The following is a 144,179-nucleotide window of genomic DNA, read 5'->3' on the forward strand; positions in this document are numbered from 1 at the left end:
ATGTGAGTTCTCCATGTGAGTTGTCCTTGTGTGAGTTCTCCATAAAATAGTCTTTTAGGCAAACATATTTTTGACATTGAAACAACTTGGCCAGCCCATCAGAGTTATGCTCTCTGAAGCAGAGTTTGAATGCTTCGCAGTTCAGTTCAAGAAAGGACCTCAGTGTCCAGCTCCTTATCCTGCCAGATGATCTTCAGAATCTTCCTAAGACAATTGAAATGGAAGCGATTCAGTTTCCTGGCATGGTGCTGGTATACATCCAGGTTTCACAGGCATACAATAATGAGGTCAGCACAAAGGCTCCATAGAAGTTCAGTCTGGAAGTCAGTCTAACACCTCTTCTCTCTCACACTTTCTTTCAGAACCTCCCAAACACTGAGCTAGCTCTGGCAATGCCTGTGTCAACCTTATTATAAATATGTACATCCTTGGAAAGCATACTGCCAAGGTAAGTGACTTATCCACAGCACTCAAAATTTCTCCATTTGCTGTAACCAATAGTCCCACATATGGATGGTACTGTACTGGTTGGTGGAGTTTTCTTGGTGCTAATTGTTAGGCCAGAATTAGCACAAGCAGCAGAGAACTGATCCATACTTTGTGGCATCTCAGCCCCAGAGGATACACCAAGTGCACAATCATCTTCCAACAAAAAGTTATGCACCAACTCTCCCTCCACTTTAGTCTTGGCTTGTAACATTTTCAAGTTAAATAATTTACCATTGGTGTGGTAGCTGACCTTGATACCATGTTTGTCCTCATTTAAGGCATCTGACAACATTGTTGAAAACAACATGCTAAAAAGCAGGAGAGCAAGCACACAGCCCTGCTTTACTCCACTGGTGACTGAGAAAGCTTAAGAGCACTGTCCATTATCCAGAACCTGGGCAAGCATGCCATTGAGGAACTGCCATACAATACAGATGAACTTCTCTGGATAACCAAATTTTGCTGTGATCTTCCACAAGCCCTCATGACTGACAGTATCAAAGGCCTTGGTCAGATCTACAAATGTGGTGTACAGACCTCTGTTCTGCTCCTGGTATTTCTCCTGGTGTTGTTGGGCAGTTAATACCGTATCAACCATTCCTCGGCCCTTTCTGAAGCCATACTGGCTCTCATGTAGATACTCATCTTCCAGCTGAAGGACAGACCTATTAAAGAGGACTCTGGCAAGAATCTTGCCAGGGAGGCAGCTAGGTGTCACAGTGGATAGAGCACTGGCCCTGGAGTCAGGAGGACCTGAGTTCAAATCCAGCCTCAGACACATAACACTCACTAGCTGTGTGACCCTGGGCAAGTCACTTAACCTCAATTGCGTCACCAAAAAAAAAAAAAAAGAAAAAAAAGAAAAAGAATCTTGCCAGCAACAACTAAGAGAGAAGACTTCCCCCACCCCCCCATGATTGTCACAGGACAATCTATTTCCTTTACCTTTGTAGAGATGGACAATGGAGGCATCCTTGAACTCTTGGGGGATAACCTCCCCCAGCCATATAAACTGGAAGATTTCTGTCAGCTTTTGTATGAGCAATGGACCCCCTACCTCGTAAACCTCAGCTGGAATACAATTAACACAAGGGACTTTGTCACATGAAAGGAGCCTAATGACATTCAAAACCTCTTCTTCAGTTGGAACTTCAGCTAGGGGGGACTGACTTTAACCTGGGGTAAATGGTCAATGGAGTCAGCATTGATTGATGATGGCCTGTTGAAAACACTATGGAAGTGTTCAGCCCATCTCTCTAGGATCATGTCCTTATCATTAATCAATGTGGCTCCATGAGCACTGAGTAGTTGAGATGCACCATGGGTCATTGGCCCATAAATAGCCTTCAGGGCATCATAAAAGTGCTTTGGATTGCTACTATCAGCATAAAACTGAATTTCATCTGCCTTTTTACTGAGCCAAGAATCCTGTATCTCTCTAAGCTTTCGTTGTACTTTACTTCTGATGGAGTTAAATGCTGCCTTCTTAGAGATGGATGAACTATTTTTTTGGTAAACCCTGTGGAGTTCCAATTTTTTCATTTAGCAGCTTCTGAATTTCTCCATCATTTTATCAGACCATTTTTGATGTTTGTGAGTATTCTGACCCCGATGAGCAAATGTAGAGCTGTAACACCAAATCTCTGAAAGCTGCCCACTCCTTTTCTGCTCCACTGTTGCCAACTGTGTGTTGGCTCAACTTTCCCTCCAGGCTAGCAAGAAACTATTTCCTCTCAGAGAAGAGCTCTAATCTGTTGGCATTCTGATAGTCATCTTGCCTTGGGGCCACCACTTTTTTTGTTGAATGCTTTAGCTTAGAGATGATGAGTCTATGACCAGTCCAGTACTCTGTGCTACACATTGCTTGCATCACTCTTACATCCTGTCTGTCTCTTCTCCTTACAATGGCATAGTCTATATTAAATGTTAATGTTTGTGATGATGTGGTGTGATGTTTTCCTGCAAGTGGCAATCCCATTGTCATGAGCCTGTGGTTCATTCTCTTTGGTAGGCATACAAGCTTATTGACTAGATTAGTTTTGATTGCAAAACCTACACCAGCTTCATAACGATCCCCTTCACTGTGGCCACTCCAGAAAAACACATTTCCAGCTCTAACTTCAGTAAGCTGTCTTTCATTTGCCAGCCTTGTTTCATTCAGGGCTGCTATTTGGATGTGACACCTGCTGAGTTCTCTCACAACAACAACAGCTGTTCATCTTTCAGGTCTACTGGATTTTGTGTTGTCTATAAGTGTGCACATATTCCATGTACTGATGGCAAGTCGAATCATTTTTGCCAAGGTTATTGTACATTTTTTTTGTGTGTTTCGACCACAGGGTGGGATCCCCACATGCCACAGTAATCAGGCTAGGGTTGGGTAAGCAGACAATTTTTAGAGCACCTTTTCTAGCCCCTTCCTCACACCAGGAGGTGAGCAGTGAGGTCCTTAAAAGGCTGCTCAGACACCCAGGGGGCTGCCAAATCCCACTGCTGCTTCTAGTAAGATGACCCTATGGCCTGGGTCACCTGTGTGCAGGATTGTGACTACAGTATCCAATGTATCCACACCTGCTTCTTCATCACTTGCCTGTTGCCACAGGACTTTGAGACAGGTAAAATTGTAAAATGGTATGCGTGATGTCCTTTGATTTGTGCGTAAACTGGATTGAAGTGAGGCAGAGTTGCACAAAGTCATCAGCCTCACTCTGTCCTCAAGAGTCATCGCAGTCCAGTGGCAGGACAGAGTCCAGACAATTGGTGATGGCTCAAGATGCAGTGGATGACCTTGGCTTCTTCGATGTCTAACCAGGCTCTAAGTGCTCCACAGTGCCTGCTTCAGCCATCTTCATGGCCATTGGAACAAATTGTTCTCATGAGTGTAAGAAAACCATTGAATTAATAAATAAAATTAGGAGTTGGTTTTATGAAAAAAAAACCCGATAAAATAGATAAACCACTAGTTAATATGATTTTTTAAAAAGTACAAGAAAATGAAACCACTAGTATTTAAAAGGAAAAGAGTGAATATATTACTAATGAAGAAGAAATCAAAATAATTATAAGGAGTTACTTCAATTACATGTCAATAAATTTAACAATTTAAGTGAAATGGAAGAATATTTACAAAAATATAAACTGCCTAGATTAGCATAAGAGGAAATAGAATATCTAAATAGACCTATTTTAGAAAAAGAAATTGAACAGTCCATAATGAGCTTCCTAAGAAAAAAGCATGAGGATCAGGTGGATTTACAGACGAATTCTACCAAACAATTAAAGATCAACTTATTCCAAATCAACTTCAAGGAACCTTTCAAGGAAGATGCTATCTACATCCAGAGAAAACTGATAAATAGAAGTATGTATAGTATGGTTTTACATATCTATATATCTATATCTATGTACATATGTACATATTTGTGTCTAATGGTAGGTATATAGACATGTATTTGTGTCAAATGGTAGCCTTCTCTAGGGCGGGGTGGGGAGGGATGGAGAAAAAAATATAAAGTACACAGCAGAGAACAAAAGAAAAATTAGAAGAAAACACAGAAAAGCAGGGTAGCTTTGAAAATGACATGTGGTATTACATTTATTACATAGTTTTGCAAAACAAAGCAAACAGTGTGAAATGGAAATTTATGGTTTTATATTGAATCTTCTTGTGTACATGGAAATGTTCTCTTTTTTGTCTTTGTATTTAAGCTCAAAATAAAAATTTAAAAACCTAAGGAATCAGTATGACCCACAAATAACATGTGTGATTCTGATGCCAAGGCATCATTTTCCTACATAAGTGAGAGCTCTAGTGTAATTTAAAACTTACAATTCAATTGCTGTGCTATGATTCATGAATGTTGCAACATTTATACAGAACTTCTCTGCTTTTGAAAGAGGATGAGTCATTTTCCAGGTACTGGCCTTATCTGAATTTTATAGGTATATTTGAGTGGTGAATAGGTCTAGTAATTCACAGAGTGCATCTTCGGTAGATTCTCCTAAACTCATTCCAAAAAGGACATTTTATGGTCCCCCAACTTTTTTATCCTGTCTTTCAAAGCTTTCATAATCCTCAGTCCCAAAAATAAGGTCTATCCCTTCTGGATGTCAATATACAACAAATGACAGGATTTCCCAAGTACTGCTCCCATATCAGGTTTGTTTGGTGACTTTTGTAAACTAGCAGAAAGGATGGCTCTTCTCACCACAGTCCATTCTCCCAAGCTTCCTGGACAAATGAGGAAAAGACTTCCAGTAAAAGATAGGATTTTAGTTGGGGCTTAAAGGAAGCCAGGGAGGTCAGTAGTGGGAGCTGAGTAGGGAGAACTTTCTAGACCTGGGGGACAGCCAGAGAAAATGCCTGGACCCCAGAGGTGGAGGGTCTCAGATCAAAGTGTCACTGGATCAAAGATTTCATGGGGTGGAATAAGGTGTAAGAAGACTGGGAAGGTAGGATAGGGATAGGTTATGAAAAGCTTTGAATGCCAAATAGAGCATTTTGCATTTGCTCCTGGAGGCAACAGGGAGCCTTGGGAGTTTACTGAATAGGAGGGCATGGAGAGGGGGTAACAGCATCAGAACTGTGCTTTAGAAAGATTACTTTAGTGGCTGAATAGAGGATGGATTGCAGTGGGGAGAGACTCAAGGCAGGCAGACTTCCAGCAGCTATTGCATTTAATAGTCCAGGTGTGAGGAGATGAGGGCCTGCAAAGTGGGGAGACAGGGTGGCAGTGTCGGAGGTGAGAAGGGAGCTTGTATGAGAGATGTTCCAAACGTTTAACAACTGGATTCAGGGTGGGGAGGGGAGAGGAGGTGAAGTATACATACAACATACTTGTACTGTTTAATCTGCATTTTCAACATCACTTTGTTAATTCAAGATGACCAGATGGAGGCAGGTCTTTCCCCTTCAGGTAAAGGGCAGAATGGTTTTGGTTTTGATTTGCCCCTCCTTTCCTCTCTCACCTCAGGATTGGGGACTTCTGTAAGAGGGATTTGTTCAACACCCAAACTCCAACTAAGAAGATGCTCTAAGCCCTGATATCTTTATCATTTGAGAACATTTCTTTAATTGAGTTACAGAATCAATCAATTGAAGTTATAAAATAAGTTGGAACAATTCCCAGACAGTTTGTTGAGTTATTAATCAAAGGTGTAAACTAGTCAACTTAAAAAGTATTTATTGTAAGGTACAGGGGTGTGCTGGAGCCAGCTGGGATGATTTGTTAAATTCCCAGCATTTATACCTCAGAAATTGGCAGATGCTACAAAGCAGAGCTCGATTGATTGCTAATTGTCTAGATGCAAGGAAGTGATGAAGAAAATGTGAATAATATAGATTAAAATTAAAAAACTGTCCTGTGTGAATCTTCCAGCTAGCTAGCTGTTAAACATTTACCAGTGTAAGTAAGGAATAGAGGACTGGAAAGGTAGGAAAGGCTCAGGTTATGAAGGGCTTTAAAGCTGAACAGAGGACATTATATTCGATTCTACAAGTACTGGGGACACTTGTTGTTCAGTTGTTTTTCAGTCATGTCCTATACTTTCTGACCCCATTTGGAGTTTTCTGGGCAGAGATACTGGAGTGGTTTGCCATTTCCTTCTCCAACTCATTTTCCAGATGAGGAAACTGAGGCCAACAGGGTGAAGTGACTTACCCAGGGTCATGCAGCTAGTAAGCGTCTGAGGCTAGATTTCATCTCAGGAAGATGAGTCTTCCTGACTCCTGCCCAAGCTCCTTCCACTGTGTCACTGGAGCTCATGGACTGGGGAAGGGGGTGACTGGATCAGACAGTTGTTAGATGTGAACAATCTCACTTATCAAGTTGGGAAGGAGAAAAGGGCTTCCCGCCATCAGATGAAATAAGATGTCCTAAGGTTGGCTGAAAACTTAGCTATGCCTCTGATACACCAAAAGACATCCTAGCATCTGCTTTAAGATTGAGCCTCTGGGACTCTGATGAGGCAGAGCCCTTAGGCCTGTCTGAGAGTTGATCAAAGGGGAAGGTTGGGAAAGGAGCTAGCCCACAGGGCATGGGGGATTGACTAAATGAGCTCAGCAGGGAGCTGTACACCTGTGGGCAGGAACTTTCTGGGGACTTCCATCCAAACAGGGTGAGTTGTCTAAAGTCCAGTGCCCTTTCCCCTGGACACTCAAAGTCCTTGTAGGAGAGTGGGCCACAGACTTTTTCTGGAAGTTAACCAAGTCTGGCTAATTGATATCGACCCACTAATCCGTGGGGAGCACACCAGTGGGAGCTCCTGTATGGCTCCAGATTCAGTTAAAGTTCTGCCTATGGGAAACGTACAGCGTTATGAATGAAAGAAATAAGAGCTTGTGATGTCCAACAGGCAGCACTGATCTGTCAAGCTAAAAAGTAAACCTTCCAGCCAGTTAACTTGCATATAGCCAGATGGCCCAATGATTTTCTGTTTGCACTCTCTGGATGTGCCCAAACTACATATGGGAAATGTACATTTGTGGGTCGACCACAGCTTTGTGTGGAGAAATTGCCAGGGATGTATTCAGGAACAGCTTTAGGACATGACAAGGCCCCCGTTCTGGACGGACACCTGATAACAGCCAAGCATGTGGAGGCGGAGGGGAGAAACCTTGTTGATCCTTCTCAGATGCTTGGAGAGGGCTGGTTCAGTTCATCCAGCTCTTCCCTCCCAGGGTGGCCGCACCATCCCTGTGATCGAGGCCAGCTGTCATCATCTTCCTTTCTGCTCCTTAGTTCCAGGGAGGAGAAGAGCCAGCTGCCAGTACAACTGCAGCTTCTCAGGACTCTGTCCCAGCCCCAGTACCACCCTGCTGCTGCCAGCTCTGCTCCTACAGCTCACTGGTGGTGCCGCAGTGGATGGAGCAGTGGACCTGGAGTCAGGAGGACCTGAATGCACCTCAGACACGGACTAGCTATGTGACCCTGGGCAAGTCACTTCAGTGCTGTCTGACTCGGTTTCCTCACCTGTGAAATGGGGAGAATAACAGCCCCTATTTCCCAGGGTTTTTGTGGGGGTCAAAGAGATAATATTTGTAAAGCGCTTATGAGGCACAGTGCCTGGCACGTGCTGGTTGCTCTAGAGATGCTTGTTAATGTATCGATCGATCGTTCCCGAGTCCTAAATTGAGTCCCCTCGTTGCTGTCCCTCCAGCTCCAGGAGCCATGTGAGTGATCTTTTTTCTCCCAGAGGCATGCTGCTCAGGAAGCCTCTTCTCTCTCTAAAAGGCCCAGTCTCTGAATTCTCAGACTCTGGTTACCATGGAGGCAATCCAGCAGACTAGCACTGCCTAGACAAATTCCCTTTTCTGTTACAAGACAACAATGTAGCCTAGCTGGGCTCATGCTTCCTAAGAAATGCTCCTCCTCTGACTAGGATTTAGGAACACTGTCCACAAGCCCCCCCTTCTTGGTGGCTGGGGGGTGGGGGAGGAGGGGAGAAGCTAAGTGTGGCTAAGCTCATGTCTGGTCTGCTCCTATCTGACAGGTGTTTCTGTGGCAACACTTGATACCACTGTCCTGGTTACCGACCTCTTTGACTGGAAAAGTGGCCTAACAGGCACTCTCCTCCCAGAAACAAATGGGAAGAAAGCTCTAGGCAAACACATGTGACTCCCCTGAGCTTCTGTCCTAAGGGAGACATGAATAATTGGGACCGGGGAGTGGGGGGGCCCCCTCTCGCAGTGAAATCTCTACAGACACTGCCTGCTCACATTCCATACACTGTACTCTGGGAGAAAGGGACAAGGGGAAAAGAGGCCCGTTCGGTCTGTTGGGTGACTTTTGTAAGCCATCAGAAAGGGCAGCTCCTCTCACCAAAGAGGGGCCATTCTCCCAAGCTTCCTGGACGAATGAGCCTTGTTGGGGCAGCCCCAGACACCAGGACCCACCCCCTAGGAGGTGCTCCAAAGAAACCCCTTCCCCTTGGTGCAGCCACAGCCATACCTGAGACCTCATCGCCCTCATAAGAAGGATCAAGTGAGTGCGCCCATGCCCCCCAGGAGGAGGTGTGTATCAAACACGGGCACACTGCTCTGCAGGCTCTTCAAGGTGAGTTCACGAAGCAAACTCCCTTGGCCAACACCCAGCCAGAGGGGACAGAGTCTCGGAGTTAAGTGACTTAAACAGGAAAATCTGTGCAAGGAGACCAGTCTTTAAGAGGGTGGGTGAGCCTAGCCAGAAGAGGCTCCAGCTGCTCATGGTTCTGTTCATTTCATGGTGCCAGGGTTCTTCTGATTCGCAATCAGTTCCCTGCCGGCCCTGACCCTGGCCCTGGCACTGGCAGGGGGCCTGCACCCCTGTGTCCTCCACTCTTTAGAGCCCCAATGTTCTTGGACTTTCCCCTCCCCTGAGAAGCTTCTGTGTCCCATGATGGTTTGGCCCCTCCTTCCAACTGGGAAAATGACCCAGGGCCAAGGGTTCAGTTCAGTCCAGCAACTCAACATCTGTCGAGCGCCCTCTAACCCTGTGGGCGAGGCACTGGGCTGGGGGCAGGGGTGGGTGAGGGAAGGTGACCCTGATTGTGGGAGAGGGAAGTTTAGGGCCCAACGACGGCTTGAGAGGGAGAAGAAGGGAGGGCCCGCTCTGACCTTAGCTCACACCTATTAGCATCCTTCTCACCCACTCATTCTCAGCCCTCTTCACATCTCCCTGCTCCTGAATGGATGGAGGCTGTTGGGAAGTGCAGTTTTTCCTCTCAGGAAGTTCTGGCTATCATAGCTATCTCTGATCTAATCCTAACTTCCTATTGTTCCTGCTTGCCCAACCCCTCCCTCCTCCTCAACCTAGTCTTCACCCTCCCTCTCAGCCAGGATACCTCTTAGCCATCTCCAAACTCTGCAGCCCCTAACTGTAGCCTTGCACATGCTGCATCCCCTCCCACCCTTTCCCCTCTTGCTCCTCTCTAGGGGTCGTCTTCCCCAGATGGGATGTCGGCACCTTCAGGGCACAGACTGTCTTGATATCTTGTATTTGTGACCCCAGCACTTACTGGGGGCACATATAAATATGTGCACATATAAGAAGCAATTCCAGAAATGCCTTTTCATTTCCTTACTCTTTCGGGCCATCCCCTCTGCTCTGTTTGACTTTCCTCCCCTCCCAATCTCTGTCATTTACTTGACCAAATAACCATTCTCTCTTTCTCTGTCTCTCTGTCTGTCTCTGTCTTTCTGACTCTCTTTCTCTCCCCCCTCCTCCCTGGGCCCATTAACCTCTTGTCCTGCTCCCACATACACACTCACTGCCTTGTCCAATAACACACAGACAGCCCCACCTCTACCATCCTGCAGGATTTGTTTCCTAGGTCTCTTGCGTCAAAATAGAAAGTCTTTTCCTTATGATCAAGTTCCTGGCCTTCAATCTCTCAAACTAACAGATGTTAGCACTTATTTTGTCAAAAGAGTTGCATCTTTTGGCATGGTCCCTACCCTCCAAGTACTTAATATTTAGGAAGCGATATAACACATCCACCTGTTTCAAAGTGTGGAAGACCAGTTTCTGTTTGGTGGAGAAGTGGGGGTAGAGCAGTCACTCAGTCCCTTGGGAATGATGCGTTCTACAGAAGTTTGTTATAGTTCTGACAACCATGGGCCATACAAGCAGCCATGCCCACGACTCCACCCTCAATTTCTACATCCTTGCTTCAGTTGATGACATAAAAATCTAATTTTGAGCTTGCTCTTCCATTTCCTTGTTTGTTCCATTGACACTAGATTGCTAATGGAGCTCTATCTTTAATCATGAATTCGTTAGTGGTTTTCATTTGCTGTCACAATTATTACTGGCTTACATTTAGCACACATTCACAAAATTCATATATTTCATTTGCATCAAAAGCATGGAGACTCAGTTTAGCACAACTCTAATCAAGGCCAGGTTTTCCCTGAGCACTATATGTTCAGTCCAACAGGACTAGATCAGCAGCATCAGTCCTGGATAGGAAGGGGAGAATAGAGGAATCTGGACAGTAGAAGAATCCAGACATCTAGACCTGACTCTCTATTTTCTCCCATTAAAGGAATGGAAACAACCCTTTTTCTCTCCAACTCTGCCCTGTCGGGCAGCCCCGTGTACATATCTACCATTCAGTGGAAGATTCTTCACTATGGTGGTTGCTCCTGGGCTGGTTTAAGAGGTAAGCAATAAGGGAAATGATCTGAATTCCCAGGACCTTCCCTGCACAGTTATTAAAACTGGGAGAAAGAAAATGAAGAAAGACCTTGGGCATGAGCACATTACCATTCTGGACAGACCTCAGTTTCCTCATTTATAAATTGCCCAGCTGATCCCTATAGCCCCTTCCCAACCTTGGTCCTATGAGCCCATGCTCAGGTTAAGAACTAACAGGAGAAGAAGGAAGAGTTGCCCACAACATTTCATGTTTAATAATTAAAACTTTACACTATCACCATTACAGGCAATGGTGATAGTCACAATCAGAGGGGTGCTTTGGTAGTGACACTTATTAGGGAAGACTATGCCCCCAGTTAGCTGGCAGATGGTTAATTTCAAAGGTTCACTGCTCTGGTGACATTTGTTCTCCTTCTTACAAGCAATGCTTGGGGTGCTACAGATAACTTTGACTTTGTCTAGGTTTTCATGGATAAAGGTATGCTTCACCTTATAGATGCTCTTGAGCTTCCAGGCTTTCTGGGCCATCATGACATTGCAGTCCCTTTTAAACTGGACCTGCCTCATCCTCCTCATGGGAGAGCTCCTCAGCCACTGCTTCCTCCTGACCCATAACTTCATCTTCTCTAAGAAAGGCCCCTGCTGATGATGACTCCATGGAATCCAACAACAGCATGTCATTCTCTCCAGCCTCCTGGGGTTCCATGGCTTTGGTGACATCCGTATTTTCAGCTGCCTCCTCCCTTGAGTCACTGTCCCAAAGCTGATCCAGTAGCTCCTGACTGTCCTCTAGGGTTGCTGGAGCCAACCAATGTCCCAACCCTATGCCCAGGAGCAGCAGCAGCACGGGGAAGATCTGGAGAACTGTCTTCATCTTTCCTATGGAAAAAGAAAGGTCAAATTGAGGGAGCTAAGGAGCGTGGTGAGAATCTCTTCTGAAAACACTTGCACCCCCATACTCTCCTTGTCTGGTTGTTTGATGTCACTCCATCTCAATTTAGGACAGAGTATCCATTCTTGCTTTATGCCTCAGATTTCCCTAACTCTTCCTCCTTTCCTGCTTTGCCTGAGACCTGACATTCCAGTTCTGTTCTCTCCCCTCCCCATTCCCTGTGATGTGATTTCATAGAAACAAGGTCTAATTGTGGCCCAATGCTTCTTGATATGACAAATGTCAGGGCTGGCTTGAGCTGGAAACAAACCAAATGGGAGGAGCTTTGACTTGGGCCACATGTAGCAGCAACCTCAGTGGGGCAAAATGGAAGTCATTAGGTACTCCCTTTGAACAGAAATGAACTGCAAGACCCTTAAATGGTAAGCCAAGGTTGTCCTACAAACACTTTTCTCGAATAAGAGCAAACTCCCATTCTAGTGAAAAGCCTGGGGGCTTGAACTCCAGGCCCCTAAGGAAAGGGCATAGCAGGTGGTAGAATCCATCAGCAAAGTGACTGTCCCTCCCTCTTGCCCCTGTCACTTAGCTCAAAAGAACTGCCCCCTCCAGGTGTTGAGACTCCTATAAGGGACTGGATACTACAAAGTGCCAGTGGGGAAGCAGCCAAACCTCAGCTCCAGGTAGAGGACTATAATGGGAAGCAACAGAGCATGATGGCAATCACTGAGCTATGATTCTGAAGACTCTGGTTCTGGCCCTTGCTCTGCCACTACTTTGGGCAAGTCATTCAGGCCTTATGGGCTACAGTTGCATCCTCTGCAAAATGAAAGGATTAGACTGGATGTCCTCTATGACCCTTTACAGCTGCCAAGAGTCTATGAAGCCCTTTTATGGCCATTGTCCTTGCTGTGGAATCTACTTATTCCTCCCCTTTCTCTACAACCCTCCCCCACCTCACTGTGGGAAGAAAGGCTCCCAGAAACGATGTCAGCCCCTGAGTCAAGTCTGGTATGAAGAGGATGAAGATGTCTGGTTTGACATGTCGGGGCCTTGGAGCTTTGGCAAGAGCTTAGAGAAGGAGGAAGAAGAGCAAAATGAAGAGGACGAAGAGGAGGAATAAGAAATAGCTCACACTGACATAGTGTTTTAAGCAAAGAACCTCACGTATGTTATCTCATTGGATCCTGACAACAAATAAAGTCCTGTCCCACCAATCTTTGAGCACACTCCCAGCCAGCCTTTGCTCCTACCCACACAAGTCTTGTGAAACTGGGCCACACAGACCATGGAAGCTTTCCAAATACCAAGAAATGGAAGAAGGCAGGTAGATCTGTTACATCATTGTTCCGCTCCTTGCTTACGCCCACAGCTCTGCTGCATGTAGATGATCTAAAGTTGGCCAACCGGATCTGAACATTTTCCATATCTCTTTTAATTATTGTTAATTTAACTCTTTCCTCAGGGAAAAGAACATGTCTAGTCTTCATTTGACTCAACTCTCCATTGTGGATATTTGGCTTTCCATTTCAATACAAATCATGCTTATGTTTAGATAGGACTTCTGTATCACATATGAATTTACACAGTCCTCTCATTAATACTGTCCCTACTTTCATGATCCTCCATAAAATTGATGAATCGTTTTTTCAATCACCAAATCAACAACCTCATTTCCATAATGCCATCCTGACTCTTCAAAACTAATCATTTGGCCCCAGATAAGAGAAGTTCCAAAACAGGATACCCTGTGCAGAGCCAAAATCACCAATGTTTTCCTCATGCTCAGAACAAGAGTGACAAAACTCAGTTGGACAAAACAGGATAAAAGCACCTTTGGATCAACTTGAAAAAATTATTGATCCTATGGGATGAAGACAACACCATACAGGAATCATCTAGTGATTGGCTGAGAGAAGTTAGAAGGGAACAGGCAGGCAAGACTTAGAGCAATTGTGAAGTGAGATCTCTCTTCAGGGGGAAGCAGGGATTTCTCTCCTCCTCTCCACACCCACTGGCCCTGTTGCTTGAGGTGGTGCTACTTGAACTGCAGGAGACTTCAGGAAGAAATCAAGGATTCCAGCATCTAGCCCCTTCAGAGTGAAGGTTTCCAACCAAGCTCCTCAGAAGGAGTCACTTGGGTTTGGGAAAGGGATGAGGAAAGCTCCTCAGCCTCAGTTTATTCTCCTTCTTTGCCAGACTAAGGTATTGTGAACTCCAGACAGAGAATTTGGATTTTTTGATTGGTGTCCTAGTCTTAGCACATGTGGTAGTATCTATGTCAGTGGCCAAGGATCAACTGACTGTGATGGGAAGAGTCAGATTCAATGCCTTGCAAGGCAACCAGCAGAACTACACCAAACCTAAAGGGAACAACATGAAGACATTGGCAAAAGGACTTACAGGAGCTGTGAATCACCCCTTGACTACATGTTCTCTCTGAGCTTGAGCTCACCTTCCCCTGGAGTCTGTATATACCAGTGGAAGAATGGATCGCAGACTTTCAGAGAGCTGGGGGATGGGATATTTGTGCCAACTTTTGCCTCCTTTCTAAAAGCTAAGTCTAGTTGACTGATATCAGCTGATAATCATGGGAGGTGGGGAGCACACAAATTGGGGCTTGTGAGCACGTTTATAGTTAGAGTCTGTCAACTGGACAGAGCCAGCCCTAACCAGTGGGTGGCTGGAGCTGAACAGAGCAGGCTAGAGACAAGAGAGTCAGGAATCAAACAAAAGTCTCATTTCAAAGGGAGGGAAAGGCTTACAAGCAAGGACCCATGTGTGAGACCCCACCTGGTGGGGAAGATCTGAATGTGAGGAGATCTCAATACTTATACCAATGGCTATGCAGTGAGCTATAGCCCTGACAGCAACAATACGACAAGTTTGATTCATAGCAGGCCTTCGTGACCAGAACACTGGTACTTGTCCGGTGCTTGTCTGAGCTCAGAGAACACCTGGTGAGCAAAGAAGTATTGTTATGGCAAGCTTGGGGCATAGCCTGCTTGTTGGGCTTTAGCTCTGGCAAACAGAGGGTCTCCTATTATCTTAACAAGGTAGTCATCATCTAGCTCCTCAGAGTTAACCCTAGGACTCTGAGGGGACATAGCTCCATCCCTTCCCCTAGGATCCAGACTTGCCAGGTCAAGTGGGAGCTGGGATAGTCACTCCAAAGCACATGCTATAGTCATATCTTTTTGGCAGCTGTGAAAAGGATAGGTTGGAGGCAGTGTGACTGGTTAAGAGGCTATTGCAATAGTCCAGGCAAGAAGAGAAGAGGGTATGTACTAGGGAGGCAGCAGTGTAAGTGGTGAAAAGGGAATGGATGTGAGAGATATTGAAGAGGGGAAATTGATGAGAATTGGGCACTGATTGAATATGGGGAATGAAGAAATGAAAAGAGTCCAGAGTGAATCTACCATCAAAAATCAGGGTTGTTGAAAGAATGGTGGTACTCAAGAGAAAGATAAAAGTAAGGAAGAGTGTTAAATTTTGAGGGAATTAAAATAAACACACTATATCTTCTTTGTTGTTGTTGTTCCCTTGTTTTTTCAGTTGTGTCCAACTCTTCATGAACCTATTTGAGGTTTTCTTGGCAAAGATACTGGAGTGGCTTGTCATTTCCTTCTCCAACTCATTTTACAGATGAGGAAACTGAGGCAAACAGGGGGAAGCAAACTTATGCAGAGTCACAGAGCTAGTATGTCTGAGGCCAGATTTGAACTGAGGAAGAGTAGTCTTCCTGACTCTGGGCCTGGCACTCTATCCACTGTATCAGCTAGCTGCCTGAACATATCTTCTCCTGCCTCATTAAACAAACAAACAAACAAACAAACAAACAAAAAAACCAGTGCTATTCTCCTCATTAATCCTATTTGGGTTTATTTGCAGTGGAGAATTAGAGCAGCATAATGAGTGGTCTGTACAGGGTCACTCATCCAGCCAAAGTGATCTTCAGACTGAAAGCTTTGGAGCTGGGATTGTAGGTGACTAAATATTAACTGGCCATTCCCAAACCCTAAATATGATCCCAGGTAAGTGGGCATCTATAGCAGGGCAATCATCTCTGTACTCTGGGCAGAGTAAGAATTAGTTAATCAGTCAACCCCAACCTTTTTTTTTTCCTGGAAGCTTGATGTCAAACAGGCTCTAATTTCACCTCTCTAACCCTAAGCAACAAGGTGGTACATAAGATAAAGCACTGGGCCCATCAAGAAGACCTGAGTTCAAGTCCAGCCTCAAACACTTACTAGTTGTGTAACTTTAAGCAAGTCATTTAACCTCTTTCTGCCTCAGTTTCATCAGCTGTAAAATGGGGATAATAATAGTAAGTAGCTCCCAGGGTTGTTGTGAAGATCAAATGAGATAATTTTTCTAAAGTTCTTAGTATAGTGCTTGGTACATAGTAGGCACTTAATAAATGCTTATTTCTTCCCTTCTTTACATCCATCCTTCCTAAATCAGATTTAGGTGGTAGGTAATGTTCACCTGCCCAAACTCTGTGCTCAGTTCCCTCTCCTCCAACCAAAAATGCTCTCAGGCAAAGAAAAAAAAAAAAAAAAAAAAATATATATATATATATATATATAATATATATATATATATATATATATATATATATACACCCTATGATCAGACTAATATTTACTAGCTTTTCCTGAAGCAGCTTCTTTCCCTCCCACCCACAGCATGAGGTAGGTCCAGATCCCTCCTCTTTGCATCTTCCAACAAATATGTTGTTCAGTTGTGTCTGACTCTCCATGATTCCATGGACCACAGCACACATCAGGCACTCCTATCCTCCACTGTCTCTAGAAGTCTGCCCAAGTTCATGTTCATTGTTTCCATGACACCTATCCATCTCATTCTCTATCATCCTTTTTTCCTTTTGCCTTCAATCTTTCCCAACATCAGGGTCTTTTCCAATGAGTCTCATCTTCTTTTTATGCAGCCGAAGTATTTAAACATGAGTTTCAGTATTTGACTTCCCAGTAAATAGCCTGAATTGATTACTTTAAGTATTGACTGATTCGACCTCCTGCTGTCCAAGGGAGTCTCAAAAGTCTTCTCCAGTACCACAATTTGAAAGCGTCAATTCTGTGGTACTCAGCTTTCCTTATAGTCCAACTCTCACAGCCATATGCCACTACTGAAAAAAAACGTACCTTTGACCTTTGTTTGGACCTTTGTTGGCAAGGTGATATCTCTGCTTTTTAGTCTGCTGTCCAGATTTGCCATAGCTTTCCTTCCAAGGAGCAAATATCTTTTAATTCCATGCCTGTAGAGATTGACTTTCCCTAAAAGAAGCAGAGACAAAGCTGTCCCCAGGGTTTCATTGGCTCCAAGGAAGCTTCCTGGATACCTAGAGTAATAAAAAGTCTCAGTCATGTGGAGTCTAAGCATCTCAGACTTCATGAGTGCCAACTGACCAGACACATTTCTAAAAGGAGGTGAGGGAGGCCAAGTTGCCAAAGCTGAAGACGTGCCATTGTATCCTTGTTCTATATCCTTGCTGTTTTAAGGTAAAATAAGCCTTTGTTTTGTTGACTGTTCAATGATTTATGAGTGCCTCATTCTGTCCCCAAATTGAACCTGCGTGTTGGTATTAGATCCACCTCTAACATACTTTAACATAATTTTAAGTCAAAGTGCTACTCCTTCCAGAGTTATTTGCACTTTACACTTTCTCCCTAATTGTGGGATTAAAAGCTTTGTCTTCTGGAAAAGGAAAAGAAAGTCAAGGTGACAGGAAAAAATAGGGGCATTTGGGGAGACTGGGTCCACATGTTAAATCGACAATGTCCAACATTAAGGCTATGTGAATAAACATTCAAGAAGGGCAGAAAGGATGGTTTGTTAAGACACAGTAATGGATGCTGAATTTCTATGTTCAGAGATTTATTAACTCAGAGGAGTTTTTATATTATATAGCTTCATTTCTTTTAGTATCCACTGGCAAACATGTACAGAGACTCACTTATACATAGATTCAGACACTTGTAGATGTCACAGTATACAGTATTTTGGGAGAAGGGTGAGAAGGGTGGGGCTTACTTAAGCTGGGACTCTTAGTTCAGGTTTGATGTTGGTACAAAAAGAGGTAGTCATGGGTCATTCAAATGTTAACATAAGGGGGCTTATTTAGTAACACCATAGAATGGATATTCAACAAAGATACTATAGGGCTTCAGTTGGGTCGATGTATTCCCCCCTTGCATCCAAGTGGAAATGTGCTTGGTCATGTGCAGGGCAGGGTGTGGTGACTCACAAAGTTTTAGGGCAACAGCCAAGTCTGAAGGTCCCTTGACTTTACCTGGGTGGGCCTTTTATACCCTTAGGTGTCCAGAAAGGCACTTCAGAGAGCCAGAGGTTACCAGGAAGTTGCATCAAAGAAGACGGCTTGAGCCTTAGCTCTCTAGACCAGTCAAGTCCCATGTATGGCTTTGTCATCTTTGTGGGTGGGGTGAGTGGGAGAGACTAGCTTCACTGTGTTGGGCAATTGTGGGGCTACCCTGGTGGATAATGGTCCTATCACAAGTAGAGGGGGAAGGATGAATATCACATCTCTGGTGTACCCAAGCCCTCTCAGTCAGGAGAATGCCATTGATAAAAGAGTTATATTGAGGAGGACTTGTCTGGGGTCTGATTCTTTTGAATGCACAGGCTTTATGCATTAAAAGTAGCCAAGTTACCAGTTTCCCTTAAAAGTAACCAAAATTGTCAGTCTCAAAACATCAATCAATCAGTCAACAAATATTCATTAAGCATCTACTGTGTTTCAGGCACTGCACTAGGAACTGAGAATACAAAGACAAAAGGGAAGAAGTCTCTTCACTCAAGGAACATAATAAGCTAAGAAGGGGAGATGCTGTGTACATATATGGTTTTCTAGAGAACAGATACATGATACATTGAGAGGGAGCAACAAGACACTAGCAGCTGAGGGACAAGGACTGGCTTCACAAAGAAGGTGGTGGTTAAGCTGAGCTTTCAAGGAAATTTAGGATTCCAAGAGGCAGAAGGAGTGTACTCTAGGTATGAGGAGCAATGAAAGTAAAGGCATGGAAAAGAGATGGAATGTGGTATTTTAGGGCAGTTAAGATGTCTAATGTGGCTGGGCTATAGGGTACATGAAGGAAAGCAATGTGTAATAAGTAAGGCACAGAAAATAGTTTGGGGTCAGAGTATGAAGGGTTCTTAAATGCCAAAGAAAGGTGTTTATAGTTGGTCTTTGAATAGGAAGCCACTAAAGATTACTGAAGAGAAAAGAGACAGTCAGACCTGCACTTCAGGAAAGTCACTGGCAGCTCTGTAAAGTATGGATTGGGTTGTGGGGCGACTGGGGCAGGGGAACCAATTAGATGCCTATAGCAATAGTCCAGGTGAGAGGTGATGAGGAGCTGAACTAGACTGGTGGCTTTTTGAGTGGAAAGAATGGAATCGAGAGATGATGGGGAGGTAGAAAGAGCTAGATTCATCCCTTTATTGAGTATGTGGGATAACAATGAGGAGATGTAGACAATACTCATGTTGCAAACCCAAATGACTTGTAAGGGTGATATTGCCCTCGACAGAAATGAGAAAGTTTGGAAGAAGGATGGTTTGGGGGGAACATCATGAACCCTATTTTGCACACATTGAGTTTGAGATGCCCGAAGAACATCCAGCTGGATTACAGCTCAGAGGAAAGACTACAGCTGGATTTATAAGATGTGTGAGTCATTTACATAGAGATGATAAATAACCCATGGAAGCTGATGAGGTCACTCATAGAGAGAAAGAGGGAATATAAAGGGAGAGGGGAAGAGGGTTTAGGATGAAGCCTTGGGGGATACCCACAACTCAGGAATATGATATGGATGATAACAAGCAAAGGAGCCTGAGAAAGAGCACTCAGACAGGTAGGAGGCAAGCCAAGAGAGATGAACACCACAAAAACTCAGAGGAGACAGAATAGCCAGGAGGAGAGAGTGGTCAACAGTGTCAAATGCTAGCAAGAAGATAAAAGGATGATTGGAAAAAATGGCCATTCAGGTTGGCAATTAAAAGATAATTAATTGGTGACTTTGGAGGGAATAGTTTCAGTTGAGTGATGAGGTCAGAAGCCAGATTGCCAAGCACTGAGGAATGAGAGAAGAGGAAGTGGATGAGAAGAATACAAACAGCTTTTTCTAGAAGTTTGACTGAGAAAAAGAGAGCTTGAGAGACTGGTAAGGTTTGTTTGGAGTTGACGAATGAAGGATACTTGGATATGTTAATAGGCATCGAGGAAATGCAGTAGATAGGGAGGAATTGAAGATTAAAGGATTGAGGTCAAGAGGTTTGATTGAGGGGTCTATTTCCAAAAGGAGCTTGAGGAGGGTACCAAGGGTATGTGTAGAGGAGCTGGCATCTTTGAAGAGAGGGACCACCTTTTCATCAGAGTATAGTGTAAAAGAAGAGAGAAAGGGAGATGATGTCAATCAGATTTTTAAAAAAGGAGAGAATAGGAGAAGGAGCTCACTGACTATGGCTTCAATTGCCACATTAAAGTATGCGGCAAGGTCCTCAGCTGCCATGTTTAAGGGAGGGTTGCCATAGGGAGTTTACAGAGCACAGGGAGTATGATGAGACTCAGGCAGCATGGTGGCATAGCATTCCCCAGCCGAAGTAATATAGGACTGGCATTTGAAAAATCATGAGTGACAACTGCACAAGGGAGGAAGGGATTCAAGAGCAGAAGACAGTTTAAGGTTATTTGGTCAAGTAAATGACAGAGATTGGGAGGGGAGGAAAGTCAAACAGAGCAGAGGGGATGGCCCGAAAGAGTAAGGAAATGAAAAGGCATTTCTGGAATTGCTTCTTATATGTGCACATATTTATATGTGCCCCCAGTAAGTGCTGGGGTCACAAATACAAGATATCAAGACAGTCTGTGCCCTGAAGGTGCCTACATCCCATCTGGGGAAGACGACCCCTAGAGAGGAGCAAGAGGGGAAAGGGTGGGAGGGGATGCAGCATGTGCAAGGCTACAGTTAGGGGCTGCAGAGTTTGGAGATGGCTAAGAGGTATCCTGGCTGAGAGGGAGGGTGAAGACTAGGTTGAGGAGGAGGGAGGGGTTGGGCAAGCAGGAACAATAGGAAGTTAGGATTAGATCAGAGATAGCTATGATAGCCAGAACTTCCTGAGAGGAAAAACTGCACTTCCCAACAGCCTCCATCCATTCAGGAGCAGGGAGATGTGAAGAGGGCTGAGAATGAGTGGGTGAGAAGGATGCTAATAGGTGTGAGCTAAGGTCAGAGCGGGCCCTCCCTTCTTCTCCCTCTCAAGCCGTCGTTGGGCCCTAAACTTCCCTCTCCCACAATCAGGGTCACCTTCCCTCACCCACCCCTGCCCCCAGCCCAGTGCCTCGCCCACAGGGTTAGAGGGCGCTCGACAGATGTTGAGTTGCTGGACTGAACTGAACCCTTGGCCCTGGGTCATTTTCCCAGTTGGAAGGAGGGGCCAAACCATCATGGGACACAGAAGCTTCTCAGGGGAGGGGAAAGTCCAAGAACATTGGGGCTCTAAAGAGTGGAGGACACAGGGGTGCAGGCCCCCTGCCAGTGCCAGGGCCAGGGTCAGGGCCGGCAGGGAACTGATTGCGAATCAGAAGAACCCTGGCACCATGAAATGAACAGAACCATGAGCAGCTGGAGCCTCTTCTGGCTAGGCTCACCCACCCTCTTAAAGACTGGTCTCCTTGCACAGATTTTCCTGTTTAAGTCACTTAATTCCGAGACTCTGTCCCCTCTGGCTGGGTGTTGGCCAAGGGAGTTTGCTTCGTGAACTCACCTTGAAGAGCCTGCAGAGCAGTGTGCCCGTGTTTGATACACACCTCCTCCTGGGGGGCATGGGCGCACTCACTTGATCCTTCTTATGAGGGCGATGAGGTCTCAGGTATGGCTGTGGCTGCACCAAGGGGAAGGGGTTTCTTTGGAGCACCTCCTAGGGGGTGGGTCCTGGTGTCTGGGGCTGCCCCAACAAGGCTCATTCGTCCAGGAAGCTTGGGAGAATGGCCCCTCTTTGGTGAGAGGAGCTGCCCTTTCTGATGGCTTACAAAAGTCACCCAACAGTCCGAACGGGCCTCTTTTCCCCTTGTCCCTTTCTCCCAGAGTACAGTGTATGGAATGTGAGCAGGCAGTGTCTGTAGAGATTTCACTGCGAGAGGGGGCCCCCCCACTCCCCGGTCCCAATTATTCATGTCTCCCTTAGGACAGAAGCTCAGGGGAGTCACATGTGTTTGCCTAGAGCTTTCTTCCCATTTGTTTCTGGGAGGAGAGTGCCTGTTAGGCCACTTTTCCAGTCAAAGAGGTCGGTAACCAGGACAGTGGTATCAAGTGTTGCCACAGAAACACCTGTCAGATAGGAGCAGACCAGACATGAGCTTAGCCACACTTAGCTTCTCCCTCCTCCCCCACCCCCAGCCACCAAGAAGGGGGGGCTTGTGGACAGTGTTCCTAAATCCTAGTCAGAGGAGGAGCATTTCTTAGGAAGCATGAGCCCAGCTAGGCTACATTGTTGTCTTGTAACAGAAAAGGGAATTTGTCTAGGCAGTGCTAGTCTGCTGGATTGCCTCCATGGTAACCAGAGTCTGAGAATTCAGAGACTGGGCCTTTTAGAGAGAGAAGAGGCTTCCTGAGCAGCATGCCTCTGGGAGAAAAAAGATCACTCACATGGCTCCTGGAGCTGGAGGGACAGCAACGAGGGGACTCAATTTAGGACTCGGGAACGATCGATCGATACATTAACAAGCATCTCTAGAGCAACCAGCACGTGCCAGGCACTGTGCCTCATAAGCGCTTTACAAATATTATCTCTTTGACCCCCACAAAAACCCTGGGAAATAGGGGCTGTTATTCTCCCCATTTCACAGGTGAGGAAACCGAGTCAGACAGCACTGAAGTGACTTGCCCAGGGTCACATAGCTAGTCCGTGTCTGAGGTGCATTCAGGTCCTCCTGACTCCAGGTCCACTGCTCCATCCACTGCGGCACCACCAGTGAGCTGTAGGAGCAGAGCTGGCAGCAGCAGGGGTGGTACTGGGGCTGGGACAGAGTCCTGAGAAGCTGCAGTTGTACTGGCAGCTGGCTCTTCTCCTCCCTGGAACTAAGGAGCAGAAAGGAAGATGATGACAGCTGGCCTCGATCACAGGGATGGTGCGGCCACCCTGGGAGGGAAGAGCTGGATGAACTGAACCAGCCCTCTCCAAGCATCTGAGAAGGATCAACAAGGTTTCTCCCCTCCGCCTCCACATGCTTGGCTGTTATCAGGTGTCCGTCCAGAACGGGGGCCTTGTCATGTCCTAAAGCTGTTCCTGAATACATCCCTGGCAATTTCTCCACACAAAGCTGTGGTCGACCCACAAATGTACATTTCCCATATGTAGTTTGGGCACATCCAGAGAGTGCAAACAGAAAATCATTGGGCCATCTGGCTATATGCAAGTTAACTGGCTGGAAGGTTTACTTTTTAGCTTGACAGATCAGTGCTGCCTGTTGGACATCACAAGCTCTTATTTCTTTCATTCATAACGCTGTACGTTTCCCATAGGCAAAACTTTAACTGAATCTGGAGCCATACAGGAGCTCCCACTGGTGTGCTCCCCACGGATTAGTGGGTCGATATCAATTAGCCAGACTTGGTTAACTTCCAGAAAAAGTCTGTGGCCCACTCTCCTACAAGGACTTTGAGTGTCCAGGGGAAAGGGCACTGGACTTTAGACAACTCACCCTGTTTGGATGGAAGTCCCCAGAAAGTTCCTGCCCACAGGTGTACAGCTCCCTGCTGAGCTCATTTAGTCAATCCCCCATGCCCTGTGGGCTAGCTCCTTCCCAACCTTCCCCTTTGATCAACTCTCAGACAGGCCTAAGGGCTCTGCCTCATCAGAGTCCCAGAGGCTCAACTGTTAAAGCAGATGCTAGGATGTCTTTTGGTGTATCAGAGGCGTAGCTAAGTTTTCAACCAACCTCAGGACATCTTATTACATCAGATGGCGGGAAGCCCTTTGCTCCTTCCCAACTTGATAAGCGAGGTTGTTCACATCTAGCAACTGTCTGATCCAGTCACCCCCTTCCCCTGTCCATGAGCTCCAGTGACACAGTGGATGGAGCCTGGGCAGGAGTCAGGAAGACTCATCTTCCTGAGATGAAATCTAGCCTCAGACACTTACTAGCTACATGACCTGGGTAAGTCACTTCACCCTGTTGGCCTCAGTTTCCTCATCTGGAAAGAGTTGGAGAAGGAAATGGCAAACCACTCCAGTATCTCTGCCCAGCTACATTGTATGATGACTAATAATGATAAACTTAACCCTTCCCAGCAATACAAGGATCTAAGACATCTCCAAAGGCCTTGTGATGGAAAATACGATCCACATCCAAAGAAAGAGCTATGGAATTTGAATGCAGATTGAAGTATACTTTTTGCCATCTTTTCTTTCTTCTGTTGAGTTTTGTTTCCTCTTTCTGGTGGTTCCTCCTATCAGTTCTGATTCTTACTTACAACATCACTAATGTGAAAATATGTTTAATAGGAATATATATGTATAGCCTATACCAGATTGTGCGCTGTCTTCGGGAGGGAGGGAGGAAGGGAGAGAAAAATTTTAAGCTCAAAAGCATTTGGAAGTGATTGCTGATAAATCAAAATACTTTAAAAAGAGAAATTAAAAAATGAGTTCTGTGTTTTACATGTTTTGTAGCAACAGAATTCCTTAAATAAGTAACATATAGACTCATTTTCCTTATTAAATATTGCCATTTTCCATATTGTATCTTACTTTATATTCAAAATATATGAAGATGGGCCTTCCAGACACAAGAATGAGTGGACAAAACTGCTGTGAAATCATTTCATTTTCATCATGGAACTTGGCCATCCTTTTTTTTTTTTCTTTAGCATGTAACCATTGAAAAAATATTAAAGAAACTCCAAGGTGCATGGCACTCTGAAAATATTACATAGAAAATTAACCTACTATCTAAAATACAACATGAAATTGCTGAGTCTTATATTGATGATACTGATCCTCAAGATATTGCAAACAAATTGTTAAATTGGATTGATCAACTTAATCCTTTTAAGAATGTATTAAGTTTGTTATTGCATTTTTTACCTTGGCTATGTTTTGTGTTGATTTCATGTTTCCTCCTTCCCTGCTTGTTAAAGTACACTCACCATACTTTAGGTGAGATTTTTACATCACTTCATCTTCTCAACTTAAACAGTCAGAAGAGGGGAGACTGTTGAGGGCTTGCACTGATGGGTTTGAGGATTTAGGCCAGGCCGGATTTTACTTCCAGCCTGTTCTAAAATCCATGAGCCACCTAAGTCAGAAGGTAGGCTCTCAGACCCCTCCCTTGTGCTGCCTTTCCCTTGAGAACAAAAGGACCTTGAAAGATAACTGGGAAGTGAGGAGATGACTTTGGGGGGACTCCCCCCAGTTACTGTTCCCATGAGAAAAACTATTGTTGATACTTCTGCCTTTTCCACTCTGGGTGCTGTTCCCACGAGTGGGGTATAAAAATCCTAACTCTCAAATCAATAAATGGAGCTTGTTCTATGCTTGCTATCCCCTGGTATGCGTATATCTTTCTCTCTCATATTCACCGGAAAATAAACACTGTCAGGGACACAGGAGCCTGCAACAGTGAAATCATTCCGTTTTCATCATGGGACTTGGCCATCCTTTTGAATGGATATTGTATTTTCTTTTTGGCTTGCTGGAAGAACACAAGTATGCTGGCACTACTTAGCTTTAAAAACCTGCCTTTAATTATTTGTTAAGTGAAAATAGGTCAAGAAAAACGTTAAACTTTTACCATTAGCCAACGTGATTTTTCAGGTACAGATGATCCCATTTGTGGATTCTTCAGGCTCCTGGGGGCTTCTCTTATATCATGCTGCTTGCTTTTTGGCCATCTTCTACCAGGGGAGAGATGGGGAGCAGGGAAAGGTTGGCAGACTCAAAGCAACTGATTATTGTTACTTGTAAGTAGCTCTGGAAAAAAGTTTTGTTGAAAGCAAATCACTGAAATAAACTTCACTCATGATCTCTTCATGTTTCTCCTATTACTGGAGGGAAATGAAAGCTGACGGTTTTCGATTGCAATGTGCTGCTATGTAGGAGCCATTCCCAAAACTCCACTGATGCTCTCCTTTTCTTCAATCTCATTTCCTACCTTAACTGTGCCAGATTGCGCTTTAAGATTGATCGAAATCCATTAGTGTCACAGTAAAATAGTTGTCACAAATTCTATATACAGGCAAAACAGGTTTACTGGAATGTCTTTAGTCACATTTGAAAGTAGCAGTATTGAAAACATTAGTTTCTCCACAAACATATGGAAACCATTTCCAAAACCCATTTTTTTTTTACATGAGAAAAGTTAAACATTTTGTAGTTGGTTGTCCTTGGTTCTTGAAAAGGACCAAAATAACATCACTATGTTAGAGTCAAGTCACAGTGCATTCCACTGTGGCTGATCAGACCAATACGAGCTTGGAATGCTCTACCACAAATTGGGCACAAATAGTCCATGTGAAATTTGAGGTGAATTCTCTGCTTTGCTCATGGAACACAGCGCCTTCTCTGATATAGGCATGCCATGCTTTGCAGTCCTGTGCCAGTGTCTCCCATGTCACACAATCAATTCCAAAGTTCTTAAGAGAGACCTTGAGAGTGTCCTTGTATCAAATAGTCTTTTTGGCAAGTGTATGTTTGGCATTCGAACAACATGGCCAACCCATCGGAGTTGCACTTTCTGGAGTAGAGTTTGAATGCTTGGTGGCTTCAGTTTGGTAGTCAGTCTAATAACTGTTCTCTATCACACTTTCCTTCATTTCCTACATTTTGTAGTCATTAACTGAATAGTACCCATACCTTTTTACATAATGTTGAATCTCTTTACATCTTCTTATCTCCCACTCTATCTTTGAACTTGATGTAATAAATCCCTACCTCTCTAGTTTACAGTAGTAAATTATAAATATTATCATTAATGTTTAAATATTTAAATGTTTAAATATACAAATTCTTATTGTTGTTGTTCATCCTTCATTTTTTGAAAAGGACCTATGATGTCCTGACCCCCTCACAAATTGGATTGAAATGAGGCAGAGCTACACGAAGTTGTCAGCCTCACTTACTCTTCCAGAGTCATCAAAGCTCAGTGGAAGGACAAAAGTCAGGATGACTGGCAATGGCCTGGGATGCAGTAGATGATGTTGGCATCTTTGATGTCTGACCAAGCTCTGAGCATTCCTTAGCACCTACTTCAGCCACCTTCATGGCTGTGTCTGTTAGAACAAAATGTTCTCATCTGCCCATTCTGCCAGAGGAAGTCTTCATATGCTTGGAGTAGACATTCCCCTAACTTACCAGGGCGTTTGAGGCCTTTCAGTTACCCTTAACCTTGTTTAGCCAGTCTGCCAAGACAGTTTTACTGGGGTGTCACTGCTGCACATGTTACAATTTCTCTGAGCACAGGTAAGAGTTGGAGGACATGTGGACGCCAAAGGTGTATGAGAAGCCTTAAAAAGGGTTCAGCAAGCCCTCATACCAGAGGTTCTAGTCCTCCCTGAACACCCCATACCTATTTTGAATATTTTGGTGAAGGGGAGTAGGCAAATCAGGAACTTGTCAATGCTCCAATTTGAACTGGACACTTGCCTCTTTTTACTTCTTGAGGAAAAAAAAAACTTGAAAGTCATACATATTTCATTAAATTATGCAGCAAATTTCTTTTTTTATTGCCACAGAACTGTTTTAATGGAGATCTCTGGTCATTAAATTAAGTCAGACATTTCAGGACAATAGAATGATAATCACCAGCAAAAGGATAGCAGCAAGCAGAGCCTTGATGGCCTTCAGTTCACATCCACACCACCACATCTATCTTGGAAGCTGTTTGCATTCTCTGATTAGCTTTCTGACTTGTCTTGCAGCTCATCGAATCTCTCTCCTCTGTCAATCACTTTTGTAATATTCTCTTGAATGCCATCAATTACTTCATCCATGCCTAACAAGGTCCAAATTTTGGTCCAGATGGGCCCATTAGGAAAAAATCCTCATCTTCCAAAAGATTTTTCATTTCACTTTTCATAGAACCAGTGACATTATCATCATTTAGGTGCTTGAATTTAGGAGGCATCTTTATTACTCAAAAAGTTGTTTTCCTTTTGCTAACTTTAACAGGCAGATATATACTACCTGGGCATCTGCTGGGGGGCTTCTGGTCACCCCTAGGAGCCAGGCCAGGCCAGGCTGAACTGGGCTGAACTAGGCAGGGAAAAGGGAAGGGGAGAAAGGAGGATGGGGAGGAGAGACAGGGGAAATGGCCTAGGGCTCTGAAGCCTGCCTGGACCGCTCATTGCCTTTTAAGGGATAAACTAGTCTATTCTATATGGCAGAGACTTAGTAAATGTTGACCAGGCAGTGGATAGGTCACTGGGCCTGGAGTCAGGAAGACCTTAGTTTAAATACAGTTTTAGAGTTTAAACACTTACTAGCTGTGGGAACCTGGGCAAATCTATTAACATCTATTTGCTTCAGTTTCCTCAACTGTAAAATGTGAATTCTAACACTACCACCACCACCTACCTTCTGAGAAATTCAAATTAATTCTACTTTGTAATTGACTCCATATTGTATTGATTTCACATCGTAATTGATTCTGCTTAGGTCTCCTTTCTATGTCCTTTAGTTAAGTTCAGGAATTCAGTTTTCCTCTCTAAGCTGGTTGTTGTGGTCAACATGACCACAAGTCATTGTAATTAAAAGGAAAGAATTGTCATCTTCTATATGATTAGCTCTTGGGTAAATACCAAGATGTCTGGTGTCATCTTTAAGTCTTGAAAATAGCTTTAAGAGACATATTGTCCCAGAAGTGACAAAGGGATCAGAAGTTATATATTGTATCCCCTAGACGAACAATATTTAAGGGAGCAGAGGGATATACTTTTACCTTGATGCCCCTTGCTCTGAGAGCAGAGTGATCTCAGGCCTCAACCTCCTGCTTCCTCTACAGGCAAGAATAAAAGTTGCTTTTGGAAAAGGGCAGGGGGAAGAAGAGGCTGGAGATGTCTCTCCTCTCTCCCTTTGAGCCCCACTAGGCCAGCAGCTTCTTTGCCTCACCATCATGTAGGGCCTTCTCTGCACTCTTCTTCATTCTGCTATATATTACTAGTAAAGGAGCCCATTTTGAACAAGCTCACATAGGTCCTTTGGGTTTCTGGTGAGGTGCTTGGTCTTGACTAGCCTCTTTCATGTAACCCATATTCTTATTTGCCCTAGTTTATAGTGAAGGTGTCTGCCAGCCAGAATAATTTATAAAAGATTTATTTCAATTTATGTATCTCCAAGTCCAGTTATTTTTCAAAAGCTTTTAAACATTGAGGAAGAGTCTATTTACAAAGACAACTCCAACAGACTAAGGAACATTTGTCAAGGGACTTTTTATGAATGAATGCTTTAAAAAATCTTTGGAAGTCTGTCCAGAAAGGTACTAGAAATTTCATCCTTTATATTTTTGCAGGTATTTATTCAGGTTCAATCCATTCTCTTGAACAGGGCAAGTAAGACTGCATTAATGAATTTATCCCTGGATGCCTGAAAACTGTCTTGCTCCTAAAGTCAGAATGCCTTTGGCCCACTCTGCCTTACAGGTGAACTAGTTTTTGTTCGGGGATTTTTTCTTTTTTTCATTTTTATCACTAGAGAGAATGACACAGAGCAGTTGGTTACAGTTTTGCCAATTTGGAGTGTAACATGCAAAAGTTGTTCTTAATTCTTCCCAGAATTAAGCTCTCTGGGAACCCTGAAGACAATGTTTTGAGGTGATTGGCTGACATGAGGCACGCACTATGATATGCCAACTCTTCTTCCTTCCTGTTGGCATCTGATATAATGGTTGGGGCACTCTAAGTTTCTCCCCAAGGATTTTCGCATCTCATACTTAGGAGTACACTCTGCTGGTAGGGCAGAACAATTACTTACAGAAGTAGGAAATCACCAAAATAGGAACAAATTGAGCAGGCATTAAAAGTGTTGGGGAGACAGAGCCAAGATGGTGAAGAGAGAAGAAGCATTTTTTTTTCTGGGTTGCCCAGCACTCCTCCTTTACAACAACCTAAAATATATACAAGTCCAAATTCTGGTTGGGAAAGCCCAAAAAGTCACAGAGAGTCATTTTCCAGTCCAGCACAGCTTAGGGAGACAGGAAGGTCTGTGGACACTCTACATGGAGTCTGACCAGGAGCTTGTCCTATGATAATAGCAAGGAGCATTCCAGTACCCAGAGACAGAAACAGGGCTGATACAGAGCACCAGAGCAGGAGGCATCTTAACAAAAAGATCCCAGGAGATCCCTGAACAAGCAGTGAGTGCAGCAGTGGGGGCTATCTGGCACCTCTACAGCCCACTACCCAGTTCCAGGTCACAGATCCAGGACAGAGAGGAATGGTCACAAAAGTGGGCCCTCAATATGTACTGAGCAAGGAACATGTTTCAGAAATGTCCCCATGCAGTTCTGACCCCAGAGTTGAGAGGTGACTCAATTCTACCCTTTGCCCCAGTACCATAAGCCTGCAAAGGGATAATCAGGGCAGAAGGCCCAAACCAAAGGGAGCCAGAAGTTCAGTCATTCTGAACCCATAGAGCCTGTCAATGGGCTAACAGGGACTGAGTCCAGCAGCTCTCTGCTGAAACTCCCAACCAGGGACAAGTCAACAGACACAAATTTGGGTTAGGAACTGGCAGAGCTGACACCAGGAGGGCAAGGTACAGATCTAGTCCAAGAGCTCATTAGAGCTATGAAAACAGCAAGAGGCTGGAAGAGGACAGAAGCCCAGGCCAGACATTCCCCTTCCCCACTCAGATGTAAGCAGAGGCCAATACTAACAAAGTTTAAAGTCAAGAAGCAGGCTGGAAGAATGAACAAACAAACAAAAAACCAGAACTCAATCATAAAGAGCTAATATAGTGACACGGAAGCTCAAGACACAAGCACAGAAGACAATGACTTGATAACATCTTCAAGGTGGACATACCCAGTCAGGGCTTTCTTTCTCTCAAATGCAGCTTTCTTAGTGTAGGTCATACAATTGGATTTAAGGGCTCATCTCAAATTTTCTTCAGAGTTTTTAAATTTTGGACTTCCTTTTCATGAGAGTCTTTTTGGCTGTGGGCTCCAGAGTGAAAAAAAAAGTGTTTTGCAGCCTCCTTATACCAAAACAAACAAACAAAACTCCAAAACCCACCCGCTGAGCTTGATGGCTTTGATTTTCTGTTTTCTTTAGGACACCTCTGAGGTAAACAGTTTTTTTGAGGTTGATAGTGTCCCCAAGGTGAATTTGCCATTCAATATTATATCCTGAGTATAAAAAATTCTAAATACCTTCAGATCTGTGTTTGGTATTCATGAAATGAGTCAGCATACTTTTAGGAAACAGATGGTTTTGAACAGGTGATCTTCCATTTTCTCTTTTACCTAGTACCTAAACCTTTGGTTCATAATCCTTGGAATCCTTTTTATTCCTAATTAATGCCAATTTAAAACAGGCTGAAATACAGAACTGTCTCTTCTAAATTTAGATTGAGATCCTGTCTGAATTACCAAGGTATAGCTTCTTATTGTAAGGTAGGATATGGAAATTATATGGGCAACTTTATTCCTCTCACTGAGAGGCACCAGGCTAAAGGCTAAGATCCACAGTACAAAATGCAGAATCCAAAATTCACTGTCTTAATTGCAGCAAGAAAATTAGATTATATAGGATACCTTCTGGCTGAATTACGTAGGGAAAAAATCTCTCAGAATAACTGGATCACAAATTTGGTCAAGCAAAAACACTGAGGATGTTTTGTTTTAAAAATCTCTCTTAAGGAAAACCAGGCAAGATTACAAGGAAATATTATAGCCTAGCTACCCATCACAAATACTGCACAAAGACATAGAAAATGATGCATCAGACCAAGTCCTGAATGGGAAATTCAAGGAAAAAAAAACCACATAACTCACTTTTCTAGCCCAGACAGACATACAAAGACAGTGAGGTCTATGGACACTGAGGATGGGGTCTGGCCAGAAGGGTGCTGGGGAGTTTTCCATCAGGATTGAATGGGGAGTAAAATATCAGAAATGCCAAAACCTCTCCTACAAAACAACCATAGAAAATACTGAACAAAATTCTGAGTGGTAAAGCCAAGACAAAGTCACAGAAGCAATTTTTCAAGCCCAGGACAGCTTACGAAGACAGAAAGAAAGGTCTGCAGACACTCAGGGGCTAGTGGCACCAGCAGGGGTGATGGCAACACTTAGCAGCGGCAGTAGCAGTAAGGAGCAGCCCAAAACCCAGGGATGGTAAGGGGACTGAACACCTGGTCAGAAAAGATCCAAAAGGATCCTTAATTCTAGCAGTAGGTGCAAAGATCAAGTGCCATTTGGCAATTTGGTCACCTCTTACTCAGTTCTGAGTCACAGTCCCAGGGCACAGAGGCATGGTCACAGTCATGTGGGAGCAAGAGACCTACCTGGGTAAGGCACAGAGTGCAGACCAGGAGGGCACTGATCAGACCTCTTCCAAGATCATATCACTTTGCATAAAAATCTAAAGACTCCCAGATTGATCTGTGAAAAGAGGAAGTAATAGAAGCTCAGATTAGTCATCACCCTAGAAGTGAGCACAGCCCAACTCAGAGGGAGACAGATAGAGAGAGAGGCAGAGATAGAGAGACACACAGAGAGAGACAGAGAGTCCAAAATCCAGAAACAAGCTAGAAAAATGGACAAACAACAAAAGGAGACCCTGACCATAAAAAACGACTATGGTGACAGGGAAGCTCAAGGAACAAATTCAGAAGAACACAATAACTTGAAAACATCTACAATATAAGCCTCAGAGAAAAATCCAGATTGAACATAAGCCCAACAAGAATTCCAAGAAGAGCTAAAGAAAGCAATAAAAAAGAATAAAAAATATTGATTTTAAAAATGAAATGAGTAGTAGAAGAAAAATTGGGAAAAGAAATGAGAATAATGCAAGAAAACTATGAAAAGAGAATTTAAAAATTGGTAAAAAGAGGCACAAAAATACTGAAGAAAATAATGCCTTAAAAATAAGAATTGGACAAATGGTAAAAGAGGTATAAAACCTCACTGAAGGAAATACATCCTTAAAAGTTGGAACTGGTCAAGCAGAAGCTAATGACTCCATGATACATCAAAAAAACAATAAAACAAAGTCAAAAGATTTTTAAATCGAAGAAAAATTAAAATATTACTTATGAGAAGAGATAATTTAAGAACTATTGGAATAACTAAAAGCTATGATAAAAAGAGCCTATGCATCATATTTTAAGAAATTATAAGGGGCAGCTAGGTGGCGCAGTGGATAGAGCACTGGCCCTGGATTTGGGAGGATCTGAGTTCAAATCTAGCCTCAGACACATAACACTTGCTAGCTGTGTGACCCTGGGTAAGTCAATTAACCCCACTGCCTAGCCGCCCCCCCCCAAAAAAAGAGAAATTATAAAGGAAAATTACCTTAGAACAAGAGGGCAAAGTAGAAATTGAAAGAATCCAATGGTCACCTCCTAAAAGATATCCCCCAATGAAAACTCCCAGGAATATTATACATAGAGATGATGCCAGAGATCCCAGATGAAGGGGAAAATACTGCAAGCAGTAAGAAGGAATGAATTCAAGAATTGAGAAGCCACAGTCAGGATTACACAAGATTTAGCAGCTACCACAATAAAGGAGCAGAAGGCTTGGAATATGATATCACAAAGGCAAAGGACCTAGGATTGAAACCAAGAATAACCTTTCCAGCAAAACTGAGCTTAATCCTCTGGGGCAGGGAAGGAGGAGGAGGAAATAGACACTTAATAAAATAGAGGACTTTCAAGCATTCCTGATAAAAAGGCCAGAGCTTAATCGAAAATTTGACATTCAAACATAAGAGTCAACAAAAGCATAAAAAAGTAAATATGAGTAAGAAACCATCAACCAATCAGTAAACATTTATTAAGCACCTACAATGTGCCAGGCACTGTGTTAAGTGCTAGAGATACAAAAAGAAGCCAAAAACAGTCCCTGCCCTCAAGGAGCTTACATTTAATGGGGAAACAACATGCAAACAAATATATACAAAGCCGACTATACATAGGATAAATAAGAAATAATTAACAAAAGGAAGGCACTGGAATTAAGAAGGGTTGAGGAAGACTTCCTGTAGGAGGCTGGATTTTAGAGCGGAGAAAGGAGAATGTTCCAGGAATGGGGTACAGTGAGAGAAAATGTCCAAAGCTAACAGATGACACTGTTTTATTCATGGAATAGCCAGGAGGCCAATGTCACTGGATCAAAGAGTAAGCTTCTAGGAATTGGTGTAAGAGGAATGAAACTGTAGGAGGGTACTAAATTATGAAGGGCTTTGAATGCCAAACAGATCATTTTGTATGTGATCCTGGAGGCAAAAGTGGCTTCCACTTGAGTTTATTGGATAGGAGAGGGATATGGTTGGACCTGGGCTTTAGGAAAATCACTTTAGTGGCTGGAGGATGGGAGGAAGGGGGAGACACTTAAGGAAGGCAGAACCCCCCCCCCCGAAGGCTATTGCAATAGTCTAGAGATGAGGTGATATGGCCCTGTACCAGCTGGTAGTAGTGTCAGAGGAGAGAAGACAGTGTATTTGAAAAATGCTACAGAGGTGAAATGGAGAGGCCTTGGCAACAAATCTGTTGGATATGGAGGATGAGAGAGAGTGAGGAGTTCAGGATGACTCCTAGCTTTGAAGCCTGAGTGACTGGTGATACACTCTCCAGTAACAGGGAAAGCAGGAGGTGGGGAGGGTCCAAGGGGAAACACAATGAGTTCTGTCTTAGACATATTGAGTTTAAGATGTCTATTGGACTTCCAGTTCGAGATATCTGAAAGGCAATTGAAGATGAAAGTTGCAAAAGTGCGTCAGCACAGAAGTTAGGACAAGATAGGTAGATCTGACAATCATCAGCATAAAAATGGTAATTAAATCAATGGGAGCTGAAGAGATCACTAAAATATAGAGAAGACCTATGGCAGAATCCTGAGGGACACCCATGGTTAGAGGGTGTGATTTAGAGGAAGAATCTGGCAATGGAGACTGAAAAGTAGTGGTCAGAGAGGTAGAAAAAAAACCAGGGGGAGAGAGAGAGAGAGAGAGAGAGAGAGAGAGAGAGAGAGAGAGAGAGAGAGAGAGAGAGAGAGAGAGAGAGAGAGAGAGAGAGAGAGAGAGATGTCCTAAAAACCAAAAGACTAGAGAGCATCAAAGAAAAGAGGGTGATCAGCAATGTCAAAGGTTGCAAAGAGGTCAAGGAGAATGAGGAGTCAGTATTCTCTACTATTGGTCATTATATTTGGCAGCTAAGATAACTTTGGAAATAAACTAATAAGGTAACTTTGGAAAGAGCAGTTTCAGTGGAATGAAAAGCTAGAAGCTAGATTGTAAGGGATTAAGAAGAGAGTGAGAGAGAGAAAGTGGAGACACCTATTGTAGACGGTCTTTTCAAGGAGTTTAGCCACAAATGGCAGAAGTGATATGCAACAATATGTGTTGAGGATGGAGGGATCAAATGAGGGTTTTTGAGGATGGGGGAGACACAGGCATGTTTGCAGGCAGTAGGGAAGGAATCGGTATTCAGGGAGAGATTGATGATAAGTGAGAAAGTGAGGATAACAGGAGGTCCAATCTGTTGGAGGAGATGGATGGAACGGGATGGCTTGTGCATATAGAGAGGTTGGCCTTGGTGAGGAGTAAGGCCACTTCAGCATTTGGGACAGGGGTGAAGGAGGAGAGAGAGGCAGAATGCACCTGGGTGATGGGAGATGAGGAAGAGGAGAAAGGACAGAGCTCACAGTGAATGGCCTCAATTATTTATGTAAAATATGAGGCAAGACAGAGGATTCTGGGAAAATGGCAGAATAGGTCAGGAAATTCCAGGCTCTCCAAACTTCTTTCAAAAAGAATATTGCCTCAAAAGTGAATTAGACTGGCAAACATCAAGAAAAGTCAGGGTAAAGCAGTGTCCTCCTAAAACAACTTAAGAGGACCTCAGGAAAGACCCTACTTCCAGATACAGAAGTTTTGTCAGAGCTGAATCATTAAACAATAAGCCCTGGGGGCCGCTGGGTCCAGAGGTAGCTTGGACCTCAGGAACTTTCACCTCATGGACAACTGTAAAAGTAGGACAGCTGAGGAGGGGAAGATTGAAGGATACTCCACTGTCTTGGGTCATTAGGCCCTGCTTTGCTGACCAGACACAGTTCTAGGCTGCTGCTGTGAGTAAGGAGTGAGCAAATGCCTGGTAAATGTGGTAGTAGAAGGGCAAGGACCTTGCTGGCTGTGGGCACTTGCAAGAGAGTGGGGTCTCTGGTTTTGGTTCCAGGGCAGAGGGGAGAGCTGAAGTTTGCAGCCATGGAAGGGACTGCAGGAAGCAAGAGCATTTGTAGGACAGCATGGTTGGGGCCCCTAGCCCCAAGTGGAGTGGAGAGGAATAGTGCTCAAGTCTGGGCCCCCACAAAGAATTCGAAAAATAATATGAAGAAGGATCTGAGGCCTGGGGCACCATTACCCACACCTTGGGGATTAGAACATGATTACAATAATAAGCTGCTAAAAATAAAATAAAAATTTAAATGAGCAAGCAAAGGAGAAAGATCCTGATCACAGACAACTACTATGGGGAAAGAGAATATCTGGGTTCACATTCAGGGGAAGATAGTAAATTTTTAAAAAGCCACTCCTACTTCAAAAAGAAATATTAAATGATCACAAGCCCAAAAAGAATTCTTGGAAGAAGTTAAAAAGGACTTCAAAAATCAAATAAGAGAGATCAAGGAAAAATTAGGGAAAAAAGTAAGAGCAATCCAAGAAAATCAAGAAAATTATGAAAAGAGAGTCAACCAATTAGGAAAAGAGATCCAAGAACTTAAGGAAGAAAATAATTCCTTGAAAACTAGAACTGGGCAAGGGGAAGTGATTGATGTTATAAGTCACCAAAAAATAATAAAACAAAATCAAAAGAATAAAAAAAAGAAGAGACCGTGAAATATCTCATTAGAAAAACAACTGATCTGGAGAACCTATCGAGGAGAGACAACATAAGAATTGTTGTACTACCTGAAGGTTATGATAAAAAGAAAAAAAGAATCTTGAAGTAGCTAGGTGGATCAGTGGATACAGCACTGGCTCTGCAGTCAGGAGGGCCTGAGTTCAAATCTATCACTGCTACCTATGTGACCCTGGGCAAGGCGCTTAACCCCGATAGCCTAAAAAAAATTATAAGAAATTATTAAGGAAAATTACCCTGAACTTCTGGAATAAGAGGGTAGAGTAGAAACAGAAAAAAAAAATCTACCAATCACCACCTGAAAAAAATCCCAGGACAAAAACTTGCAGGAATATCATAGCCAAGTTTCAAAGCTCCCAGTTTAAGGAGAAAATATTATAAGCAGCAAGGGAAAAAAACAAAACAAAACAAAACAACTTAAATGCTGCAGAGCTACAATCGAGATTACATGAGACCTAGCAGCTTCTACACTAAAAGAATGTAGGTCTTGAAACATCATATTTTTAAGAGCAAAATAACTTACTCAGCAAAGCTGAGTATAATCCTGAAAAAAAAAATGGACATTTAACGAACTGAAAGTTAGAAGTAAACTAGACGTATGTGGAAGGATAGGGTAAAAAGAGAGGCTGAGGACAGTAGTGAGGAAAAACAGGATGGAAGGAAATACACAAATAGTAATTATTACTTTGAATGTGAATAGGATGAATTCACCCACAAAATGGAAACATGGATTAAAAACCAGAATCTGACAATATGTTGTTTATAAGAAACAGATTTAAAAATGAGAGATACATATGGAGTTAAAATAAAGGGCTAGAGTAGAATTTATTATGCTTCAGCTGATGTAAAAAAAGCAGGGGTAGCAATCTTGATCTCAGAAAAAGTTAAAGCTAAAATAGATTTAATTAAAAGAGATAAACAGGGAAACTACATTATGATAAAAAGTACCATAGACCATGAAGCAATATCAATATTAAACCTACATGCACCAAATACTATAGCATTTAAAATTTTTAAAATTAAATGAATTACAGGTAGAAATAGACAGTAGTACTATAATAGTAGGGGACTTTAATCTTCCCCTCTCAGAACCAAAAAATCTAATAAAAATATAAATACAAAATAAGTCAAGGAGTGAACGGAACTTTAGATAAGCTAGATATGATAGATATCTGGAGAGAACTGAATGAGAATAAAAAATGAATATGCCTTTTTCTTAGTAGTACATGGTACCTTTACAAAGACTGACCATATATTAAGGCATGAAAGCGTATAGTTAAAAGTGGAAATATTAAGTAAATCCTTTTCAGATCACAATGCAATAAAATTATATTAAATAAGGGACCATGGAAACATAGAATAAAAATTAATTAGAGACTAAACAATCTAATATTAAAGAATGAGTGGGTTAAAGAAAAAATCACGGAAACAATAATTGCATTAAAGAGAATGACAATAATTAGATAACATATCAAAACTTATGAGATACAGCAAAAGCAGTAATCAGAGGAAAATTTAATCTCTAAATGCTTACATCAATAAAATAGGGAAAGGGCAGACCAATGATTTGGGTAAGCAAGTAAAAAAAAAACAGAAAAAGAACAAACTAAAAATCTCCAATTAAACAGCAAATTGGAAATCTTAAAAACTAAAGGTGAGATTAATAAAAATGAGTGTAAGAAAACCACTGAATTAATAAATAAAATTAGGAGTTGGTTTTATAAAAAAATAACAAAAATAGATAAATCATTGGTTAATATGATTAAAAAAGAGAGAAGGAAAACAAAATCACTAGTATTAAAAATGAAAAGGATGAATATACCACTACCACAGGTGAAATCAAATCAATTATAAGAAGTTATTTTGCCCAATTATATGCCAATAAATTTAACAATTTAAGCGAAATGGAAGAATATTTACAAAAATATAAGCTGCCTAGATTAGCAGAAGAGGAAACAGGCTATCTAAATAGGCCTATTTTAGATAAAGAAATTGAACAAGCCATAAACGAGCTTCCTAAGAAAAAACCACCAGAACCAGATGGATTTAGAAGTGAATTTTACCAAACATTTAAAGACCAAGTAATTCCAATATTAAATAAATTATTTGGAATAACAGGCAAAGAAGCGTTCTTATGAAACTCCTCTTATGCAACAAATATTATATTAATACCTAAGCCAGGATGAGTAAAAACAAAGAAAGAAAATTATAGACCAATCTCATTAGTGAATATGGATGCAAAACTCCTAAGTAAGATTCTAGTGAGGAGATTACAACAATATATTATGAAGATTGTACATTGTGATCAAGTACGATTCATACCAGAAATGCAGTGATGTTTTAACACAAAACAGCTACTAATGTAACTGATTGTATCAATAATAAAAATAACAAAAATCATATGATTATAGATCCAGGAAAAGCTTTTGATACAGTACGACACTCATTTCTATTAAAAAAAGAAACAATTGAAAGTATAGGTATAAATGGATTTCTCCTTAAATTGATAAGAAGCATTTACCTAAAACCATCAGCAAATGTTATTTGTAATGGGGATAAGCTAGAAGCCTTCCCAGTAAGATCAGGTATGAAACGAAGATGCCCACTGTCACCAATATAATTCAATATTGTATTGTAAATCCTAGAAATAGGAATAAGAGAAGAAAAAGAAATAGAAGGAATCAGAATGGGCAATGAGGCAATAAAACTATCCTTTTTTGCAGATGATATGGTGATATATTTGGAAAGTCCTAAAGACTCAACTAAAAAGTTAATTGAAATAATTAATATCAAAGTTTATACCAAATTAATAGCAAAGTACCAGGATATAAAGTAAAACCCATTTATAAAGTAAATCATCAGCATTCCTATATACTACCAACAAAGATACCCCATTTAAAATAACTTTAGACAGTATAAAATGCCTGGGAGTATACTTGCCAAAACGAACTCAGGAACTATACGAACAAAATTATTTTAAAAATCTTTTTTATACAAATAAAATCAGATTTAAATAACTGGGGAAATATTAATTGTTCATGGGTAGACAGGGCCAATATAATAAAAAATAAAACAAAAATGGCAATTTTACTTAAATTAATCTATGTATTCAATGCCATCCCAATAAAATTACCAAAAATTATTTCACTGAGTTAAAATATCGAAGGAACTAATGAAAAAAATGTAAAAGAAGAAGGTTTAGCAGCACCAGATCTTAAAGTATATTATAAGGCAATAATTATCAAAACTTTCTGGTACTGGCTAAGAAATAGAAAAATAGATCAATGGAACAGAGTAGACATATAATTTACAGTGGTAAATGCCTATAGTTACTTAGTATCTGACAAGTGTAAAGACTTAAGTTTTGGGGATAAGAATTCATTATTTGGTAAAAATTTTTGGGAAAGCTGGAAAGCAGTTTGGCAGAAATTGTGCGTAGATCAATTACATCATTTACCAAGATAAGATCAAAATGGATGCATGACCTAGATGTAAAGGGAGATATTAAAAGAAAATCTGAAGAACATTGAATATATTACTTATCATACTTATGAATAGATGAACAATTTACGAACAAACAAAAGATAGAGAGCATTGGGAGGTGTAAAATGGATAACTCTGATTACATTAAATTAAAAAAGGTTTTACACAAATAAAACCAATGTAGCCAACATCAGAAGGAAAGCAGAAAATTAGTGAAAAAAAATTGCAGACAGTTTCTCAGATAAAGATCTTATATTTCAAATACATAAGAACTGTGTCAAATCTGTAAGAATAGAAGTCACCCCTCAACTGACAAATGGTCAAAGGATATAAACAGGCAGTTTTCCAATGAAGAAATCAAAATAATTTTTAATCATATGAAAAATTCTTTAAATCATTATTGATTAGAGAAATACAAATTAAAACAGCCTTGAGATATCATTTTACACCTACCAGATTGGTCAAAATGATAGAAGAGGAAAGTAACAAATGTTGGAGGGGATGTGGAAAAACTGGTACACTAATTCACTGTTAGTGGAACTGTGAACTAATCCAGCCATTTAGAGAGCAATCTGGATTTATGCCCAAAGAGTTATACAACTGCCTATACCCTTTGACCCAGCAATACCACTATTGGGTCTGTTTCCCAAGATGATTAAAGAAAAAGGAAAGGAACTTACATATACTAAAATATTCATAGCAGCCCTCTTTGTGGTGGCAAAGAACTGGAAACTGCAGGAATGTCCATCAATTGGGGAATGGCTAAACATGTTAATATGATTGTGATGGAATACTACTGTGCTATAAGAAATGATAAGCTCGATGATTTAACAGAAAGACTTTCATGAAATAATGAAGAGCGAAACAAGCAAAACCAAGAGAATGTTGTATACAGTAACAGCAATACTGTTGTAAGAACAATTTAGAGCAACCAAGTCATTCTGTCTATTAAATACCCAAATTAACCACAAAGGATCTATGAAGGAAGATGCTGTCTGCATCCAGATAAAGACCTGATAAACAGAAGTATGTATAGTATGGTATGTGTGTGTATGTACAGATAGATACACACACACACATATACACACACACGCATACATATACATACACATACACATATTTGTGTCTTATGGTAGCCATCTCTAAGGTGGGGGGAGGGGGGAAAAGAATGTTACATGATATATTTAAAAGGAAAAGCAAGTTCTACATAACAGATTTGCAGTTTCATCTACAATCATTTTTTCTATTCTATTTTGTTGTGGAAATATTTGTTTTGTTCCTAAGTTCATAATAAAAAAAAGAAAAAAATATGAGGCACAGTTCTCAGCTTAGAGGAGAAGTCAAGGGAGGTTTGAAGGAGGCATGAGAAAGTTTGGAAGAATTGCTGAGAAAAATGGGAGAGTGAATTGATAAGGGAGGTAAACTATGACTGCCTAGCTGTACTGAGGGCCCAGGTGAGGTTGTGTAACATCAATCTGTGGTGGAGCCACTCAGAACAGTTGCATGATTTTCTCCATCTTCGTTCAGCAGCACATGTATAGTGTGTGATGGCAGTGAATGGTGAGAGTGATCCAAGGCTGAGACTTAGCTGGGCATAACTGACAATGTGATAAGGGATTAGAGAGAGGAGGACAGTAAAGAATTGAATTGTTCACCAAGGAGTCAGATAGCCTGGGAGAGAACTGAGATGTCAAGGGACTGATGGTCACAGTGAGGATGAAGAGCAGGGTTATGTAAGGGAAGACAAGAGGGAGAGCTGAAAAGCCAAAAGGTTATGGTCAGATAAGGGAATTTCAGAATTCTTGAACATGGAGGTGGTATATTTGTGGGTGATGGCAAGATCGAGGGTATGACCATATTTGTGCTTGGCTGAAGTAGGGTAGAGGAGGAGGTCATGGGAGATAAGTAGGTTGAGTAACTGAGTGGTAAGGGCATTTGAGGGACGCTCAATGTGTACGTCAAAGTCCCCTAGTGTAAGGGTAGGAGTTGGGGAGGAGTAAAAAAAATGTCAGCCAGGTATCAAACTCATTGAGGAAGAAAAGGAAGTGACTTTGGGGTCTGTAGACAACAGCTATCATGATTTTTATTGGGGGGTAGTTATGAATAGCGTGAATTTCAAATGATTTAACAATGTTAAATTGTTTATGTTTAGGGTTAGGTTTTTAGAGTTTACATTTAGGGTTACATTTTTGGGAAGATGACACATATCATCCCTAATACCATTTCCATCATTAAGGTAGTTAGAAGGAGTCTACTTAGATGGAGGGGCATGGGTATGAATCTATTATGCTGGGATGATCTCAAAAGAAGAATGGAAAGATGTGAAATAAGTAGTCACTGGGAGAAAAGGGAAAGAAGAATAAGAATGAGGATCATTATCTTATGTAAAAGAGACACTAAGAAAGGTTTTTGTAATGCATGGGGAATGAGGGGGGAAGGGAGTACATATACACAAACAGTTGGGTATAGAAATTCCATTTACCTAGAGGAAGTAGGAGGGAAAGGGGCTTAGAGAAAGGGAGGGGGTGATAAGCAGTAGGAAGGATTAAGGGAGGCAGTGGTCAGAAGTAAAATAGACTTTTGAAGAAAGAACAGAGTTAAAAAAGAGAAGGATAAATAGAATAGGATGTAGTGAAATACACAGTTATCATAACTGTGAATGTAAATGAGATGAACTCATCCAAAAAATGGAACAGGGTAACAGAATGGATTAGAAACCAGAGTCTAGGGATATTGATCATATCAATAACAATAATAACAAAAATCATATGATTATATCAATACATGCAAAAAATCATTTATCAAAATATAATACCCATTCTTATTTTAATAGAAATCCTATTAATTAGAACTCCTATTTTAATAGGAATAGTGTTTTTAAACACTAGAAAGTATAGGAATCAATGAAACCTTTCTTAAAATGATAAGTAGAGTATCTATCTAAAATTAAGAGCAAGCATTATGTGTAACAGAGACAAACTTGAAGCCTTCCCAATAAGATCAAGAGAATACTATACACACACACACATACATACATACATACATACATATACACACATATATACATATATGTGCGTGTAGCTTACTTGTATGTATTTGTTTGTTTGTTTCTCCTAATCAATTGTGATCTCTAAGAGGGCAAGGACTGTCTTCTGTCTCTTTGTATCCCCAGCACTTAGCATAGTACCCGGCACATAGTAGGAGTTTAATAAATGTATATTAACTGTCAGACAATTGAAAAGCTTCTCCACAAACAAAATAATTTCACCTAAAAGAAGGGAATGGGTTAAATGGGAGAAAAAATCTTTGTACTGAATTTCTCTGATAAAGTTTTATATATCTAAGATATATAAACAAACAATTTATATGTGTGTGTGTATGTGAAAAGAATAGCCATTCCCCAGCAGATAAATTGTCAAAGCATATGAACAAACAGTTCTCATAAGAACTTCAAAGTATTCACAACCACATGAAAAAATACTCCAAATTACAAATAATAACAAAAATGAAAATCAAAACAACCCTGAGGTTGATAGATTTTAAGGAAATGAGGACAGAGGATTCTGGGAAGATGGAGGAGGTCAGAAACTTTTGGCTCTCCAAATTTCCTCCACAGAGAAAAAGAGAACATTGCCTCAGAGGGAATGTAAAGCAACAGAAACAAACAAAAGTCAGACTAAAGCAGTTGTCCAAGACAACTTTAGAACACCACAAGAAAGACCTGAACCCCAAGGACAGAGGTTCCATCTACCGAATCAACAAACAACAAGCCCTAGGGATAGTTGGGGTTGGGAGGCAGCCTCATCCTTAGAAACTTTCACCTCATGGACAGTGTGGGGGGTCTGAGAGTTGAGAAGGAGAAGCCTGAAGGACCTTCCACTGTGGAGGGACACTAAGGACAACTGTGCTGACCAGACACATCCTGGGCTGTGGCTGCAGGAAGAAGGAGCTAGCACACACCTGGTGAGTGCAATAGCAGAGGGGCAGGGACCCTGCTGGCTGTGGGCACTTGGAGGAGAGCAGAGTCCCTGGTTTCAGTTCCAGGGTAGAGAGGACAGCTGTAGTTTGCAGCTACCAGAGGGACCACAGGGAGCAAGAGCATTTGCAGGACAGTGTGACAGGAGTTCTAGCCCTGGCTTAGGAATGGAGATGAGAACCTAAGGTTGAGCCCTGGGACAGATCTCAGAAAATTACAATAAGAAGGACCTAAGGCATTATTGTCTCAGGCCAAAAACCTGATCACACTAATAGCTGTTAAAAACAAAATAAACAGACTTAACCTCGGGCAGTGCTAAGATGGCAGAGTGAAAGCAGTGACTTCCTTGAGCTGTCCCCCAAACCCCTCCAAAATACCTGTAAAAAAAAACAGCTCTAAACAAATTCTAAAGCAGCAGAACCCACAAAAAGACAGAGTGAAACAAATTTCCAGCCCAAGACAAACTGGATGGTTGATCAGAAAGGTATATCACTCTGGGCTGGGAGAGGAGTGCCACAGTGATCCTGGAGCAGGCCTCAGAGGACTAAATCGCAGGCAGCTGTGGTGGTTTCCAGACTTCTCAACCCATGAACACCAAAAACAACTTAGAAGGTCACTGGGAAAAGTTTCTGCGGTGACAGAGAAGCTAGATATCAGTCCTAATTCCTGAGCTTGGCCCCCGAGCGGCGCCTGCCTCCTGAGCTTCTGGCCCACAAACTAAGGGGGAATCAAGTGGCTGATCAGAGGGGGATTGCAGGGATCTCTCTGCCAGTGCTGAGGCAGGAATCTCTTGCATTGTCCGTACTTGGATCTGGGTCACAGTTCTGAGGGGTGGTCCTGGGGCAAGGAGGAGAGCTGGTGTGGTGAAGCTTGTAGTGGCGGTAGAGAGAGAATCCTCCTCACAGTTGAAGACAGAAAAGAGTGCTTGTGGTCTCTCATATACCAGAGCACAGGCCAGGAAAGGAGTAAACACCTCACCCCTTATCATACCACTTTGGAAGAACTGAAAATCTACAGGTCCCTAGAAGTATTTCTGAAAACAGCTGTACAAACCCCCAAAGCTCGGGACAGTACATTCTCCACAATGGAAGCAGACCTCTACCTTAACAAAGAGTTTATAACTCAAGTAATTGGCTGGGATCATGACAAACCTAGCAAAAAGAGTCAGACTCTTACTTTGGTGACAAAGAAGATGGAAACATACAACCAGAAGAAGACAACAAAGTCAAAGCTCCCACATCCAAAGCCTCCAAGAAAAATATGAATCAGTCCCAGGCCTTGGAAGAGCTCAAAAAGGATTTTGAGAAGCAAGTAAGAAGTAGAGGAAAAACTGGGAAGAGAAATGAGAGTGATGCAAGAAAATCATGAAAACAAGTCAACAGCTTGCTAAAGGAGACCCAAAAAAATACTGGAAAATAACACCTTAAAAATAGCCTAACCCAAATGGCAAAAGAGGTCCAAAAAGCCAATGAGGAGAAGAATGCCCTAAAAAAAAATTGGCCAAATGGAAAAGGAAGTCCAAAAGATTACTGAAGAAAATACTTCCTTAAAAATTAGAATGGAGCAATTGGAAGCTAGTGACTTTGAGAAATCAAGACACTGTAAAACAAATCCAATAGAACAAAAAATTAGAAAACAATGTGAAATATCTCATTGGAAAAACAACTGACCTGGAAAATAGGTCCAGGAGAGAGAATTTAAAAATTATTGGACTATCTGAAAGCCATGATCAAAAAAGAGCCTAGACATCATCTTTCAAGAAATTATCAAGGAAAACTGCCCTGATATTTTAGAACCAGAGGGCAAAATAGAAATGAAAGAATCACCAATCTCCTGAAAGAGATCCCCAAAGGAAAACTCCTAGGAATATTGTAGCCAAATTCCAGAGTTCCCAGGTCAAGGAGAAAATATTACAAGCTGCCAGAAAGAAACAATTCAAGTATTGTGGAAACACAATCAGGATAACACAAGATTTAGCAGCTTCTACATTACCACAGGGCATGGAATATAATATTCGGAGGGCAAAGGAGATAGGATTACAACCAAGAATCACCTACCCAGCAAAACTGAGTATAATCCTTCAGGGGAAAAAATATCATTCAGTGAAATAGAGGACTTTCAAGCATTCTTGATGAAAAGACCAGAGCTGAATAGAAAATTTGACTTTCAAATAAGACTCAAATGGAACATGAAGAGGTAAACAGGAAAAAGAAATCATAAGAGACCTATGAAGCTGAACTGTTTACATTCCTGAATGGGAAGATGATATTTGTAACTCATGAGACCTTTGTCAGTATTAGGGTAGTTGGAGGGAAAAAATTATATATGTATATGATAGATAGATAGATAGATAGATAGATAGATAGATAATAGATAGATAGATAGAGGCACAGGTGAGTTGAAGATGAAGGGTCATATCTGGAGAATAAAATTAAGATGAGAGAGGATTATACTGGAGAAGAGAAAGGGAGAGTAGAAATGGGGTAAATTATCTCACAAAAAACAGCAAAGGCTCTTACAGTGAAGGGGAAACGGGGGAAGGTGAGAGGGAATGTGTGAATCTTACTCTTATCAGATTTGGCTTAAGGAGGGAATAACATACACACTCAATTGGGTATGGAACTGTATCTTACCCTACAGAAAAATAGGGGGACAAGAGATCAAGGTGATGACAGAGGGAAGGGCAGATTGGGAAAGGCGGTAATCAGAAACAAACACTTCTGAGGGTGACAGGGTCAAAAGAAAGAATAGAATAGATGGGGGACGGAATAGGATTAAGGGAAACAGAGTTAGTTTTTCACAATATGACTACTATTGAAGTGTTTTGCATAACTGTTCATGTATAACTCATATTGAGTTGCTTGCCTTTTCAATTAGGGTAGGTGGGGAGAGAGGAAGAAAGAAAATTTGGAGCCCAAAGTTTTAAAAACACATGTTTAAAAAAAATGTTTTCGCAAGCAACTGGGAAATAAGAAATATAGGAAATGGGGTACAGAAACCTATCCTGCCCTACAGGAAAATAGAAGGAGAAGGGGATAAGAGAAGGGGGGGAGAGACAGAAGGGAGGGTAGACTAGGGGAAGGGGTATTCAGAATGCATGCCATCTTGGGGTGGGGGAGGGGCGAGATGGGGTGAAAATTTGGAGCTCAAAATCTTGTGGAAGTGAATGTTGAAAACTAAAAATAAATAAACTTTAAAAAAAAATAGAAATAAGTAAGCCAAGGAGAAAGAACCCAACCATAGATGGCTACTACGGGGACAGAGAGTATCTGAGTTCATATTCAGAGGAAGATAGTGGAGCTAAAAAAAAGCCACTCCTTTTTCAGTAAGAAATGTTAAATTGTCCCAAGCACAAAAAAGATTTCTTGGAAAAACTTAAAAAGGACTTTGTACTGTCAGTATTCTATTTTAACATATATTTATGAGTATTCTGTGCATCCTAATCTTGTACCAAAGACAGTTTAGTAATAAATGGTTTTTAAGTAATACTGGCACAATTTTTTTGAAGCTTCACATAATGATCTCACCCCTTTTTTTGGAAAAAAAATTGGTGTAAAATCTGCGATGATTATGCAGTGAAATATGGTATTATATGTATGTACACACACATACATACATATATATATATATATACATATGTATTATATATGTATGTATAGTAAAAAGCACACAGCAGAAAACAAAAGACAACCTACAAGAAACAAAGAAAATCTGGGCAGCTTTGAAAACAATGTGTAGTTATTTATTACACAGGTTTTCTTGAAATGGCAATATTTTTTCTTTTCTTATTTTGTATTTAAGTTTAAAATAAATTTTAAAATTTCCAAAAAAAAACCAAACGAAAGAAAATGAGGACGAGAAGCTTGTCCTGGATTTTTTTCTTGGTAAGGGGCAGGAATTCAAAGAAAACAAGCAGCCCTTTTTATACTGGGGTCCACTCTTTAGTTCCCTTGCTACTTTGCCTCTAGGGCTACTTGACCTACCATCTTCTCAGAGGGAGAGGAACATTTTTGGCTGTGGACATTGGGAGCCACCTCACTGCAAAGATGCTGCGGGGAAGTCCTGAGACCGAGCACCCTTAACTTCTGGTATCTTGAGGCCTCTCTTGAGCTTCCTAAAGAATTATTACACAAAATTGCCTTTGGTGTCATGTTTGCCATTGGGCCTTAACAGATAGATGGAGACATTTGTTTAAGGGCAATTCTTAAGGATGCAATTTTTCTCTACCAAGTCAAATCTGGATTTCTCCCACCACCTACCCTTTTTGTCATCAGCAAACAATGGACAGGGAATGTTACATTTCATATATATCTCAGTAAACTGTGTGACTATGAAGAGACCTAGTCTTCTATAGAAAGTCACCTACAAAAACTTTCCTAGATTTGCATCAAGGATATCATTGATATATAGATTGATCAGTCTCAGAAAAATTTTTAGAGAGGTGAGAAAGAAAAAAGAAATTGGTTAATAGCTGCTGATGTATTTCTAGTTACCCTTTTAAAAATCTGTCATGAGCTCTATTTTTTTAACCCTCCCCTTTCGAGGTGTCTTGAAAACTCTTCCACCAGAAGCTTTAAAATTGTGCCTTTCCATGCTTGCTTTGGCAGCACATATACTAAAATTGGAATGATACAGAGAAGATTAGCATGGTCCCTGCACAAGGATGACATGCAAATTCATGAAGCATTCCATATTTTTGAAACCACATGATCATCTCAATAGATGCAGTAAAAGCTTTTGATAAAATACAACACCCATTCCTATGAAAAACACGAGAAAGCACAGATATAAATGGAGTCTTCCTTAAAATAATAAATAGAATACATCCAAAACCTTCAGCAAGCATAATATGTAATGGGGACAGGCTAGAAGCATTTCCAGTAAGATCGGGGGTGAAACAAGGATGTCGATTATCACCACTGTTATTCAATATTGTACTGGAAACCTTAGCTTTAGCAATAAGAGAAGAAAAAGAAATTGAAGGCATTAGAATAGGCAAAGAAGAAACAAAGCTATCACTCTTTGCAGATGACATGATGATATACTTAGAGAATCCTAGAGAATCAAGTAAAAAACTACTTGAAATAATAAAGAACTTTAGCAAAGTTGCAGGCTATAAAATAACCCACATAAATCATCAGCATTTCTATATATTACCAACAAAGCCCAACAGCAAGAGACAGAAAGAGAATCCCATTTAAACTTGCTGTAGACATTAAAAAAATTTAGGAGTCTACCTCCGAAACAAACCCAGGAACTCTATGGACACAATTACAAACACACACAAATAAAATTAGATCTAAATAATTGGAAAAACATCAGTTGCTCATGGGTAGGCCGAGCTAATATAATAAAATGACAATCCTACCTAAGCTAATTTACTTATTCAGTGCCATACCAATCAAACTACCAAAAAATTATTTTATACAGTTAGAAAAAATAATAACAAGATTCATTTGGAAAAACAAAAGGTCCAGAACATCAAAGGAACTAATGAAAAGAAATGCAGGGGAAGGTGGCCTAGCAACTCCAAATCTTAAATTATATTGTAAAGCAGAAATCATCAAATCTGCTTGGTACTGGCTAAGAAATAGGGAGGTGGATCAGTGGAATACGTTAAATATGCAAGACACAGTAGTCAATGACTATAGTAATCTATTATTTGATAAACCCAAAGACCCCAGCTTCTGGGAAAAGAACCCACTCTTTGGAAAAAACTGCTGGGAAAACTGGAAAAGAATATGGCAGAAGCTAGGCATAGACCCAAATCTCACACCACATACCAAAATAAAGTCAAAAAGGGTTCATGACTTAAGATATGAAGGCTGATACCATAAGTAACTGGGAGAAGAAGGAATAGTTTACGTATCAGATCTATGGAGAACAGAAGACTTCGTGACCAAACAGGAGATAGAGAACATTATGAAAAGCAAAATGGATAACTTTGATTACATTAAATTGAAAAGTTTTTGCACAAACAAAGCCAATGCAACTAAGATTAGAAGGAAGGTAGAAAATTGGGAAAGAATTTTTACAACCAGTCTCTCTGATAAAGGCCTCATTTCTAAAATATATAGAGAATTTAGTCAAATTTATAAGAACACAAGCCATTCCCCAATTGATAAATGGTCAAAGGATGTGAACAGATAATTCTCAGATGAAGAAATTAAAGCAATCTATAGTCATATGAAAAAATTCTCTAATCATTATTGATTAGAGAAATGCAAATGAAAACAACTCTGAGGTACCACATCACACCTATCAGATTGGCCAATATGACAAAACAGGAAGATGATAAATGTTGGAGGAGATGTGGGAAAACTGGAAAACTAATACATTGCTGGTGAAGTTGTGAATTGATCCAACCATTTTGGAGAACAATTTGGAACTATGCCCAAAGGGCTACAAAAATGTGCATACCCTTTGATCCAGCAATATCACTTCTAAGGCTATATCCCAAAGAGATCAAACAAATGGGAAAAGGACCCACATGTACAAAAATATTCATAGCAGCTCTTTTTGTGGTGGCAAAGAAATTGGAAATTGAGAGGATGCCCATCAATTGGGAATGGCTGAGCAAGTTGTGGTATATGAATGTAATGGAATACTATTGTGCTATAAGAAATGATGAACAGGCTGACTTCAGAAAAACCTGGAAAGACTTATATGGTCTGATGCTGAGTGAAGTGAGCAGAACCAAGAGGACTTTGTACACAATAACAGCCACGTTATGCGATGACTAATATTGTTAAACTGAACCCTTCTCAGCATTACAAGGATCTAAGACATCTCCAGAGGCCTCGGGATGGAAAATGCTGTCCACATCCAAAGAAAGAACTGTGGAAGTCGAATAGCTATCACTTATTTTTACCTTCTACTGAGTTTTATTTCATCTTTCTGATGGTTCCTCCTATTGGTTTTAATTTTTACTTACAACTTCACTAATGTGAAAATATGTTTAATAGGAATATAAATGTAAAGCCTATATCAGATTGTGCGCCGTCTTGGGGAGGGTGGAGGGAGAGGAAGGGGGAGGGAGAGGAAGGGGGAGATAAATTTTCAACTCAAAAGCATATGGAAGTGATTGTTGATAAATCAAAATAAGTTAATAAAATTTAAAAAAAAATTGTGCCTTTCCTCAGGCCACTCTGCAGCCTATATTTCTTCTAGATGGATTTGGTCAGGATCAACCTGTCTTCCCAGATTTATCTTCATAAATGCCTCATTAAACTGCTAGAGAAATGTCAAGCACTCACTGTAATTTCATATCTTTGCTTAATGTACTATCTGTTTTCTTCCTTCACATTTCATCACGCTCTGGAAGATTTAACCTTTTCAGCTCCGGATCTCCTACCTTAGGGCCTTGACAATCCTGATTTATGAGTCACTCAAGTGGTCCACTCTAGCAAAGCTGGATCCAGCTACATTTAACCTACTCTTTGGCCATATTCTCATCAGATTCCTTAACATACTCTAATATGTCACCACTGTCCATCCCTGTTATTTTCCAAACCAAAAGACCCTTACTTAGGCACCACTCCCCTATATGTGTCATCTCCCCCATTATGCTGAGGATAGCACAGTTATTCGCATATAGTAGGTGCTTAATAGGTACTTGCTGAATGACTGACTGACTCCTTTGAAGTGTCATCATGGAACAGAAAGGAGATTGGATTCTCAAGGATGATACCAGGAGAACAAACATTTGTTCTGAAAGATTTTGGCAAAGCACAGAGATTTTTGGCCACGATGAACCGTGAAAACAAAATTTTAAAAGACAGAAGATCATCCAATTTGGTGCCTTTCTTCTTCAGTCAAACTAGTGGATCAGTGGCAAAGAGGCCGGAGTGTGTTGACAGTGAAATATTGTCAGTTTAACAATTGTTCTTTCAAATACAGGATCTTCGTAGAACAATTCATCAGACAACTGAGTAATATTTCTTCGGATTCATCAATAGTACTGTCCCATTGACATTCTTATTAGAAGTGAAACTAGAAAGACTAAAGAAATTGTAGGTGAGAGAAGTGATTACTAATAATCAATGACTTGGGGAGATCCAGAATTCTCCCCTTCTTCTAAAGTCCTGGTTTTAAAAAGTTCAGTCTCTAGAAGGATGTTGCCGATAATGTAGACTAACTTTCTAGTTCAAGACCCCACCCTGGTGGAGTAGACATTGTGTTCTGTTCAGACTTGGGTGGGGCATAAATTCTTTGAATAGTTTGCCCAAGGGTGGAGGTGGTCTGGGTGTAGAGAAAAGTCTTTCTGTCCAAGGGTGACATGATGTCACTCTCAACTCTTCACTGAACACCTACTCTTCTAAGGGTGTATAATCTGCTAGCCCACTCATAATGGTCTTTGGTCTAAGAGGGGCAGCCAAATGACCATCCTTTTATTAGTAATGTGCTGGCCTTATTAATAAAATGATTAAACTACCCAGAAATTATGTCTCTCAAACCTTTTTAATAGTCACATAGGTCATTGGAGAGGTGGCTTCCAGTTCTAGATTGCCAGCTAAATAAAAAAGGTAGAGGAGTTGGTTTCATTAAGTGCCCAACCACACAAACTTTTTCGATCTATTTTATCATCTCAATTTGAAGGGCTTGTGACTGGCTAAGCAAATACACCATATACACAAACTCAGTTTCTATGGTTACAGAATAGAAGATTTGGAGACATTTTATGAAGAACTTGAAAAGATTCTGAAAACTGTCACCAGTTACCTGGATACTCAATTGTCTCAATGTGATGATGAGCATAAGGGAAGTCAGTGAAAATGTTGTGGTAGAATTAAATTTGAAGCTGACCCTCAGGAGTTATTGCTCACTATCCTCAGTGTGTTCCTGAGGACAGGGTCAGTAAGTACACAGGACTCTGAAAATAAAGCAAAAAGGGTCTTTTATTTGGGTAGCTAGATAAACACTCATGAAAACATCTACAAGGAATATAGGGCAGATGCATTTTTTTTTAATAGACACCACTTTTAGACACCATTCTGCAGCATCAGCAAGAATAGTTTAAGCCAATCACAGTAAAGGTCAACCTTAACATCCGTTGAATTCCAAGAAGGAGTGGGCAAAGCTTTTCTCACAGAAATGTTTTCAGAACAGGATAACCTGTCCCTAGATGCGTGCATTTTTTAACTTGTGGAATGTAGAATAAAAAGTGTCATCTCTACAGCTGCAGTCTACAATCTTGTATTTTTCCACAATGTTTTTGGAAAGCATGCTTGTACATCAATAAATAAAAGAAAGCAAGTGCTGATAAACTTCTTGAAAGCCTCATAACACACATGTCATGGAGCCATTCTTCAGGAAGGGTATCAGAAGGCACTCAATGTGGTGAGCACTGATTCACATCATGACAAAGTAGATATATTATAAATTCAAAGGGGCAATGACTAGCTACTGGTGTGGGGGTCTTTTCATAATCAGAAGACCACAGATTAAGAGCAGGATGTGACCTTAGAAATTATTTAGGCCAACTTCCTCATTTTAGAGAGGAGAAAACTGAGGCAAGGTTGCAAGCCAGAACCTCTGACTCCAGGTCCAGTGCTCTTGGCATGACAACTACATAGACCTAAATCAGGTGTCTCCGGACAGTCAGACTGTCAATTAGTTAGAGAAAAGGTCAACTTGAGAATAACAGGAAGAAGAAGGTGCTATAGGCAAATTCAGCTGCTCCAACTTGACATATTAAAGCAATCTGTTGGCTAAGAAAACTGTGAAATAAAAAAGAGAGCATTAATCAGACTATCAACATAAGAGGCAGCTAGGGGGTGCCACAGGACACAAAGCAATGGAACTGGAGTCAGGAAGATCTAAGTTCAAATCTGGCTTCAGATATTCACTATCTGTGTAACCCTGAACATGTCACTTCACTTCTGTTTGCCTTAGTTTCCTCATCTGTAAAATGGGAGTAATAATAGCACCTACTTCATAGAATTGTTGTGAAGATCAAATGAAATAATATTTGTAAAGTGCTTAGCACAAGGCCTGGCACACAGTTGTTATTATTGTTGTTTGTCAGGTTTTGAAGAGGACCAATGACATCACAGGGTAATGTCTTAATGCACTCATGAGTTGGATTGAAGTGAGGCAGAGTTGCACAAAGTCATCAGCCCCCCTCTCTTCCAGAGTCATCACAGTCCAGTGGCAGGACAAAAGTCAAGAAGACTGGCATTGGCCTGGGATGCAGTGGCTGACCTTGTCGTCTTCAATGTCTAACCAAGCTCTAGGAGCTCCACAGCACCTGCTTCAGCTGCCTTCGTGGCCATTGGAACAAATTGTTCTCATCCACCCATTCCACTGGGGGATGTCTTCACATACTTGGGGTAGACATCCCCCTAACTCACTGACGGATTTGACACCTGTTGGTTGCCCTCAACCTGGTTCAGACCATCTGCCAAGACGGTTTTACTGGGGTGTGGCCACTGTGCACGCTACAGCTTCTTGGAGCCACAGGGTAAGAGCTGGGCACACAATAGGTGCTGTATAGGTGTTTATTCCCTTCCTCCTTCCCTTCCCATCTATGAACATTAAAGTCATGCAACTCTATTGCCAGGAAGTAAGTAATAGCAAATTCAAGATCACTATCATTTTAATATTGTAAGATCACAGATTGAGAGTTGGCAAGGCTACCTTAGAAATATAGCACCCACATTTTAGAGATACAGAAACAGTAGCCCAAAAACACCAAGCAAATTCATTCTGGATGTCACACTAGGTGAATTCCGATGTCTCCTTTCAGGTCTGTGTTCTTTGTTCTAAGGTTCCTTCTAGCTCTTATAATTTTATGAACCTATTTTCCACCCCACCTCTACCATCTAGGAATTTATTTGTACCTAACAAGGAGCTGGTCAGTTGGATCATTACCTTTTAGCTGACCAGGTCAGTTTGACTGTGCCCTTTCTTGTCTGCATAGGATTTTCCTTTTCTGAAGGCCTGGAGCACTTTATTCTTATTCTCACCAAGTAACAATTCAAGCTTTGGTGTAGGACTAACAACATCAATCGTAGCTAACATTTAGATAGTGTTTTAAGGTGTGCAACAAACTGTACATATATTATCTCATTTGTTCCTTACAATACCCATGCCACTATTACCTCCATCTTACAGAATACTAAACAGATGATGTTGTGGTTTGTGCTTTGGCTGCACGTGTATGACTCCTCTCCTGATTGCTGGTCTCCCATTAACAACTGCCTCTTGGACATCTCAAACTGGATGTTCCCTAGGCATCCTAAAATATGATATATCCAAAACAGAACTCATTTTCTTTCCCCCTAAACCCTTCCCTTTTCCCAACTCTCTTTCTAAATCTCCAAAATCCTTTGCTCAGACTACACAACTTTCTTTCCTTGCTCAAATCCTACATTTCAACCATATCTCCAACTATATCATTCAACTGAATATTTCCTTTATAATTTTAGCACATATTGAAGATGATGGAATAGGTCAGAAAATTCCAAGCTCTCAAGATTTCCCCCCACAAAAGATATAAAATAGCACCTCAGGGTGAACAAAGTGAGGGTAAAAATGAATAAGAATAGGGGCACAACAGAGGTCCTCCTGGAACAATACAAGAAGATCTGAAGGAAAATCCCAGAACTTTTGGTCCCTGTGAAGAGTAAACTCCTCCAGGCTAAGTCTGCTTAAACAGCAAGAGGGAACCTATAGGGTTTGCTGATCTGGGAGGCTGCCTCGGCCCCAGCCCAAGGAACTTTTACCCCTGGAACAGTGAGGAGACTTGGGCATTTGAGCCAGGGAAGATCGAGGGAATCTCTGCTGGTAAGAAATGACAGATCCACCTGTGCTGTGGGGAGCAGCAGGGCTGAGAAGTAACCACTACACACCTGGTGAGTGCAGAAGCAGTGGGGCAGGATGCCACTGGCTGTGGGCACTTACAGGATGCTGAAGATTTGGCTTTGGTTCCAGGTTAGAGGGGAGAATTGAAGGAATATTTGAGGCCCAAGGCACCATCCCCCACGCATACCCCAGGACTAGAAGTGATTACAAAAATTAAGCTATTACTACAAAAAATGCACAGGCAAAGGAGAAAGAATCCAACCATAGAAAGTTATTATGGGAATAAAGAAGATTGGGGTTCATCTTCAGGGGAGGGTACTGAAGCAAAGAAACCATTTTCTACCCCAAAGAGTAACATCAAATGGTCACCTACCCAAAAAGAATTTATACAAGAACTTAGAAAAGACTTTTAAAATCAAATGAGAGAGATTGGGGAAAAACTAAAAAAAAGAAAGAAAGAAAAAAGAGCAATCCAAGAAAAACAAGAAGACTATGAAAAGAAAGTCAACCAATTAGAAAAGAAGATCCAGAATCTTAAAGAAGAAAATGACAACCTTGAAAATTAGAATTGGGCAAGGGGAATACAGAAAAGTTATAAGAGATTAAGAAATAATAAAACAAAATATAAAGAGTGAAAAAATAGAAGAGAAAGTGAAACATAAGAAAAACAATTGATCTGGAGAACAGATCAAGAAGAGAAAACAAGAACAATCTGACTACTTGAAAGCTATGATCAAAAAATAATCCTGATACAATAGCACAAGAAATAATTTAAATTGTCCTGAAGCATTAGAACAAGGGAGAGGGAGTAGAAATAGGAAAAATCCATCGATCACCTCTTGAAGGAAATCCTATGAGGAAAACTCATAGAAATATTATAGTCAAATTCCGAAACCCCCAGTTCAAGGATAAAATATTAAGACCAACAAGAAAAAAACAATTTAAATATGATGGTGCCACAATCAGAATCACACAAGACCTAGCAGTGGTGACATTAAAGGACTGCAGGTCTTGGAATACTACATATCAAAGAGCAAAAGAACTGGGATTCTGGCCAAAAATTTCAAGCCCAGCAAAGTAAAGCATAATCCAGAATGAAAAAAAAAATGGACATTTGATCAACTATCAGACTTCCAGGACTTTGTTTAAAAAAAACAAACAAACCTGAATTCAATAGAAGATTTGACATACAAGAGCCAAGAGAAACATAAGGTACATACCAAAGACTGACTACAAGGGATTTAACAAGGACAGACCATTTACTTTTTATATATGTAAAATGTAAAACGTGTGTCTAAGATTGTCATTAGCAATTGGGTAGTTTGTAAGAAAGACTGGAGTAGACCTGAGTATTATATGACTTTAAAAAGTAAAACCATCTAGGAACAGCCAAAAGGAGTAATTATCTTATACAAATGAGGGCTGAGAGTAAGAACTGACACAGAGGAATTAGATGGGGGAGGAGGGCTAGTAGTTCTGGTAACTTACCTTCATTGGAAATGGGTTCAAGAGGAAACAATACATATACATCTAGAAGAGTATAAAAGTCTTCTAAATTCAGAAGAAATAAAACAGATAAGGAGGAGGAGAGGATAAGGGAGGGATCTCTAGGGAGAGGGGGAAGCAACAGATTAAAGACGAGTATAGAACGGTGTTCAGATCTATGGGAATTGGAGGATAGGGAGGGATCCTTGGAGGGGGCTAAGTAATAGGAGGGCAAGGTAGTGGGTAGAAGTAAACTAGAGGAATCAGGAGGAATAGAAAATAAGAGATACGCACAAACTTAAAAATAAATATCAGAAGTAGAATTTGTTAAGGAGAGTATATTTCTATATATGTATATATGTATATATATGCATGTATACGAATATATGTACATGTGTATGTATATATCTATATATACATATATCTGCACTTAATTGTAGCCTTCTTGGGGGAGAAGGGGAGGAAGAGGTAAGAAGAACCAAGTAAAAAGTGCACAGCAGAGAACAAAAGAAAACTTACAAGGAAGCAAAGAAAAGATGAACAGCTCTCGACACAATGTGTGGTATTTATCATACAGACTTCCTTGAAATGAAAATTTATTGCTATATGTATTTTGAATCTTCTCCTATGTTCTGCTGTGCACATAACGTGCTTTGTTTTTCTTACTTTATATTTAAGTTTATGATGTTTCTTTTACTTTTCTCTATTCTGTATTTGAGTTCTAAAATAAAGCCCCCAAAAATAAAGAATCACTAAAACAGTAGGAGCCACTATCCAGGAAGAAAAAACAATTTTAGCACATATTGTTGTTAAACAAACCCAAGGACTTACTTTAATTTCAAATCAGGTGATCTTTTTAAAAATTTACCTACAGTTAAACCCTGTTGCTGGATTAGTTGCAATTTCATGTGTCCTCTAGGAGATGGAGGTACCTGAAGTCTCTCTCATTCTTTCAAAAGGAGAAAGAAACCTATACTGCCTATTTCTAGTCCCAATATAGGAAGAAGGTCATGGGAGAAAGCCCTTTTAAAACCCCATGAAGATGTTCTTAGTAATTATAAAAACTTAGGAGATCAACTGAAAGCATTTTTCCGAATTAAATCATACTTACTCTCTTCTCTGTTTTTGCTTACTTATTCTTCACTTTTCAGAAGGTGGAGTTAATACTTTGTAATTACTAAGTCTTGAGAGTTGTATTTTCCAGTTCTTTCCAGCATTTCTTATACAAACAGCTTGTACAATGGTGACATACATTTAAACATAAATTGCTGAAATTCTAAAGTTATTGCATTTAAGGCCAGTGTAGAGAAACCTTTATCAAAGTGTACCCTAAAGGACAAAAAAACTCCCTTATTTTGCAATTTTGGACCCATTGTGGACAGAGGAGCAGAGAATGGTACCCCTAAATCTGCCCAGGAGATCTTGTCCCCAATAGTTCATAGATGGAATTTGGGATAAGGAGAAAGAAGTGGTCTTAAAAGGAAGGAAACTTACCTGCTAGTTGCCGTTCCTTTGAGTTAAAACAGAATTCCTTTCCACATTCAGCTTCAGTTACTCAGCATTTGGTAAGTTTCTACTGGATACCTTATCGATGGAAAGAGTAATTATTAAATCTTCTAAAATTTGTGGGACTTACTAGCTGTGTGACCCTGGACAAGTTACTTAATCCCAACTGCCTCACCAAAAAGCAAAAAAAAAAAAATTGTGGGGAAAGAAGGTGAAGGGAACACTTGGAGAAAATCTGAGGCTGTGATCTTTGGGCTTAATCTTTCCCCAGTGCCTCCCCCTCTTTTCCTTTCTCCTGTCACTGTCTCCTTTCATTATAGAAAATATATAAAGCAACATATTTTATATGCTCAATAGGCATACTATACCAACTAGGGTATCAGTTTTCTATAGAAATGTTTTTAACAAATGGGTGCAGGTAACATGGGTATCTTGTGGACTAAAGGGGTGTAGCCTCATACATTGTTTAGCATTTTTGCATAGCCTATTGTAAAAAAAAATGATTAGGCTTCTCATCCTCCTCTTGGCTTCTCCAGATAGAAAGATCAGAGGAAGAGAACAGCTTGTATTGTCTAATAAAACTCACATTACCCCGATTAGACAAAAGGGAAAAGTTGGTAAATTACCTAATTGCTTTTCCACTTTTTATTCCTCTGTTTTTTTTTTTCAAGGGAATCCCTTTGGCTAAACTGTTTTTGCCATTATTAGTTCGTATCAGCAAAAGTTCTTAAACTGACCTAGGCTTAAATCTTTCACTTTAGTTTCTAACTCAGTCTCTGGAGTAGCTCAAATTCCCTTGGAGTGCACAGTGTGGGTGGGAGGCTATCAATCTCGACTGAGAGGTGAGTAGTAGTCTACCCTTTAAGAATTAAAGGTATGGGACACATAATAAACCTCCCCAGTCCATAAGCTAATGGGAGGCAAGAACAGGGGGCTACATTTGGAGATCCTATCTCCTTCCTTCTTAGCTCTAAAATATTAAATCTGCATCCATTATAAAAATGAGTAGAAGTCTCCAATAATTTACAGCAAAATTTCTAAGTTCAAAACACACACCAGTTCAAATTATTCTCAAATTGATTCCATTTTAATTTATAAAACTACCAAGTATACAATTAGATTTTCTAATACTTCTTACAAGCTTGCATTTCTCTTCTAAGTAGGATTACCTTTCTCTTGTAGTTGTAAAACCATGAACTGGCTATCCTGAGGAGGGGGTGCTCTTATTTCCCTTTAAAAAATTCCAAAGAACGTTAATCCAATTCTTACATCCAAAAATCTGGCCACAAAAACTTCTTGAAGGATTATTTAGGAGGGGCAGGGAATATTACCTTTGATAGTAACAATATTGAAGTTAATTTTCCTGTTATCTCATGCCTGGAACACTATCCTTCCTCATCTTTAGCTCCTGGCTTCCCTAGCTTTCTTCAAGTCTCAGCTAAATTCCCAGTTTTTGTTTTCGTTTCATTTTGTTTTGTTTTTCCCAATCCTTCTTACTGCTAGTGACTTTTCTTTGTTGGTTGTCTCCAATTTATCCTATAGATAACTTGTTTGTACATAGCTGTTTGCATGTTTTCTCCCCCCCTTAGACTGTCAATACCTTGAGAGCAGGGACTGATTTTTTGTTTGTTCTTTTGCATGTCTGAGCAAAGGGAGATGTCCCTAGGGAAAAAAAGACTCTGACTTTCTCCAGCTGGCCAAACTCCTACCTGAGCCATCTTGAGAGCACCCTGGAGGCCAGAGAGGAAGCTCCGGGGCAAGTCAGAAATAGGCAGTCAGACCTGGAGGAGCTCAGCCACTTGTCCAGGCCAGGAAATGGGGAGGAACAAGGACAACAGAGAACAAAGAGCCTTGTCTGGGAACAAACTCCTGAATAAGTGTGGCCCTAGCCTCCTAGGATGCTGACATCTGCACATTCATACCCCTACTTGGGGGTTCCAGGGGAAACTTGTACCAGCATTTTCTCCTCCTTGCCTCTTCCTGAGTGTTTCTGGGTCTGTGTGACCCCTAGGGGAGATGATGTCTCGGATCCCTCCCCCAGAAATGGATCTAAGGAGTGGGATGAGGGATCTGAGGGAAAGATGGGGAATCTGCTGGCCCACATACACTCCCAAGGATTCCTTGGAAAATCAGCTGCAGGAATGCCCCCCCCCCCGGCCCCGTCCACATTCTGCAATGAATGGATGGATGGGAGGGCAGGATCTTTAGGCAAGGGGATCCCACTATCCAGCTTTCTATATGGACCGCAGGGAGTCAGAATGGGTTCAGAAGAGCGGGATGGTGGCTGGTGGCCGGGCAGGGTCGGGGTGGGGAAGGGAAGCGGGAGGGAAGCAAAACTACTGGGAGCTGAGATTGGAGAGACAAAGTAAGGGGGCGGGGAAATCATTGTTCCCTACCCTCTCCTATAGCGGCCACAGTGCTTTCTTGGTGTCGACTCGGCCGAGATGCGCCGTGGTCGTAGTGACCCCACACAAGCCTGCTCCTGTAGGGATGAAACCCCGGCAGTTCTGGGAATGGCCAGGATTCTGGAGCTGCTGCAGGCTCCGGGCGGCCCCAACACTCTCCGAGCGCCATTGCAGTCATCACCCGACCACGCTGGCCCGAGGCCCCGCCTCCTCCGACCACCCCTGCTCTGCGTTCCCTTGGCTGCCTCCCCCCTCCCATATCCCAACCCTAGCCCCCTCCCCAGGCTCTTTCACCCTTCTGCTCCCTTTTCTCTCCCAGCCCCACCCCCATCTGGGATGTTTCTGTTCCAAATGATTTTCCCCCCTTTTTAGACAAATTATTTAAGCATTTGTTCACCTACTGAATGCTACAAGCATTTATTATCTCTCCCTCTCACTCCCCCAGTGAAACAAACGAAACAACAAAAAACAAACAAACAAAAAAAACCAACCTCAAATCTTCATGACAGATCTGCCTAGTCCAGCAAAACGATTTCGATCACTAGCCACGTTCAAAAAATATACACCTTCTCCTCCTAAAGGTATAAGAAACTTTTGCATGAGTCTTTGGGTTGAGAAATCCACTGTGTTCTGCACTCATGGGACATCCCCCAGGTTTGCCACCCTATTATCTCAATGAAAGATGCTTTATTCCTCAACTCACGGCTTTGATTTCTTTCAGGACTTGACACTAGTTCTAAAGTCTTTTCAAGCTGTTGTTGTTTTCTTTATAAATGTCAGTTTTGTATAAATTGCCCTCCTGCTCCTGCTCCCTTCTTTACTGCTTGCTCTGATAATGTCCATTTTGTCATTTCTTATGGCACAATAATATACCTTTCCATGGATAGACCATAATTTGTTTAGCCTTTGTTCAGAATAGTAAGCACCTCTTTCATTTCTGGTTTGGGCTGCCAGAAAAAAAAAACACTTTTGTCCATATGGATTCTTTTTCTCTCTCTTTGGGGTCTAAGCAGGCCCAGAAGTAGTATAATTGAGACAAAGAGTATGTAGCATTAAGTAACTTTGGGGGCACAGTTGCAATTTGCTTTCCAGAACAGCAGGCCCAATCTCACTTCCTCCAATGCTGCCTGTTTAGTGTGGCTGCTTTCTTTCTCTCCTTCCATTTGTCATTTCCTTCTTTGCTCATCTTGGACAAACTGATGGGTGTGAGGTTGAACACTTGAGTTGCTTTAATGAGTATTTCTCAAATTATTAATGATTTGGATCATTGTACCCTATGGTTGACAATTTACATTTTTTTCCTTTGAAAACTTCCTCTTTATATCCATTGATCATTTATCTACTGGGGAATGTCTTATTAATTGAAGCAGCCCTTGACCAGAACCCCCTATTCAGTGAGGCTTGTCTTTCTGGTGAGATTTCAGTGCCTTTGCTGTCCTGGGAAACATACCCTTGTGGGGCAGCTAGGTGGCCCAGTGGATAGAGCACCAGCCCTGAAGTTAGGAGGACCTGAGTTCAAATGTTCAAATCCAGCCTCAGACTAAACACTTGACACTTACTAGCTGTGTGACCCTGGGCAAGTCACTTTACCTCAATTGCCAAACAAACAAAAAAAAAGATACACTTGCCATCAGGTCTCAGGCTAACGTGTGAAAGAGCTTCCTAAAGTGTCAGGGCTAGCCCACTCTTCCCTTAATTTCAGTACCCAGGCAAGGTAGAACTCTGCACTTGTCTTGCATGGGTCTGACATAGCTTGCTACTGAGGCCAGAAAGCCTGAACCATGGGGAATCTGAATGTGTAAATGAGATGAGAAGTCTTGGAGGGTGAGATGGATGGAGGTGCCAAGCTGAGGAGCTCAAGGTGCCCTTCTTGAGGGGGAAGGCACAGCCCATGGACTGACAGCATGATGGAGAGAGCCCTATTGGTATAATAGGACCTTGTTACAATGATGTCAAATATGGCTACTCTTCTGGGCCCATCCCATCCTGAGAAATCCCAGTGTCCTCAGGAGATTGGGGCTGGGAAAACTTTCTACTTCGTGCCCTGTGTGTCCATGTCTGGGTTGGGGTGGAATAAGGGATTTGGGCCTTCACAGTGATTTGCATGGGCCAGGGAAGGGGGACAGTTATCCTCCCAGAGCCTTTGCTCCACTAGGCCTAGAAGCTAAGGGGAAGGAGGACATGTTAAGGGTAAAGGGTGCCTCTTTGGTGTCTCCCACGTCTCAAGCTCTTGGAGGTCCTGGAAGAAGGGAACTGCTTCAGGTATGGGATGGGGAGAGAGTTAAGGTAGGAAACTCAATATCTCCATCTCAGTTTCCCAGTGGGTCACTCCAAGAGAATGGAGAGGAGCATGAGCATATAGAGCAGAAACTTCTTCATAAGAAAAGAAAGGGGTTCAGAGGCTGGGTGGGGGAGAGGGGCTCAAGATAGTGCAGGGGTTGTGATATTGGGAGAACACAGAGCAAGGATGGTTTCAGGAAGTAGAGTCTCCTGGGCCAAGATAGCCTGATGATGACTGCAATGGCAGTAGGAGAGTGTTGGGGCAGGGTATCAGCTCAGGAATCCAGACCTGCTTGAGTTGCATCCCTACGGTAGTGGGCTTGCCTGGAGTCACCAGGACAATAAAGCACCCATGCCTCGTGTGCATAAAGAAAGCATTGCAGCCAGTGTGGCAAAAGGCAGTGGTCCATTCCCCTTGGATTTTCCATCCCTCCCTATACCTCGAAACCTTGGGTCTGTTCCAACAAGGCAGTGGCTTCGCTCTGTATAAAACATTCAACATTCCTATACACAGGACACACATATACAAACCAACAGATAGCCTTGTCAAGAAGGGGAAAAGTCCTGGTGTAGGTGGTCCTCTTCTCCGTGTTCCCAGCCTCCTTGGTGCCAACAGGTAGGAGATTTGAAAGCCAAATCCAAATGCCTATGCAGGGCAGATTGGAATTCCAGGGTAGGGTTAAGTTGCAGGAAAGCAGGAAGCCATCGAGAGTTTTAGAGTTTTTGCTCTGGGAGTCAAGAGTTGTGTGTATGGAAATAAGAGAAGTCCCCACCCTCATAGGGCAGAGGGGAGAAGCCAAGGAACCCAGGAGATTTTCCCAGGAGGGAGGGAAGCAGAGGTTGCCCCTGGCGTTTCAGTGTAGGGGTGCGTGCTTCTGAGGGAAGTCAAGTCAACCAGCATCTATTAAACATATACTATGTGCTGGGGACACAAAGAAAGGCCAAAACAGTCCTTGCTCTCAGGGAACTCACAATTTAATGAGGGGGAGAGGGGGTGGTGGTAACGTGCAAACAATTACCTAGTAACAAAATACATAGGATAACTTGGAGGTCATCTAATGGAAGGTGCTGGCAGGAAAGGCTTCTTGCTGAAGTTAGCTTAAAGCCAGGGAAGGTAGGAGGCAGGATGAGGAGGAAGTGTTCCAAGCAGGAAGGGCACCCAGGAAAAATGGCCGGAGTGGGGAGATGGAGAGTCTTAAGCAAGGAACAGAAAGGGGAGGGGGGCAACTGAGGTGGTGGGAAGAAACCTCAAGGTAAAATAAAGCTGATCTAGCGGGCCCACCTTACTCCTCCCGGCGGCAGAAGCCCAATCCCCTCCAGGACACCAGAGAAGTCCTCGAGAGATTCAGCTGATCAAATTCCCACTGAAGTTTCCTAGGAACTCGAGAGGGAGGAGCGAGGGGGTGGGGTGGGAAGAAAAGCTAATCAGGACACGTGATTCGGGAGGCAGCCCTTGGGAGACTTTCCGGGGACCCTGGGGCAGGAAAGATGTCCTTACTTCGAAGAGCCGTTAGGGCGGGGGCATTCTAAATCCGAGCCTTTCTTTTGGGACCTGGGAGTCTGTCTGAGCGGAAGATTCCCAGGCCTAGAACTTCTGGGGAAGAAGGGCTTGTTGGGGGACAGGGATGCGGCCTCAGCATTACCCTAACTCTGCCCTTGCTAGGCGCATTCCCCATATTTGGCTGAACTGGATATTTCGTAGTGGACCGTGGAAGAAATGAGCCGCTTCGGAGTGGGACTGGGAGCGGGAAAAGACCATCCATACCCGTTGCCCCATCTCAGATTCCCCTCGGTGCCGAGTGGGGGTGTGAAATAAAGGGTCAAAGAGGCGTGGCTGCGCCCGGAAGAATGGGATGTGACTGGAGGTGGAGGGCTGGGACTGGGAGGCTGTTGGGGTCCAGGAGGCCGTTAGAGTGGGTGGGTCTGGGGCTCCACCTTGCCTCCTGCCCTGGGTAGCCAATGGAAGAGTCGGAAGTGGGAAGATGCCAGGCCCCACCCAGCCACCCCCGGGTTCGTCTGGTACCCGGGCAGAACAAATGCTGGTAATCTTCTGGGAAGGTGCTTGAAGCTGGGAAGCTCAAGCAGAGCCGGCAGTCGGATAGATTCGGGGCTAAGGGAGACAGTTAGACTTCCTGGAACTCAGGACCAGAAGTCGTGTAAGGATGAAGGGTTCTCTTGCCTGTATAACTGGATTCAGAATTCCAGTTCGATCGATCCGGTGATCCCGTAGCTTGTAATTTGATATGAGTCCAGAACAGGCCTGGGATTTCCATTTGGAGTGGGAGATCTGGGGGGTGGGGTCCGGCAGCAAGTAGCTAGCATGTAGAATCATGGATCCCCAGAGGTGAAGAACCTTTGCTAGGGGTCAGATGGTAGGATATATGATTGGATCGCGTGCCAGATGTGGATTAGTAAAATGGGCGTTAATTCTAGACTGCGCAGGAGGAGCCCGATTCTGAGCCCCGACAAGTTTGTGTAAGAGGACATTAGCCCAGCTGCTTCTGCTGTATCGTGAGGTGAGCAATGACTCTGGGTTCCCAGCCCAAGAGAGATAGAGACAGGGGAGGGAAGCTAGAATGGACCCCACTCCTTGCTCCCTCCCTTACCTCCTCTTCCTTGCCTCTCTGCTTTCCCTTTCCCTCCTCAGTCAAGCTGCATTTCTCCCAGCCACCTCCAATTCAGACCACCACAGCCCTGGCCCTGGACAAAAGGGCGCTCGCGCTCTCTCTCTCTCTCTCTCTCTCTCTCTCTCTCTCTCTCTCTCTCTCTTTCTCTCTCTCTCTCTCTCTCTCTCTCTCTCTCTTTCTCTGGTTCCCCCTTCTCGGCACCAGAGAATTTAGGGGAGAGGCTAGAGGGCTTCTGGGGCCTGGTGAGGGTGGATAGGAGGAGACTGGTGTGTAGAACTGATGCTTTGTTCCTATGTGGAAATGGAGGGGAGGTGGCAGTGAGACAGAGCTGATCTCCCTCCTCTCTCATTTCCCCACATGCTTTTTTCCTCTTCTTGGATCTGTGCCTGGGAATGGAAATCGAGGAGATTCTCCTTCTCTCATACTGAGAACAAAATATGAAGGAATGTTTTAAAACCTCCTTTTCAGTTTCCCTAGAAATCTTAAAAAATAAATATTTCTCTAGTCCAAAAACCTGAATTTCAGAATTTTTGTGTTTGAAGGTCTGCAGAAGGCCAAGAACAAAAGGCCTTTTTCTTGAAGGGGGAAGGGGGAATGGATGAAGGATGTAAACAAAGACTGGACAAAAGTGTACTTCTTGTGAAAATCTTTCATCTTCTTCCCCTGGGTGCTCTTGGCCTGGTACTCACCTAAGGAAAGTGCATTCTTTCACATTGGTGGCAGGGGGGAGAGGGAAGTAGCTTTTTTTTTTCATTCCTAAAGGATTACAATATTGATCAAAGGCTTAAAATCCTTGACAGGAAGGGTCAAGGAAGGAATGGATTCACTAAGTGACTATGGTTCTGTTAGCTGGAGTAGAATGTTACCCCTCAAACTCCATTTATGACAGAACATTGCCCTTGTTTAAGACTCCTATAAATATTAGCTCCAGTCTTGGTGCAGAGAGTTGTCTGAAGACAGAGCCAGAGGGCGGGGCTTGTTGCTTCTCACTCTTGACTAGAAATGGCTTGATTGTTAAATTAATAGTAAATTAAATAAAAATTGTTCCCCCCCCAAGACTCATGCCAAACCCTCTGAGTACAGTATTAATAGTTTTTTTTCAACAAAAGGGTGTGTAATGGCAGTAGGGAGGAGAGAAGGAACCAGGAATGGAGGCCTGGGATCCTCTGCTTTTCCTCTCCTAGCTCCTCACTAGTTACAGAAAAAAACCACACACCTTCTTGACTCCATAGGGAGAAATATTTCCCATTCAGTCCTTTTTCCAATAATTCTTTCCACTCACCATTCCATCTACATTGAAGTTCTTAAAGCAACAGTTTCTGTTGTCTCTGTGAGAGACTTGTTCTAATTTCAAATTGCATGGCAAAATAACCATTTTGGTCCAGAGATCCCATTGCTTGGATGGGTAAAGACTGATAGACCCCAGTTACATAAAAATATCCTACTTATCACTTCAAATGGTATCCAAAAACGGGAAGCAAGATGGATTCCATCAACTAGGCAACAACTGAACAAATTATAATATGGGAATGTAATGGAATACTGTTGCTCTATAAAACAACAAATAGGAGGAATTCTGAGCAACCTGGGAAGACATAAAACAGAGAGCGAATAAAGTAAATCCCAGAGTACAATCTCTCCAACTTTAACATTTTAGGAGCCTTTATCAGGGATAAGTTTGTAAGGAAAATCCACAGGGTTAAAGAGGAGGCCACATTCTGCCAGAGCTGAATTGCCCCCTTGTCCTTCCCTTTCTTCCAGTCCATGACCCCTGGATGACCTCTCCTTCCTCATATTTCTTCTAATACTTTGGCCCCTCTTTTTTGGCTCCCATATCTCTCTCTTAAAAGTTAGTTATTTGTATACGTAGATTCAAGAAATACATACTAAATCCCTAACTCAGATCAGGCTCTGTGTTTATCTCTTGGACTATCAAAATGAAAACACATAGTCCTTACCCTCAATGAACTTGAAATATATTAGGAAGACTTTGACAGAAACACGGCTAACTGGTAGAAGATAGAATATGATTGGATCTATGCAGTTGAGTAGAGGGGATATGGTGTGGACATGACGTGTACAACTAATCACAAGATCATAAAGGAATGGGTTCCACACACATTCCTCTTCAATTAATGTCATTTAATCAGTATAAAGGCAAGGTGAAATTTAAAATGGGCAATCAAGATGACCTAGCCCTGTGAGCTCTTTATGAAGTATCAACTTCATTGACTGGGTCAGGAAGGGAGCAATTGATTGGCTAATCCAGTAAGGTAACCTTGCATCTCAGGTCCTTAAATAGCTGGAGGAATTTCAGCAGTAGACCAATCTAGAGGTAGAGGACTCCAAATTCAGGACCAAAGGACTCAGTTATGGAGTCACAGCTAAACCTGAAAGAATGATTCACTGGGTAGGGGTGGGGGGGAAAGTTTCACTTTCTCTTCCTTCCTCTACTACTCCCCCCTCCCCTTCCCCACCACTAACCATTTCATCACAGAGACTGTATTATAAGCAGTAACCAGCACATCCAGCTGGGATCAGAGAAAACGGACCCATGGGAGACAATGCATCCAACTGGGAGGAAAAGGACATCAGAACAAACAGATGCAGAAAGACATTTCACGTGAGGAAGAAAATACCTTTGACGAGTGTGACTGCTTGCATCAGAGCAGAATTCTGACTATGGACTCAAGAAAGGACTTCTGGGCCATAAGGTATCAGATGTGAGTTACCCCTTTCCCACTCTGTATCCTACATGTCTGCCTCACTACCATTGTACTCTAACTTTAAGCTGACTCTTCCTATTACCTGTGTGTACTTGTGGAAGAGTATGCCTCAGGATTTGGAGGGGGGTTGGAATGCTTTGTACCAACCGTTCTTAGTATACCATCAATAAAAGCTACTGAAGTCTACTGGCTGATTTGAATAGGGACATACTGGTGGGGGCTTTGGAACAACAATGTTAGAAATATAGGTTTACCCTCTAGAACCCTGAGGGCAATAGTAGTTAACCCTCTGAGTACTGTAAACCTTGAGTACATGTGGGAGTTGAGGAAATGGCTCCAGAGGGAGTACTATCATAGAATTCTAGCTCTTGAGCTGGAAAAGACCTCAGAAGCCATCTAGTCCAAGCTGGTTAAACCTAATTTTGTCTCTTTAATAGCTACCCAATCCTCTGGCCCACCTTGGCCCAAGAGACCTACCCCACATGGTGCACGACAGCTGCTTCTAAATACTCAAAGGCAATTGTCAGGTACCCCTTGCATCTTCTCTTCTCCAAGATAAACATTCCCAGTTTCTTAAACCAGTCTCCGTATCTCTGTATAGCTTTGCCTTGGGGCTTTTCCCAATTCTGGTAAGTCTCCTTTAAACATTATTTTGTCATTCAGCTTGTAGAAGTGAAAACTTCCAGATGGGGTCTGCCTATAGCAAAGTTCAGTAGAACAATAACTATTTCTTCAACACTTATTCCAGTAGATGCTTAATAACGTAGGCCGAATTCAGGAATGCTTCACTTTCACATGCCATCCAGCTCACTGGATACCAGGGATGCATACCAGCCATATCTCACTGCTTGCCCACTGCTTATCTACCCCTCCTTACCTGGACCAATTCCTTCCACAATCAACCTAACCCAGGGCCGTCCACATCTAGGTTTCCAAAATCCATGCCCCCAGTCCTTGGGAAATTAATTCACTCATCTTTGGCATTCCTACCCCTAGGGCTACCCTTAGTTGATTTGTGACTGAGTGTGGAACAAACCAGCTCCTAAAGTTACTTTATCTTTCCCAGGGCCCCATTGTCTCCACTCAAAGATTTACCCTCACTTACCCTGTATATATCTTACATGTACATAGTTTGCATGTTGTCCCCTGGCATTATTAGACTATGAGTTCCTTGAGTGCAGGAGCTGTTTTTGTCTTTCTTCATTTCCACAGGGCTTAGCACAGAGCCTGGCACTCAGTAAGTGCTAAATAAATACTTGTCTGCCTGCCTGGCCTTATACACCAAATGTTGTTCTAGCCTCACTTACTATCCACCTACACACCCAGACTATTTCCCCATCTGCCTGGCAGGCAGATGTCAGCTGTTTTAGCCATCCTCCTCCGTTGCCTGTTTAAAACCATCTTAATCAGATTTGTAACACCCAAGTTACATATTTTGTAATGGCTTTCATTAGGTGCACTCTGTCCCTGGCCATCATTCCTGTATTTTAATTCATTCTCCAGAAATCCAAATCCTGTTCTTAGACGCCTCTGGTCCTTTCCAAATCTAACTTTCACAACCCCTTTCTCATCAGTGGCAGTGTTGAAAATACCATTTGTGTCCTGGATACCCTCAATTGCTTGACAGGAACTCCTCAATACTTAGTGAGGCTTTTAAAGTTCCCTCTGTTAACATTGCTTGTCTCCATATGAATTTCTAGGAATGGGCAGGTCAAGGTTTGTCAAGTGTCAGGAGGCTCTCAGGTACCAGATATAGATCTGGAAAAACAGAAGACCTCCTAGCTGTGTGACCCTGGGTGAATAACAACCTCTCTCAATTCTTATTTCCTTTATTTGTACAATGGAGTCAATAATATTAACTACACAGTGGAGTGGAAAGAGTGTTACATTGAGAGGCAAGAGACCTAGATTCAAATCCCTTCTCATCAGCTGCTTACTACTTGTATGTCCTTGAGCAAGTCACCAGGCCTCAGTTTCCCCATCTGTAAAATGAAACAGTTGAACTAGATGACTTCCAAGTTCCCTTCCAGCTCTCTTTTCTCTGTGACTCACTGGTGTATTGTGAGGATCAAATAAGTTATTGTGTATAAAGTGCATTGCAAACCTTAAAGCGCTATAGAAGTGTGATTACAGCTGGTACCAGAGCATATAACTGGAGTTTGCCCCTGGGCACTAAATTCAGAGGGGGCTGACAGTAGTGCTCTTCTTTAACAGGATAGAAACATCAATCTAGCAATTAGTTAGCAAAACTAGTTACAATTTGAAACCACCCGATGGCCTATTTCCTCTATACTGCCCCCTCACCCCTGTCTGCCCTGAACTGGAAACAAAGGCCTCGCCAACAGCAGGATGTGCCCACAAAGACATCTGAGGGTGATTTCCTGCCATTTCCATCTGTTTCTCACCCTACTTCCAAGGCTGCCAGGGGGTGCCAGAGTGCTTAGAATACTGCATAGAATCAGGAAGATCTGAGTTCAAATGCAGCCTGAAGCACTTATTAGCTGCCTGACCCAGGGCAGGTCACTACACCACTGCCTGCCTCAGTTTGCCCATCTGTGGAAATGGGAATCATAATAGCACCAAAGGAATAGCATCAAAGGAGATAATTTTTGTAAAGTGCCTAGCACAGTATGTGACACATAGTAGGTGTTTTAGAAATGCTTGTTCTGTTCCTTTCCTTACCCTGTACCCAGTTGGCAGCAGGCACAATTATGCTGAGTAACAGTTCTGGCTTTTCCACAGCACTAGACAAGTAGGAAGTGTACCCTCAGCAGGTTACAGCAGAATGTCCCCTGCCATACTACTTCTAGAAGAGAGATCTTCCAAGTTGGTTCTTCTTGTTTCTAGCTTTTGCAGTGAACTACTGCGCCCAGCTGTCCATTTATCATGTTCATTTGCTGTGCCAGGGACTCAGTAATGGCTTGTTTCAGAGTGGATTCAAAACTTCTCCACCCAATTTTAGCCTTGATATTAAAAAGAGAAAGAACATAGCATAAGTGTTAGAAGTCTTTGAAGGCTATTAAATGGAGTAAAATGACCATGTAGGAAGTATGAGGGATTTCATCACACTCTCTGGGCCCTACATCAAGCTAGCTGAAATAAGAGAGTGTCAGGGAGCGGTGAGTAACTACAGAAATTTGTGTGACTGTAGAATTCTAGTTAATTCCACTAAGAAGGACCTCTATATGAGGGGGAAGGACAGAACTCTACTCCCTCCTCCTGCCCCTCCAATCATTCCCCTAACTTTGGTAGGAAGAGTATTGAGAGGATTTGGACTTCTCATCTTCCCATCAGCATCTAACACTGACTGGTGTCTTCATCAAGTCAAGACTAGACTGGAAGTAGGACCACTATTTGATCTTAGGTCTCCTTCCATCCCGTCTCCTCCAGCAGTTTGCCTCCACTGTCATCCACACTCTATCATTTATCTTCAATCTCTCCCTCTGTACTGGCTCCTTCCCTACTGTCTACAAACATGCCCATATCTCCCCCATCCTGAAAAAAAAACCCCTCAGTCAGTCCTTCCATCCCTACTATCATCCTATATATCTTCTACCCCTTGTGGCCAGATTTCTCAAAACGGCCATCTACCATAGATGCCTCCATTTTCTCTCTTCCCACTCTCTTCTTAACTCCTTATAGTCTGGCTTCTGACCTCACCAGTCCTGTAAACCTGTTCTCTCCAAAGTTACCAATGATCTCTCAGTTGTCTAAGCCAATGGCCTTTCCTCAGTCATTCTCTTTGACCTCTCTGCATCTTGGATGCTGTTGATTACCCTCTCCTCTTTGATACTCTCCTCTCTCTAGGTCTTGGGGGACACCTCTCTCTCCTGGTTCTCCTCCTACCTATCTGACCACTCCTCTGTCTCCTTTGCTGGGTCCTCTTCCTGGTCATATCCTCCAATTGTGGGCTCTGTCTTGAGCCCCCTTCTCTTTTTTTCGCTATACTGCTTCTCTTGGTGATCTCATCAGCTTCCATGGATTTAATGACCATCTCTATGCTGATGATTCTCAGACCTACCTTTTCTGCCCCAGCCTCTCTGCTGACCTCCAATCTCTCATCTCCAGCTGCCTTTCAGATATCTTAAACTGCATGTCCAGCAGACATCTTAAACTCAATATGTCCAAAACAGAACTCATTACCTCCCCCCTAAAGCCCCCCCCCCATTGCTATAGAGGGCAACAATGTCCTGTCAGTCCCTCAGGCTCACAGCCTAGGAGTCATCCTGGACTCCTCGGTCTCTCTCACCCCCTCAATATGCATGGCCTGTCAACTTCACCTTTTCAGCATCTCTCAAATATGCCCTTTTCTCTCCTTTGACACTGCCTTACCCTGGTGCAGGCCTTGATCACCTGGACTATTGCAGTAGCTGCGGGTGAGTCTGCCTGCCTCACACCTCTCTTCACTCCAGTCCACCATCCATCCATCCACCAAAGTGATTTTTCCTAAAGTACAGGTCCTATCATGTTGCCCTCCTACTCAATAAACTCCAGAGGGTCCCTATTACCTCCAATATCAAATACAAGGGAGAGAAGAGAAGAGGGAAGGAATAACATTTATTTAATGCCCACTGTGTGCTAGGTATTGTGCTACACATGTTTTTTTTTTTTTTTACAAATATCTCATTTGAGCCCCATAACAAGCCTGGGAGGGCTTTTACAGATGAGAAAATTGAGGTGGACAGTAGCTAAGTGACTTGCCCATGGTCACATAGCTAAGGAAGTGGCTGAGGCTGGACCTGAACACAGGTATTCCTGACTCCAGACCCAGTGCTGTGCCACTTACCTGCCTCTATTTGAGGTCTGAAGTTCTTCATAAACTGTAACGCCCCCCCAATATTTCAAGTCTTACTATACTTTTCTTCACATAATCTATGATACGGTGACAATGGCCTCCTTACTGCTCCCCGCACAAGATACTACATCTCCTGAGTTTGCTGCACTTTCATTGGCTGTATCTTAGGCCTGGAATGTTATACCTCCTCACCTCTGCCTCCTAGTTTCCCTGGCTTCAAGTCAAATCAACAAGCATTTAAGTTAGACCTGCACAACATATGCCCCTCGGGCTGTGTGTGGCCTGCCAAAGTGGCCCACAGGTGGTATGTTGTGCAGGCCTGTTTTACATCCTCTACGTGTTTTGCAGCCTGCTCATAGGCTGATTTGCAGCCCAAGGGCTGTATGTTGTACAGACCTCATATAAGTGCTAGCTGTTTATCAGGCACTGTTTGAAGCATGGGGAAAAGAAAGACAAAATCTCCACCCTCAAGAAGCTTACATTCTAATGAATAAGACAGAATGTAACCAGCTACAGAAAAATGTATATACAGGATGAATTGGAGAATAATCAAAGAGGTAAGGCACTCAGATTAAAGAGAACTGAGAAAGCCTTCCTGTATAAGGTCGGATTCTAACTGAAACTTGAAGAAAGTCAGGGTTACCAGAAGGGGGAGATGAGGAAGGTTGGCATTTCAGCCATGGGAGATGAACAGTAACAATGCCCCATGACATGCACCTGAAACTGAGAACAAACAACATAGATTAGAAACAAACTCAAATGCCCCCAAGTCCATTGGCTCTCTTGGTGATGCTAAGACAGTTACTTTTTCCTGCTCAGAGGTGATCTCCATCAGACCTGGGAGTTCAATTCATGGAGACCTTGGAGCCAGGATTCCAGGTGGGATTGTTGTAAGAGATTTTTAAATTCCTTTGAATCCGTTATTATTTAGATCCAGCATGGCTACTTTAATTGTTGAGGAAAGTCACATAGATGGTGAGATTTTCCTAAGACTTCCAATTATCTCAATCAAAATAAAGGGGTAAGAGTATTCATGATTCCCATCTAGTGGTTGTAAATCCCTTGGGATTGTTTTTTATAAACTAGATCTGATGTGATTTTCTTCTTTGGTCATCTTTGTAATGTAAATCTTTACTTTCTCCTGTTGTTGGTTGTAAATTGCTCTCTCTTTGCTGCAGCTATAATCCAAACATTGTATTTTTTCCCTTAGTCAATCTGATGTAATTAGAAAATATATAAATTTTAGGAAATCTTTGTCTCTCGTTCAGAGTTATTTTTGAATTCTGGGCCTGTACTGAAGTGCATATAATAAACCTTGATTTTGCTTTCTAGATCTCTGCATGTTGATAAGTATAATTAGCAGCAATACCTATCAATAAATCATTGGATATTTCCATAACTAGATGACAAGATGTTGCAGCCCCCCAGACCATCGGGGAAGCTTGGAGAAACCAGTGTGCCAGGGATTTCAGCCTGAGGGGGCTTTGGGCTTGGAACTGGGACTATGTAGCCTCTCCTCCTGTCTTCCTCATCTACCTTCTACCTCCCTCTTCTCCTATACTCCTGTCTCACCTTAAAGAAGTAGCCTCACTCCTGACCAAAAACAAACCCTCTACCTGTTCAAATGATCCCATTCTATCCCATCTCCTCCAATAGATTGCCCCCTCTGTCATACCCACACTTTCCCTTATCTTCAATCTCTGTCTCTATTGGCTCTTTCCTTATTACCTACAAGCATGCCCATGCCTTTCCCATCCTTAAAAAACCGTCACTTGATCTTTCCATTCCTGCTAACTATTGTGCTATATCTCTCCTGCCATCTACAATAGATAGGTGACTCCATTTTCTCTCCTCTAATCCTAAATTCTCTTCTTAACCCCTTGCAATCCAGCTTCCAACCTCATCATGCCGCTGAAACTGCTCTCTTCAAAGTTACCAGGAAGTTCTTAGTTGCTAAATCTAATGTTAGTGGCCTTTTGTCAACACTCATTCTCCTTGACCTCTCTGTAGCCTTTGACACTGTTGATCTGTCCTTAGCACAGTACCTGGAACATGGTGCTTAATAAATATTTATTGACTGATTGATCACCCTTTTCTCCTCGATACTCTCTTCTTTCTAGGTTTTTGGGGCATGATTCTCTCCTGGTTCTATTCCCTATCTGACTGTTCTTTCTCAGTCTCCTTGGCTAGGTCCTCCTCCAGATCATGCCCTCTACCCATACGTATCCTCCATGGCTCTGTCCTGGGCCTCTTCTCTTCTCCCTCTATACTATATTACTTAGTGGTCTCATCAGGTTTTATGGATTTAACTGCCATCTCTATGCTGATGATTTCAGATCTACCTATCCTGCCCTAACCTGTCTGCTGACCTCCAATCTCACAACTTCAACTGTATTTCAGACATGTCAAACTAGATGTCCAGTAGATATTTTAAATTCAATATGTTCAAAACAGAGTTAGTTATCTTTTCCCCTGACCCCACTCACTTCCCTATTACTGTCAAGGGCAACACTCTCCTCCTAGTCCCTTGGGTTTACAATGTAGGATTATCCTGGATTCTTCACTGTTTGTCACACCCCCCCCATAGCCAAACTGTTGCCAAGGGATGTTGACTTCACCTTTGCAGCATCTCTGATGTGTCCCCTTCTGTCTTTTGACACAGCCACCTTCCTTGTGCAGACCTTGTGCATCACCTCACACCTGGACTATTATAATAACCTGCTGGTGGGTCTGCCTGCCTCAATTCTCTTCTAATTCCAGTCCGTTCTCTATTCAGGCACCTAAGTGATTTTCCTTCAATGCAGGTTTGATCATTTCACTCCCCTACTCAATTATTGTTTGTCCCTTGTTCTTGAAGAGGACCAATGACATCAGGAAGGTGATGTCTTGACTTGCAAGTGAATTGAAGTTAAGTGAGGCAGGGCTATGCAAAAGTTAACAGCCTCACTCTCTCCTTCAGAGCCATCTGGGTCCAGAGGCAACAAAATACTCTGTTATTCAAAACCCTTTATAACTTAGTCCTCCCCATCTCCCAACCTTTCCAGTCTTCTTATACCTTACTTGCACACAGTTTTAGATCCAGTGACCCTGGCCTCCTGGATGTTCTATGAACAAGGCACTTCTCTTGGTCCTGGACATTTTCACAGTTTGTCCCCCTGTACCTGGAATGGTCTCTCTCCTTGACTTCAGCTACTGATCTCCCTTGGCTTTGCTCAAATCCCAGTTAAAATCTCATCTTTTACAAGAAACCTTTTCCAACCCCTCTTAATTTTAGTGCTTTCTGCCTCTCATTTCTTTTTCATTTTGTATATAGCTTCTTTGTACATGGTTGTTTTCTTGTTGTTTTCTTCATTAGACTGTGAGTTCCCAGAAGGCAGGGCCTTTGTTTTGCTTCTCTTTATATCTTTAGGGCTTAGCACAGTGCCCACCACATAGTAGGTGCTTAATAAATATTTATTGATCCACTGACTTTCTGAATGGAGGAAATATATACACCTAATCCTTTTCACAACTCCAGAGACTGAGGGAATTATACCTCCTATATTGGGGGGGGGAGAGTTTATTTGTGATTATAGCTTTTGAAATCAATATTTCTTTGTAAAAGCAAATCTGACTTAATGGCTTTTGATTTCAAAAGCTATAATCACAAATAAACTCTCCCCCCCCCCCAATATAGGAGGTATAATTCCCTCAGTCTCTGGAGTTGTGAAAAGGATTAGGTGTATATCTTTTCTCCATTCAGAAAGTCAGTGGATCAATAAATATTTATTAAGCACCTACTATGTGGTGGGCACTGTGCTAAGCCCTAAAGATATAAAGAGAAGCAAAAGAAAGGCCCTGCCCTCTGGGAACTCACAATCTAATGAAGAAGACAGCAAGAAAACAGCCATGTATGTAGAGTACACCTCTGTACTTGGGAGAATACTGTGGAGCCAGTGGCAGAAATCCTATATGTCTCCAATCTAAGCTTTTTGGTGGGGGGGGGGGGCAGAGTGGTTAGTTTAGCATTACCTATAGACTCCTTTTTTTCTTTTTTGAGAATTAAAGAAAACAGTGGATGTTCATTGATTAGGGATGGTTAAATTAATTGTGATATATGAATTTCATGGAATGTTAATGTGCTGTAAGATGATCAATATAAGTATGGAGAAGCAAGGAAAGATGCACATGAACTGTTGCAGTGTGAATTAGTAGAGAGGCAAGAAAACAATCTACACAGTTACTACAACATTGCAAATGGAGAAAATGAACACAAAAGAAAATAAAAGTAAATGTTGCAAGATTACAATAAACAAGCAGGGTTGGAAGGAAGAGTCCGAGACGCCTTTACTCTGCGACTTTGTAGAGGTGGATGGCCCATGGATGTGGCATATTGTATATATTTTTTGGCTTTTTCGATTATTTGATGTTTTGCTTATTTTCTTTTTTTAACTTTAAAAACGTTATTTGCTGTACAAAAGGGCTCTCTGGGAGGGGGAGGGCCAGGGATGCTGGGAGAAAATTTTATGTAAAAAGAAAGACAAATAAAAAATTCTTTAAAAAATAAAGACTGGAAAGGTAGGATAGGGACAGGTTGTGAATGGCTTTAAAAACCAGACCGAAGGTGTTCTATTTGACTCCACACGAAGTAGGAAGCTTTTGCCATTTATTGAGTTGGGGGGATGGGGATGACGATGACTTGGTCAGATCTGCGCTTTGGGAACATCACCCTGGCAATCCGATGGCAGATGAATTAGAGTTTGGGGGAGAGACTTGAGGCGGGGGAACCAATCAGAAGACTGCTGCGGTAGTAGTCTAGGTTGGAAGTGATGGGGGACTGCACCAGAGTCGGGGCCATGTAGATGCAGAGAAGGAGGCGTGTGGGAAGGGCGCTGCCAATGCAGAAACGCTAAGCCATTGGAGGAAAGTCGCCGCACTGTAGCGACGAAACCGCTGAAGGCGGGTTTGGGCCCTGGCGGGGCGGAGATAGCCGGAGGGACAAGATGGCAGCGCAGGAGGAGTCCGAGTGGGCCGGGTGACGTCACGGGCCGAGGCCACGCCCCCACGCTCTGCGCCTTTCTCAGCCTGGCACGTCAGCCCAAAGCCGCAGTGGCGGGGGCAGCGAATACCGCTTAGGTGGGGAGGCCAAAGAGGCGGCGGTGGGGGCGGCGGAACCCGAGAGCTATTGTCCGGCCTGCTGCTACCGCGCCCGGGCCCAAAGCCGCAGAGACCCCGGGAGGAGGCAGAACTTCGTGCGGCGGCGGCGGTCTACACCAAGACCCAAGGCTAGGCCCCGGCCCGGCTCAGCCCGGAAGCTCGCGCCCGGTGGGTAAGGCCCATCTCCTCACACAATTCTCGTCGCTATCGCCCCCTCCCCCACCGCCACCATTTCCGCCACAATCCCCGCTCCCATCCCCGCCCCCCCGTGCAGGATGGCGAGCAGCATAGTTGGGGGCAAATATGAGCTACTGCGGAAGGTCGGGGCCGGCTCGTTCGGCGACATCTACCTGGCCATCAACATCACGAATGGCGAGGAGGTGGCAGTGAAGCTGGAGTCGCAGAAAGCCAAGCACCCCCAGCTGCTGTACGAAAGCAAGCTCTACAAGGTCCTGCAAGGCGGGGTGGGCATCCCCCACATGCGCTGGTACGGCCAGGAGAAGGACTACAACGTTCTTGTCATGGACCTCCTGGGGCCCAGCCTGGAGGACCTCTTCAATTTCTGCTCCCGCAGATTCACCATGAAAACCGTGCTGATGCTGGCCGACCAGATGATCAGCAGAATTGAGTATGTGCATACCAAGAACTTTATCCACAGGGACATTAAACCTGATAATTTCCTGATGGGAATTGGGGCTCACTGCAATAAGCTATTCCTTATTGACTTTGGACTGGCCAAAAAGTATCGAGACAACAGAACAAGGCAACATATACCCTACAGAGAAGATAAAAACCTCACTGGCACTGCCAGGTATGCCAGCATCAATGCACACCTTGGCATCGAGCAGAGCCGTCGAGATGACATGGAGTCCCTGGGCTATGTGTTGATGTATTTCAACAAGAGCAGCCTTCCCTGGCAAGGACTAAAGGCTGCAACCAAGAAGCAAAAGTATGAAAAGATCAGCGAAAAGAAGATGTCCACCCCTGTTGAAGTTCTGTGCCAGGGGTTTCCTGCAGAGTTTGCCATGTATCTCAACTACTGCCGTGGCCTGCGCTTTGAAGAGGCTCCAGATTACATGTATCTGAGGCAGCTATTTCGTATTCTTTTCAGGACTCTGAACCACCAGTACGACTACACCTTTGACTGGACAATGTTAAAACAGAAAATGACTTAAAAGACAGACTCTTCTAGTGGGTAGGGTAGGCAGACCCCCAAACCCCACCGGTTTCCAAGCATGAAGAGAAACATATGAAGTAGAGCAGATCAGAGCAGATCTTGTTAACTCCCCAAATGTAGACATTTTAGTTCACATGTACACTTGCCAGTGGTTGTGGTCAACCATTTACTTGGTGTAAAGAACTTAATTTCAGCATAAACTGGCTGTGGTCAACACTAGTCCAGCATTCAGAGTTGTAGCTGCTGTGTTTGTGAGTGTTAACTGACATAGTGAAACATGATGTTCAGTTTTCTATTTCATTTTTCAAGGGGAAATATTTGTTAACTAAATGGTTGACACAAGCGGTGGAGAGAAATTGTGCATATGACAATTTTCTGTTACCTCTTACTTTGATCCAATTGTAGCCTCAATTTGTGCTTTGAGATCTTGTTTCAAAAGAATGGCATGAACAGTTTTCAGCCATGGTTGTGATAATTGTAAATGCTACAATTGTACGCTTGTGGAGTTTTGTTTCATCCTCCCTGGGGTTTGAATGTTGTAAACTTAAACATTCTTAAATTTGTTGGCTTCTATGTGCAAGACAGCTGACAAGGTAGCAACCAAAGATTCCAGTTTTTAAGCATATGAAAGACTCTGCCTGCTTAATGTGCTAGAAATAACATCATCTAAGTGAAGACTTAAAATCTTAGTGACTACTAGATTATCTGTAGTGCTCTGCATTAACTATAATGTTCTTGGTATTAAAAAAATAGCCTATTTGTCACAGAAATTTTCTTAACATCTTACGAACCTGTATGTATGTTGCTTCTATAAATGTAATCACTGTAAACATCTATATGACTTGGAATTTTGTTTTCATATTTAAATGAGAGTTGTTTTGTTTACAAGTTCATTAAAAACTAAAAATTGACTCTTAAAAAAACAGATTGGATATGTTTGTTGAATACAAGTGAAGAGCGGAGGATGATGAATCTGGAGTGAGGAGTTGTGAACCTGGGTCATTGGCAAAATAGTGGTATCTTGGACAGTACCAGTGCTGTTGAGAAGGGGGGCGGGGGACGATATCTAGACACTAGAACTAGGAGCAGAGGGACGGTTGGGCCAGTCCTGTAGGCAGTACATCATTTGATAACAGCTTTTCAGTCTTAAAGATTTAAGGTGCGACTAATTTTGAACAGCCTGTCCTAGTGTGACTCAGAAAGCGGTGTGCTTTCTGGCAATCACTAGATTATTGTTGACATAGATAAAGTCTATTTCATATTTTGGTTGCATTCACTCTATGTTCTTTGATAAGATCCAGCTTCTCCAATGACTGCTGTGTTGGTTGGTTACCAATACCAAGTTAAGCTAGAAATATAGGAATATATATATTTGAATACTTAATACAATCAACCAGAGGAAGAGCGTTGTCTCCCAAACCAAAGTTTCTGCTAATTCATGAATCAATTAGAGCATTCAGATTAACTTTCTCTTCTCATGTTACATATACATATTATTTGAGGTATTCTAAAATACAACCTCTTTGGTCTTTTCCCAAATCATAATATGAGAAATTTATAAACATCACTAACAAATAATCTCATGAACCCATCAAAGTTAATTGTTTATTATTAATCTGAATTGATGCATCTCTTAAAGAAAAACATTCCATGCATCTATATTTTGACATTTAGAAACCAATATAGAAGAGCTATCACTTTAATCACAGCAACAAAGGAATAGCAGCATCAATTGCCATTCGTGGATCAAATATGCCATTAAGCATTATACTTCATTATTTTATCAAAATCAATAGAAACAAATGTCAGACGCTGACGGCTACAGTTGTCTCCTTGAACAATTTAGGACAACATACTTTCCCAAATCTACAAAGATATCAACCTCTTTAGAATTAGGTTGGAAAATCATTAGATAATATCATCTATCAATTTAGATAGGAGTAGTCTCTTTAAGAGAATGTCTTCTCACCAAGAGTTTCTCAGAGAAGGATTTTCTTCTCTCCCCAGTATAAGATCTTCATTGCCCTTTTGGCCCATGAATTCTAGAAAAATTCTGTGTTCAGCACATGCCTTGACAAAAGATGGGGATTGTTTTTCCTTAGAAATAAGATACCCTGAATTTATAATTAAAACATTTCTCCAAGAGGAAATTATAGTTCTACAGGCATGTCAGCTCCTCTGTATCTTGCTTTTCTTAGTTTGAGGATGTCTTTCTTATCCTTTTGTGGCAATGTTTGCAACTCTACGGTTTCCTTTTCCCCTTTACTATTTTTTGTTTGTTTTGTTTTCACTTCCTGGAGATTCTCATGGCTGACAAAAAATAAAGACCCTTACCTTCTTCCAGGTCACATGAACAAGATGGCATACTAGACACTTGCTCCAATCGCCACAATCTCTCAGATTTCCCCAACACAGAAATTACATGCCAAAGATAAAAAGACTTCAGCTGTTTCCATGTTTTAGGACACCCAGAATCCAAAAGAAGGTTCAAAAACCAACCAAACAAAAAACTCTTAGGAACTGATGCTCAGTGACCCCTTAGTTCATGCCACACCCCTCCCCCACCCCACATCCTACCAGCAGGAAGGCCAACCTAGCATGCCTTCACCCTGTTTACCCCCTCCCTCTTTCCAGTACCATAGAGACCCTGCCTCCAAGCTGTGGAAGTTTGTTTGAGTCTCAACAGCCAGATTAGCCACACAGCCTTTTAGGAGCAAAAGCCTGCCAGGGGCTGCAACTGTCAGCGCCAGGGAAAACAGGCTCTGAACTGTTGATGCTGGGGCAAAGGAAAAGAAGGAGCGGGACAGGACAGTGTGTGTGTGTGTGTGTGTGTGTGTGTGTGTGTGTGTGTGTCGCGTGCGTGCTCGTCGTCCTCTCCTATTCCACCCTGCCCCCCCCCAGCACTCCCCCAAGCCTGAGGGAAAGAGCACTACATCCAGCTGGGGCCAGTTCTGACCACCCAAAAGTCATTTGGAGCAGAGATCTAGTGTGGTAAACTGCAAATTTTTCAGTGTGGGAGGAAGCTGAGATACATTTGAAATCCAGACTTTAAGAAACCACAATCAGAGGGGAATCAGGAAGAGAGTGATAAAGAAAATTGGGTTGTGTGTGGCCAGAGGTAAGACTGAAAGCACCAAAGATTTCAGAAAGAAATCTCAAAGACCTTGAATATAAACAGGAAAAAAATCTTAAATGAAAAAGAAATAAGACATTTTTATTACTTTGATTTATTTTTAGTTTGATTGTAGGATTAGGATCCCTTCTTTAGGAAGAGCTAGCCCTAAATTAAGCCAGACTAACACAGATAGTCTCTTAAGTATAGGTTGCCTATAGATTTAATGAATAGATAGATTGATAAGACTTTATCATTTAGTAGCAGATAATTTAGAAAAATAAAATAATCATAAGATTGCAAGGTTTTTTCCAAAAGGCTAAATTTCCCTTTCCAGCAGAAAGCAGGGTTGACCAGAGGCTAGAGTCTGAGTTAAGTAATGGACTAGTCTAAGGAATATGGGGGTGGGGGCTGCTAACCACTGGCCACAAGTTCCTCTCTCCCAGTACACTTTCTGGTTACAAAAGGTACTACCTGGAGGAAAGGACATCTGGCATAGGATTAAGAAAATCTTGGAGAAGCTAACTAGTCAGATGACCTGCCTTGTCAGGTTCAAATAGAATTATCTTCAAAACAAATGTCTGTAACTGTTTCAATTCCCTTTTTTTTTTTGTTATAAAAACCATTGCTATAAATCACTCCTTGTCTCTGACCTCTGAGAAGTCAGGTGACCTAGTTTGATATGCAAATGCTAGCTTTGAAGATTAAAGCATAGATGGCTCGGGGACTTTGTCTTCAGTTTCCTTTTTATTTCAGATAATCAATTTTAACAGTTGGCACCACAGATGGGACCTGAGAGATTGACCCCAGACTTTCATAGGTGGTCTTCTCCAAGAAATTTCCCTGAGAACTCCCTAGTCACCAAGGGACTTCTCAGAGGACCACCTTGGAGGCCTGGACTCTCCTCAGTCCAGAACTCAAATGCTTCTGAGAGCTTTAAGGTAAGCGTCTGCTTTGTGGAGGACACCACCAAAACCACCAATGTTTTACTCTGCAGAAATTAAGTGAAAAGTTCTAAGAGTCTTTCAAGTTTAAGGTAGCTTCTACTTTGGAGAAGAAAAAGCTTTTATTAGAGAGTATCCTCCACATTAGTGGGGAAGAAAAAGTGTTTTCCTTTTATTTTAGAAAAAGCTCTTTACTAAAAGGTTTTTTGTTTGTTTTAGGCAATTGGGATTAAGTGACTTGCCCAGGGTCACACAGCTAGTAAGTGTCAAGTGTTTGGTCTGAGGCTGGATTTGAACATTTGAACTCAGGTTCTTCTGACTTCAGGGCTGGTGCTCTATTTACTTCGCCACCTAGCTGCCCTGCTTTTTTTATTCTTTTTTTGGGGGAGGGCAATTGGGCAATTGGGGTTAAGTGGCTTGCCCAGGGTCACACAGCTAGTGAGTGTTATGTGTCTGAAGGCAGATTTGAACTCAGGTCCTCCTGACTCCTAGAAGTTTTTAAGAGAAGAAAAAGGTTTTAGGGGAAAAAAAAACTCCTTAAAAAATAAAAAAGGTATTTTATTTCTCTTTTTAAAAGTTTTTTTTTAGAACCTAGAAAAAGTAGAATTCTCTATTAGGGATTTGTTATAAATAAATTTAAATTTTAAAAAAGAGAATAGGGAAGGAAAACTTTGCTAAATCGTGTCTGTCTTAAAAATATTATACACACATAAAATGCACGTCAAATGGGTAAATCCAATTGGCAAATTAGACCAAAGCAATTTGGCATTGTTACTAAATTATATTTTCTTATTGATAAGATTGTAAAAACTTTAACACAAAGAGTAAACAGAATTATCTTAGGCTGACAGCAGGACCCCAGCAACAAGACTGTCACATGTTGTGGTTGGGGTTTGTCCTTCTTTCTTGAAGAGAACCATGACATTGGGGAGATGATGACATGACTTGCAATTGACTTTGATTTGAATGAGGAAGGGCTGTGCAAAGTCACCAGCCTCACTTTCTCCTCCAGAACCATCTGGGTCCAGTGGCCAGATGTCAGTCATGACGACTGGAGATGGCCTAGAATGCAGTGGAAGGCCTTGGCCCTTTTAAGCTAAGGTCTCTCCCCTCCCCTCCTCTCCTCTCCTATCCTATCCCCATACCTAAGGGTATTCTGCCCAAAGGAAGGTTAAGTTTCAATGGCTGAAAGGTACCTAGTTAACTTGGGGTTTACTGGCTAGATTTCTTTCTCAAAGACCAAGTCTTAAACGCAGTTCACTCTGGATCTCACGGACTGGCAAACACTAAGTCCCTGCCCAAGCACCACTTAATGGTTAATTTTTGGGCCCTCCTGGCTCAGAGTGAATGTAAGTAGTAACTGTTTCTCTTTTGGCCGGCAACCCTTAGGCTCTTCCCCTCCAAGTCTTATTTTTTTTTTTTAATTAAAGGGGCCATCCCTGGACTCACTTCTTAAAGAGGCTAATTCACTATTGCCTGTCACGCGTTATGTGCTTAATGGAGGAAACAGGTAAGATTTTAACTTCAAAATCTCCTAGAGAAAACTTAGAAGTTCAGGTCTGATTTAATGCTCTGTGTGTCCATTTTGTGAATGATAGCACTAAGTTTAGGAATAGTGGGTTCCTTGCTTCAGATAGAAAGGGACCTTATATAATTAGGAAAATATTTAAGAGAATGGGAAATCTCTGTTGTCTTATCTGTGCTTTGTGCTAATGCATGCTGGCAGGTGCTTCCAAGTATTTGTTTTGTTCTATGCTTTTTCCTGCGGTCTAATAAAACAGGGGGAAAAGACTGTAAAAAGTAAAATTTTACAAAAAGTCTTCAGAAAAGGCAAGTCTCTCTCTTTTTTTAAAGGCAATTGGGGTTAAGTGACTTGCCCAGGGTCACACAACTAGTAAGTATCAAGTGTTTGGTGTGAGGCTGGATTTCAACTCAGCTCCTCCTGACTTCAGGGCTGGTGCTGTGTCCACTGCGCCACCCAGCTGTCCCCAACAAGTCTCTCTTTATGGCCACATTGGAGGTTGCAGAAGTGAAACACAGATTAAAAAAATAATAATAGAGACAACATTTGCTATTCTGTATTGGAAAATCCTAAAATTAAGATTTGAAAATTTTCATGAGTATTTTGATGAGCTTTTGAAGTGCCAGCAAACATTGTGAAGTTTAATGAAAACAAAAATTGACAAATTAGTTACTCCACAAAAAGAACTTTAAAATGACTAGAGATTGATTTTGAAGCTGCAGTTTGAATTTTAAGAACTGTTTTATTAATCATGGAATCTATTCAGGAGAGATTCCATGAAATAGAAATTCAGTAAAAATCAGAGAAGTGTTAAAATAAGAAATTAAAATAAAACTCCTGTGAGCTAAAAAAAAAAAGATTCCACAGCTCAGAATTTAGAAAACAAAAAGGAAAAAAAGCACATTTGCTAACTACTGAACAGTTTCAGTTAGTCTCTGCGTCTGAAGTTTTGCAAATCACTGTGAAATTGGTTTTAATTTTAGTGTAGATTAAACATATACTTTAAAACTGTACTTAAAGTTGAGACAAATTTATTGCAAGAAGGGAGTATAAATTTTTATTATCAGAAGGGAGAACAGGAAAGTTTTAGGCCATCTTCAGATTTCAAAAAAGTAAAAGTAGGTAGAGTTAGAGTTTATTGTTACTTACTGCTTTAAAGCAACCAACCTGAAGGTGTCAAACAAGCCCTTATTCCCAGATTGAAGGGGAATCCCAAAGTGCTAAAAACTTGTTTTGGAAGGGTTTTTATGAAGTGAAAAGAAAAACGACAGTTTAAGTAAGCAAGTAGAGATGAAAAAAAGAATGGGTATGGAGTTTAATGAAAGCTGGAGTCTGCATTGACAAAGCATGAATGCAGTGCTTGAAAGAAAAAGGGTTGAAGTTTTGAAAAAAAAAAAGGAAATTTGAGGAATGGTTTTGATCTTACTAAGAACAATTTTTAAAAAAGGGAATTTGGGTATTTTTTAGAAATGCTTTAAGGTTAGGGTTAAGTTGGAAAAATAAAAGGAATTGATTTGGCTCTTTGGGTGGTTGAAAGAAATAAAGAAAGCAGTTATGGGGATGGGATCATCAACATGAGTTTTTAAATATGAGTCAACTAAAAATAATCCACCCTTGTGAAAAATGAGGTTTAGTTACTGCCACTAGTAATTATAAATAAAAAATTGATTGGGTTGAAAATTTTGAAGCTACTTTGTAATTGTGGTATATTAGAAAATGTGGTCAGTCTTTGTACACACAAGGAGATGATGATAATGATGATGATGATGATAATGATAGCACCTGCCTCCCAGGGTTGTTGGAGGAATTAAATGATTTTAAAGTGCTTAGTATAATAAGTAATGTATAAATGTTGATGATTGTTATTGAGTTTTGGAGTAAACACCCTATCAAAGATAATTACATGGATGTTTTCTAAAAAGGATAAGTTAAGATTTTATCTGATTGAATCAATGAAATTTGACTTGAGAAGAATTTGAGAAATTGGGCATTGTGTTTAAAAACAACAACAAAAACCCCCATGATATTCTTTAAACTTCTAGTTTTCTTGTATTGTGGAATTTGGAGGAATATTAGATATATGATTAGAAGTGCAAATTGTCTTTTAATTAGAAAAATATGCTTTTAAAAACATACTGTTAAGTGAAATTTTCTGAGATAATTCAAAATGCTGTTATTAAAGTGAATGTGATAACAGTCTTTGAAAAAAAGGTAATAATGAAGTGCCTTGTGTCTTAGATTCTTATGATTTAATAGGAGGTTTGAGGATCCCTCCCAACCAGAGTTGTGATCTGAATCCATAACTGTGCTTAGGTAAAGTTACTTTGAAATGGACTAAATTGATATCATTTGGCTAAAATAAGTTTAGCATCTTATGAATTGAATTGCTAAATTTATGTAGCAAGGTTGTTTAAAAAAAACCCCTATTACGTGTTCAGTGAGTTAGCCAACTAAAGGGAAAGACTTCAGTCTTACTATTTCTAACTGCCCTATAATTTAAGTTAGCAAGTGGTTTAAGTAATAACTGAGGAATCAAAACCTAAACATTCTAAAGTACTACAGAAAGTAGCCTCTGAAATTCTTTAAAGTAAACTTAAGAACTAGACAAAAAAAAAAAAACAAACCCTGACGTGTGGTAAATACTACATAAATGAACTAATTACTCCACGATGGATAACTCTATACTGGTTTTGAAATGTTATTGGATGTTATGAATAAAATACTAAAGGAGATAGGATAGATGATTTTTCCTGTAACATATTTTAAAATGCATTCCACTGAATTCTTGTCATCTGACTAGCAATATGTTTCGTGCTTTAAATACTTGATATTGAGGCATGCAAAATTTTCTCTTGTCAAAAAAAGAGCTGTTAGATCATAAATGTATGTTATAGAATGTGACAATTATGTTTGAAAACTGTTAATATCTAATGATGTAATTTTGTTTCAAATTAAGAAAATAATAATAATAGTAAATTACTTACTTTTAGGAGAAAAGCATAGTAAAATCCTCTGAAGAGATCTTTGTTTGGGAGACTCCTTAGTCTTGCTGACTGTGTCAGGAAATTGTAGTGCTGCAGTTTAAGGAGGTAGGGCCTCTCCCAGCCAAAATAGGAAATTTATGAGTTAAAATTTAAATAATAAGTGAATTTCCCCTGAGACCATTTAGATAATCATGAAATTTTATCTGTTAACAATGTGTAATAAAGTGATAGTTTTGAATCAACTATTCCCTATGTGTAAGCTAGTGTTTACTGTAGTTATGTAGTAAATGTGGTATTTGTGCTGCCTGTCTAACTTAGCCAACATTCAGACAGCTTGAGTCTCCATCATTTGCTGTGGTAGTTTCTCCTTTCAATGTATTCAGTGAGTTAAAGCTTTTTCTAGAATTTATAAATGGCTTTGATATTGGCAATTCTGTATTCTAAAGTGGCCAGATGTACTTCCTCTTCCTTTATCCTACCTATAGAGCAGAGAGTATATGTATATATACATACACACACGTACATATATATGTATATATACATTATATATGTATACACACATATACATGTACGTGTGTGCATATATACATATGTATGTATAGACACACAGTGAATTTTGCCTCCAACAACTATATTGAATATATGAAAACTCTGTTAATGAATACTATATGAATTCACATGAACACAATAACTATATCCTGCCCTAACATATGATTAATGAAGTTTTGCTATTTAAGGAAGAATCTTGTGGAACTTTAATTTGATAGACTTCTAACCTTTGACTTTAGGTATAAGTATCTGACATCTCATAAGGCCACTAGTCCATCCTTTGAGAAAAATGTCAGGGCAGCTAGGTGGCGCAGTGAATAGAGCACTGGCCATAAAGTAAGGCGGTCCTGAGTTGAAATCTGGCCTCAGACCAAACACTTGACACTTGCTAGCTGTGTGACCCTGGGCAAGTCACTTAACCCCAATTTACTCAAAAAAAAATGTAATCACCTCAATGGGAGTGGATGTCTATCCACCTCCAGAGAAAGAAATCATATTGATTATATACAGACTGAAACAGGCTATTTTTTCCCTTTTTATTTCATTTTTTTTCTTTTATTCAAGTCTTCTTGTGCAATATGACTAATATGGAAATGTTTTACATAATTGTGCATGTATAACCTATATCTGATTGCTTACCAGCTCAGAGAGGGGAAAAAGGAGGGAAAGACAGAATGTGAAACTCAAAACTTTAAATAAAAATGTTAAAAAATTGGAAAAAAAGGTACCACCTGTAGGAAAGGACATCTGGCATAGGGTTAAGAAAGAGTGGGAGAAGCTAATTAGTCAATTGACCCACCTTGTCCAATAAAATTATATTCAAAACAAGTTTCTGTAATTTTTTTTTGGTGGGGGGCAAAGAAGAAACAAAGCTATCACTCTTTGCAGATGACATGCAGATGACTTAGAGAATGCTAGAGAATCAAGTAAAAAGCTACTTGAAATAATAAACAACTTTAGCAAGGCTGCAGGCTATCAAATAAACCCACATAAATCATCGGCATTTCTATTTATTACCAACAAAGCCCAACAGCAAGAGACAGAAAGAGAAATTCCATTTAAACCCACTGTAGACCTTGTAAAAGGTTTAGGAGTCTACCTCCCAAAACAAAGCCAGGAACTATATGAACACAATTACAAAACACTTTTCACACATATAAAGTCAAATCTATATAATTGGAAAACATCAGTTGCTCATGGGTAGGCAGCACTAATATAATAAAAATGACAATTCTGCCTAAGCTAATTTACTTATTCAGTGTCATACCAATCAAAATACCAAAAATTATTTTATAGAGTTAGAAAAATAATAACAGATTCATTTGGAAGAACAAAAGGTCCAGAATGTCAAGGAACTAATGAAAAGAAACACAGGGAAGGCGGCCTAGCGTTCCAATCTTAATTGTATTATAAAGCAGCAATCATCAAAACTACTTGGTACTAGTTAAGAAATAGAGTGGTGGATCAGTGGAATAGGTTAAGTATGCCAGACACAGTAGTCAATGACTATAGTAATCTATTGTTTGCTAAACCCAAAGACCCCAGCTTCTGGGACAAGAACTCACTCTTTGACAAAAGCTGCTGGGAAAACTAAAAAAGAGTATGGCAGAAACAAGGCCACACCAAAATCACATACCATAAAGTCAAAATGGGTTCATGATTTAGATATAAAGGCTGATACTGTAAACAAATTGGGAGTGCAAGAAATGGTTTACCTGTCAGATTTGTGGAGACCAGAAGAATTCATGACCAAACAGGACGTAGAGAACATTATAAAATGCAAAATGAATAACTTTGATTACATTAAATGAAAAGTTTTTCCAAAACCAAAGCCAATGCAACCAAGATTAGGAGGAAAGTAGAAAATTGGGAAAGAATTTTTACAACCAGTGTCTCTGATAAGGGCCTCATTTCTAAAGTATGTAGAGAACTGAGTTAAATTTATAAGAATACAAGTCATTCCCCAATTGATGAAAGGTCTAAGGATATGAACAGGTAGTTCTCAGATGAAGAAATTAAAGCCATCTATAGACATATGAAAAAATGCTCTAAATCACTGTTGATTAGAGAAATGCAAATCAAAACAACTCTGAGGTACCACATCACACCTATCAGATTGGCCAACATGATAAAACAGGAAAATGATAAATGTTGGAGAAGATGTGGGAAAATTGGAACACTAATGCATTGTTGGTGGAGTTGTGAAATGATCCAACCATTTTGGAGAACAATTTGGAACTATGCCCAAAGGGCTATCAAAATGTGCATACCCTTTGACCCAGCAATAGCACTTCTAGGGCTGTAACCCAAAGAGATCATACAAATGGAAAAAGACCCAAATGTACAAAAATAATTATAGCAGTTCTTTTTGTGGTGGCAAAGAATTGGAAATGAGAGGATGCCCATCAACTGGGGAATGGCTGAATGAGTTGTGGTAAATGAATGTAATGGAATACTGTTGTGCTATAAGAAATGATGAGCAGGCAGACTTCAAAAAAACCTGGCAAGACTCATACAGTCTGGTGCTGAGTGAAGCGAGCAGAACCAGGAGAACATTGTACATAGTAATGGCCACGTTGTGCAATGACTGACTTTTACAGAGTTATCTCTTCTCAGCAATACAAAGATCTAATTCATCTCCAAAGACCTCATGATGGAAAATGCTATCCACATCCAAAGAAAGAACTATGGAGTTTAAATGCAGATCAAAGCATAGTATTTGCTATTTTTTTTCTTCTGTTGAGTTTTGTTGCCTCTTTCTGGTGGTTCCTCCTATTGGTTCTAATTCTTACTTACAACATCACCAATACGAAAAAATGTTTAATAGGAATGTATATATGTAGTCTATATCAGATTACGTGCTTTCTTGGGAGGGAGATGGAGAGAGAGGGAGATAAAGATATAAAACTCAAAAGCTTATGGAAGTGATTGTTGATAAATTAAGATAAATTAATAAAAAAAGAAAAAAAAAGGAAAGATTCCACCAGTCATGTCCTGAAAGAGATGCGAAAATTTAAAAAAAAAAAAAGCTCCCAGGAATATTATAACCAAATTCCAGAGCTCCCAGATCAAGGAGAAAATATTGCAAGCAGCCAAATATTGAAATAATTCAAATATCATGGAACCATAGTCAAGATCACATAAGATTTATTGGATTTCATGTTGAAGTAGAGGGGTTGGAAGCCCAGAAGGAAAATGAGCTATGATTATAACCAAGAATAACCTACCAAGCAAAACTGAGTATAATCCTTCAAGAGAAAAACTGGAAATTTAATTAAATAAGAGCACTTTCAATCATTCCTGACGAAAAGTCCAGAGATGAGTAGAAAAGGTGACACTAAAACATAAGACTCAAAAGAAACATAAAAAGTCAAACATGAAAGAGAAATCTCTTTTTTTCTTTTTCTTTTCTTTTTTTTTCTTTTTTTTTTTTTTTAGGCAAATGGGGTTAAGTGATCTGCCCAGGGTCACACAGCTAGTAAGTGTCAAGTGTTTGGTCTGAGGCCGGATTTGAACTCAGGCACTCCTGACTTCAGGGCCGGTGCTCTATCTACTTAGCCACCTAGCTGCCCCGAGAAATCTCAATAAACTCAATAAAGTCAAACTTTTTACAACCCTGTATGAGAAGATGGTACATGCAACTGCTAAAACTTTACCATTATTAAGGTAGTTAGGAGGAGTCTGCATGGGTGTGAGTTGAGATGATCTAAAAAAAATGGAAGGATGAGAAAAAGGGATGCACTGGGAGAAAGAGGAAGTTAGGGGAATAATGGGGAAAATTATCTCACATAAAAGCAATGCACAAGGAAGCGTTTTTATAGTAGAGGGGAAAATGGTGGCAAGGTGGACAATGCTTAAAACTTACTCATCTGAACTGGTTCAGAGAGGGAAGAATGCACACCCAGTTGGGTATAGAAATCTATCTTACCCAAAAGGGAAGTAAGGGGAAGGAGATAAGAGAAAAGGGGTGTGTGATAAGAGAGAGGGTGGATTAAGGGAGGCAGTGGTCAGAAGCAAAACAGACTTTTGCAGAGGAACAGGATGAAAAAAGAGAATAAACAGAAGAAAATAGGATAGAGAGAAATATACAGTAATCATCACTATGAATGTGAATGGAATTAACTCATCCTTAAAATGGAAGGAGATAGCAGATTGGATTAGAAACCAGAAGCCAAGAATATGTCATTTACAAGAAACATACTTGAAACAGTAAGAGGCACACATGGAGTTGAAATAAGGGGCCAGACCAGAATATATTATGCTTCAGCTAAAGTAAAAAAGGCATAGGTAGCAGTCATGATCTCAGGCCATATTAGAGCAAAAAAAAAAAAAGGCCTAATTAAAATAGATAATCAGGAAAACTATATTTTGCTAAAAGGTGCCATAGACAATGAAGTAATATAAATACTAAATATATATATGCATCAAATGGAATAGTATCCAAATTCATAAGGGAAGAGTTAAATGAGTTACAAGAGGAAATCAGAAGTAACACTAATATGGGAGACTTCAGTTTGCCCTCTCAGAACTATATCAATTGAGACTTAAAATTATTAAGAAAGAATTTAAGATAAATAGAATTTTAGAAAAGTTAAGGTCTGTATAAAATTGAATGGAAATAGAGTTATGGTTACCTTTGGTGTCAGAGTTAGGTTAGGGTTTTCTCAGCTGTACATGGCACTTACCTTCACAAAAATTGGCTATGTATTAGGGCATAGAAACCTCGCAAAGAAATACAGGAAAGCTATTAAAAGTACCGTTTTCCAAACCATAATGCAACAAATATTATATTCAATAAAAGTCATTTGAAATATAGATTTAAAATAAATTTGAAACTAAACTAGTCCTAAAGAACGAATGAATCAAAGAACAAATCATAGAAGCAATCAATAATTTCATTAATATAGACAACAATGAGACAGCATACCAATATCTGTACCATGCAACAAGAGCAGTAATTAGGAGGGAAATTTCTCTCTATCTTACATTGCTTAATGCCTACATTGATAAAAGAGAGAAAGAGCAGATCAATGAATTGGGCATGCAACTAAGAGAAACTAGAAAAATAACATTAAAAATCATCAAATACCAAAAGAGAAATCTTAAAAATCAAAGGACAGGTTTATAAAATTAAAAGTTTAAAAACAACAACAACAAAGAACTAATAAATAAAACTCAGCTGGGTGTATAAAAAAATCAGTTAATTTTATTTTTAAAAAAAGAAAGAAGAAAGCCAAATTACCAGCATTAAAAATTAAAAGAGTGAATGCACCACCAATGAAGACTAAATTAAAGCAAATCTTAGGAGCCATTTTGCCCAATTGTATGCCAACAAAACTGACAATCTAAGTGAAATGGATGAATGTTGACAAAAACATAAATTGCTCAGATTAACAGAAGAGAAAATAGAATTCTTAAATAATTTTATCTTAGAAAAAGAAGTTGAATAAGCTATAAATGAGCTCCCTAAGAAAAATGCCCCAGGTTAAAATACATTTTTCAAGTGAATTCTACTAAACATTTAAAGAGTAGTTAATTCCAATATTATATAAACAATTTGAAAAAAATAAGTAGAGAAAGAGTCCTGCCAAATTTCTCCTGTGACACAAATATGGTGTTGATTCCATGGAGACCAAAAAGAGAGAAACAAAATTATCAACCAATTTCTTTTATAAATATTGATACAATTAAAAAAAATTCTAGCAAGGTGACTACAGTAATATATCACAAAGATTATATAGTATGATTTATTTTAGGAATGTAGGGCTAGTTCAATATTAGGAAAACTGACAGCATAATTGACCATATCAATAGCAAAAAGAACAAAAATCATATGACTATCTTAATAGATGCAGAAAAAGCTCTTAACAAAATATAACACCCATTCCCATTAAGAACACTAGAAAGGGGCAGCTAGGTGGTGGAGTGGATAGAGCAAAGGCCCTGAAGTCAGGAGGACCTGAGTTCAAATCTGGCCTCAGACACTTGACACTTACTAGCTGTGTGACCCTGGGCAAGTCACTTAACCCTGATTGCCTTGCAAATCAAACAAACAAACAAACAAAAAACCATCACTAGAAAGCATAGAAGCAAAAGACACTTTTCTTAAAATGATAAATAATATATATCTAAAACCAAGAGCAACCATTATTTGTAATAGGGATAAACTAGAAACCTTCCCAATAAGATCATGGTTGTCTGTTATCACTATTACTACTCTGCATTGTACTGGAAAATGAATAGGCAATGAGGAAACACAATTATCAGTCTTTACAGATGATATGATGGAATGCTTAGAGAACCCTAGATAATTGACTAAAAACTAGTTGAAACAATTAACAACTTCAGCAAAGTTGCAGGTTATAAAATAAACCCAAATAAATCATCAGCATTTCTGTACATTCCAAACAAAGCTCATTAGGAAGAAATGGGAAGAGAAATTCCATTCAAAATTACTACAGTCAGTATAAAATATTTAAGAATCTACCTGCCAAGACACATAGGAAGTATATGAAAAGAATTACAAAATATTTTTCACACAAATAAAGATACATGTTAATAATAGGAAAAATATTAATTGACCATGGGTAGGCTAACTCAAAATAATAAAAATGACAATACCACCTAAATTAATTTACTTATTCAGAACCATACTAATGGTGGTGTCACACGAATCAAACTACTGAAGAATTATTTTATAGAGCTAGAAAAAAATAACAATATTCATCTGAAAGAACAAAAGGCCAAGCATATCAAGGGAATCCACGAGAAAAATATGAAAGAAGGCAGCCTACCAAGACCAAACTTCAAATTGTATTATAGAGCGGTAATCATCAAAACAATCTGGTGCTGGTGGATGAATGGAATAGATTAGGTACACAATATACAATAGTAAATGATCATAGTAATCTGGTATTTTATAAACCCAAAGATCTAAGCTTTGTGGGAAGGAGCTCAATATTTAACAAAAACTGCTGGGAAAACTGGAAAGCAGTCTGGCAGAAACTAGGTGTAGGCCAACATCTCACAGGATAGACCAGGATGAACTCAAAATGGGCACATCACTTAGATATAGAGGATGATATCCATCTAGAGAGAGAGAGAACTAATGAATCCAGAGCAGATTGAAGCATATTGTTTTCACTTGTCTAATATAGAAATGTTTTGCATGACTTTACGTGTATAGGGGGCATCATATTGCTTGCTTTCTCAATGAGTGGGGGAGGGACTAAAGAGAAGGAAAAAATTTGGAAAAAAAAAAGAACATTAAAAAGAATCCACTCCCCATACCACTTATGACTCTCCCACTCTTCCACATTCTGCCACCAGTCTTAGAACACTGAAAATCTGCTCTCTCCATTCCCCATGGATCTGATGATTGGTGTTTCCTTGCCCTGGTCCCCCATTTTGTAAGGTGCCCAGCCTGTGCTCACATAACTTCTGGCTTTACTCTTGATTCCCACAACTCTTCCACTTCCTCTCCAGCAACTTTTCAGCCCTGGAGATGCCACCTCTGTGTTGTCTCCTTTGGTTCCAAAGGTCCTCTCCTTTCATTGGTGAATCCCTGGTGCAGACTTTTGTTTGGTGAGTACACCACATCCACTTCACTCCTGGATTCATGCCTGACTTTTCTATCTTCTCTCCAGCAGGCTTCCTCCACCCACCTTCCCACTCTCCAGATTTCTTACATGTGTTTTCTTTCTTGATTTGAGGGAATTTCCTGCACTCCTATGGCTGGACTCTCCTTCATACCCCAGAATCTTATCATCCTGGATATTCACTTTAGCCCTGGAACTCACACCTCAGAAGTAACCTAGTGCCTCTGCCTCTAAATGGAAGCCAGAACCCCCATTTAAGGGGGGCAGCCAAGCCAGCCATCTCTTCATTTTCACTAAGCTGCTCCTATACCAGGTACCTTCTTCTTACCCTACCCTTCATCCTTTTTAGCTTCCTCTTATTTATTATCTTCTCCTTTAGAATATAAGCTTCTTGAGAGCAGGGGCTGTCATTCTTTTCTATCCCCAGTGGTCAGCACAATTCATGACATATAGTAAGCACTGAAATATTTCAAATACTTCTTGACTTGAGGGAAATGATAGGAGTGGGGTAGGGTTGCCTTTCTTTGTATTTCCATAGCTTTGCACAATGCCTGGAACATAAGAAATGCTTCTTAGATGCCGTCTCTCATCTAATATAGTGGCATATTACTGTTCTGTAAAAAATATGACGAATACAGAGAATCATGGAAAAAAACAGGCCTTTCATTCAGTCAGAACTAAGGATACAACATATGCAATGAATTCCATAATTCCATTACGTGTAAATAACAACAACTACAAAACAATTGAAAATGAATGCTACAAAATTGTAAAGAACAAGTACTTGATTTGGCCTCAGGGCTCAAGGGTATGAGTATTTACAGAAAATTGGTACTTAGAAAGCTTTATTACTTATGCAGCACAGTAAGCAGGCAAAAACAAAAACACATGTTATATGGCAACACAGACAGGCCATGCAGAGCCAGCTACTCACATGAGGGAGACATGTACTGTGGCAACAAGTGGTCTTGGTGGGAGCACATGCTTAGAGTAGGATCTGAGCAGAGAAATTTTATACCTAAAACATTGGTTTGGTTGAGAATATGGGAGGGCACATTCTTAATCAGACCTAGATGTGGTGAGGAAATTTTCCAGGTCACTCATCTACACCAGGCTGAGGTGGGGGAGCTTTTCAGATATCTCAGAAATGGGATGCATAGTCACTGCAGTCAGCCAGAAGTACTGTCCACTCAGAAGTTGCAACCATTTATATGTTTGACATAGGATTAGAATGAATCAGGACAGTGGGAAAGTACAGGCTATCTGTCGCTGCTTAGAGAGTTGCCAGAGGAACTTGTAGCTATTACACACAGGAACACAATAATAATAACCTCTAGCAGATTATGAGCCTAGCCAAACAGGTACCTACCCTGGGAGATGACATGGATGGCTGAAAATCTTCTGAATATTCTCAGACTGTCGGTGTGCTTGATTTCGTAGTTCAATTCTTGGACCTTGTGAGTATGCATACAATAGGAAGTGTTAGCAAGTCCACACACCCCATCTTGACTGTTCAACAGGAAATCTGGGCTATCTGATTGATTGTCTGTGACCATAGTACCAAGAGTGCATTGGTCTTTAACCAGTATTTTCAGGTTAGTATCCATGTTCTGGATTTGTCCTTTCAGGAGATGTGCCATAGCTAATTAGGCTTATTTGAAAGACTAAATAGAGGTCTCATAGGCCAGGTCCACCTCCGCTATAGCAATAGTGGCAGCTAAACCAATTACAACAAGCACAAAAGCACCTTACCACATGTAGTGGTGTTTTCCTAGAGTCAGAGCAGTAGGTGACTGGGCAGAACTGTGAAATGACAATTCCAGGTTAAGTGTGGTGACAGTACAGGTGAGATTGCTAAAAATAGGAATTGGAGTGTAAGTACAGAGTAAGTATTGTAAGTATTGTGGAACTGGGGGTCCACAGGCAGTAAGAACTTGGAGGAGCCCATAATTGGCTCTCAGTGATCCACATATTGAGAGTTTGTCTGTGTCCCAGGTGACATTGAGATGGGGACATACCAGAAGGGTGTAATTGGCAGAGGTGCAGGCAAGGTCAGTCACTTGGGGGCTTACCCAATAGGCTGTACAGTGGGCCAAGATGTTGGCTCAAGGAGGAAACAGAGACACAATGGCAGGCTGATTGGAGTAGTCCTAGAAGGGATAGTGAGTTTGGGGTAACTCAGAGGAATCAGGTGAAAGTGTCTTATAGTAAGCCCAGCAATTACTGAGGTTGGAGGTCAGCAGGGTAAATATAGAGTTTCTATGGAAGATCTCTTGATCTGCCCCAGAGGGCCCCAGTGGCCCCAGAAGGGTACAAGTCCAATTAGGTAAGAACAGTGTCCTGCCAAAATGTCAGCACAAAGATTTTACTGGTGAACAGTTGGTGAGAAGTCAGAGTGGTAAATGGGAGGAGAAAAGTAAAAAGCAAAATCTTTTTCTTACAAACACATGGGTCATGGGAGTACATATGCAAGTGTGTAGGGAAGTGGTCATCAGGGGGCATATGCACACCAGGAAAAAATATTGGCAGCCACCCACTTGGCTGGTGGGCAGAAGTCCCCAGAACTCTACCCTAGAGATAGCACTGGACTGGATCTGGGTTCTGGTAAATTGTTTGAATTTTCCCTTCCATCTGTTTCTTCTAGGGTGGGTGTGGGTGGGTTGGAGGCTCTTGGAAGAGTGGGGTTAGGTCATATGGAATCCTGGCCACCAGGTCCCTAGCTACTAGACTGTTATTGGCTTGGGTGGGAATTGCTGGGCTGACTTTGTCTTTGTCCTGAGTTCCCAAAGTCTGTCCTGATTCTGAGATGGCAGGTTGGTTTTCCTATAGCCCGTTGTTTTCCAGACTGGACTTGTCTGGTCAGGGTTATTGGGCCAAGCTTGCTTTGGGTCCTGGTTTACAGACTGCTCTTGCTCTGGGCTTCCCCTGGAGTTCATATTTCTAGGACTGGGTTGAGACTGATGTGGAAATGAAATTGGAGTGGCCAGGTTAGTTTTAGGCAGGAGTTGAGTTGCTTGATTGATTCCGATTAGGCCCTCTGCTGGCCCAGATTGGGGTCACCATGCTGAGGATCAGGTTGTTCCTCCAATTATTTCCTGGTGCCCTACCTGACCTGCCCAGGTTAGGTTCAGGACCTGAGTCAGGTCCCTAAGAAAGTTGAGGGAGGGTCCAGGGAAGGGTGGTGGCTCAGGGAGGAGTGGAACCACAACCACAGAAATAGGGGCTATATAGGATGATCAAAGAGGGAAAGGCCAGGAAAGGAATAAGGTGAGGAAGGGTTTTCCACTGCTAGAGGCCTGGGTTAGTTACTCAAGTGGAGGGTGAACAAGGACTCTAAGGGCTTGAGTTGAGATATTCCCTTTTAAGTCCAAGCCCTCCACTGAAGTTGAGGACAAGGAACCTGGATTACTGGAATCATGGAGGTGGTAAGGGGGCCTCCTCTGAGTGTTTTCTATCAACTTTCTGTCATTAGAAGGACAGTCTGTGAGGCCTCTGGGATGATAGTGGGTACTGGAAGGGTGTGTGCAGCCCCAATTGTTGAAATCCTGCTAGTGGATGACTGGTTAATATCCAGGTTCCACCTCCTCTGCATAAGACCCTCAGTCACTGAAGTTTCAGTATGATGGTGGCAAGGGTGGCAAAAAATGTCCATTATCATAATAGCATGTGTGTACCTCCAGAAGAGTTGAAGAGGATGTAAATAGGAACTAGGAATAGAGCTTTTAAGTCTATGTCTCCAGGGGCAGAAGGAACAGCTTATTACAAAATCCCCACCTAAGTGGCCAATACACTATCCAGGTAGAGGCCACAATGGGTTAGGGCAGTGGAGCCTAAGTGTTTGTGCTCTTTGTGGGCCCAGTGGAGAAGGAGTCTGGGTAACTCATGGGTAGCAGCCACTCTGGCAATGTCATCAGCCAAAGCATTTTATTTGGAGGTGGGGTCCTCCTTCCAAGAAATATGTGAAACCCATATGGATATGTTGAGTGACTCACTCAGCCACCCCATTCCCACAAGTACTTACCCCAGACTGTCAGTTCTAAATGTAGCCCTAGCTCTTTGGTGACTTCCCAGGAGTCAGTTGAGAGCCATACCTCTCACAACCCCACAGAAATGGCTAGGGTTAGTGGTCCAAGGTGAGGGTGACTGCTTTCAGCTCTGCCCATTGCATACTCCAATCTCTGCCAGAATCTGACAACTGAGTCTCAGAGGTGGGACAAAAAGCAGCTGCAGCCCACTTCAGGTTAGCTCCACTCCTGGGAGTACTTCCATCTGTAAAATAAGTTGAGGAGCACTTCTGAGGCAGTAAGGTCATCCTAGGATGCTCCCTTGTGATCAAGAGGGCTGCTAGGGATGGGGGAGTACGAGAGTCATGGGAAGGGATCCCAAGAACAGTCTGACTGGCTTCGTCATGGAAGCAGGCTAACACTAGAAAGGTCAGTGACTTTGTCTAGCAAGTAGCACTTCCACTTGGTCAAGGAGGCATAAGAAGATGACCCAAGTTTGGGAGGGGTATTTTCCCTAACACAGGGCATAATAGAGATTTTGGTGTGAATGGTGAAAGGTGAGCTGACTATAAGAGGCTCTGTAGCCATCAGATTCCAGTAGGCTGTAAGCTGCAGGATAACAGTGCCTCCCTGCTTCAGGCAGGTTTTTTTGCACTAGAACACCACAGGGACTCTCTTCCCCTTGTGTGGGAAGTCCTCTAGGAGTCCAGGAGTTGTGGGAGAAAGAGGCAGATGCCTCAACAATAAAGTCTTTTCTAGAGAACACCAGGGGCATAGCTATGGCAACTGCATTCTGGGTTACTGCTAGAGATGCTTCTTGGGATAGGCCCTAGCTGAACATGCCAGACTTCTGAGAGATGCTGTCAGTGGCCTGTAGCAGGGATGTTCTGTCTCCAAAATTTGAACACACCAACTAGGTGCTGGGTACTTTTGATGTCACTTGGAAAATTCAAGGCAAGCATCTTGTCCTGGATTGAAGCTGGAGCATTTCTGCCACCAGGGGTCCAGACATAATCCCAAAACTTAACACACTGTGTGGGGCCCCCTGGATTTTGTGGGGGGCTATAGTTCAGCCTCTGATGGTCAGGTGACTGACCATGGCATCCGAAGCTGCTTTGACAGGATCCGCCATGGGAATTACCTGTAAGAAGTTCATTCACATAGTGCCACCTGTGGAGGCTCTCTGCTGTGGGAAAGTCCTCCAAGTCCTGACAGAGCAGTCTATGGACAATGGCAAGACTAATCAAATATCCTGTGGGCAAGCATTCAAAAGTAAAAACTGAGGCTGACTCTTGGGGGAGATGGGGACAGAAGAAAACATGTTAGCAAGATCAATCACAGAAATGGAGCCATGATGGCAGAGAAAAAGCAACTACTTGCCTGACCTCTCCACTAAAATCCTCTGAACACCTTTTGATATTCCATAAAACAATTACTGCAGAAGGTCAGCAGGAAAGGTCTGTCACACCTGGTGAGAGTAGAGCACAATCCAGTGCAGGCTGCAGCAGCATAGATCCAGCCCCAGCACACCAGGAGCAGGCCTTGGGAACCACTGAATCAGCAGTGTTTGCTTATGGATCTCTCAGCCCAGAGATGGTAAGGGGAGTTGAACGACTGATCAGAAGGAGATTACAGGGGTCTCTTTTCCGGCACTGGGGGCAGGATTCTGTTGCTTTGCCCATACTCTAATCTGGGTCACAGTCCTGGGTGGCAGTCCCAGAGCAAGAAGGAGCACTAGCACACCAGAGCTTCTGGCCACTACAAAGCAGGGACCCTTGTGACAGGTCCAGGGCAGAAAAGAATGCTTATGGTCACTCACAGGTCAGAGAAGAGGTCAGGAGAACAGTAAACATACCTTCCTTAGATCATACCACCTTGAAAGAACTAAAACCTTTTAGGTCCCTAGAAGTATCTCTGAAAACAGCTGCAAAAAATCCCTGAAGCTTGGGACAGTGCACCCTCCATCATGGGAACAGAGCCCCACCTTAACAAAGAGTTAAAAGTCAAGAAATAGGCTGGGAAAATGAGCAGACAACAGAAAAAAAATTCTGATAATAGAAAGTTACTATGGTGACAAGGAAGATAAAAACAGAAACTCAGAAGAAGTCCAATATCCCACATACAAAACGCTTAAGAAAAATATGAATTGGTCTCAGGCCATGGAAGAGCTCAGAAAGGATTTTGAAAATCTAGTAAGAGAGGTAGAAGAAAAATTGGGAAGAGAAATGAAAGTGATGTGAGAAAATCATGAAGAAAGAATCAATAGCTTGGCAAAGGAGACACAAAAAATACTGAAGAAAATAACACCTTAAAAACAGACAATCAAATGGTAAAAGAGGCACAAAAAGCCAATGAGCAGAGGAATGCCTTGAAAAGCATAACTGAAAAAAAAAAAGAAAGAAAAGAAAAGCATAATTGGCCAAATGGAAAAATAGGCACAAAAATTTGCTAAAGAAAAAAACTCCATAAAAAGTAGAATTGGCCAAATGGAAAAGGGGGTACAAAAGCTCACTGAAGAAAATAATTCCTGAAAAATTAGAATTGAGCAAATGGAAGCTAATAATTTTATGAGAAATCAAGAAACAATAAAACAAAGCCAAAAGAATAAAAAAAAATAGAAGAGAATGTGAAATATCTCATTGGAAAAACAACTGACCTGGAAAATAGATCTAGGAGAGATAGTTTAAAAAATATTGGACTACCTGAAAGCTATGATCAAAAAAGAGCCTGGACATCATCTTTTAAGAAATTATCAAGGAAAGCTTTCCTGATGTTCTAGAACTAGAGGATAAAACAGAAATTGAAAGAATCCGACCCTCCCCTATCAATCTCTGAAAACCCAGAAAATATCACCCTAGGAAAAAAAAAAAACCCGGAACAGCTGAACTAGAAGAAAGATGGGGAACGGCAGTGCAGCAGCCCAGCAAACAGGTCTCCCAGTGCCTCAGCAAAAATAAGGTAAGCAGCACTACAAAGGGCCCCAGGTGGATAAGCACCCTGCAGCATTCATCTGAAAGGAGCTGAAGAAAGCAACCTAGTCTTCCTAAAGCCCCAGCCTTGCTGATTCCAACCCAATACCAGGTAAGCTGTCAGAAACTTACAGCCTCCAAATGTCAACCAGGAGGAGATCCTGAAGCCCAGGTGGCAGAGCAGGCAAACACCAACACCTGGACCTCTGAGTGCCTCAGTGAGGGCAGGGGAACCAGTGGAAACCAGCTCAGAAAACCACCAGGTGCCTTGGCACTCTACAGCAAAAGAATCTCCCCATGTATTGGCAGAAACGAGGGAGGCAGCATTGCAAGGGGCCCCAGGCAGATAAACACCCTGCAGCACCCACCTAAAAGGAGCTGAAGAAAGATAAAGGAAAGGAAATGCAAGCAACCTAGAATTGCCTGAAAGTTCCAGCCTTGCTCATTCCAGCCCAACACGAGGTAAGCTCAGTTTTGCTTCTCCAATTACCAACATAAGAGGCCCCAGCACACAAAGCCAGTGACCAAGACCTAGGCTCCCAACACAAGAAGCCTGGGTCAGTGCCTTCTGTTCCTCAGCAGGAGAGCTCAATCTCTTTAAACGCCAAGAAATAAAGAAACCATGAGTAAAAAGAAAAGTACCATGGATTCATATTAGAGAAGAGTGGAGATCAAGATAGAAATTCTGAAGAGGACAACATTGTCAACAATCCCACATCTGCAACATTAAAAGGGAATATGAACTGGTCTGAAGCCCAAAAAGCCTTCTTAGAAGAGCTCAAGAAGGATTTTAAAAGTCTATTGAGAGAGATAGAAGAGTCCTTAAAAAATACAATTGTCCAATTGGAAAAAAACTACACTGAAGAAAACAAGTCCCTAAAAAACACATTTGGCAAACTGGAAAAAAAAAGTACATTGAAGAAAACAAATCCCTTAAAAATACAATTGGCCAATTGAAGAAGGAAGTACAAGAACTAACAGAAGAAAACAATCTGTTAAAAACTAGAATTGGACAAGTGGAAACTAATGACTGTATGAGAGAACAAGAATCAGTCAAACAGAAAAAAAAAATGAAAAAATGGATGAAAACATAAAATACCTCGTCGGTAAAACAACCAACCTGGAAAATCAGTCCAGGAGAGACAATTTAAAAATCATTGGACTACCTGAAAATCATGATGTAAAAAAAGAGCCTGGACAGTATCTTTCTGGAAATCATAAAGGAAGTCCTAAAACTGGAAGGTAAAATAACCATACAAAGAATACACAGCTCACCACCTGACAGAGATCCCAAATTGACAACGCCAAGGAATATAATAGCAAAACTCCAAAATTACCAGATGAAAGAGAAGGTGCTGCAAGTAGTTGGAAAGAAACAATTTGAATGTCATGGAACCACAGTCAGGATTACACAGGGCCTTGCAGCTTCTACATTAAAAGAGTGCAGGGCATGGAACATGAGATTCCATAAGGGAAAGGAGCTTGGATTGCAGCCAAGGATCAACTACCCTGCAAAAATGAGTATGATTTTTCAAGGGATGAGATGGATATTCAATGCAATAGGGGACTTCCAAGCCTTCCTGATAAAAAGACCAGAGCTCAACAAAAAATTTGATCTTCAAGTACAAGTTTCAAGAAAGACCTGAAAAGGTAAATGGGACAGAAAGATACAAAATGTTGTTAATAAGGGCAAACTGGTTACATCTCTACAAGGGAAGATGACACTTGCAACTCTTGAGAACTGTATTGTTATTACACCATGTTAAAGGAGTATACATAAAGTGAGTGGATATTAGTTGACTTTGATATGATAAAAAAAATCTAATCAAGTGGGTTAAATGGATCCAAGTAAGTGGATTAGTCTGATCTTAGAAAATGTACTGTGAAGGGAGGAGGCAGAGAAGGGTAAATTACATTACAGGAAAAGACAGAAAATCCTATTACAGCAGAGGGAAAGAAGGGAGGGGGGTGAGCATTGTTTGAACCTTACTGTCATCAGATTTGGCTCAAGAAGGGAATAACATAATCAGTTAGGTATGGAAATCTAACTTGCCTTACGGGCAGTAGGAAGGCAAAGGGGAAAGAAAGGGAAGGGGGGATGGAAGGGAGGGAAGAAGCGGTGGGGGGGCAAAGGGGAAGACGGGGAGGTGGATAATAGAAGGGAGGAGAGACTGAAGGAGACAGTGGTCAAAAGCAAAGTTCTGGTGGGGGGGGAAGGGAAAGAGGAGAAAGAAAAGCATGAACAGGGGAAAAAGTATGGAGAAAAAGACACAGATAGTAATCATAACTGTGAAAGTTGAATCGCTATCTTTTTTTTTTCTTCTCTTCTGTTGAGTTTTGTTTCCTCTTTCTGATGGTTCCTCCTATTGGTTTTAATTTTTACTTACAACTTCACTAATGTGAAAATAGGTTTGATAGGAATATAAATTGTCTTATAACCTTTCATCACGTAATCATCGCATGGTATAAATTCTGTTCATCACGCTCTTAAAAGGTAAACAGAGCAGCAATATATTCACAAGTGGCATATGGATACATATTTATCTCTAGCACATTGCGAGCTGTAAGCAAGCTTAGAATTCCCAGTGCACATGCTTTGTCAGTATATTTTTGAAAGTTGACTTGAGTTATTTAGTGCGCTGCAGTAGTAACAGTGTTGTCCCTCAACTCAATGAAGAGCAGTAAGTGCAAGGGGAGTGGGTGGGAAGGCAAAGCTGCTGTAAGTCATGTGAAATGGTAAGACTTGCATCTTCCTGCCCTAACTAAACACAGTTTAGTTTATCTGCCAGCGATACATTAATATGTGAAGCATTTCTTTCTGATTATGGATAAATATAAAAACTATTCTGCAGGCTTCAAGCTGAAAGTGATTGTGACCACTGAATAAGCAAGGAAACAGAGCTGTGGAAAGGCAGTTTTCAGTCAGTGAAATATTGGTGCAAAACTGGCAGAAACTACAAGACAAGTAATACTGGCATAATTTTTTTAAAGAAAAGAAGCTTCACATAATGGTCGCACCCCACTTTTTAGCAAAAGAAAAATTGGCAAACGTCTGCAACGATCATGTGGTGAAATATGGTAACCCAAAGTTACACCCACAGGCTTGATGCCTTCTGACAAAATGGCAGATAGGCACAGGAACCCTGGGAATAGCAGCACCTCCCAGATCACCAGTCCTGCTTCCAGCCCTCCCTTAGAGCCAGCATTTGGGGAGATGACTCCTGTGAAGAAGGGCCAGCTATCTCCCCCATTGCCAACCAATTACCACCCACAGAGCAGGTAAGCAGCCAGAAGCAACCAGGCACTCTGAGGGAGAGATGGGAGGCAGAATGAACAAGGGAAGCCAAACCACCACCCTGACCACCATCTCCCCTCAGACTCTAATGGAGACAGCCCAGGAACCTGAACACAAGAATCTGGGGAGCAGCAGTGTTTCCAGCTCAGTGCCCACAGCTGTTATCCTGGGAAGATGTAGCCTGGCAACTGTTCCATAGGTGCTGCAGCCTCAGCTACTGAAGACCCTAAAAAGAAAGCTCTTGTCACCAAAGTCCTTGGCACTGTCAAATGGTTCAACATCAGAAACAGATAGGATTTTTTGGGGGGCAGTGAGGCAGTTGGGGTTAAGTGACTTGCCCAAGGTCACACAGATAGGAAGTGTCAAGTGTCTGAGGCCAAATTTGAACTCAGGTCCTCCTGACTCCAGGGCCAGTGCTCTATCCACTGCGCCACTTAGCCATCCCTAACAGATAGGATTTTATGAGTGTAAATGACATTAAAGAAGAGTTATGACTATCTGCTGTGCTGCACCTTAAAGACCATGGGATTGCAGCTGAAACATTCCCTGTCCGACTTTTCTATTTGTATTCCCAGTGCTTAGCATAGGGCTTTTGAGCATAATAAATACTTCATTCATTCATGGAGTCATCTAGCTGCCTCCTGGCATGTATGAGTTAATTGCTGTAACAGGATGTTACACAAATCAGAGAATTGCATTTTTCTTTGTATTTATTCAACATTTGACTTTCTCCTTAGATTTTAGGGCTGCTTTTTGTGTTTCAAATCTTCCAGTTTTGTTGTTAGACCTACTTTTCTTTTCTCCCTTCAATATGTCTCTTTCCTAAATTAGCACAGTTTTCTCAAGCAACTCACATTACGTAATGTAATTTTGCTACAGGCAGATCAGGAGTGAAATTCCAGGTGTATAGGCACAGTTTCAATTTTTGCCACATAAAACATTTCCAATTTGATTCTCAAGAGCTTTGAACTATGTAGTCTATTCTTATTCCTTTCAAGTAATTTCATTTCTAACACTAGGCAATTAAATTCTGATGAATCATTGAAAGAATCCTACTAGGGTCCAGCAAACCAAACCCTTCTGTGGAAAAAAAGAAGAGTGCCCTTTTCCTCAAAAGCAGTTTACTTACCTTACTTTTGAGGAAAATATTTCCTTTAAAATTTTTTTCAATTAAGTATTTAATTTTTCCTTTCTTCTACTCCCCCCTTGTATGAAATAAGCATAGCCAAACAAAACAAATTCCCGTCTTAGTCACATCCAAAAATATGTATCTCATTCTGTATGTAAGTCCATCAGCTCTCTGTCATAAGATGGACAGAGTTCTTCATCATAGGTATTCTGGAATCAGAGTTAGGTCTTCCTAAATTGTTTCTTTTTACAATTGTTTAAACTTTTCTTCTGGTGTTCTTCACATAAATCTTAGGTTTCTCTAAAGCTGTCCTCTCATTTCTTATAGTATAATAGTATTCTATTACACTAACATATCATAATTTGTTCATCTATTCCCCAATTAATGAGCGGCCCCTCTAATTTCCAGTTTTTTAAAACTATAACAAGCTTCTGAAAATATTTTTGTACATATATGACTTTATATGACTTCTCAGGGCCTAGTTATGCTGTTGCCGGGTCAAAGAGTATGCATACTTTAGTAAGCTTTTGGCCATAGTTTCAAATTAATTTCCAAAATGGCTAGACCAATTTACCATTTCACCAATAATGAATTAATGTGTCTTTTCCCATTGCTCCTCCAATATTTGTCATTTTTCTTTTTTTTTTTTGGGGGGGGGTAATTTTTTCCCCATCTGATAGGTGAAAGACAACCTCAGAGTAGTTTTAATTTACAGTTTTCCAATTATTAGTGATTTGGAGCATTTTCTTCATAAAGCTCTAGAAAGCTTGATGGTTTTACACCGGAGAACTGCTTATTCATATCTTTTGACCATTTATCAATTGGGTTATGGCTCTTACTCTAATAAATTCAAATCCCCCATGTATTTGGGATATGAGGCCATTATCAGAAGACAGGATATCAGAGAACCCTGCTGAAAAGATTTTTTCCCCCATTTAACTCATGCCCTTCTAATCTTAGCTTCATTATATTTGGTTATTCAAAAATTTTTACATAACCAAATTTATTTATTTTGTCTTTTCTATCCTTTGGTGGCATAGTGGATAGAACACTGGGACTGGGATTAGAAGACTTGAGTTCAAATCAAGCCTCAGATGCTTACCAGGTGTGTGGCCCTGCACAAGTCACTTCACCTCTGTTTGCCTCAGTTTCCTCATCTATGAAATGGGGATCGTAATACCACCCCCCTCCCAGGATCATTGTGAGGATCAAATCATTGCAAAATGAGATAATTGGAAAGCATTTACTGCCTGGCACATAGTGGGTGTTTAATAAATGCTTGTTTCCTTCCTCCTTTTTAAGTTCTTCCTTTTTTCTTTCACTTTATTTATGATGTGACTTTTTATATATAGATTTGTCAATTGGGAGTTTATCTTATGATGTAAGTTGATAATTTAATAATAATTTCTGCCAGAATGCTATATAGTCTTCCCTGCAATTTTTTCCAAATATTAACTTCTTATTCTAGTAGCTGGGGTCTTTGGACTTACCAAAAGTTATGTTTGCTTTTGTACCTAATCTGTTCCACTGATCATCTGAACTCCTATCAACCTGTTTTGATGATTACTGCTTTGTAGTATAGTTTGAGATCTGCTCCTGATATTTTCTCTAAATTAGCCAAGACTGGCCTTCTTACACCCCTCCCCACCCCCACATTGAGAATACAAAAAAACCCAAACCATTACACACATATATATTCAATCAAGGGAAATTTCCATATTGGCCATGTACTAAAAGTATTTGTCTCATTCTTCATTCCATATCCTTCATCTATCTATCAGGAGGTGAGGAAAATGTATACTCTGGGCTCCTCTGGGCATGCCCAGTTCTCATATGGAGATGCCCCCAAAAGACCTTTCTAGTAAGCCCAATTTGCCTAACATGGAGCCCCCTGGTGCCCAACCATATGGGTGGGGGAACCTTCTTTGATTGGCTGCCTGAATCTAATACTGGCAAGACTGAGTCAGTCATGCTTTCTGTATCACCCTTTTCAGCTGCTTTCTTTTTGGCCACTCTCATCTGCTGTGTCCAGAGTGGGGAAGATCCCAGTTCACCTACAACATGGGTACCATGAACTGAACTGGTCAAAAGAGAATGTCTCTCCTTTCTCTTCTTCCTCTTTTTTACCCCCTGCTCTAAGAAATGGACTCAGAGTCTTTGCCCTATTTTGTTTGTCCTTCTCAGTTACACGGGCTGGAGGTGATTCTCCATGGGACCTGAGATTTCAGGCCATGGAGACCTTGGAGCTGGGACTCCAGTCAGGATGGTGTAGCCAGCCAACCCAGCATGGAAGCCTGGGACTTGAGCCCAAGAAGGGTTTTTGGACTTGGAACTGAGAGTGTGTTCCATGGGAACTGAGCTAAGCTATGAACCTAATCCCTTTTCCCTCTTAAGAAACTGAGGTGGCCTCCCACAGGTCAGGGGAGTGAATTTGTACATTCCTGATTATATTTTGGAGTAAATATTCCTTTGTAAATGCTTTTTTGTTGCACAATAGTATTCCATCTCATTCTTATACTCTAACAGTTAGAGACTAGTAGTCTAACTTGTTCAGCTATTCCCCAATTGATATGTATCCTTTCAGTTTCTAATTCTTTGCCACCACAAAAAGCCACTGTAAATATTTTTTATACATCCTTAGAATTTGTTTTGCTTAGGAATAAGTCCTTCCTTGACCTTCCCTCCCTCTAATTCCCCCTTCTCCCCTTTCCCTCTTATTTTCCTGCATTTCTGTACTCAACTCTGTGTGTATGTATTCTTCCCTTTTGACCAGTTCAGATGAGAGTGAGGTCCAAGTGTCAGCCACTCTGCCCCCCACCCCCATCTCTTCCTCCTTGTTTGGATAAATTTCCCTAACCTTCCTTTCCTTACCCTCTCCCTGTGTATTCCTTTTCCAATTCTTTTCTTTACATCCTCAAGACATAACAGAACCACTCTCAAGCTTTGTCTAATTAGACTCCCTCTCTGAATCCTGATGATGATAGGATTCAGAAGGGACACATGTATCATCTCTCCACATTTGAATGGAAGCAGTTTATCTTTGTTTGGTCTTTTATCGTTGTTCACTGATGTTTACCTTTTCATATTTCTCTTCTCTCTTGTGTTTGAATTTCAAAGTCTTCAGTTCTGGTCTTTTCATTAAGAATGCTTAAAAGTCCTCTGTTTTATTAAAGGTCCATCTCCCTCCCCCCCAACAGCATCATGTTCAGTTTTGCTGGGTAAGTTATTCTTGGCAATAAGCTTATATCTTTTGCCTTCTGGAATATCATATTCCAAGTTCTCTGCTCCTTTAGAGTGGTGGCTGCCAAATCATGGGCGATCCTGATGCTGAGGTGACTCTTCAGTACTTGAATTCTTTCCTTCTGGTTGCTTGCAGTATTCTTTTTTTTTTTTTTAACCTGGAAATTCTAGATTTTTGGCTATAATGTTCCTGGGAGTTTTCATTCTGGAAGTTCTTTCAGAATGTGAAGGTGTATTCTGTCTATTTTCTCTTTGGTCTCTAGCTGTAAGAGATCCAGGCAGTTCTTTTTAAAGATTTCTTGAAATAGGATATTTAAGCTCTTTATTTCTTCATGACATTCAAATAGTCCAGTGATTCTTAACTTTTTCCCCCTCAATCTGTTTTCCAGGTCAGCTGTTTTTGCTATGAGATACTTTACATTTTCTTCTATTTTTTCCAGTCTTTTGACTTTATTTTAATATTTCTTGTTGCCTCATGGAACTATTGGCTTCTATTGGCCCCAATTCGTTGCTTGGGCAAGGTTTTGTACCACTGTGCCATGCTTCTAATTCCTTTTTTAGTTCTTGCTTCCATTGCTCTAACTTATTTTCCATTTTTTTCCCTCAAGAGTTCTCATTCCATTTATTAAAATATTTTAAACTCTTAAAAAAAAAACTTTTGCTTCTTCTCTTCCAGGAATTCTAGTTGAGTTTGTGCCCAAGCTGTTTTTTTCTCTGAGGCTTTTCCTGTAGATTTTTTGGAGTCATTCTCTTCTGGATCTATGTCTTGAAAATCCCTGCCATCATAATAGCTCATTGTAGTGGGGTTCTTTTTGTTTGCCCATTCTTCCAGCCTACTTCCTGACTTTGCATTCAATATTAGGGCTGGGCTCTGCAACATTTCTGGAGGAAAGATCTGGACTGGTCCTGTTGCTGCTTTCCTGAGGGTATTGAGTGTTGTGTTATTCTAGCATCTCAAGGACAGGTTGGGGACCTGCAAGCTTTTAGTGCTCCCAAAGTGAGCTGATCCAGAGCAAAGCCTGATTGCTGCCCCACTACTGAAAATTCTTGCTTTGGGTTTGTTGGTTCAAAATAGTTGAATTGTAGACTCCCCTTTGGTCTGGGATTCTTGCCCTGGTTGTACCTCTGCAGAACGCAGATGCTGAAAGTGAGACTCTGCTTCACAGATGTGGTCTGAGCTCCTCCACTGCTGCTGGCTTCTGAACTTCCTTCTTTCTTCACATACCACCCAGGAACCTCCTTACCCAGGAATGCCTCTGCTGCAAACAGGTTCCCTTCTCATTGTGCTCTGGATCTACAACCCAAGATAGAGTAGTGGGTGACAAAGCTGGCAGTAAGCTGTGCCCATCACAATGCTCTGGTGTGGGTCTGAGACCTCTTCTTGCCCTAGTGCACAGCCTCTCCCTGGATGCCATAGTGCTTCCCAGCAGGTGTTCCTGCCCAACCCTGTTTCCAGTGTCTGAAGACTTCCCTTTCTGGTTTCCTAATCCAAGATGGGCTGGACAAATGACTTTTTCTGGCCTTCCCTTTTAGGACTCAGTCTGGCGCATTTTCCAGATCTTTAGCAGGAATATGTAGAGAGGAGGTCACTGCATTGCTTCCTATCCCTACACCATCTTGACTCTGCTCTTCCCTTGAGATTCACTATCGTTTCTCCCTCCAGATCAATTTCAGTATTGTTTTTATAGCTCTATAAAGTAATCCCTTGATAGTTTGCTTGGTGTGGTGAATAAGTGAATTAATTTAGTTAGTATTGTCATTTTATTATATTAGTTCAGCCTACACATGAGCAATTAATATTTCTCCAATTAGCTTGATTTCTGTAAACAGTGCTTTATAATTATATTCATATAGCTCCTATGTGTAGACAGACAACCAAGTATTGTTTACATTTTATATAGCATTTTTCTTATCTCTTTCTGCTGTGTTTTATTAGTAACAAACAGAAATGGTGGTCCATTTCTCTATGTTACCAATAATGATGATATGGATTGATTTTATTTCTTACAGCTTTGCTGAAGTTATTGTTTCAAATTAATTTTTACTTAAATCTCTAGGGTTCCTTAAGTACATCATTGTATCATCTGCAAAAAAAAAATGTTAATTTTGTTTCTTCTTTGCCTATACTTATTCCCTCAATTTTTTTGGTTCTTGTCTTATTGTTATAGCTAGCATTTCTAATACTGTATTTCATCATAATAGTGATAATGAACATCCTTGCCTTACCCATGACCTTATTGGAAAGGAGTCTAGTTTATTCCCTTTACATACAGAATGCTGGCTCTTGGTTTTAGATATATACTATTCAATGTATTAATGGACATTTATTAGTGATTTTTTTAACAGAAAGATATTTTTTCTGTCTATGTATAAGCATATGATTTTTGTTCTTATTACAAATACTGTTAATTATATTTATAATTTTTCCAATATTAAACTTAACTAAAATTTTATTGCTCATATAAATCTAACTTTGTCGGAGTTTGTAATCCTTAATATGTTGCTGTATCCACTTTGCTAAGATTTTATTTGAAATTTTTGTGTCAATGTTCATTAGCAATTTTGGTCTATACTTTTCTTTCACATTTTTACTCTATCCAACTTCAGTATCAAGATTAAATTTGTATCATAAATGGAATTTGGGTTTTTTCTTTGGTTCTTTTTGCAAGTGGTTTGTATAATTTTGGATTTAATCATTGTTTGAATGTTTGATAGAATTTACTTGGGGACCCATCTGGTCCCAGATTATTTGGGAAGGAGTTCATTTATCACTTGTTTAATTTCTTTTTTATGAGATTGGGCTGTTTTAATGACCTGTTTCTCATTCTGTTAACCTTAGTATTTTATATTTTTTGAAAATCCTTTATTTTATTTAAGTTGTTGAATTTATTGGAATAGTTGGGCAAGTAGTTTGCAATGATATTCTTTATTTCCTTATTTGTTGTGGATTCTCATTTTTGATACTGCTAATTTGATACTGGTAATCTTTTTAATCAAATTAGCTAATGGTTTATCTAATTGTTTTTCAAAAAAAAGCTCTTAGTTTTACTTACTAATTCATTCAAGTTTTTGCTTATAATTTTGTTAATCTCTTTGATTTTCAGCATTACCATTTTGGTGTTTAACTTGGGGTTTTTAGTTTGTTGGTTTTCTAATTTTTGTTATTTTTATGATTTTTTTTAAAACACTAATTCTTATGATCATTATTTATTCTTCAGTTGATTTTTAATCCTTTCTTCAATGGTCTGTTATTGAATATAATTTTATTGCATTGTAGTAAGAAAATGTTTGTGTATTTTTGTAAGGTTTTTATGCCCTAATACTTGGCTAATTTTTGTGATGGTGCTATTATGGCTTTCTATTCTCCAATCACCAGAGCTCTATCATGTCATAATTTTTCTAAAATTCAAGTCCTTAACTATTTTTATGATTAGGTTTGTCTAGCTCTGAAAAGAGCATTCGAGACCCCCCAACTTTATATAATTTTGCTATTTCTCCCTATAATTCATTTTGTGTGTGTGTGTGTGTGTGTGTGTGTGTGTGTGTGTGTGTGTGTGTAGGGGGAGTGGATAAGGGAACATTAATTAAGAATCTACTATGTGCTAAGTATTGTGATAAGTGCTTTACAAATCTTATCTCATTTGACCCTCACAACAACCCTGGGAGGAAGGTGCTATTATTCTCCTCATTTTATTTTTGAGGAAACTGAAGCAATAAAGTGACTTGCCTAAGGTCACACAGCTAGTAAGTGTCTGAAGCTGGATTTGAACTCAGGTCTTCTTGACTCCAAGTCCAGTGTTCTATGCACTGTCACCTAGTTGCTTTCTTTAGCTTTTGCTTTAAGTGTTTAGATGCTATGCCATTCAGTGCATATATGATAAGTATTAAAACTATTTTTCTATGGTTCCTTTCAGCAAAATGTAGTTTCTTTGTTTATTTCTTTTAATTGTTTTCTCTGTTGCCTTGTCTTTAATCATACTTGCTACCACTGCTTTTTTTGCTGCAGGTTTCTCACCCCACCTCAGTCCAACGATTACTAAATTCTCTCTCCTCCATCCGTTTTCCAGATCAGTGCTTTTTGATAGATGTCTTGCATTTCTTTTCTTTACATTATCTTTTGACTTTGTTTTAATATTTTCTAATGAATTAATTGGTCCATTCTGATTTTCAGGAAGTCAGTTATCTGGGTAAGGTTTTGTACCTCGTGTTAAATTGTTAATTTTCTAAATTTCTTCTCTGTAGTTTCTATGTCTCTTCTAATTCTTTTTTCCCTATCACTCTTATTTAATTTATATTATTTTAAACTCTTAAAAAAAACTCACATAATTTCTCCTAGGAATTCTAAGTGATCTTGTGGGCAATTTCTGTTTTTCTTTGAGGCTTTGCTTTGCTTTTATGTCTTGGGCACCCCTGGCATCATAATAGGTCTCTATCAATTTTTTTTTTTTATTCTTGAGGATCAAAATATCTTTGCTGAGGTCCTGTTCCTTGTTTGAGGGTTGTCTCAATTCCTTCTCTTCTAGAGAGTGTGAGTTCCTGATTCTTACCTGGAGGATGATTCTTTGATCCTTTCTCCTGCAGGGATTGACACTTGAGGGACCATATTGATATCCTATTCCTTGCCTGAGTCTTGTCTCTGGATCAGAATAGGAGCAACCATTCTTCAGCCCTTTTCTTTGCCACAGAGGCCAAGTCCAAGATCCTCCCTCACAAGGGATTGGTATCAGTGTTATTGATGTAGAACGCACACCCAGGGCATGAGAGATATGATGGTTGGGAGTTGAGATATGCAGTTCGTGGGGAGGGTAGAGTGGTGCCCAGAGCTGGACTAAACAGGTTCCTCCTACTCCATCATCTTGGCTGGCATATTTTCTTAGAGAGAAAAGCTTCATTTTCTGTGTTGGAGAGAAGAGAAAAAAAGTTAAAAGGGCAATAGTTAGCAGGGCAGGGTTCATAAGCACCAGATAAGGTTGGAAGCCAAAAACTGCAAGTGAGTTTTACAGGTTTCTCTCAACTTTTGAATTTTCTAGAGAGAAAATTTTAAAAACTGACTTCTATGCTGTTAAAAATTGAGAGCCTTTTTCACTAAATGGATTTTAACAGGGATAAAAATAAAACAAACAAATGCCTTTGCTTTCTGGCAAATCACTGATTTGTTCACAAAACCAAGGGCCTATTGAGTCAATGACTGTTTTTGGATGAAAAGATTCTTCTTTTGGAAACTGTTTTGGATAATGTGTTGGTCAATTTGTCCCCCAAATTTGCTGGTCTTTGCTATCTAGCAAAATTGATTGGTTGATGATGTCTCTCTTTCTGGCATAGACACTTCTATTTTCAGATGCATCAGTTCCCACTCTGGAGGTTCTTCCAACCTACCATTTTGACTATTAGTAATGAGGAGTCTATCCTCAAAAATATTTGTTAACTGGCAGCAACTTGATTAGAGCTTCATTCAACTAGAAGCCTAGCTTTGGACCTCAAAGACCAGCAAGAATGAAGCCTAAGCCTCAATTGGAATTGTTCTGAAGCTTACTGCTGCCTTTATGGAGGTGCAGCTGTTTCAGTGTCAGCAGTATTCTAGCTTTTCTGTCTAGACCAGGGGTCAGCAACTGTAGCCTTTGGGCCAACTTTGGACTGCAGCCTGTTTTTGTATGGTGTATGAGCTAAGCAGAGTTTTTACATTTTGAGATTATATATGTATGTATATATATATATATATATATGTATGTATGTATGTATATGTATACATACATATATAAAAATATACATACATACATATAAAAAACCAGAACAGTCTACATACCCTAATCAAGCCACCAACATGCATTATAGGGAACTACAGCCATGAACATGAATGAAAACATGAACCAACATGTCTTACTGTGTCTGGAAGACCGGACCTTCCTTTCAAAGGGTCAGATCCCATAAGCTCGATTGAGAGGTCAGCAATACTAGGCAGGCATATTCTGAAAACACCTCCTTTGAGGGTAAAAATGCCCCTTTCTTCTATTTGCTTGGCTATGAAAGACTTTCGAAGTGCAGTGGCCCAGAGTAAGGCTACCCTCAATCTGTGTCCAAAAGTACCATTTCAGTGTGTAATGAAAATTCTTTATTCTGCATTTTAGACAAATCTTCCAGGGACATTTTTTTTTTACGTTCCACGGCTTGAATCACCTCTTACTACAGAAGGTAAGAATACAAAGGGGCAAATATCTATCCTGCCTTTGAAGATCTCTCACACAAGTAATTTTTACTACCGATGTAGGGTATTCCCCAAAGAAAAGGCAAAATTCCACAATGAGATCAAACATAGTGAAAAAATTGCAGAGTTTAGGGTTCTTCTCAAAGCTGAACATTCAAGAGATACTTTCATCAATTGCTCTTAGTTTGGTCCTTACCATAACCAACTTCAGGGAAGAATCCTTTGTAGGCACTTGAAGTCTTTCCATTTAGAAACTGGCTAGGCTTTCAAGAAGAGGAATGTAAAAAAAGATTTCAGTGCAGGGCACTGTTTTGAATGCATGTGCCAGGAAGGTTAAGCCTCCTCTATTACCAGCATCCCTCAGACCTGGTAAGGAAAGCCCAGGACCCTGAGTCCAAGAGCCTTAGGAACATCAATGCTCCTTATACCTACTTCCTGCTTAGCTCCCACACCCAAACTTAAGGGGGGAAAACCCCTTATCAATCTGTCAGTCAGTGAACATTTATTAAGCACCTACTGTGTACCAGGTATTGGTGATACAAAGAAAGGCAAAAAGGTAAAACTCTTGCCCTCAAGAAGCTCACAGTCTAATGAGGGAGACAACACACAAACAACTATGTGCGAACAAGTTACATACAGAATAAATAGGAAATAACCAAAAGGGAGAAGGCCCTAGAATTAAGAGGGTTTGGGACAGGTTTCCTTTAGAAGGAAGAGAGGATTTTAGGTGGGACTTGAAGGAAGCCAGGGAAGGCAGGAGGCAGAGATGAGAAGGTAGAGCATTCCAGGCCTCAGAAACAATCAGGGAAAATGGTCAGACTCAGGCCATAGAGTGTTTTGTTTGAGGAATATTAAGGAGGCCAGTGTCACTGGATCAAAGAGTACATGGATGTTGAGGATGGCAGAAAACATAAGAGGACTGGGAATGCTGGAGGGGTCAGGTTAGGAAGGGCTTTGAATGCCAAACAGAGCATTTTTTGTATTTGATCCTAGAGGTGGATAGGAAGCCACTGGAATTGAGTGAGTAGAGGGGTTACATGGTAGGACCTATGCTTTAGGAAGATCACTTTAGTGGCTGAAGGGAAAATTGACTGTAGTAGAGAAAGACTTGAGGCAGGGAGACCTACCAGCAGCTATTGCAATAGTTCAGGTATGAGGTGATGAAGGTCTCCACAAGGGTGGGGTGGTGTTAAAGAAGAAAAGGGGGCATATACAAGAGATGCTACGGAGGTGAACTTGATAAGCCTTGGCAAGAGCTTGGATATGGAAGGTGAGAAAGAGTAAGGAGTCCAGGATGACTCCAGGGCTGTGAGCCTTGGAGACAGTAAAGATGGTGGGGAGAGAAGGTAGGTGTAGGGAAGGTTTTGGGGGGGGTAAGGTGGGAAAAAGAATAATTTCAGTTTTAGATATGTTGAGTTTAAGATCTATGGGATATCCAATTCATGATGTCCAATAGGCAGTTGGACATGTGAGACTGTTTCACAGAGAATACAGCAGAGGGGTTTCAACTGAATGCATACATACATATCAAAAACGTATCTGAGAATCAGTATAGAAATAACAATTAAGTCCATGACATCTGATGAGGTCACCAAGTCAAGTAGTATAGAGAGGGAAGAGAAGGGCACTCAGGACAGAATACTGAAGGATACTCATAGTTAGCAAGCCTGCCATGGATGAAGATCCAGCAAAGGAGACTGAGAAGGAGCAGCCATATTTGGTAGGAGGAGAACCAGGAGCAGGTGGTAGCAAAAAACCTAGAGAAAAATGAGTATCAAGGAGACAGTGTCAAAACCTGCAGAAAGGTCAAGAAGGATCTGGATTTGCCAATTAAGAGTCATTAGTAACTTTGGAAAGAGCAGTTTTGGTTGAATGATGAAAATGGAAGCCAAACTGTAGAGAGTTAAGAAGAGGGTAAGAGGACAAGAAGTGGAAGTACCTACTGCACACAGCTTCTCAAGGAGTTTAACCACACAAGGGGAGAGATATGTGTGATAATTAGCTAGAGAGGATGGAAGGATCAAGCATAGGGTATTTGAGGATGGGGGAGACAAGGCATGTTTGTAGGCAGCAGAGGCAGGTGGCAGACAGGGAGAGAGTGAGGATAATAGATGGGACAATATGCTGTAGAAGCCAGGATGGAATGGGATCACTTACTTGTGCATGTAAAGGGTTCCTCGGTAAGAATAGCTTCTTCTTAATGTGATACAAGAAAGAGTGGCAGAAGGATCTGGGTGATGTGAAATGAGAAAAGAAGAGAGAGTTCTCAGTGAATGATGTCAATATTTTTGGTGAAATATGACCCAAGGATCTTAGCTATGTGGGTGGAGGGAAGGGGAGCTATGGAAGGTTTGAGGAGGAGAAAAAAGTTGGATGAGCCACTGAAGTGAGTGGGATAACGAGTTAATTTGTTGTTCAATTGTTTTTTATTCGTGTCTGATTCTTCCTGATACCATTTGAGGTTTTCTTGGCAAAGATGCTGTAGTGGTTTGTCATTTGCCTTCTCCAGCTCATTTTACAGATGAGAAAACACCAATTGTCCCAGCTCAGAGGTTACTATGAAAGGCCCCAAGGACAGCAGCACCCCTGAAACAAAAACTTTGAGGAGATACATCCCTCACAGACATGGCTTCTGTGCTCCTGGAAAAGAAAGTACTTGTTACTAAATTCTTTGGCAATAAATATCAAATGTTAAACATCAGAAACCTATATGGTTTTATTTTGGGAAAGGATATCAAATAATATGAATTATTGCCCCAGTGCTTAGTACAGTAATACTAGCTAACATTTTCATGGCACCTACTACATGCCAGGCACTGGGCTAAATGCTTTACAGATATCTCATTTAATCCTCATAACAACGCTTTGAGGTAGTTGTTATTATTATCCCCATTTTACAAGTGAGGAAACTGAGGCAGGCAGTGGTGAAGTGACTTGCCCAGGGTTTCACAGCTAGAAAGTACCTGTGGCTGGATTTGAACTCAGGTCTTCCTGATTCCAGGCCTGGAGCTCTATCCACTGTGGGGTCCCCTAGCTGCCTCAATTGTGCCTGGCACATAGTAGGTGCTTAATAACTGTTTTATTGATTGATTGTTTTGCCACTGCATCCCAAGGATCATGAGGTCTTTCCCTTTGACTTGCAGCTGAAATCTCTTATAGGTGTTTTCTCTTTCATTAGAATGTTACTTTGAGAGCAGGGACTGTCTTGCCTTTTCTATTTATATATAAATACTTAGTACAATACTTTGCAATAGTAAGTGCTTAATAAATGCTTTATTCATTCATTTGTTTGCTTTACCTAGGGAAACAATATACAAACAACTATGTACATATAAGATTTATGCAGTGTAAATGGAAGGTGATTTAGAGGGAAGGGAGTAGCAGTGGGATGCCAGGAGAAGACCGTTGGTGAAAATGAGATGCTGGCTGTATCAGAAAGGAAGCTCTATAACTGAGGCTGTGAAGATGTGGAGGGAAAGCAGTTCAAGCATGTGGGTCACTCAGTTCAAATGCACAGACTCAGGAGCTGGAGTATGTGAAGAACAACAAGTCAGCCAGGATGATTGGATCCTAGTGTGTGGAGGGGCCAAGCAGTAAAAGGCTTTCAGTGCCAAATGGAGTTAATATTTGATCCTGCAGGTGTTTAAGAGCTAATGTTGGATCCTGCATAGTAGGCAGCAGCCTTCCAGATACATTTTTTATTCATTTATCATTATTCTACTCTAAGCATTTCTCAGCTTAGAAGGTGAGATTTGTCCAAACTCACAGACCTCCTCTACCTGTGCCCTCATACATGTCTCTTTAGCATGAAACATTTCAATGTGCACATTTAGAGGGTTCTTGAACAAGAATGAGCAAGAGTCTGGAGCTGAAGTATCAGATTGCTTCCCTAAACAAAACAAGTCATTTACTTCTCAGCACACTCTAGGAGAATCATTTTCTCCAAACTGTGCAGTCCATCATGAGCACTCACTCGCTTCAGGCTGTTCCTTTCCAGTAGGTCCAATGTTTACTCAAGGCACGACCATGATTCAAAGGAGCTATAGCTCTTCAATGGCTCAACCAAGAGGTCCTTGCACTTGTCTGGTCCTGACACTAATTACTTCATGGGAGGGGTCTTTATTGGGCTGATCATTCTTTCAGAATTGATAGTGAATGATGATTGCTCTTTCAGATTAGTCCAAAGGCTTAAAAAATGCTTTCTTGGGATTTCTAAAAGAAGAAGGGGGCGGAGGGACTTTGTCTGTTTCTAGAGGAGTAATAGCAAGCCATTGAAATTTACTAAACAAGGGGTTAACATGCACAGACCTGCACTTTTAACTGTTTGGCAAGAAAGATATAGGCAGTCTGATCTGGAGGAGCTCAGCCACTTGTCCAGTGTAGGAAATGGGGCAACCAGTAGCTGCTCAGGACAAGGACAACAGGAAACAGGGAAACCTGTCTGAGGACAGGCTGAAATAAGAAGGGACAATCCCCTGGGCTCTATGGTTCCTCTTTTCACCTCTTTAGATCCCAGATTCACCCACACTTGCCAATGAACTCTCTTCTGGAAACAAGGGGGTGATTAAGGAAGGCTTCTCCTTCCCAATTCCACACATGCATGAGCTGGGAGGGAATTGAATGAATGGGAGGTGAGGGGATGGGGAAAATTGTAGCTAGGGAGGGGGTCAATGGGAAGGGGACTGTGGACCTGGGAGGGGTAAGGGGGGAGTGAGGGGAGTAGAGAGACTGGAGGGACAAGGAACAGGGGCGGAAGACCGGTCATTTCCCTATCGTCTCCTGGGAGAACTTCTTTGTGTCTGTTGGGCCAGGTGTTTCTGTTTTTGGTATCCCCATCCTTGCTCCTGTCAGGATGCTTCACCAGCAGTTCTGTTAGCAGCCAGGATTCCCAAAGCTCTGACTCCCACACTCCTGTTGGGGTTCAAGGCCACTCCAAGTGACCTCCACCATCAGATAAAGGAGTTACCTTTTCGACCCCTGGTGCACTGGTTCTCAACACTGCCTTGCAACACTTACCCTTCTTTTCCTTCCTCCCTCTCTTCCCCCACCTTTCAGGTATTCATATCCTTTGATCACTTATCTATTGAGGAATAGCTATCAATCAGGTTATACATGTGTAGTTATGCAAAACACACTTCGATATTAGTCATATTGTGACAAAAACCACAGATCAACCTTCCCCCCCAATAAAATAAAAAAACATGATATACTTTTATCTGTATTCAGATTTTATCAGTGCTTTCTTTAGAGATGGATAGTGTTTTTCATCATGAATCCTTCAGAACTGTTTTGGAAGTTCTGAGAATTGTATTGCTGAGAATAGCTTAGTCATTCACAGTTGATCATTGCACAATATTGCTGTTACTTTGTACAATGTTCTCCTGGTTCTGCTCACTTTACTTTGCATCAGTTCATGTAAGTCTTTCCAAGTTTTATTTTTCTGAAACCATCATGCTTGTCATTTCATATCGCACAATAGTATTCCATCACAAACATATACCACAACTTGTTCAACCATTCCCCAACTGATGGGCATCCCTTCAATTTCCAATTCTTTGCCACCACAAAAAGAGCTGCTATAAATATTTTTGTACATATAAGTCCTTTCCACTAAAAAAAAAAAAACAACTCTGGTATATAGATTAGTAGTGCTATTGCTGGATCAAAAGTCCTTTGGGCATAGTTCCAAATTGCTCTCTAGAATGGTTGGATTAGTTCACAACTCCACCAATAGTTCATTAGTGTCCCGGTTTTCTCACATCCCCTCCAACACTTATCATTTTTCTTTTCTGTCATATTAGCAAAACTGATAGATGTGATGTGGTACCTCAGAGTTGTTTTAATTTGCAGTTCTCTAATCAATAGTGATTTAGAGCATTTTTTCATATGACCATAGATAGACAGCTAGGTGGCACACCAGATAGAGTTCCAGGCCTGGAGTCAGGAACACCTGAGTTCAAATCTAGCAGCAGAGACTTATTAGTTGTATGACCCTGGGTAAATTACTTGACACTTTGCCTCAGTTCCTCATCTGTAAATTGAGCTGGAGAAAGAATAGCAAGTCATTCAAGTATCTTTGTCAAGAAAAGCCTAAAGGGGGTCACAAAGAGTTGGACACAACTGAACAACAAAGAATTCCTTTTTCTTGTCTTAGTGCTGTAGCTAGCATTTCCAGAACTATATTAAATAATATAGTGGGAAAAATGGGCAGACTTGCTTCACTCCTGTATTAGAAAAGGTTGTAGTTGCATATAATGCTTCTTTTTGATTTTAGAGAGATGGGAGCATTTTTGTGGCATTAAAAAAAAAAGGTCCCTCTACTCTGTAGGATTTTTTTTTTACATAAAAGTAGTATATTTTGTTAAAAGTTTTTTTCATCTATTTAGATAACCATGTGGTTTTGAGTGTTTTGGTTTTTAAAATTATGTTAATTAGGTATGTTAATTGTTTTCCTAATGTTGAACCATCCTTTTATCCCTGGTATAAATACCACTTGGTCATAATGAATGATCTCCTGGATAAATTGCTGTAGTCTGATAGGAGTTTATTTAAAATTTTGGAGACAATATTTATTAATGATATTGGCTCAGAGTTTTCTTTCTGAGTTTTATCTTTCTTTGATCTAAGTATTAGGACTCTCATAAAAGGAGTCTGGTAGGGTACTTTCTCAATTTGAGAATAATTTGTGAAGTATGAGTACTAACTGTTCTTTAAAAGTTTAATAGAATGTTGTGAATCTTTCAGGCCTGGGAATTTTTTCCCTTTAGTAGTTCCTTTACTGTTAGATCTATTTCCTTTTCTGAGATTGGGTTATTTAAGATCTCTATCTCATCTTCTGATAATTTGAATGTTTTATATTTTGGAAGGTATTCCTCTATTTCTTTTGTGTTCTCAGTTTCATTAGTGTATAGCGGTACATAATGTGTTCTACTTATTCTTTTAATTTCTTCTAGTGTTGCTGTGGTGATTTCACCTTGCTCATTTGCTATTTCATTGATTTGATTTTCTGCTCTCTTCTTTCTAATCAGATTAGCTTTACTAAGGGTTTATCAATTTTATGAGTCTGTCTCAAGCACCAACTTCTAGTTGAATTTGTCACTTCCCTCAGTTTTGTATTTGTGTATTTCCCCTCTAATTTTCCTTTTTTGTTCTTATTTTACGTTTGCTTGATTCTCTAATTTTTAAAAAAATGCATATTTAGCTCATTCATCTTCTCTTTTTCTATTTTGTTAATGTATTTTTGTAAGCATATGATTTTTACCCTGAGGACTAGTTTAGCTGCCTCCCAGAAATTTTGGTATATTGTTTCATCATTATCATTTTTCTTTTCCATAGCTATTGTTTCTATGATTTGTTCTTTGACCCAGTCATTGTTGATGATTTCATTGTTCCATCTCCATCTGAGTCTGTATATTTTCTTTGGAGGGCCTGGACCAATTCCTGTTATTTTTGCATAATGAGCTATAAAAGATAAATTGACTATTTCTGCCTTTTTCCATTTGTTTGCAATATCTCTGTGCCCTAGCATATGGTTGAATTTTACCGAAGTTCCATGTGGTACAGAGATTTATGTAAATGTTTGTTTTCTTATCCAATCTGGCCCTCTTTTCTGTTTCCTTGGATTGTTTAATCCATTAACATTTAAATTTGTAAGAAGTAGGTTCATATTTTCTCCATCTGTCTCTAAAATTTTTTTTGAGTTATTATTTTCCTCCTCTTTTGCTGTAAACACTATGTATTATGTTCCTTGAGTTACTTTTCAAATGGCCCTATTCTCACTGGCTCTCTTTCCCTCAGGTTACAAGGCAATTGTCCCCAGGAACTGTATTGAGGAGGGAAAAGTGACAAAGGCTTGAATTAGGGTTGTGGCTATCTAAGTAGAGAGGAGGAAATGTATATGAGAGACATTGTGAAGGAAGAAACAGTATGTGTCAATGGTTTTGATGTTTATAGTAAGGGAGAAAGAGGAGTCAAGGTTGTGAACCTCAATGAGTTTGGTTTTGAGTATGTTGAGTTTAAGTTGTTTATGAGATATCCTGTTTGAGATATCAAGAGGTAAGTGGAGGAGATACTAGACTGGAGGTTAAGAGACAGGTTAGGGATGGACAAGTAGATCTAAGACTCATCTGCATAAAGATGATAATTGAATCCATGGGAGCTGATGAGATCACCAAGTAAAGGAGTATAGAGGGAGAAGAGAAGGCTTAATATTTTGAGCTTGAGTTTGTAGAATGAATGAGTTGTATTAGATGGTTTCTGAGGTCTTTCCAGTTCCAGATCTATGCTCCTCTGACCAGCCTTGAAAAGTGCCACTAGTAAAAGTTGCCCACCAAGGATAAATTTCTCTGGCCATGTTAACTTATTAGAGGCAACTTGATAGTGCAGTTGATTGACTGCTGCAGCTGGGTTCAGGAAGACCTGCCCAAGTTCAAATCCAGCCTGAGACAATTCTGAGCTGTGACTGAGCTGTGTGACCCTAGGCTTAACTTTTGTCTGTGTCAGTCTTCTCATCCAGAAAATGAGAATAACAACAACTCCTACATCCTAATGACATGAGGATCAAATGAAATAATAGTTGTAAAAGTGCTTAACACAGTGTCTGGCAGCACCTTGTGTTGTAAAAATGTTAGTTGTTATTGTTTAGACAAGTGATACGGGGCTGTATTATATTGGGTCAGGCAACACTGCCATCCAGTGGCCACAGAACATCTCTTCCTTAGAGTAGATGTTGCTAAATTAGAGTAATCATTGCATTCCAATCCAATCCAATCAATAAGTATTTATTAAACGCTTAGTATGTTCTTGGCAGCTTTCTAGATGCTGGGGATAAAGGTACAATTAATTAGATAATACCTTTTCACAAGATTCAACAAGCATTTCTTTATCTTTATTCCTTATTCTGACTTACAGAAATGTATTGGTCTGAAGGAGGGGCAGGCATGGAAGATGGCCACATGTGGAAGCCCATGGCCACCTAGTATGGGAGATTCCCATGTATTCTCTGGCCTGATATGTTTATTCATTTAGACTATTTGTGACTAAGTAAGTTGCTGAACTGTTCATGTACTGAGAAACTAAGTTCTGTGACATAAGAGGAATCCTGACATATGAAATGGTGAAGCTGATACCTGGAGCTGACTTTACACAGATACTAAATCCAAGTCTTTCTATGAAGTATGTTTTGAGGGATACAGAAAGTAGCTTCTTCTCTTGCACCAAAATATCTCTACCATTGACATCTAAGTTCCAGTCATTCACTGTAATGTAGTTAAAAGACTTCTGGGTTTTGGAGCTAGAGTCAGAAACCATTGTCTCCTTAGCATTTCTTTCCTTTGGTATTTAGGTTAAATCAGCATTGACCATTTTTTTTTTTCAGGATGGGAGGACAGTAGAGAAGGGAATCCCAGGGAGAGTCTGTATTCCTGGAGGTCTTTAACATAGAGCCAGCCCAGGCAAAAGATAATAGGCTTTCATCCCACCTCCCCCTTCTCACATGTGTAACAGGGATCTCTTGATAGTATGTCTTCATACGGAAGAGGCTATGAAGTCTATTTTCAGGAGATTTGTAGTTATATGAAATGGAAGTGCTTCAAGACACATTGGTGCTAGTCAGTAGCACACAACAGTGAGGAAAACACAACTGGTAGGAACTCAAGCCAATGGCATTAGATAAGGGATAACCCTAACTCCTCAATTACTGTGTAACACCAGGAAAGCCTTCATTGCCTTAGACCAGGCCTGAACAACCTGCGGCCTGCCAAAGGATTTTGGGTGGCCCTCGAACATCCTTTACATATTTTCCTCTACATTTTTCTAGGGCTGCCCAAAATCCTTTGGTGGGTGCAGGTTGTGCAGGCCTGCCTTAGATTGAAATAGAACTAGCCTATTAATTGACAGCAATACTACCCAAATGGAGTAAACTGTGTAGATTGTGGAACATGCATTTTATTCAAGGAATGTAGCACGTTACTGATCATATACCTAGGTTCCAACAGATTATGTTCTATTTTTCCTACAGGTTTTTAATGATTCCTCCTATAAGCAAAAATCTGACATGAAAGTCTCCAGCTGGCCATCAGATGAAGACCCTTGAAGAACTGAATAGAATTTAACTGTCATTTCTAGTTGAACTAGTCTATTGCTTTAAATGGCAACAGAGTTCTCCCATCAACAATACAAATGGTTTATTTGCTCCATTTTTAGGAATTCTACAACAGTCTAAAAGCAAGCAATTTTCATTGACTTCAAGTGAAATAGAGTTAGCCTATCAATTGAAAGCAATACCAACCAAACTGGAGTAAACAATATGGATTGTAGATAACATATGCTTTTTTATTTAAATATTTTAATTCAATATTAAAGATATGTTTTTCCTGAAGAGTTTTAAAGATTCCTTTTCTAGACAGAAATCTAACATGAACTGAAGCTCTATTGGGGTAAGATTCTTGAAGAATAGAAATGAATTTAAGTATCTTGATTCCTACTTGGAATGTTCCATTGCTTTAGATCGAAATAAAGCTACTATTCTATAGACTGAGAACAAGACAAACTCAGTGGGAATGACGTTGTTGGAGTCCATACCATTTATCCATACTGTTTAGAAGTTATCAAATTTCTAGTTCTTAATATATGTCCATGAAGTGGCACTGTGTTTTATTTGATGAGTATTCAGGAATACCCCTATTCTCAGCAGCTTGACATCTAGCGAGATATTTCTGCTCTTGATTGAATTCAACCTTTCTGATTAATTGGTAGAAGCAGCAATCTTATGGGTGTAAACAAGGTAGATTGTGGACCGTGTATTTTAATTCAAGAAATGCATTGGATGACTTGTCACAAAGCTAGGTCTCAAAGATTATATTATGGTATTTGTTTACTATAGGTTTTTAAAGATTTCTTCTCTAGACAGTCACTTGCTGTAGAGAGATTCACTAGCTCTTGGACTAAGGCATGAGATGAATTGAATTGGATTTAAGTGTTCCTTCCAAGTTGTAATATTTCATTACTTTAGATTGCAACAGAGCTAGCCCATTGATAGAGAATGATACAAATTCATTGGGAATAAAGCATTTTATACCAGAAAGATAGCAGATTTCTAAGTTCTCCCTAAAGATGGCACTGTACTATCCTGCCCCTCCTCCCCACCCACCCCCCAGACTTTTTGGGAATCATCCTTTAGGCAGAAGTCTAACAGCAAGAAGAGAGATTTCATGGTCTTTGAAACAGCTCTTTCCTACCAATTGACAGCAATACTAACCCAACTGGAATTATGCAATTATAGAAACAATAAGAATTATAGAAAACCCTCACTTCACTAGTCTATCAAAATGTATCCTCAAATTTGATTTGGTAGAGAAAAAGGCCGTCTTAAATTTTATTCAAGGGATTTACCAGATTGCTGGTCATTCACAAAGGTTCCTACAGATGGTGCTTTTTCCCCCCCTTGCTGGGTCTGAAGGAAACTGCCAATAGGCAGGAAGCTGATATAAATGAGTATAGTTGGGATGTTGCATTGTTTTAGATCCCACTGATGGAGAACAATAAAATCCAACAGGACCATTTATTTTACTCCAAGAAGGCATTAGACTTCAGTTCTTAATCTTATTGCCTCTTTCTGAGACTTTCTGAGACTTCTCAATTACTGTCTCATATTTTGCTTGTATGTTATTGTCTCTCCCATTAATGGTGACCTTTTTGTGTCTCCCATTAATGGTGACCTCTTTGTCAGCAGGGATTTTTTTTTGGGGGGGAAGGGGCTTTTCTTTGTGTCCCCACTGCTTATTACAGTACATGCCTCAGGCACTAAATTCCCACTCAAGCTGCATACCTTGTGAACATCTATGGCTTCTCCACCATGCCCTCAGTAAACTCATCACTGAGAAATCTTATCATCTGGAAAGATACAATCAGCCTTCTTTTTCACACCTTGTGAATGACAAGGACACCATGAAATATGCTATCTACCTGCAGATCCAGTACAGAAGGCCTCCAAGTACAGATGGAAGCATATTTTCTTGCTTTTTGCTTTTTTGTGAACATAGCTAATGTGGAAATTTGTTTTGCATGACTACATATATTTATAATGGGCCTCATTTTTTCCTGCCTTCTCAATAGGTGGGGAAGGTAGAGAGGGAGGAAAAGAATTTGAAACTGAAAATAAAACTATTCCCTTTTTACTCACATGTGCCACCAGACGGAGCTTGGAGCAAGCTGAGGGAGAATAACTTCAGGTGAGACAAGCAGCCTTTCAGGAAGTAGCACAGGTGTTTGGGGCACCAGAGGCATCCTGCCAGCCTCCTAGCCTCGTCTTCAGTTTCAGGGGCCTGATCTTATATAAAGGGAAAATCTAGTCTAGCAACTGGAGGCTCAGAAGGAGTAAGGGAAAGTGACAGACTTAGCGGGCTGCAGCCTTGGCATTTCCAAGAGTAATGTCATCATGCCCAGGGAGAAATGCAATCCACTTAGCACTCTCTTCAATCCAGGTTATGACCTCATCATTCCACCAAAGTCACTAAAGATCTAATTGCCAAATCTGATGGCCTTTTCTCAGTCCTCATTCTCCTCCACCTCTCCGCAGCTTTTGCTCTACAGACTGTTGGTCATTCTCTCCTCCTTGACAGTCTCTAAGTTTTCAGGATACTCCTCCTCCCCCCATTCACCTCCTCTCTCTCTGACCACTCCTCCTCTAAGTGCCAGGATTCATACTATGCCCTGAGAATATGAATATGAAAAAGAGGAAGACAAAGACAGTCCCTTCTCCCCTTAAAGAGCTTACAATTTAATGGAGAAGGACAAGATACAAAAGGAAGCTGAAAAGAGTAAGGGGAAGGTACCCCTCAGGAGTATGATGGAGAAGTCCAGAGGAGTACAGCCTGGTGATAAATGAGGAAATGGCTGTCCTGGGCTTCTTCCTCCAATGGAAGTTCTGGGAGGGGCTCTCCCCTCTCCCAAAGAGGGAGGGGGCCTTGGGAAAGAGGAGACCGATGACGTGTGAGTACTGGGGTTTATGTGAAAATAATCAAAGAAAGTCGATACATTCCACTAATCAAAGTGCCAATTCAAAATAATTCACAGCAGCATCCCCCCCCCCAACAAAAACCCCTAAGGCTGAAAACTCCAGACGTAATATTTAAAATTAACAACTGCATTGGGGAACGACAAAGACCTTCAAATTTAAAGGAAAGGAAATTCGAGTAACACAAGACTGTACCCATCAGAAAACACAAAAGTGGAGGGAGAGGAAGGGATAGAACAAGCATTTATTGAGCACAGATTGGGTTCCCAGCAACTGTGCTAAGCACTTATTACAAATATAATCTCATTTGATCTTCAGAACAACCCCAGGAGGTAGGTACTTCTATTATTCCCATTTTACAGAAGAAGAAACTGAGGCAGCCAGATAGATGGAGTGACCTGTCCAGGGTCACATAGGTAAGGAAGTATCAGATTTGGCTTGATCTCAGCTCTTCCTAACTCCATGTCCAGCAATCTATGGACATGGCTGCCTAGAGCTCTTTCTTACTTGGAGGGCTTAAAGAGAACTGGAGCTCAAGATGTGACCCAAGGTGACTCACCCTGCCAATCTGAGCCTAATGCTAAATGAAAAATACATAGATGTCCAATGATCCAGACACATTCAAAACATTCTTGAAAGAAAACCAAACCTAGAGACATCATTCATTTCTCAAACACCCCTGAGAATAGAAATATGAGAAGGGCAAACCAAGGAGCCAAGAAAAATCAAAACAGAAAGACTATTAAGAACCCACTGTGCAAAAGTACATGAAGAGAAGGCAGAGTCAAGGTGGTGAAGTGACAGGAAGCATTTTTGCTTGGGTTACCCATACTCCTCCTCCACAATGATCTAAAAAATACATTAGTCAGAATTGTAGTTGGGAAAGGCCAGAAAATGTCACAAGGAATCACTTTTCTAAGGCTGAACAGCTTAGCCAGATAGAGAGAAATATCTGGAAGAGGGTTGAGACATAACTATGTGGCTCTGATCCCCAGAACAGAGAGGTGACTCAATTCTACCCTTTCCCCCAGTACCATAAGCCTACAGAGGGATAATCAGGGCTGAAGGCCCAGAACAAAGGGGAGCCAGAACTTCATTCATTCTGAAGTTATTGAGAATTTATTCAGAAATTTATTCAGAAATATGCTATAGTCCTTTAGAAGTTCAGTCATTCTGAAGCCCATTCCAATGGGCTAACAGGGACAGAGATCAGCAGCTCTCTGCTGAAACTGTCAACTAGGGACAAGTCAACAGACTCAAATCTGTGTCAGGAACTGGCAGAGCTGAGACCAGGAGGAAAAGGAGCAGATCTAGTCCCAGAGCTCACTAGAGCTATGAAAGCAGCAGAAGGCTGGAAGAGGACAGAAGCCCAGGCCAGACATTCCCCTCCTTCAGATTTCACCAAAGTGCACAAAGCCAAGGCTTAACATTGAGTCCAAAGTCAGAAAGGAAACTCGAAGAATAAGCAAAGGACAGAAAAGAAACCTGACCATAAAGAGCTGCTATGGTGATGGGGAAGCTCAAGACACAAGTGCAGAAGAAGACTATTTCAGAACATTAGTAAGCAAAGCCTAAAAGAAAAATGCAAATGGAACATAAGTCCAATAAGAATTCCTAGAAAAGGTTTTTGTTGTTGTTGTTGTTGTTTTTAATGAGCAAAAGAGATTTGAAAAATCAGATGATAGGAAAAGAGAATTACTAGCATGAAAAAAGAAGTCTAAAACCTTACTGAAAACATTGGCCAAATGGAAACTCACAAAAGATTCCATGAGATATGAAGAAATAATGAAGCAAAATTTTAAAATCTGAATAAATATGGGAAAATGTGAAACATCTCATTGGGAAAAAGCTGACTTGGAAAGCAGACTGTGAGAAATAATTTAACAATCATTAGACTGCCTGAAAGCCACAGACAAAAAAGAAAGAGCCTAGAAACCATATTTCAGTAAATCATAAAAGAAAACTGCCTAGATGTTTTAGAAACAGAAGGCAAAGTAGAAATAGAAAAATCTACAAAGTACCTCCTGAAAGAAACTCCCAAAGAAAACTCTCAGAAATATTATAGCCAACATCCAGAGTTCTCAGGTCGTAAAGGAAATACTGCAAGCAGCCAGAAAGAAAGACTCCAACTACTGAGACGCCACAGTCAGGATCACACAAGATGTAACAGCCACTGCTTTAAAGGAATGGAAAGGTTGAAATGATATTCTGGGAGGCAAAAGATCTAGGCTTATAGCCAACAATAATCTACCCAGAAAAACTGAATATATAACTCCACAAGGTGAAAAAAACGGATTTGTAATAAAATAAAGGACTTCCAAGCCTTCTTGAAGAAAAGAGCAGACTTGAACTGAAATTTTGGCAGAAAACACGGGACTCAAAAATAGTATATAAAGATAAACATGAGAGATTATAAAGAATGAAACAAGGTTAAACTGTTTACATTCTTATATGGAGGAAGATACATGTAATCTCTCAGAAATCTATCATCAGCAGAGGTCTTGGAGGAACAGAGGGCCTAAATGTGATTTTAGTATGCTTGGATAATCTCAAAAGAAGAATGGAAAGATAGGGAAGAGGAATGCCCTAGGAGAGGGGGGAAGAGAGTGAAAGAAAGGAGAAAATTACCTCACACACAAAGGGTTAGGGGTAGGAGGAGTATATGTGCCCTGGAAGAGACAGGGAACACAGGCAACACTTGAATTTCCCTGAACTGAGCTGAACTGATTATAGGAAGAGTTCACATACATGCACTTTTGGGTACAGAACTATGTCTTACCCTGCTTAGGTAGGACTGGGAGAGGCAGACTAGAGGGAGGGCACGTTACATTGTCAAAAGCAAAACATACTCTTAAAGAGAGGGCAGGAAGAAAATAGCAGGAAAAGTATAAGAGAATAGGAAGGAGGGAAACACACAATTAGCCATCTTGATGTGAATGTGAATGGGATGAACTCACCCGCAAAATGGAAGCAGATAGTAGAATGGATTAAAAATCATAATCCTACAATATGCTGTTTACAAGAAACACACTTGAAACAGAACGATATACACAGAGTTAAAATAAGGGACTGGAGCATAACTGATTATGCTTCAGCTGACTTAAAAAAGGCAGGGGGAGCAATCATAATCTCAGACAAGGCAAAAGCAAAAGGGACCTAATTGAAAGAGATTTTGAAAGGGAAGTGACATTTTGCTAAAAATTACCATAGAAAATAAGACAAGTAGGTGGCACAGTGGACAGAACACCAGTCCTAGATTCATGAAGACTTAAGCTCAAATCTGGCCTCAGACACTTACTAGCTGTGTGACTCTAAGCAAGTCACTTAGCCCAGTTTGCCTCAGTTTCCTCATCTGCAAAATGAGCTGAAGAAGGCAAACAATTCCAGTATCTAGAGTCGGACATGATTGAAATGACTGGGCAACAACAATAACAACAACAAAACCAGAGACAATGGAGTGAGCATATATTCATCTAATGGCATAGCATCTAAATTCTTAAAGAAATAGTCAAATGAATTACAGAAGGAAATTGACAGTGAAACTATAATAGTGAGGAGTCTCAATTAACTCTCTGGATAAATCTAACCATAGAATTGTACAAAAGTTAGATATGGCAGACCTTTGTAGAATATTGATTGGAAATAGAAAGCTGTGCATGGAACCTTTAAACAAAATTGCCCATGGATTCAGGCATAAAAATCTCACAAACAGCTGCAGAAAAATAAATTGCATGTTTTTTCTGACCATAAAGAAATTTTATAATAAAGGGCCTCTGAAACAAACATTTAAAATTAAACAGAAAATCAATAACTTAATCCTAAAGAATGTGTGGATCAAATAACAAATCATTGGGCATGCAACTAAAAAAACCTAGAAAATCAACAAATTAAACACCTCCCTCAAAGCACCAAAATAGAAGTCCTGGAAATCAAAGGAGAGATAAACAAAGTTGAAAGTAAAACAAAACAAAAAACCCCACTAAATTTATAAATAAAACTAGGACCTGTTTTTTAAACAAAACAAAACAGTAAAAAATATATAAGCCATTAGTTAACTTGATATAAAGAAAGAAGAAAACCAAATTACCAACATCATAAATAAAAAAGTAAGCTCACAACCAGTGAAGAAAAAAAAAAGAAATTATTAGTGCTACTTTGCCCAAATATATTCCAATTAACCTGACAATCTAAATCAAATAGATAAATATTTACAAAAAATATAAATTGCTCAAATTGGCAGAGGAAGAAATAGAATATTGGAATAATTCTATCCTAGGAAAAGAAATTGAACAAGTCATAATTTAACTGACAAATAAAAAAACTCCTAGGACCAGAGAGATTTACAAATGAATTGTATCAAACAAGTTAAAAATAGTTCACCAGAGAGATTTACAAATGAATTGTATCAAACAAGTTAAAAATAGTTCATTCTAATACCATATAAACTATTTGAAAATAATTTTTAAGTAAGGCATCCTACCAAATTCTTCCCATGATATAAATATGGTTTTGATATCTAAACCAGAGAAAACCAAAAAAGAGAAAGAAAACTATAGACCAATTTTCCTAATGAATATTGATGCAATAAATTTTAAACAAAATACTTGCAAGAACATTACAGCAACATATCATAAAAAAGATCATACCCTATATCTAGGCAGGACTTACGTTAGGAATAGAAGCTGGTTCAGTATTAGGAAAACCATAAGCAAAAGTGAACATATTCATAGCAAAAATAGCAACATATTATTTCAATAGATGCTGAAAAAGCTTTTGACAAAGTACAACATACATTCCTATTAAATAACACTAGAAAGCGTAAGAACCAATGAAGCTTTTTTAAATTGATAAATACTATTTATCTAAAACCAAGAGTCAACATTATTTGTAATAGAGACAAACTGAAAGCATATACTGTAGGAGTGGGGTGCAGCAAGGACTCCCATTATCAACCATTATTATTCAATTATGTACTAGAAATTGTAGCAATTGAATTGTAATAATGCCAAACACACCACACACACACACACACACACACACACACACACACACACACACACACAGAGAAATTGAAGTAATAAAGCACAGTAAAAGAGGAAACAAAACTATCATTTTTGGCAAATGGTATGATGGTTCACTTAGAGAATTTTAGAGAGACAATTAAAAAAACTGAAACAATTAACAGCTTTAACATAGTTGCAGGACACAAAATAAGCCTATAAAAATAATTTGCATTTCTGTATGTTAACAATAAAACCCAAATGGGAAAGACAAAAAGAGAAATTCCACTTAAAAGAATTATAGACAATGTAAAATACTAGGGGACCTACCTGCCAAGACACACAGGAACTAAATGGACACAATGACAAAATACTTCTTACACAAATAAAGGCAATCTAAATAATTAGAGTTGGGTAGTCCAAATAATTATAATAAAAATGCCTATAGTCCCCAAATTAATTTCTTTGTCTAGTGCCATATCAAACTTCCAAAGGATTATTTTATACAGCTAGAAAATATAATAACAAAATTCATCTGGAAGAATAAAAGGTAAAGAATATCAAGGAAATCAATGGAAAAAAGAAAGGGAAGTCTAGCCTTACCTGATCTCAAACAATATTGCACAGCCACGATTGTCAACACAATTTGATACTGGATAAGAAAAAGGATTTTGTCAAGATAACTCACTGGTCACAAAAACCCCCCTATTTTTCTTTTTTTTTTTTTAACCTTTTTTTTTTTTAGGCAATTGGGGTTAAGTGACTTGCCCAGGGTCACACAGCTAGTAAGTGTGTCAAGTGTTTGGTCTGAGGCCGGATTTGAACTCAGGTACTCCTGACTTCAGGGCCGGTGCTCTATCCACTATGCCACCTAGATGCCCCCAAAACCCCTCTTTTTCAACAACCAAAAAGTTGACTCAACACATGGATATCACAAGATGGTCACTATAGAAATCAGACTGATTGGAATACTTTGCAGCCAAAGGTAGAAGAGCACTATATAGTCAGAGAAAACAAGACCTGTAGTGGACTGTGAATCAGATCATGAGTGCCTTATTGCAAAATTTAGACTTCAGTTGAAGAAAGCAGGGGAAACTACCAGATCATATATGTATGACATTAAATAGCATCCATTATGAATATGGAATGGAGGTGATGAATAGTTTTAAAGGATTAGATCTAGTAGATGGAGTGCTTCAGGAACTATGATCAGGTTTTGTTGTATAGAAAGCAGCAAAAAAAACCCCACACACCCAAAGAAAAAAAGAGGAAGAAATCAAAATGGCAGTATGATGAGGCTTTATAAATAGCTGAGAAAAGAAGGAAAGCAAAAGGGAAAGGAGAAAGGGAAATATATGCCTAACTGAATGCTGAATTCCAAAGAATAATAAGGAGAAATAAGGTTTTCTTAAATGAGCAATGAAAAGAAATAGAAGGAAACAGTAGAATGGGACAGACAAGAGATCTTCAAGAAAATTAGGGACTTCAAGAGAAAATTTCATGCAAAAATGAGCATGATAAAAGACAAAAATGGTAGGAATTTAACAGAAGCAGAAGAGATTAAGAAGTGGCATGAATACAAAGAAGAACTATACAAGAAAGAGCTTAACATTACTGATAACCACAATGGTGTGGTTACTGATCTGGAGTCAGCCATCATGGAGAATGAAGTCAAGTGGAAACATTGCTAAGAAAGCCAGTGGAGGTGATGGAATTCTGGCTGAGCTATCTAAAACCCTAAAAAAATGATGCTGTTAAAGTGCTACAATCAATATGCCAGCTAATTTTGAACAGTGGCCACAGGAATGGAAAAGATCAGCTTATATCCCAATGCTAAAAAAGGGCAATGCCAAGGAATGTTCAAATTACTGAACAATTGGGCTTATATCACCCACCAGCAAAGTTATGCTTAAGATTTTGTAAACTAGGCTTCAACAATATATGAACCAGAAGAGCAGGCTGGTTTTTGAAGAGGCTGAGGAACTAGAGACCAGACTGACAACATTTGATGGATTATGGAGAAAGCAAGGGAGTTACAGAAAAACATTGATTTCGGCTTCATTGAATACAGTAAAGCCTTTGACTGTGTGGATCACAACAAAATGTTATTGGTGGAGTTGTGAACTGATCCAACCATTCTGGAGAGCAATTTGTAACTATGCCCAAAGGGCAATACCCTTTAATTCAGCAATACCGCTACTAGGTCTGTATCCCAAAGAGATCAGGAAAGGACCCACATGTACATAAATATTTGTAGCAGTTCTTGTTGCGGTGTCAAAGAATTGGAAATTGAGGGGATGTCCATCAATTGGCGTTCAGCCGTTGCTGAACAAGTTGTGGTATATGAGTGTAATGGAATATTATTGTGCTGTAAGAAATGAGGAGCAGGCAGATTTTAGAGAAATCCGGAAAGACTTACATGAACTGATACTGAGTGAAGTGAGCAGAACCAGGAGAACATTGTACACAGTAACAGCCACATTGTGTGATGACCAACTCTGATAGACTCTTCTCCACAATTCAATGATCTAAGACAATTCCAAGGGACTCATAGTGGAAAATGCTATCCATATCCAGAGAAAGAGCTATAGAGTCTGAATGCAGATTGAAGCATACTGTTTTCTCTCTTTTTTTCTTGTGTTTTTTCTCTTTCATTCTGATTCTTCTTTCACAACATGAGTAATGTGGAAAAATATTTAATATGTTTATACATGTATACCTATATCAGATTGCATGCCATCTTGGGGTGGAGGGAGGGGAGAGAGGTGGAAATTTAGAATTTAAAATCTTATAAAAGAGAAAGGTGAAAAGCAAAAATAAATAAATTTAATAAAAAATAAAAACAACAAAATGTGGCAAGTCCTCAGAGAGATCACCTTACATTGTCTCCTGAGGAACTTGTATGTGGGTCAAGAAGCAACACTGACATGAAACAACTGATTGGTTTAAGATTGTGAGAGGAGTATGACAAGGCTGTATATTGTCACCTTATTTATTTAACTTATACGCAGCATACACCATGTGAAATGCCAGGCTGTATGAATCAAATGCCAGAATTAAAGTTGCTGGGAGAAAGATAGGCAAATGATACCACCTTGAAAGCAGAAAATGAAGAGAAATTAAAAAGCCTCTTGATGAGAGTGAAAGAGGAGAGTTTAAAAGCTGGGTCGAGACTTAACATTAAACAAAAAAAACTAAGATCTTGACAACTGGTCTTACAACTTCCTGACAAAGAGAGGGAGAAGAAATGGAAGCAAGGCCAGCTTTTATATTCTTAGGCTCAAAGATCACTGCAGACAGTGACTGAAGCCATGAAATTAAAAGACCCTTGCCCCTTGGAAGGAAAGCTATGGCAAATTTGGACAGCAGACAAAAAAGCAGAGACATCACGTTGCTGACAAAGGTCTGTATGGTCAAAGGTATGGTTTTTCCAATACCAATGTGTACCTGTGGGAACTGGACAATAAGGAAAGCTGAGCACAGCAGAATCAATACTTTTGAATTATGGTGCTGGAAAAGACTTTTGAGAGTCCCGTGGACACCCAGGATTTCAAATCATTCAATACCTAAATAAATTCCTAAATAAATAACTAAATAAATTCAATGCCTAGATAATCCAGGCCATTCACTGGAATGTCAAATACTGAAGCTGAAGTTTAAATACTTTGGCCATACAATGAGAAGATGAAGCTCTTTGGAAAAGCCCCTGATGTTGGGAAATATTGAAGGTCAAAGGAAAAGGGGATGGCAGAGAGTGAGATGAATAGATAGTCTCATGTAAACAACCAACATGAACAGATTGGATTTGGCTCAAAGAGGGAATAACATACACCTTCAGTTGAGTATAGCAATCTCTCTTACCCGACAGGGAAGTACGAAGAGAAAGGGGAAAGAAAAGGGAGCAGACTGATAGGAGGGCAAATTGAAGGAGGCAGTGGTCAGAAGCAAAACACTGATGAGGAGTAAAAAGGTGAAAGGAGAGGAAAGTATGAAAGTATAAACAGAGGGGAAAATAGGATGGAGAGAAAGACAGTTAGTAATGATGACTGTGAAAGTGAATGGGAAGAACTCTCACATAAAACAGAAACAGATAGAGTGGATTAAAAACCAGAATCATACAATATGTTTACAAGAAACATATTTGAAGCAGAGAGATACACACAGAGTACAGGTAAAAGGCTGGAGAAGAATCTATTTTCCTTCAGCTGAAGTGAAAAAGCAGGGGTAGCAATCCTAATCTCAGACAAAGCAAAAGAGAGAAGGAAGGAAACTACATCTTGATAAAAGGTACCATAGACAATGAAGTAATGTCAATAGTAAACATTTATGCACAAAGTGGTATAGCATATAAATTCTTAGAGAAGTTAAGTGAGTTACAGGAAGAAATAGGCAACAAAACAATGCTAGTGGGGGGATTTTGATCTCCACCTCTTAGAACTAGATAAATCTAACAACAAAATAAACAAGAAAGAAATTAAGGAGGTGAATGGAATTTTCAAAAAGATAGAGATGGTAGACCTCTGGAGAATACTGAATGGGTATAGAAAGGTATATAGCTTTTTTTCTCAGTAGTGCATGGCACCTAGTCAAAAACTGACCATGTACCAGGGCAAGCCTGCACAACAATGGGCCCACAGGCTGTTTTGGTGGGCCACATTATATGCAGGTCACAAAAACCTACAATCCAATGCAAAAAGGCAGAATGTTAAATGCATCCTTTTCAGATCATGATGCAATAAAAATTACATGTCAGAAAAGGCCATGGAAAGATAGACTAAAAACTAATTGGGAAGTAAATAATCTAATCCTAAGGACTGAGTGGGTCAAATGACACATTATAGAAACAATCAATAATGTCATCAAAGAGAATTACAATAATGAGACAACACACCAAAACTTATGGGATGCAACCAAAGCAGTTCTTAGGGGAAAGTTGGTGTCTATAAATGTTTACATGAATAAGATAGACAAAGAGGAGAGCAATGAATTGGGCATGCAACTAAAAAAGCTAAAAAAAAGAATGAATTAGAAATCCCGAATTAAACATGAAATTGCAAAATCTGAAAACCAAAGGTGAGATTAATAAAATTGAATTTAAGAAAACTACTGAACTAATAAATAAAATTAAGAGCTAGTTTTATGGAAAAAAACAATAAAATAGATAAACTTCTGGCTAATTTGATTAAAAAAAAAGAAGAAAGCCTAATTATCAGTATCAAAAAGGAAAAATGTGACTTCACCACCAATGAAGAAGAAATGAAAATAATTAGGTGCTATTTTGACAACTGTATGCCAATAAATCTGACAATCTAAGTGAAAGGGATGAATATTTACAAAAACATAAATTGCCTAGATTAACAGAAGAGGAAATAAAATACTTAAATAACCCAATTTCAGAAAAAGAAATTGAACAAGCCATCAATGGTCCCCCTAAGAAAGAAAAAAAATGATCTCCAAAGCCTGATGGATTTACAAATGAATTCTACCAAACATTTCAAGAGCAAGTAATTCCAATAACATATAAACTACTTAGAAAAATAGACAAAGAAGGTGTCATGATAAAATTCTTATTATGACTGAAAATGTAGTGCTGATACCTAAACCAGGATGAGCCAAAACAGAGAGAGAAAATTATGGACCAAGTTATCTAATGAATATTGATTCAAATATTTTATATAAAGTATTAACAAAGCTATTATAGCAACTTGTCACAAGGGTAATACACTATGACTAGATGGGATTTAAACCAGGAATGCAGGACTGGTTCAATATTAGGAAAACTATCAGCATAATTGACCATATCAATAATAATATTAACAGAAATCATATGATTATCTCAATAGATACAGAAAAAGTTTTTGATAAAATACAGCACCCATTGCTATTAATAACACTACACAGCATAGGAATTATTGGAGTTTTCCTTGAAATGACAAGTAGCATCAATCTAAAACCATCAGCAAGAATTATATGTAACAGGGATAAGCTAGAAGCATTTCCAACAAGATCAAGGGTGAAAGAAGAATGTCCATTATCACCACTGATATTCAATATTGTACTAGAAATGTTAGCTTTAGCAATAAAAGAAAAAAAGAAATGGAAGGAATTCGAGTAAGCAATGAAGAAACAAAGCTATCACTCTTGGCAGACAATATGATGGTATACTTAGAGAATATGAGAGAAACAACTAAAAACTGCTTGAAATAATTAATAACTTCAGCCAAGTTGCAGGATATAAAATAAACCCATATAAATCATTGGCATTTCTATATATTACTAACAAAGCCCAGAAGCAAGAGAGAGAAAGAGGAATTCCATTTAAAATTACTGTAGACAATATAAAATATTTGGGAGTATACCTGCTAAGACAAAGCCAGGAACTATATGAATACAATTATATAACACTTTTCACACAAATAATATCAGATCTAATTAACTGAAAAAATGTCAATTGCTCTTGGGCAGGCTAAGCTAATGTAATAAAAATGACAATTCTACCCAAATTAATTTACCTATTCAGTGCCATACCAATCAAACTACCAAAAATTGTTTTACAGAGCTTGGAAAAATAACAAAATTTATCTGGAAGAACAAAAGGTCCAGGACATCAAGGGAATTGAGGAAAAGAAATGCAAGGGAGGGTGGCCTGGCCATACCAGATCAAAAACTGCATTATAAAGTAGCAATCATCAAAACTACTTGGTACTGGCTAAGAAATAGTGTGGTGGATCAGTGGAACAGAGTATGTACATGAGACACAGTAGACAATGACTATAGTAATCTACTATTTTATAAACCCCAAAACTCCAACTTCTAGGAAAAGAACTCATTATTTGACAAAAACTGCTGGGAAAATTGGAAAATAGTATGGCAGAAACTAAGCATAGACCAACATCTTACACCATATATCAAGATGAGATCAAAATGGTTACATGATTTAGACATAAAGGGTGATACCATAAGCAAATTAGGAGAGCAAGGGATAGTTTACCTATCAGATCTATGAAGAACAGGATAATTTATGACCAGACAACAGAAAGAGAACATTATGCAATGCAAAATGGATCATTTTGATTACATTAAATTAAAAATTTTGCATAAATAAAGCCAATGCAAACAGGATTAGAATGGAAGCAGAAAGCTGGAAAACAATTTTTACAGTCTGGTTCTCTGATAAAGGCCTCAGTTCTAAAATATATAGAGAAGTGAGTCAAATTTATAAGAATACAAATCCTTCTCCAATTGATAAATGGTCAAAGGATGTGAACAGGCAGTTTTCAGATGAAGAAATTAAAGCTATCTAGAGTCATATGAAAACATGCTCTAAATCACTCTTGATTAGAGAAATGCAAATTAAAATAACTCTGAGGTACCACATCACACCTATTAAGTTTGCTACTATGAGAGAAAGGGAAAATGATAAATGTTGGAGAAGATGTGGAAAAATTGGAACATTAATGCATTGTTGGTGGCATTGTGAACTAATCCAACCATTCTGGAGAGCAATTTGGAACTATGCCCAAAGGGCTATAAAAATTGACTCAGCAATACCACTCCTAGGTGTGTATCCCAAAGAGATTATAAAAATGGGAAAAGGACCCATAGGTACAAGAATGTTTATAGCAGCTCTTTTTGCGGTGGTCAAGAATTGGAAATTGAGGGGATGCCCATCAATTGTGGAATGACTGAACAAGTTGTAGTATATGAATGCAATGGAATACTATTGTGTTATAAGAAATGATGAACAGGAAGGTTTCAGAAAAACCTGGAAAGACTTACACTAATCAATGCTAAGTGAAGTGAACAGAACCAGGAGAACATTGTACGCAGTAACAGTAACATCTTGTGGTGACCAACTATGATAGACTTAGCTCTTCTCGACAATGTAATTATCTAAGAAAATTCCATGCCCTTCATTAAAGAAAATGTTGCCCACATACAGAGAAAGCACTGTGGAGTTTTAATACAGATCAAAGCACACTATTTTCTGTCTTTTTTCTCATGGTTTTCCCATTTTGTTCTGGTTCTTCTGTCACAACATGACTAATGCGGGACTATGTTTAATATGATTGTACATGTATAACCTGTATGAGATTGCATGCCATCTTGTGGAGGGGGGAGGGGAAGGAGGGAGAAAAAAATGTGAAACTCAAAATCTTGTAAAAGTGAATGTTGAAAACTATCTTAGCATGAAATTGGGAAAAATAAAATAATAATAAATGGGGGAAAAAACAGCCATTAAACTGTGCTCCATTTAGGGACCACAAACAAGAGACACAGGCCCACATGGAGACAACAGTGAAATTCTAAAAAACGATTGGGTGAAAGGACAAATCAAAGAAACTATTAATAATTATTTGAAAAAGGTGTGATTGGACCCAGGCGGTGTGTGGTTTGGGGCTGAAGGTTGGGTTGCAGTAAAGGGGGCCCTGGTGATCTCCCCTGTTTGTGGGTCCATGTGGCTGCAGGCAGCTTGCACTGCTTGGGGGCCGACTCTGGTGTGGCTGCCACTGGAAGATTGCAATCCTCCCTTCCAAGGGGTGAGGAGACCCGCTATCGGCTACTAAACAAAG

The 144,179-nt window shown here is 40.5% G+C and overlaps 1 long non-coding RNA gene, 1 other non-coding gene and 2 pseudogenes across 2 annotated transcripts; 2 read left to right on the top strand and 2 right to left on the bottom strand.

Moving 5' to 3' along the window:
- Nucleotides 1-27,317: 27,317 nt before the first annotated feature.
- Nucleotides 27,318-28,081, bottom strand: LOC110202216 (vesicle-associated membrane protein 4 pseudogene; annotated as a pseudogene).
- Nucleotides 28,082-32,013: 3,932 nt separating this feature from the next.
- Nucleotides 32,014-61,878, bottom strand: LOC110202217 (uncharacterized). The gene is made up of 4 exons (XR_002322664.2): nt 61,794-61,878; nt 61,294-61,379; nt 58,886-58,975; nt 32,014-32,161 (listed from the first exon to the last, which is right to left on the bottom strand). It is a non-coding gene; the product is annotated as an uncharacterized LOC110202217 (long non-coding RNA).
- Nucleotides 48,697-48,799, top strand: LOC144458186 (U6 spliceosomal RNA). Its single transcript, XR_013487746.1, has one exon. It is a non-coding gene; the product is annotated as a U6 spliceosomal RNA (small nuclear RNA).
- Nucleotides 61,879-78,769: 16,891 nt separating the features above from the next.
- LOC110202234 (casein kinase I pseudogene) lies at nt 78,770-80,960 on the top strand (annotated as a pseudogene).
- Nucleotides 80,961-144,179: the final 63,219 nt, after the last annotated feature.

The sequence above is a fragment of the Phascolarctos cinereus genome, unplaced genomic scaffold, assembly GCF_003287225.1.
Source record: "Phascolarctos cinereus isolate Bilbo 61053 unplaced genomic scaffold, phaCin_HiC Scaffold_6;HRSCAF=336, whole genome shotgun sequence".
Lineage (NCBI taxonomy): Eukaryota > Metazoa > Chordata > Mammalia > Diprotodontia > Phascolarctidae > Phascolarctos > Phascolarctos cinereus.